This window comes from Aulonocara stuartgranti (genome assembly GCF_965226115.1).
Source record: "Aulonocara stuartgranti genome assembly, chromosome: 22".
NCBI lineage: Eukaryota > Metazoa > Chordata > Actinopteri > Cichliformes > Cichlidae > Aulonocara > Aulonocara stuartgranti.
Genome location: NC_138957.1, coordinates 16,765,231 through 16,885,954, shown reverse-complemented (window position 1 = coordinate 16,885,954; position 120,724 = coordinate 16,765,231). Strand labels below are relative to the sequence as shown.

At 39.6% G+C, this 120,724-nt stretch overlaps 5 protein-coding genes across 12 annotated transcripts; 2 read left to right on the top strand and 3 right to left on the bottom strand.

Moving 5' to 3' along the window:
- Nucleotides 1-1,144: 1,144 nt before the first annotated feature.
- On the bottom strand, nt 1,145-72,784 carry calcr (calcitonin receptor). Of its 8 annotated transcripts, none has more exons than XM_082521216.1 (23): nt 66,832-66,930; nt 66,609-66,727; nt 38,663-38,730; nt 34,031-34,181; nt 33,507-33,614; nt 31,630-31,715; nt 31,389-31,530; nt 31,181-31,291; nt 30,873-30,985; nt 30,678-30,750; nt 29,389-29,499; nt 29,121-29,233; nt 28,838-29,003; nt 28,638-28,748; nt 28,440-28,552; nt 26,316-26,407; nt 23,125-23,251; nt 16,203-16,356; nt 13,414-13,474; nt 13,177-13,243; nt 12,833-13,051; nt 11,956-11,997; nt 1,145-5,445 (listed from the first exon to the last, which is right to left on the bottom strand). In XM_082521216.1, the coding sequence occupies exons 3-23, from the start codon at nt 38,705-38,707 to the stop codon at nt 5,224-5,226; spliced, it is 2,427 nt and encodes an 808-aa protein (XP_082377342.1). In that variant the 5' UTR covers nt 38,708-38,730; nt 66,609-66,727; nt 66,832-66,930; the 3' UTR covers nt 1,145-5,223. The 8 variants fall into 8 exon arrangements, with proteins under 8 accessions (XP_082377342.1, XP_082377348.1, XP_082377343.1 ...); XM_082521222.1 differs by having other exon boundaries at nt 31,389-31,527; XM_082521217.1 differs by having other exon boundaries at nt 66,609-66,656.
- Nucleotides 72,785-77,089: 4,305 nt separating this feature from the next.
- On the bottom strand, nt 77,090-80,268 carry tfpi2 (tissue factor pathway inhibitor 2). Its single transcript, XM_082521396.1, has 5 exons — nt 80,090-80,268; nt 79,693-79,863; nt 78,371-78,550; nt 78,070-78,243; nt 77,090-77,590 (listed from the first exon to the last, which is right to left on the bottom strand). The coding sequence occupies exons 1-5, from the start codon at nt 80,208-80,210 to the stop codon at nt 77,511-77,513; spliced, it is 726 nt and encodes a 241-aa protein (XP_082377522.1). The 5' UTR covers nt 80,211-80,268; the 3' UTR covers nt 77,090-77,510.
- Nucleotides 80,269-81,218: 950 nt separating this feature from the next.
- On the top strand, nt 81,219-82,208 carry gngt1 (guanine nucleotide binding protein (G protein), gamma transducing activity polypeptide 1). Its single transcript, XM_082521399.1, has 3 exons — nt 81,219-81,351; nt 81,476-81,574; nt 81,730-82,208. The coding sequence occupies exons 2-3, from the start codon at nt 81,479-81,481 to the stop codon at nt 81,853-81,855; spliced, it is 222 nt and encodes a 73-aa protein (XP_082377525.1). The 5' UTR covers nt 81,219-81,351; nt 81,476-81,478; the 3' UTR covers nt 81,856-82,208.
- Nucleotides 82,209-83,065: 857 nt separating this feature from the next.
- Nucleotides 83,066-101,998, top strand: LOC309698743 (putative acyl-CoA dehydrogenase 6). Its single transcript, XM_082521395.1, has 9 exons — nt 83,066-83,306; nt 91,788-91,908; nt 96,831-96,960; nt 97,784-97,890; nt 98,017-98,184; nt 98,380-98,553; nt 98,954-99,115; nt 100,538-100,688; nt 101,509-101,998. The coding sequence occupies exons 1-9, from the start codon at nt 83,103-83,105 to the stop codon at nt 101,597-101,599; spliced, it is 1,308 nt and encodes a 435-aa protein (XP_082377521.1). The 5' UTR covers nt 83,066-83,102; the 3' UTR covers nt 101,600-101,998.
- Nucleotides 101,935-104,606, bottom strand: bet1 (Bet1 golgi vesicular membrane trafficking protein). Its single transcript, XM_082521397.1, has 4 exons — nt 104,442-104,606; nt 104,179-104,285; nt 103,946-104,002; nt 101,935-102,687 (listed from the first exon to the last, which is right to left on the bottom strand). The coding sequence occupies exons 1-4, from the start codon at nt 104,458-104,460 to the stop codon at nt 102,532-102,534; spliced, it is 339 nt and encodes a 112-aa protein (XP_082377523.1). The 5' UTR covers nt 104,461-104,606; the 3' UTR covers nt 101,935-102,531.
- Nucleotides 104,607-120,724: the final 16,118 nt, after the last annotated feature.

Below are 120,724 nucleotides of genomic sequence, written 5' to 3'. Positions count from 1 at the left end.
CAAGTACTTTGGATGAATTTTTAAAAAGTAATAATAGTCTAAGATGAGATATACTTTGGGGGGCCATTAATAATCTGGCAAACCTCCCCAATAAAGTCTTTGCGAAGCACTAAAAGTAGTCTGCTAGCTAATGTTAGCCTGAAGGCTAGGATTATTGCTGTGTTGTGAAAAGCCTTTGCTTCATCTTACCTGTACTCTGAAACTATACAGAAGCTGGTTGTTTAGCAGTCAGCCTTTTAAATATCCTCTCATCAACTTCTGGCTTCTTGTAGATTCTCCTTTAATAGACGTTGTAAAAATGTTGAGTCGCTCTTTGAGTTTGCAAGCGCTTTGGGGTTTTTAAAAGTAGTTCTGTAAACCAATTATATTACTGTATATCCTGGGCCAAACACTGATTCTGACCAATGTCCAAGACTGCATTTCTCCTTAAAATGTTGGGTGAACTGTAGATTATTCATCTCAGAAACTGCTTTGGTCAGATCTCTTTTAGTTACACAGATGATTAGATGTCTCCTGGATACAGCATATCAAGTATCACTGAACTGCTGACTTATGAAGCCTTCACCACTGTGAGCAACATATCGTAATTACTTTAATATGTTATGGAGTGTACGCGGACATTCATCTTGTAGCGGATCCATGTCAGTGGATTTTTTCCTGTTACAGACATCAGATGCTTTTATGTAATTCAGGCAGAACCTTTAAAATAAAACAGGGCTGTAAAGCGCTGCCAGCACTGCCTTGAGGAATCACAAGGCAAGACACCACATGGAGCTAGACTTCCCCTGTTTTCCCTGCACACTCATTAAACAAATTCTCTCAACCCTGAAATGTTGACAGGAGAAAGTGTTGGCGAGTAAGCTGCTAAATCAACACAGAATTTCGCAGAATTGCTGGAAAACAAAGTTTGTTTCAGAAAGGTTTTAAACTCGATAATCTTACCGAATTATTTACGAAAATAACAAAACAAAGCACGCTTTTTAATCATTAAGTCATCAGACTCTGAAAATTGTCCACTTTCCGATTGTTAGCTTTCATCTTTTTCTACCTTTTACATTCACGCCACAGCTTTCTGTTTTTGCTGATTGCTCAAGAAATAGAGAGCGACACCAAATGATATGTCTCTGTTGTTGTGCTAAATGGGTGGAAGATTTAAAAAAAACAACACCAATCGTTGTGGCTTTTACAAAATACATTTTTTATCAGCTCTGAGATGATGCTAGTCCAAGCTGAGAAGGAGAAAGAGACAAACACAAGCCAAAAATAAATGAGAAGGGAGGGGGGTAACAAAAATAATCATCATAGAATTTCACAGTGCAAAAATCTATTATGTACACAGTGTTTGCTTGTATTTACATGGGCATGAACAGACATACAAAATATATAGAATCCAGAATCCACAACACTAATAATATGTCTTACAGTGTGCACAAGATCCAGGAAACATCACCATAATAAAAATGAAGAGGAAGATGTATTTCATACTAAAATAAATAATTTTTCTCTCATACTAAAACATTTGAATCAGTAAAACCTATTCTGCCATCATGATTGTCTCTCTACGGTCCTTCCTAGTTCCTTACAGCCAGCTGGTAACATAAAAGTCACTGAAATATGAAACATATCCCAATGTCTGTTTTATGCAAAGGGGTGGGGGCTGTAAGAGGATTTGACAGGTGAAGCCATGAAAAGGGACTGAATGCATTCAGCTTGTGCAGCGTGCGGTTTATGTACTGTAGAGAAGCTGCGCCATTACAACTAGTAAATAGTGGCATCCCTGATTTGAGTAATTTCATCAAAATGATTTGATTTTCTGAACTGATTCATGAGTGACTCTGTGTGATTCGCTCTCAGTGGTGAGTGCTCAGATGTACTCAGATAAATCTCCTATATAGCTATGAAAATATTTTTTTTAAATAGTCTGCATTCATATGATTTTCCTCTGATTAAAGAAAGCAAATACTTACAGATTAATGAATATCAACAAGCCAATTCTTACAATCATTACAATGTACAAAGTTATTCTGCATGGATACCTGTGGAGCATCTCTTATCCATAGTGACAGTGATCTCACAATGTCTATGAAGATTAGATATATTTAGAGCTTTTTCTTATTCTAATCTCTCACAGGTGGTGCCCGACAGTTGACAATGAAAAGGCAAATAAAAATTGAGCACACATTCAACAAATGCACCACGTACACATAAAATGACAGTAAAAATGTTTTCTCATTATATAAATATGTGTGTAGCCAATTTAGTTTTTAAACACCTTTGAATTGATTTTTGTGATTTCAGAATTATTAATAGTGATTCTTTGTTCACAGTTGAAACTAATCTCTAAAATGATCAAAGGCATCATGTATTGAGGTTGGGATTTTAACTTGTCTGCCACCTTAGGCGTGCGACGAACATGATGACAGTGCAGAGTCAAGTGATAAAGGCTCCAGTCACACAGGCCTACAGCCTGGTCAGTGACTCCATGGCAACAAACTTGTGTTTTGGTTGCCTGTAGTTACATGCAACACACTGACTTGCCCACAAACACTCACAACTCTCTGAGCAGCAGTGAAAGTGCAAAGAGTGCGACACAACCTGGCAGCAAAGACCGTTTTCCTTCACAGTAAAAGCCTTCAGAAACATGTTGGGTGGATCGCTAACATTTACTTTGAAGGTCAACCTTCAACATCAAATTTTGATTTCATTTTAGTCACAGTCTTTTGACTAAAACATAATTTAGTTTTAGTCTAGTCGTAGTTAACTAAATGTTATAAGATTATAGTAGACTAAATCTAAGCTGGACTAAAATAAAAAGTCTAAAAGTTTGTTGAGTTGCTCCACACGGTTTACAAAACGTCTGATCTTCCTTGACATGAAATACAAAAAGTGTCCATAAGTCTACGCTTCTCTTCCTCGTCACTATCTAGTCTCCCTCCCGAAGAAAAGAAATGTAATTAGTTTTGATTGGATCTCGTTTCAGATTTTTTTTTTCTATTCTATTTCTATTCGTTGGCAAAATGTCAACATGTTTCAACATAGTTTTTGCCCTCGTACATTAGTTTTTATTTAGTTATCACCTTGTTTTTGTCAGAAAAATAAAGATAATTGACTGAGCGGAACATTCTCTGCTCTCCATCCACTTTGTCAAGTCTTATTACATTACTACTAGTTGGTGGTTTAAAAGTGAGTGTTTGTAGACAACACAGTCTGCAAATTTACAGGTGACCACAACAGTTTGATCACCACCACAGCAATCATAAGGTGCTCAGGTGCTCTTTGCATTCGATTTCACCAAGTGACAGCCAATCACTTGCTAAGCACTTGGGGAACACACACTTCACAATCGGTGGTTGTATCACGTCCAATATGGCAGACAACTCTTGAGCAAACCTCTGTTTGAGTAATATTTTTTTAAAAAGGTTCGAGGTCTCCCCCTCCTCCAAGTACTCAGCCTTTAGTTTAAAGTACTAGATAAGTAAATGTGTTTACATGTTAAAAGATGTACATCTTTATTTTGGAGAAATCAGCACGAGTACCAGCGAGAACAACTCACGCTGACGCACTGCTGAATTTCTGCTTACTAAAAGTGCAAAAGATACCGAGTATCACCAGCTTTATTATATAAGATGTTACTTCTACATGCCTTTTACCAAGAATTTAGCTCAACTTGGAACGCTTTTCCATTTTGACAATGTAAGCAAAGAGAAGTTGCTGCTAAGGAGGCAAAAACAAATCACAGTAATGTGAGCAGCCAGAGGATTTAATAGCCATTGGCTACATGCTCTAGAAATATAAATGTTTTGATCTGGTGGAACTGAAATGTCTCTTATTGGACATGCAGTTTAAAAAATGACCAGATTTGAAGGACCTTGCACAGATAAATGCAAGACACAGCATTTACTAAGGTTTCAACAAACCCTTAACCAAGCCTAATAAAGAAAAGGCAGAGGAGTAATAGGAACGTGTTTAGGACCACTGATGGATGAGTTTAAACATCATGTTTGTGCAAGACCGTGACAAAGACGCGAACATGCATTTAAGACATCGGTAGGTTTAGTGTGCGCATACAGTTTGGATTTGATCTTTAGCGAGCCTTTCTCTTTTCCCAGATAAGAGCAGGTGACAGATTAGAGACATCATGAGCTCACAAAGGATGGCTGAGGATAAATTAGAACCATTGGCAGAGCTGACTGAATCATAACTCAGAACACAGTGGATCAACTCCGGTGGCTCTTCGGCCTCAACAGAACGGTTTTATTTTTAGCTTTGAAGTATTTCGTGTGTGTGCATTTTTGCGTCACAGCCCTGTGAGCTTCAGCATCGGCACAAATACAGCAACTGCATAACAACAAAGCAGTCAGGAATGCAGCATCACGGGACATTTACTGAGCACGTACTAGGGAATCGGCAAGGATAAAACATTGATAGAAAGTGTGGGTGGGGGGAAAACAAAAATCTTTTTAAAACATTTAAAACACTTTTTTTTAAAATGAAACATGGTGAACATACATTATGTACACAATTCCAGAGGTTGGAGCGGAGAGGGTCTTCTGAAAGTTGACCTCTTTCATGGCACATTTGATCAGGTCGATGAGGTTTGCTGACGTTTGCGTGTGTGTTTGCGTCCGTGTCTTTTGCTTTATGGCACCTGTGCTTAGCTGGACATAGTACGCCCCCCCGCGGTCGTGACCACCAAACAGTACCCTTTGGTATAGGTGAGGTTAGGAATGATTGGTTCGTCTACTTCTCTTTGATAGTCATCATCAACACCATTGCAGTCATTATTCACCTCTACATCATCGCTGTCACCTTCAGCACCGTCAGGAAAAGAAAGAAAACTTTGCTACCCTCACACAGTCACAGTTATTTCCACACTAGTGCAAGCCTCCATCACTGCGAGCGGGCACACGCAGTTTAGCAGCTTTAGGAAGTTGACACATGTCAAAAGCAGCTCTCCTTACGTCACAAGTTCTCAACATCAAAGTTCTGAAAAAGCAGCTGCAACAGCAATGTAAAGTAAAGTGTCAGCCTTGTAGCTAATCCACGTCAATGAGCTTTTTGTTTTCAGGCCTCTATCATCCTCCTGAGCTGAGCAAACCCCGGAGATTTAATCGCTGAGATATGGCAGGTGAACTGAATTCATTTTCTTCTTTTTGCTGTACGTTTACTTTGTTGCTCGTCCTCGGCTTTTTCCACCGCTACGCATTTTATCCTCGGCGTTACTCAAGCGTACGTGTCTCCCGACTTTAGCGCCACCAGCTCAGAGTCCTCCGTGTGGCGCCCGTTCAAGTGTTCGGTGTTACAGTCGTGATGGTACATGAAGGCGGGTACCTCGGTGATGGAGGTAGCTGTGTAGGACGTGGAGCGCATCGAGCAGTGGTCCTTTCGTCTCTGACCCCACTGGGTTTTATACTGCATCCACTGTCTCTTCACAGCTGCCTGCACCTGGATGTCACACAAGCACATAAAAAAGGTAGTTTAGTGTCTCATATCTACAAATGCAGCCTTAATAATAATATTTTACATCTAATTTAATTATTTGACTTCACTGCTAGCTTTGTTTTTGTGTTTTGAGTCAGAGAAGTTTGTGACAACACTGATCCAACTGACAATGATCTTAACTGATGTGCATGTTATTACTGCAGCATGTGTGGGCCACTCAAATTTCAATCACATTAGCAGATGACAGCTATAAAATGTAAATATCCATTTTTGGGGGGCGGGGGTGGCCAGGTTGTGCATGTGGCCAGATCATCTCACTATAAAAAGAGATAAATACACAAGGTTTATCTTTCTAGTACTGGGCAGGAACCCCATTTGCTTCAGAACTGCCTTAATTTGTCGTGGCATACAGTCAACCTGGGGCTGGGAACATTCCTCTGAGCTTTTTTGATGAGTGAGTGAACTTATTGTCATGTTCAAGATACCAGTTTGTGATTAACTGACATTTGTGACATGGTACATTATCCTTAACAACCATCAGAAGATGGGGTACGCTGCTGACATGGTCAGCAACACTACTCAGAAAGGCGGTGGCATTTAAACAGTGCTCAGCTGGTAGTAAGGGGGCCTAGCAGCTTGAACTATTGATACAAGGCATGATCAATGCATCATTGTTGTTTACACCAAAGTCTGAGCTTACTATCCAAATACTGCAGCAAAAATCGACACTCAGCCAACATGTTTCCAATTTTTTGTCTGTTGTCCAATTTTGGTGATCTTGCACAAATTGTAGCATTGGTTTCTTCTTCCTATCTGACAGGAGCATGGTCTAGCTAAGACATCTTGCATGTTCTACTTTGGTCATTGAAGCACATCTACCTCAAGTGTCAGCATTTTGTGCTTTCAGAGATGCTCTTATGCATACCTTGGTTGTAACTCTGACCAGTCTCCTCTAATCTGACATCAACAAGGCATGTGTTCGCCGGGTATTTCCTCATTTCAGGCCCATTCTCTATAAACCTAGAGATGGTTTGTAGGAAACTCCTAGTAGACAAGCAATGATGATGCAGTGACAATGATGCCACATTAAAAGTCACTTAAATTACGTTTTTCCCCATTCTGATGCTCAATTTAAAATTTGGGAGGTTGTCTAGACCGTGTCTAAATACTGATTAGATATATGCAGCAACAAGCAGCTGAACAGGTGTACATAATGAAGTGATCTATAACCATGTTATAAATAAACTTACTTCCACACATTTCACCTACTAAATCTAACAACAGTCAAATGGCATCTTTCCACCGATGCCATTCAAAGGTATGAAAACATGACCATGATTATCCCAAAGGGTACATACAATTTTCTCTTTCTGGCATCCTGACTAAAAAACAAAGTGCACAACTTCTTTCTCTTCAGGCTTTGCACCAATTAAATGATCAGAATATGACTGTAGTGATTATATAAGCAACAAATCTTCCAGCACTTTTTGAATAGGCATGTTGACAACCATTGTTATCTTGCTGCAACCATTTGACGCATTAAACACATTAATTTACTGTGAACCAAATCCATTTGTGTCATCACAAAATCCATTACTACCCTCGTGACTTATAGCACGTAACCCTTCATAATCCTTCTATTTAAGCCTTAATGCGATCATTAGTCACAGCGTTACATGCAGAAACTTCAATCAATCTCGCCCCAGTCCAAAATTCAGCAGTGCTTTTCCCTGTCAGCTTGCTTGAGAATCGTGTGTCTGATATGTCTTAGAAACTATGAGGTCATTGAAATAACAAGGAAATATGGAACTATTTTTTTGTCAATAGAGTCTTCCTGCGTGTTCCTTTACAATAACAATCACAAATAATTCAAACTTTTCAGGCAGCAGCCCTGCAGACTGGCCGCTGGCGCTGCATCTGAACAAACAACAGCAACTCTTTGTCATGGTGCTGGGTCGTTGACCCAGCGTTTTGTGTTTTCTGATTATTTTCCTCTGTTCTAGTTATTCTGTGTCCTCCCCCCTTGTGTCCGGTTCGGGTTCTAGATTTCCTGTTTTGTTCTGAAGGTCTCTGTCTGTTGTCATTGTGTTCAGCTTGTCTCCTCCGGTCATCATGTGTATTGGGTTCAGCTGTTCTTCCCTCCTGTGTGTGTGATTACCCGATTACCTTGTGTGTGTATATTTAGTGGGTGTCGGTCTGTGTTCGTTGTCGGCTCGTCTGCATTCTATGGTGTTTCGTTCCTGTCTCTGCGTCTCTCTGCCCCGCACCCCTTTTGTATGCTCTCAGGTTTGTCATTTAGTTCTCCCAGTTTAGGTTTCTTCAGTTGTTTTGTCATGCCTCACTGCCTGTTTTTGCCACTCCACCACTTGTAAATAAACGTCACTCGAATCATCAGTCACTGCCGCATTTTGGGTCCTCCTTTTCCTCCAACACCACACGGCTCACCCCGCCAGCCGTGACACTCTTCGTGGAAACCAATATTAGCGTCACACTACATGAATGCTAAGTTGTCTACAGCATATGGTAGAAATCTTTCTTCTTCCCAAAACACAAACTACTAACGGTGCAAAGGTAATCATTTTATTCAGTCATGTCTTAATACCACTGTAATTACTGTGGGTACATTAACACAGAATGATCTAATGATATAAATTATGGCACTAATTGTCATTCTGAGACAAATGAGCATCTGAGTCTTACAGCTTCATGCTGAACGTCGTGCTTGGTGTCACAAATACAGTTTGAAAGCTGTTTGTCTCACTGACCTAACCTCACAATGGGGCTATTGAACAAACAAGGCAGGTCTTTGTAGTTTGGCCTTGAAATAAAAAAGAAAGAAAGAAAGAATTGAACTCAGCCCAGGAAACCCGTGTCCTGATTAAGAGAGCATGAATTGGCCATTATGCCGGTGAAGCAAACAAACCACTGCATTCCCTTGTGACAGTTCGTGTGTTCACCCTTTACACGTATGCCCTATGCATTGATTGTGTTTGACAAATTGTTTGCATCCTTTACGGTGATGAGACTGCTTTCTGTCTGCTCATGTACGAGTTAATAAGTGACATATTTTCCAAGCTGGATGCATAAAACAGAGCTTGACAGTGGGTTGCTAGGTCCTCTTTGCCAAACACCTCATGCTAAGTGCTCTAACACTTAACGTGGACATTGTGCTGTGGAATGCGTGCGGTTGGCGTAGGGCTGCGTGAGTCACAAAAACACCACGATGAGCTTTTGTTTTAATGCTTCCAGTGTTTTGAGGGGCCACAATTCTGTGAAACTTTAAGATTCTTACCTAGTTTGTGTGATATGTGTGAGTTAGGATGATGTTAGCAGATGTATCAGCAAAATAAAATCTGATGCTGGAGTCATTTCCTTTATGCTAGCTGTCGTCAGTTCTGACACCCAGAAGTGTCGGTACTGGAGGGGGGGAATCAAGCCTGGTCTATTTTTATGTTTGCAGAGGCGCGATCCCTGGGTCTATGCCTGGTGTAGCCAGTTTCACTGATTTTTGTGAAGGCTTATACCGCAGCCACTCTGCAAACACATTATTCCACTTCCTGACCTCCAAAACTTCCATGTTGCTTTCACTGTATGTTTTGGCTCATTGTTCACGTGTGAGGTGCTTCTGTTGAAACACAAACCAATAAATTGGATTTATTTAACCTGAGCAGAAATTAAAATGTTACACTCCAGAATTCTGCTTCTGTCTTTTCTCAACTCACAAAAAATGAAAACACTAGTGAGTGAACATGTTCACAGCACGTGTTTGCCTTGTCACAGTACAGAAAGCACAGGTGGACTTCAAGATGTCTCATGTCCATTAGGTGCCGCAGTAAGCCTTAAGAATGGAACGGCACAGACAAAAGCAGGGAATTCCCAAAGTGGGATGTATTTTTCCTACTGTGACAAATCAAAACATATGCAATGAAAAAGCATACAAGCTGATGCCATCACATTTCCCCCACATTGTTTTACAGGTGATGGTATACTGTATGCTTTGGATCATTTGCCGATCCAAGCATTTTCCATGCATTTCTTTCTTCCCATCCTCCTGCCAGATTTAAGTGTTATTCTCATCTCTCCAAAGAATGCTTTTTTAAAATTGCTCTGGTTTCTAAAAGTGTTTTGGCAAAGTCTAATCAGGCTGTTCTATTCCTGGAAAGTTGCCTGACTCCTGGAAAATGTTGGGAAATTAATTTTTTTCTTTATCATGGAAAGGATCCTACGATCATCCACCACTGTCTTCCAGAGATTTTTGTTGTTGCTAACAAAACCATCAAGCACTCCTTGCTTGGCCAACAGCAACAACTTCCAAATATAAGAAGTGTACATATAACAGATCCACAGTGGGTTTTTTTTTGCCTTCTCAGGGTTGTTGCTTGTTATACAAACTCAAGCAACTCTGGAAAAGCACCTTTCTCTGGGACACCAAAGCCTCTTGTAGCTAAAGTCATCATTGTAAAAATCAGATTTTGTTGGGGATGAAAACAATTATTTTAAGAAATATCAAGATCCTAAATTCCCATAGTATTTTCCATTTATCCTTATCAGGGTCGCGGGGGAGTGCTGGAGCCTATCCCAGCTACCATAGGGCGAGAGTCAGGGAATACCCTGAACAGGTTGGCAGTCAACCGTTCGCTCTCACATTCAGACCTATGGGTAAATTATATTCAACAAATAACCTGACCCCACTAATTGGATGTCTGTGTACTGTGGGTGGAGTATTTTTTTCATTGTGAAATGGAGAAGAAGAAGAATTGTACAGTAAAATTCTTAGTGCTTCTGCACACAGACATCATTTGCTTTGCATTCTGAAGGACTGCATGAGGGCAGAGCCTGCACAGCAAATGGTTGCTCTTAATGACATCCCTCACAGTATGGGACCGTACAGTAGGTTCTGGCTAGAAATAGGACCCTGGCCAAAACTATTTTCATGGTGTGAAGTGATAAGCTAGGAGACCAATCCATACAAATTTATTTCACTTGGCTTTAATGTTTTCCATAGTTTGTGCATCTCTGCAGTATTTTCCACTATTGCAACAAAACACCTCATAAAAAAGCATCAATATTTGTTTGGGGAACACAATTTACAGCATAAATATTTCTTAATTAAACGCCTTAATTAAATATTACAGATAATAGCAATTAAATAGTTGTTTAATTGCTTGATGTCTACGCGCCATTTACACACTGGTGTGGACTAGCAAAATGCCTGAAATGTGTCCTCTAATGTTACAACCCTTGTGGAGACTTGAGCTTGAAAGCATCTTTCACACATTGAGTCTGGAGAGCTGTGAGGTCTTCACAGAATTATTAACCTGAGGTCTGCGTTTAATGCAACTCCAGCTCATCGGTTTGGTGAAGCATTTGAATCAAGTTAAGGATGCTGCTGTCAGACAGCTGCAGACAGGCTTAGAAAGGCTGACAGGAGAACGAAGAAAGAAGAGTCAATATTCAGCTGAGCTTGGAAACCACACAGTCATTTATAAAGTGTGTCTTACTCCTCGCCTGACATGACCCTTCTGCTTTTACTATTGTAGCACCAGACTGGTCTCAGAAGAGGAAAAAGCGGAGGAATGTTTTATAACCTGCTACATTTGGAATTTGGAGAGATCTCTGCGAAGCTACAGCTATTTTACCCACGTACTCAAGGCCAAAACCAAAACTATGAGTCTGTGTTTGGTATTCATGGGTCACTTCTCGATACAGATGGAAGAGATCTGACCTGAAAACAAATTTTGAAAATGTTTTACCTGATGCAGTCTGATGTGTCATGCATAATGTCATAAGGGATGAGCGGTTTTATTACACAATCACTGAAAAGCTCCCAGAGTAACATGTGCAGGTTGACCTTTCCAAAAGGCCAATTGCTCAATCAAAACTACGCTATTATGATGTCAAACATGGCACAGGGGTACAATATTTTTTAAAGGAACTCTCAGATATTTGGGGGATTATTCACTTTCTTGCCAGAAGTAAACCGCTATGATTGATACCACGCTTAAATAAAAATATGATACTCATAATCAGGCATGTTAGCTTAGCTACACGTAGCGACTAAAGACTAAGACAAGCTTCGTCCTGGGGCTAATTTCCCTTTGTTTCCGCTAAAGCTAATTTATTAATTACTTACTGATTAAAGTGAACCAATTGTGTCAGAAACACAGCGGGTTGCGAGCACAGCAGCCCCACCACCTTTTCAAAACTTGTTTTTGGAAGGGCTAGCATATAAGAAGAAAACTGGCTCAGAGAGAGAGGGAAGAAAGGAGCTAACGCAGCTTGTTTCAGATACTGGGAAACCCAGAGAGCAGTAAAATAGGCGAGTATAAAATAAATAAAAATGATTTTGAACTGTAAATCTTGCAACACTACTCTAGTAGGATCCAAAAATAGAAATATGGAATTGGAAATGAGCATCGTAAGCTCCCCTTACTGCCTTCTTACACCTAGCAACAAATGACACGCGAGCAGCGCTAATGTTAGCTAATGAGCTAACTAAATGACAGCCCTTACCTCCCCATTGAAGAAGCAGAATATGGTTGACACCAGCAAACCCTGAAACAAAGATGAAAAAAGGAGATAATCATTTCTTTTCTAGTAAATTCAGTTTGCTTTTTTACATCTAAGAAAAAATCACAACAGAAGTAGTCTCAGACAGTGCAGCCATCTGCTGAACCGTTGGAGGAAGGAATTGCTTAGACACATGATTTATTTATTTATTTATTTTTTACAGGGTGTGACTTTATAGAAGTGAGACGGGAAAGCAACTTTTAAAGAGAGAATACAAAGAAATATTGGGGCAACAACAGAATTATCTAATGGGCCATAAATATTTCATGGATTGTTTAACTCTTTCCCCTGTGAATGCCTACCAGGGTCAACCCTCATTTCTTTTTCCTGAACTGAGCAGCTTCTGTCGTATTTCACGCCCACCTCCTTCAAATGTCGTCTTTATGGGGGAAGGAGTAAATTAAGAATCTTCTAAAACATAAAACAAAGCTATGGTTGAACCCAAATGTTTTTTTAAGGGAGTCACATGAATAGATAATAACAACCACAGGGCAGAGAACGATGTTTTTAAGGGCGTAAAAGTTCAGTCATGCAAAATTAAAAATCAGCATCGTGAGCCTGGGGAGCCCAAGGGTACGGACAAATCTAGGTTGTACACTGTCTCAGTTTTGCACTAAGGTTTCCGTATAAAGTAAAGCTCATGCTAAGCATATTTATTGCAATAATTTAATTGCTTTTTTCCAAGGTCATTATGATTTAAGCCCGAGGTGCAAAACGGCTGAATCCCCAGGGCAGTGAAGCTGCACTAGCCTCCTTTTTCAAGTCGTTGTTAGATTACTCTGAACTGAGCTCCTGTGTGTTTGCTGCAGCTCGTGCCTACCTGGTAATGCATGAGTATGTGCATTATGTACTCGTAGACTTCACCAGCCAGCCGGTTCTCCGGCCTCCAGGGAATGATGACAAACTGTATTCCCAGCAGGGGAACCAGGATCAGGGTGGCTCTCACTGCCTTCATGTACATGTTGGACTCTGCCCGGTGCGTATCTCGCAACTTGGTAACCAAAACTCTGATAATATTTAGCAGGAAAAAGAGATTGACCTACAGAAAAAGAAAAAACAAATCATGAATTAAACTCTAAATGAATACAAAAATATAAAGACTCATCATGTAAAATTAGTTTTTCGTGCTTTTTCTGTGCGGAAACAGTGGATTAGCAGACTTACAAGAAGTGCTGCCACTATAGGGCCGTGGATGGCGTAGAGCAGATGGGTCTCCACACTCATCCAACAGCTACAGAAGGAAAAACATATCAGTCAGTGCTGTCAGCCTCCCAAAATACACATGCGTGCACACACATATGAAAACACGCGCGCCTGCACGCTCTCACTCTACCGCACACAGCCCAGCGCAAATGTAAACATCTTCTGTTTATTTGCCGAGGTTTCTGGAACATTACTCACTTGTCGTCAAAATACTTTTTCCTTGCCACGGCGTGGATGGATACAGGCACTAGAGGAAAACCTTGGAGAGGAAAAGATGGGAGCCATATGAGGTCTTGAGTGAGTTTTGTGAAATTGCATTTGTCATTAACACAACTGTGAAAGCGTGGTTTAGCTTTGTTTGTTGGTCTAATGAAACTTTCCTTGGAAAGCTGGGTCCTCCTTATTTCTGCAAACTCTCCTGCGACAGCTTTATTGTTGCACCGCTAACAACAAAGACAACACTACCACACGGTTAATTTTCTGTTACTTTTCCCTCTAATTTGACATTGTGTAGGTAAACACCCACTAGACACTGGGCACAGATTTTTCATCTTTTCCTCTGGATATAAACACAAAACTCCATGTAGGGTCCATTTTCAATGAGGCCCTGCAGTGTGCTGGCCACAGATGGATCTGACAAGCTGGCCTCCCTCCCTCCATCCATCCACACACACACACACACACACACACACACACACACAGCAAAGACTCTACTCAAGGTTATCCCAACATTTTTAATGATGATCATCCATCCAGTTCCATTGCCTGCTTTTTTTTTTTTTTTTTTTTTTGACAGACTGTGTTATTCCTGTTTGGAGCAGTGTGGAAAACAAGACAGGAGCAGCACCAAGCGACAGGAGGGCCAATAAAGCTGTCAGCATGTCCACAATGAAATACCTTTATCCAAGACCATGATTTCTTGCTTTCACATTCAGATATTACAATGCAAACTCTGCCCTCTGATCAAACAGACGACTGCTCGCGAGCATATTTGCTCTGCGCTTGCTCAGATCTACGATATACTGCTGCTTGCACAGATTTCCTGTGATCCAGTCTAATCCACCTTCTTGCATGAAAGCTAAAAACACCACAGCACTTTACAGGAAGGGCCAGAGTCGTCTCTATTTTTTGAGGCGACTGAGGTCCTTCAACATCTGCCAGAAAATGCTGAGGATTTTCTATGAGTCTGTTGTGGCCAGTGCGATCCTCTATGCTGTTGCATGCTGGGGGAGCAGGCTGAGGGTCGCAGATGCCAACAGACTTAATAAACTGATCCGTAAGGCCAGCAATGTTGTGGGGATGGAGCTGGACTCCCTCAAGGTGGTGTCGGAGAGGCGGATGCTGTCCAAGATAAAGACAATGTTGGATAACACCTCCCACCCACTCCATGACATGTTGGTCAGTCACAGGAGCTCGTTCAGTGAGAGACTGAGATTACCGAAAAGCACCACTGAACGACACAGGAAATCATTCCTGCCTGTGGCCATCTCCCTGTACAACGCATCCACTTAACACACTGTTTGCTGCTACAGCTACACATGTTTCTTTTCCAACTATTTATTTATAAGTGACTTATGTATGTATGTATGTATATATATGTATATATTGTACTATTCTTAGTTAGCGTATTGTCTGTCTTGTCTTAATGTTGGTTTAAAATGGAGCACTGTAACAAAAAATAATTTCCCCCAGGGATCAATAAAGTATTCTGATTCTGATTCTGATTCTGATGAAAGGTGCTTGTTTGTTTATCAAACTTCTGGGTCCCAGTCACTACCTCTGCTCACTTTGTAAATTTAATAAAGTGACAGCCAGCTTAAGGGAAAAATAAATCAGCCAGCCTGCGAGTCAGTTCATTGTTTTATTCATTTGTCACTAGCAGTCTTGCTCATCTAATGAAAAGCTTGATTTAGTACATACAATAAGCCTACTATAGTGTGTTCTTCTAAATCAGCGGTCCCCAGCCTTTTTTGCGCTATGCACCGGTTTAATGTCAGACAATATTTTCACGGATGTGTCGCGGATAAATACAACAAAATAAAATGATACGACCAAGACAAAAACGGTGGTATTTTGTAAATATAATAATAAACGCGAATTCAGTGTGTAATTGTATAACTTTGTTAACAGCGTCCTCCTGAAATGCGCCAACAACATTGAGAGTAACGTCCTCCTCTCTGCCCCTTAACGCTTAACGTGTAAATATTTATTTCAAAATAAGACAGACAACTACAAACACCAAGTTGACGATAAAAACCATGAAACCATAAATTTCACACCCAAGCCTCAACTCTTGCGGCCCAGAACCAGTCCATGACCCGGCGGTTGGGGACCGCTCTTCTAAAACATATGGTGCATGCATGTATATAAAATCGTGACTGTACAAAAGGAAGGCACAAATTTCTAAGTCAGAAAATATCTGAAAATATCTGTTCCTAAAGGACTCTCACAGAATTAAAGCACATGTACTCATAAATGGGGGAAAGTACAATGTCATTGGTCAACACCATATCTAAGACTTGAAAGGACAGTAGATGTAAGTAGGAAATGTGAGAACAAAGAGCTGGGGAACGGCATACGGCGAACTGTCTCCTTTTTGGAATCCCCACCACCACCACCGCAGGGTTATCAGCTCATACATAAAGATGCATGAGCAGGACTGGAGGTCCAAGAGCAAGTGAACAAAAGAAACTCGGGTGCAAGGATGGAAATGTTTGCAAGCATTTGAGTTCAGAAGACTATTAAACTGAGTGCAGACGTTTAAGGGAGAGCATTGTCTGAACAGGAAACGTACAAATGATGCTCTTAAACTGAATGACCGCACGCTTGATATTAAAATAACCTCAGTCACAAGAAAATTGTTAGATTCTACCCAATCTTGTTGAACTGCTTCTCTGGGATTTTTCAAGCTGCAAGAATAAGTTTTTACAGACACACTACAGCAAAGAAACAAAACAACAAAACGGGACGTGGTAAAAATGACTCACCCCAGCCCAGGAGGTAGTACCAGTGCAGGTGCTGCTCCTCTGCAAACACCGCCACCACGATGAGCGTGTGCAGGTAGATGCCTTCACAGAGCATCCAGAAGTAATTACAGCCCAACATGTACATGTGAAAGAACTGCAACACCTTACAGCCAACCTGCAGGGAGAACAAAATCAATCATATCAACCTTTTTTCTGCTTTGCAGTCTTTTTTTTTTTGAATAAGATGATCCAGTTGAAACAGTCGTGACATCATCTCAGCAGGAGACATAAAAAAGATTTAATGGGATGTTTCAGCACTCGTGGCACAAAATCATTAGCCAGTATTATTCTTTTTCATACTGAGAGGATGTTTATTCATTTACCCCCGTCGGTGGTGGGTTAAGTTGGGAATCATGATTTCTCTTTGTATTTGGAGCCCTCTTTGATTGTGTTCGTCTCACAAAGCAGTGGGATCAAAGCCCCGCTCCACATTAGTGTTTTATAAAGAGCTGTGCAATTTTCTATTTATGCATCCACCATAAAGCGACATCATGTCTCGTTATTTTTTCAGTTCCTTTTATTGAGAATTGAGACGTTATGATAAGAGATGATGACTTGATGACACATTCTTGGTATGTCCGTTTAAAAAAAGAAACAAAACAGTTGATTAATGCCATAATTATCAAGAGTATCTGGTGCAGTGCCATCAGTTATAATTCCTCTAATTAATGCCAGACAGGCACCAATAAACCTGCCTGTGTTCAGAATCTACTAAAAAAAGAAAAGAAAAAAATCTCACAAACTTTTCTCCTAAAATAAGTTAATTTCCACAACATTTGTCATTACCGAATCTCAGGAGATTCGTTAAGGAAGCATGTTTTTGGATGGGAATCTCTGCCAGTCACATCAGCTTTCATGGCTTTTCCCCACTCATCCAAACACAGATTGCTTCCACTTCCCTTGCGCCCAAGTTTGGATTATGTGGTTCTAGCAAAAGCCAAAATGGCACCAATTGTGCATTCATCCAGAGGGTAATGGGTAATTTCACAAATTGCAACTACCAATGCAATATATTAGTGCTTCTCTACAGTCTAAGATACTATTTATAAAAACTATTGAGCATCTACCTATTTTCTTCCACTTATCCTATTCTGTGCTGTTTGGGGGAGAGAGTGGGGGTCCTTTATGGGTTTATGGGTTCAGTCACTCATTTCATATGGCATAAAAATTTCTTTTTTCTTCACATTCATGCTTCTTAAAGCAGGATTATCAGCGGTATGCTCCCTGACTAACAACTTGTGATTGACAAGTCATTAGCCAATGAGTGAACAGTTTTACGGTCAGACCCACCGCTCCTCGTCACATCTATTTTTTTTTAAACCAAGATGTAAAAATGTATTTATACAGTTTTAACAACAAGAAACTAGTCACAAAGTGCTTTACAGAGACACCAAAAACAAGCTCCAAATGAAGACACAAGAACCAACAAAAACAGATGAGTTTTAAACTGTTTTTTTAAAGGATGCCACAAAGTCAAGGGTGCGAAGAGAGGGTGGTGAGCTGTTCCACAGTTTTGGTGTGGTAACGTTGGGAATGCACAGTCTCCCCACTTGTTTCCAGACAAATACGTGGAATCACAAGAAGACCTCCATCTGCAGGCCTAAGGATCCAGCTTGGAGAATTGGGGTGAAGCACACTGATGATAATTGAGGGCTTCACCTCATAAAGAACCAAGATTTTAAACTGATACCTAAACCTAACTGGAAAGGAAAATAGCATTTTCTCACAAAGCCCCTTGAACATGGAATAATTAACAGACTGACCCAAGTTTAAACAGGCCTCTATCTGTCGGTGAATTTAAAAACATGATAATGAATGCAGTGAAGGAGACCTGTGGATGTGTCTTATAAAAATCCAGTTAAAGTTTTAATTTTAATGTGTATTGTTTGTGTCTTTTGTAAAAGAGACTGTGATCTCAGTGAGACGTTATGGTATAATAAAGGTAATAATAATAAGAATAATAAGTAATGAGAGTGAGTTAAAAACTTTTTGTCTTTTTTACATCTTGGAGCGGATTAATATTTCCTTTAGACAACAAGAAAATAGAGAATTACAATAGTAATAAAGCTGACAAAAGCAAAAACACTAATCTCGAGGCTTAAAGCAGGAAACCACCGTATCTATTAGGGGTGCAACGATACTCGTATCGATATTGAACCGTTCGATACAGTGCTTTCGGTTCGGTACGCATATGTATCGAACAATACAACATTTTTAATTTATTTTATCAACTTTTCTTCTGACGATGCTGTCTGTGTTGAACGCTCAGTGGATCTGCGCTCGACAGTGCAGCCTAGTCGGAGTAGTCGAACGCAGATTCACTGAGCGCAGGGCAAGCTAGCAAGACAGAAGTTAAGCTCTTGTTGCAAAATGGTAAATTGAACCTCCCCCACCCTCATTCAGATCTGGCGTTTGGAACTATTTTGGTTTTCATGTGACGTATGACCCTGAAGGTAAGTGCGTCATGGACAAAAGTAAAACAGTATGTCGGATGTGCCACGCAATGCTCAATTACATTGGTAGGAACTAGTGTGTTAGCGCAGTTAGCTCGTTAACGTGTTGGCCGTCCAGCCCCACACACGGGGCGATCCGCGGTAGCTCGTTAACGGAGATTTGCCGTGTTATGGCGTTAACATAATTTCAATGAGATTAACGCCGACAGCACTAGTGGGAACACAACGAATATGACTGCACATTTACTCTGACATCATTCTAGTGCAAAGACAAGTGGAAGCAGACAAAAACAACAAGCACGCATGCTACAAACTTTACCCGAGTCATTTAGACAGCCGTTAGCACATGATTCTCCTTATGGGGACCTGATATGTTTAATATGCTGCTGAGAATATAGCCCAGAAGAAGCGTATAGTATAGCTTTTATTTTGGAAAGAGACATTTCTCTGTAATAAACTCTCTTTTCCAAAGATGAGTGATTCCTCAATCAGATTCATTTTTTTATTACTTTGTTGTTTCAGCAACATTAAATTTAAAAACTGTACTTTTGAATTAAAATATATATTTATAATTTTAATAAATGACAAATTAAAAAGACATGAACATTTTTTTGTATCAAAAAAGTATCGAACCGATACCGAACCGTGAATTTTGTGTATCGTTGCACCCCTAGTATCTATGTCCACCTCTTATGCTGTCCATGACTTGAATATGTATGTGCGATCTCTAACTGCAAACAAACAGGGATGAAGACAGATGTTTAATAAAAAGTTGTTTTTCACTGTGTAATAATTACAGTTGCAGATTGTTTCAAATTAATCAGCCAGACGATTGCTCTGCTCTTCAGGCCACTTGCTGAAGCGTTTCTTGAGCTGTTGCTCATTACCGCTATCACACTCACCTCTGTAAATTATATAAAAAGGTTGGTTGGTTATCACTGGCATCAGCAAAGCTGTGTTTTCATTATGCTCTCATATCCTGAAATCCCTGAAAGATTTGTATGGAAAAACCTAGACAGATGAATTCCTTCCTAGGAATATATATTTATTTTAATATTCACATTGGGGTTTCTGGTTTGTAGTCCTGTGGTGAAAGAGCATGTGTGCAGCCGCAGTATAATTCAGAGATGCTGGCATTGCTATTAACTGCTCTCTGAGGTCCTCTTAGCTCAAAACACACAACAGTTGTTCACTTTGAAACTCTTCGCCATATTTTTTCTCCCTTCCTTTCATACGTTTCCCTTTCCACTTCACTATAACAGACAGCCGCTGCTGTCAGTATCTGCGAGTTAAGGGCGCATAGTTTTCACTAATTCAGGTCTGCAGTTAACCAAGGTTTGTCTTAAGTTACTAACAATGTTCTGGTTAACAAATCAAGCTGCTATAGATCATGTACGTGTTTGTCATGTTTTCAGCCTCCTCCTTGGTTTGACATAAGCTTTGGGGATTCACTCCCACATAATGCTGGCAGGCCAAACCAGACTCTATTACTACTCCAGAGAGACAACAAAGAGCTTGTTTTCTCCTAGAGTGCAAATCTCTACTGCAATCCACCATTCCTAAATCACCAGCACTGAAAACATGCTCATAAGTTTCACTCTGGCATCAGTAAATTTCAGAAATGTTTCCTCACAGACGCGCACGGGTCCCAACCAGAGGCGCTTGTGCGCTCTCTGTCTGCTCCCGCCTCGAGAACCAAGGCCACGGTAACTAATTTTATTTTGACATGCTGCAGCAAGTTAGCACAACTTGACCGTACTACATCAGAAAGTAACAGATTCAACACAAACCTTTTGACAAATGATGACAAGGGGGAGATTTGAAAGGGGGCCACCGCACAAATACACGTTTCCTCACGTTGATTATGACGGCTGTCATTTCTGTCTGCATCTTGGATACGTTCAGCTCAGCCTGAGCCAGACAGATTCATTGAACGGGGGGAAAGCAGGACTTAGAAACAAACTAAAACCCAGCTGAAGCCTCTGCTGCGTCCTTGATGTTTCCAGTGCTTTGTCAGGCAAGCGATACTCCAGCTGAAAGCAGGATATGGCTGATGCGATTGTGCGCAATGCGAGCCAAACTCTACAGTCCTATCTGCTGGGTTTTTTGCTGTATGGCACTTTGATCATCTAAAGTTCTTTTTTAAAATTATTTAGGACCGTTTTAAAAATATTACAGATTGCAAGGAGGGTGTTTATTTTTACAATCTTTTGTACGTTTTTTAAACAACATGTTGTCAGTATTTATTGACTTGGAGGGACTGAATGCGTTTGATTTTATGTGGCAGTAAAACAAAAAATATGATCCTTTTCTGGAGTTACTGAATCTCTGCAATAACAGCTTTTAAGAAGCAGCAAGCAGCAGCTTAACAAGCGTTTGTTATTTTGATTTCCACAAGTAACATACAAATTTATGCTCAGTCTTGATATCAAGGCATTCCCACAAGACAGATTTATTACCTCTACCTAAGCTGACCTCAGAATTTCAAACAATTCAAAAAAGGCAAAAAGTTAAATGGAATAAAAAGAGAATCTAAGGCACTTGGAAAGAAAAGCAACTAGATTTCTTCTTGAAGACATTTCAGCTCTCATCTGAGAAGCTTCTGAAGAAGTGAAACGTCTTCAAGAAACTTAAAGAAGTCCAGTCACTTTTTTTCCCAAGCTATTTTGGATTCCCACGACCTGGATCACTGAGAACCTACACAGGGATAAAAATAGAGAAACAAAAACTGTACGTTGATTGTGTAGCAATTCCAGGATGTTGCAGAGCAGGATCTGTTTTAGAAAAACTCAATATCAAGAAAGAGACCAGATCTCACTTTGTGTGTCCTGCACATCAACTACAATTAAAATAAAAAAAATGCTACCACAGTGTTCACATTTTTATTTGGCTTTGCATAAATTGAATGAAACTATAGATTATTATAAATGAATGAATTATAATTATATACATTATTATAATTGTAAACTAATTACTTAATAATTATATAATTTATAACATATGAATATGCTATAAATTAAATACAAATACATACATTTGCATGTTTTGTAACCAACTTGTCCCTCCTGCATGGTGTTTTTTTTTTCCTTTTCCTAACAAGCACTAGTGTCTTATAGTTCAGGTTTGTCAGTGGGTCAGTCAGCCATGTGATCTTGGTTATATGGACAATGAAATACATGGAAAACAAAAATCTAATAATGCTATATAAAGTATTCAAAAGTATTTTTCGATTATAGCTAAAGACTTATTATTATTATCTTAACACGCTAAACTAAAGACAAGGCAGTCAATGTTAAATCTAGCAGGAGGGGCCTAGCACTGGAACTGAGGATTTGAGTGTGCTACCGTTAGCATTTAGCAAATGTCACGTAGCTGCTTCCAGGACCTCCAGATGTCCTAATTCACAAGAATCAGTTTATTTAAAAGTACTTAGCACTTACTGAACTGAAGCGTGTCCAAAAAATATTGAATGAGCTGCTGGTTACAGGAACTGAAATTGTTTTCCTTGAGTTAGAGCCATTCACTATGACTCAGGGTTGATGTTCACTGTGCAGTGCATTCATACTGTACATAAATGATTTTCCATCATGGTCCTTACGTCATAGATTCGTTAATAGAATTATATCTTTAAGCATGTTGGCATTATGTAGTTTTGAAATTGGGGTGGATCTGAGTCTGCACTGGTAGAGCACACAGTAGCAGCCTGTAAACCAAGGTAGGCACACCATAAAGCTTAACCTGCTTTATCATTCTTTTTTACTCTAATGGGAGCACGATTTACAGAGGGAACACCATGCTGATTTAAATAAGTATTGAGAATAGTGATCATGACCATAAACTCATCAGGGAAACTTTTCATTGCAGTCATAAGTCAAGTGAGCAACAGGGGCGTTTCCAATAAACTTCTGCACAGTCTGCAACCAGAGGAGTCCCTGCATTAAGACATAAGACAGGCTTTTCCTTCCCTTTTCAGACTGAAAGAGTAAATGATTCACTTTACAGGTAGAGTTCAGGTAATAAATGTGTCACTGTTACAGGATGTTGGTCATCAAAGTTGAAGCCTGGGAAATCATGACCCTCTCATGCAAACCACTCTAATAGTCACTCTTTTATGATTTTGTGTGTTGGGGAAATCTTCTGAAATAAATGTTGAAGGTGTTCTGGTGACTTTGTGCTGTAAGTATAGCTATCTGAGGAATAAGGTCCTGTCGTACAGGTTTAAAGACCAGTTGGCAACCTGGGGCAACCTCCGGTCATTAGGGAAAAGGTGAATTATAAAACCAGTTGGTTACTGGCCATTGCCTGATGAACTCAGTCACAAAGAAGGTGCTGCACCAAAAACCTTGTCATTGCTTTGGTCACTAGCAGGTGACAGCTACCAGTAGTTTACATGGAAGTCGCGGTAAATACGTAAGAGAGGATCTACTCACCGGATTTCTGGCCACCACTTCAGGATTGTTGACAACGGCAATGAGGTGGATGAGGGTAAGGGCAGAATTGAGCACGAAGGAGCAGAAGAGGTTCTTGTGGAGGGTGATCCTTTGGCAGCTCAGACTCCTGCGTGCAAGGATTAATTAAAATGCTGATAATACTGTTCACAAATGTGGAATAAAACCTTTTCAGTCACACACAACATCAAAGAACACAAAAACTTGGTGCAACCGATGACACGCACAGGAAAGAGAAGTGACTAGCAGGCTGATAGTTTAATGAGATGTGAAGTGTCACATAATTGTTATCTTTCATCTCAAACGGATTTTTTTTGCAGCTGTCAAAGAAAAAAAAGTGTGGATCAATGAGATGGATTGTCTCTAAATGGCCTGAACAAGCTAGAAGTGCTGTTAAATAATGCATAATGGATCCCAAGGGTGCATTCGCATTAGCTTGACTGGCCACTCAGGATTAATAGCGTAATAAAATGCATTACGGGCAAAGTGAAAACAACTATTAGAATCAAAGTCACTCATATCAGTATTATTATTATTGCTTTTGATGGGTTTTTTTTCTTGACAGCAATCAAACAGACTGCATTTCAGAGCTGAATGGAGTCCTGTAGCAAATTGCTTTTTCACAGAACATACCCTCCATTAAATACCCATTTTACAGTTAAATAAGTTGTATCCATATACCTCTCATGGCCAATTTTATCTTTGATTATTCATAAATCCCCCTGAGACCAATGAAAGCACTAAATGTCCTGAAAAATAGCATAGGGCAGCACATTTTCACAGCAGCCATGTACAAATATTCAGGCATTTTTCTTTCTCCAGTTCCTGACAAAAAAGGAAATGTAGGAATTGTTCATTATTTATGTAAGTTTTATTTATACAGTACAGCCCATTTCATTACATGTAAACCCAATTTTCTTCCCATAAAATTTTTTTTTAAAACTATGTAGTTTATATAGGGAGGACTTATCAAAAATGGGGCCATGGCAGCATCGTTCAACTGTCACAGGTCCCAATGTATCTGTCAGAATTTCCACCAGCCCCCATTTTTCCACAGAAAACTGGAGTATTTTTATCTGGGAATCCTGACAGCGTTGATGTAGAGTTGTAAATAACAGAGTAGCGACTATACAGCATCACATACCACTGTGAGCTTCACATCTGGATCTTATAATACAAAATCCAGTAATTTAAATGTTTTGGCAGTGAATATATTAAGTAATGGCTGCAAAGAGAGGAAAAAAAAAAGATAAGACGGTTTCAGCCAAACACCTTGTTATTTTATTGAAATCTTAATTTGTTAGGACTTTAATCTCGATGAACCTTGACTGGCCACTGAATTGCTCTGCAGCTGAAGAGTTTGACTCTCGGTGGGTCAGCGGGTTTTGTGATTATGCACCTGCCCCAAACTCGGCCTCTAGATTTATGAGTGCGTATAAAACTTTGCTGCACAATAACGGTCTCTTACAAGAACTGTTCTGGATAACAGCTGTGTTTAGGAGGTCAGCAGACTTCAGCACATCAAAATTTATAACTGCAACAATCGCCAACCACAGGGCCAACAAGCCAGTGTTTCTAAATATTGTTTCAGAATGTAAAAAGCGTCTTTTTTTATTTGTCGCTGCTTCAGTTAAATGGAAAGCCTCAGTTCTTTTGAAATAACACTGATAAATTCCTCACTTCCCAGAGAAACGTAAAGTTTCACAACTATTTTGTGGCACAATCATTAAAATATTATAGATTATTCACTGAATATTCAATTTCTTTCCCGCTAATCTGGTTTGTTATTCTTAACTCTTATCTAATTGAATTTCAGCTGAAGCACACTGCTTAACTTTGTATTCTCTTCCGCTGGGATTAAGCATCCGTATGGATGAACATCTATAATGAGCAATAAACTCAGGTGCAAAGCACTAACACATTCTGCTCAGAATTTTAACTATGCACAAAAATCTGAAGATGTGTGAGAAAGTAAAGAAATTATTTACATATTCTAGAAGTAACCTTAATGACTCAGACAAACTAAGAAATAGGACAACTTAGTAGACTAGTATTACTTTACCTTACAATATAAATCCACATGAGGCTATAAAAATAAAACTGAATTGAATTGAAATATTGGTTTTCTGGTGATTGCACAGACTTTTTTTTAGGCCAGAAACAAGCTGCAAATAGTTGCACTGACCAACTAGTTGTCTAGAGGCTGAGACTCTCAACCCCTGGGCAACCACCTTGGATCACAATGGGATTGCCAGAGTCATCAGGGTTGCCAGGTCTCCTGGTGGGAGTCTGACTCAGACCAAGTGCAACACTCTCAGATTGGTGAGTTGCTGCAAAAAAAATGCTGATTTAAAAACACAGACAGATTGCCAACATGTCGTAATGAGTCTGAGTCAGTCTGTGCTGAGGAGTGCAACTCATCTGTGACATCTGTGTGTCTTTGCTATCCAGCTGCCAGTTGTTTTTATTCGGGTTATGTTCCTATGTAGATCCTGAGTGACGGCATCATTTTGCTGTTAAATCACCATCCTGTAGCAACTATGTCCCTAATCTGTTTCAGATTTATGAGGTTCTGGGTGGACCCTTAAGTAGCTAATGTAAATTTACAATTTCTGCCAGTTTATCACGGTGAATCACCATATTATCCCAAACAAATTGCATTTAATTGCCAATTTGACGCTACTCAATCACAAACTGATAGCATACTGACTCTGTTTTAATGCCACTTTTTCACCATTTTGATGCAGCAAAGTCCCTTTGAAGATGGCAACTGACTGTGAGTGGTCCTCAAAGACAACAAGTTCATTATAGATAGTTCTAATAATTGTGGTTATGACACATCTCCAGCCACTGTTTTTCCTAGTATGACTATAGTGTAAGAGAAACTGCAGTGTCAGATTGATACTTTGCATTAATTTATGACAGGGAATAATATTTTTATTACAGTCTGTCTCATATTTTGCTGACTCCAAATAAGGCAAAGACAAGAATCGTGCTAATAATGAGTAAGGACAACATCACTGTGCCTGTCAGATCATGTCAGGTAAAGATGATGAGTCATTAAGGATGACAACACCACCTATTAATCATCATTGCGTCATCAAACTACAGTTGCATTCTCACAGTGCTGCAGTCTCACATGTAGGAAAGATTCATCACATTGAATCTTTTACCTGAAGTAGAAGAAGATGGCCAGAGAAATAAGCAGGGAGGCTATGGATAAAGCATGGCCCACGATGGCCATGTAAAACAGGATGTAGGCGGACTGTAAAGCAAAACAAAAAAACACAAAGATAGAGATACTGTGTATTACTAGACAAAAAGAACATGTTTTATTATCGACAAGCTAACTTTCAGGTCTACCACAAAATTCAGCTGAATTAATTTGATGGTTTTTACTTTTAGGACAAAACGCTCAACAAGAAATGTTGTTGCACTTTCACAATCCTGAACCCGATTTCCAATACTGATATTTTCAATGATAACTTTAGTTAGTTTGAGTAAAAAGGCAAACAGGAGAAGGAAAACCATTCTCATTATTTTCCAAACTAATGCTGTTAGCTTTGAAGTTTATTCATGTTTATTCATTATAACTTTCTCACACAGGCTTAGAGATGGGTTAGCAACTGCCTGCCAATCACTTGCCTATAAGTGAATATTCCCCAAATAGCTGGCAATCGGTTTTCGGTGGTTGTTTTCTGTTGCTAAGTGAAAGTAGTCTCAAAGGGATCCCTTGTAATTGCAACAGCTGCCTGTCGTTTGTAGGTAAGACTCTGGGGCAGCAAACTCTTTGCAAGCGATTTCACACCTCAGCCTCCAGTAACCACCTTCCAACTAGTCGGGGAACGCCTAGTGACCAAATTTGAGAGGGCGCAATCTACTTCTCCGAGAAGTCAGAAGTTAATCAAGCATAACGTTCAATATGTTTGTGTTCAGGAATGCAAGTAAATGAAATTTGGCACCTTAATTTAAAAATAATAATGTGCTTTACTATTTAGTCTGCTTTTTTGTAAAACAATAATTATAATTTAGCATTTGCAGCATAATTCCAATTAAGGAGCTTACGTATACTGGTGGATTAGCAATTACCAAAAGCATAAAAATGACTTTCTAATTACTAGTACTCTTAATTTAGGGCAGCTAATACATAGACCTTACATTGGGTCTGATACATTTGTTAAGCGCCGTGTGGGAAGAGGTAACTTTACACCATTCGATTCCATGTGTTCCCAGTGAGGATTATAATTTGTCAAACAATAAAACATAATGGAGCACAGCTGTGCAGCCCAATCGAACAACAATAAATTTGAACATTTTAACCCCCCTGTGATCAAACACACATGTAACAGAGATAAACAAAACCTGACTTTTCTACTTTTCCCACAAATATGAATGATTAGTGCTGCAAACATCTTCTATCTCTGGCACAATTTAATCCCCAGGTCTAACTCTAACACCTTCTGTTCACTGTATAGCCAAAATATCCATTAGTAAACAAAACAAATTGCAATGACAACAAAATTGAAACGGCTTTTGGGAGATTATGAATGGTCAAGGTCAACAAATCCAGAAAGATTCCAGATCCAAATTTAAAGCCAGCTGCTGAACATTTTTGCACAAACACAAATGGTTTGGCATAAGAGTTGATAATAACATGCTTGCCCATAAAAGAGGCACAGTCACTACTAATTAAAACATTTCCAAAATGTTTTACTAAAGTTCAAACAGTCCATCTGGGTGTTTGTATTCCCAGTGAGAGTTCTGTGATGCTCTGGTCTGGTTTTCATGTGGAAAATGTTGTTAAAGGCTTCATTTTGTAGCCGTGGGCTGTTGGTGATGAGAAGGTTGTTAATATGTGAAGATGTCGTCGTAACACTATTACTAAGGAGACTTCCTATGACTGTATAGCCTGTGGCACAGGCTATTGGGAAGCATTTATTGGAAGCAAGCTTCCAATAAATGCAAACTCTATTTGTTCAGTCAAACAAAACCTACTTTGTCTGGACTTGGCCCCATGAGATAAGACCATTACATGTACAAATTCTAACTGTAAGCAGGTAATAATGTAATTTTAAGCCTTCCTGCCTGTCATGTAAACAAATGCATCAAACTCATGCGTGGTCTGAAATGTCAGCTATGCTATTTTAGATCAGTATCACACCAGTATGGGAGAGTTATGAATCTTGGTAGTGCAGAGCCCCTGGCACAAAGGAAACTATTATGCTGACCCATCACACTGTGGCCACAATGCAGCAGATTAATGATAGCAGAATAGTTTTAAATTTGAAATAAATTACCTTCAGCTTGGCATTGGTGTTTTCATTGCAGAGTGTGTAGTTAGACCAAGTTCTGTTGGTGTCCGGGTGACGAAACCACTGCCCGTCCTCTCCACAATACTTTGTTGCTTTTTCTGAACATATCGGTCATGAACTAAGTTAATCGCTTCAAATCAAAAGAACTTGAAAGGAGCTCAATGCTTCAGTCTCGCTGCTTACCCGTAGGGTCGAAGTCATGAAAATAATTAGGGCAGTTTTGGAAAGTGTAAGTTCCCGCTGGAGTGTCGTCCCAGCACAGCCAGCCATCCCAGTTCCGACTGCAGTACAAACCTATAACATCGACGCAGTGTGATGACACTTAAACATTAAGAGGGGAGTAGAGAACCCCAGATTTTCATTTCATTTGATATTCTTGTTACCTGATTTGTTATAAGGCGGATCTCGATTCATTTTCTCGAAGCATTTGTACTGGTTGTCGAGGATTTTTTTCCTCACTATTTCCTGCTGCTCCCGATTAGCCGTGGGACTGACCGTGGCCTCGTCGGCACCGTTGACCTCAGTGTCCCTGGAAAACTGGGCGGCTGCCTTGATTTTAGTGAAGTTTAATATCACACATACACACACAGAGTCATGCTCAGTTAAACTAAACAATGACCAAGGAGAAAAACGGTATGGAATAATTGCACTTTATTGTTACATTACCTTTAACTTGTCTTTAGTGTTGATGGCACAGAGTGTATAGTTGGTCCATGTCTTGTTGCTCTCTGGGTGGCGAAACCACTGCCCATCCTCTCTGCAGTACCTGGATGCCCTTTCTAAAAAGAATGCTTATGTATAAATATATCGCTGTACACAATTTAACACTCATTGAGTTCTTTCTTTAAAAATATAATTCATAGAAGACGAAAAAAGGTTAGCAGGAAAGCAGCAAATCTTTAAACAAGCAACCGTGTTGAATTTTACCACCTACCAGTGGGGTCAAGGTCAGAAAAATAATCAGGGCAGCTCTGAGAGACAGTGGTTCCTGCCGGAGTGTCGTCCCAGCACAACCAGCCATCCCAGTCACGGTTGCAGTACGGTCCTGTAGGACCCACAAAACATGATAGCAAATGTGTATAGGTCTCAAATTCACATGGATAAACGTGAAACTTATAATTACAGGGAAATCTCACTGGCTAAAAACAAGACACAGTAATATTTACTTGGACTATCTTTAGGTTTGATGCAGTCACTTTGGCATTGTTTTGTGCAACGTCACATTTATTTCCATCTTGAGTTGCATTGTGTTTTAGACAAGATCTTGTACTGACAAAGGGAGCGTTAGCCTGCTGGGTACAGTCTTCTCCACTGCATCCCAAAGATTCTCAGTGGTTTTAATGTCTTGTGGTCCATGATCCACTGTTTCACAGTTTGAGCCTGTTGAATGATGACGTTGCCATCTGGTGAATATTCAGGTGGTCATTTGAGCTCTGTACAACTGAAGCAACCGGAGATCACAACACCTCCCCCACTGGGTTCTACGGTAGGCATTAGGCACGAGCACCTCATCCACCTTTCTTTTTTTACCTTTCTTGTCCATCAGTTTTGAACAGGGTTAATCTGGACTCATCAGACCACAAGACTTTTCTGTTGCTCCAAAGTCCGATCTTTATGCTACCTGGGAAAATGAGGCTTTTTTGCGATTCGCTTCACTGATAAGTATTTTTTCTTAAAGCTGCACAACTGTTCTCTTTTGTTGGGAATGCTCTTACTTTCACCAGTAAACATAGCTGTGAGTTGTGCTGGTGGATTATTTAAATTTTTTTTTAATGATTTGATGTCACCAAACATTTACATAACCTCTGATCACTTCACCATATTCAGAATTTTTTCCCCGATTACATTTCTTCCTCGTAGCAGTCCTCCCAGGTTTAAATAATGCATCGGGAAGTTCCTAATCCAGCTTTAGTAATTTCCGCAATATCCTCATTGGGTTTTTTTTGCTTAATGCAGGTGGATAATTCGACTTCTGAAACAGAGTAACATCTTATTCACAACCATGGGATGCATCACCAGACATGGCTGTTTACGAACTTGGAAGCTACTCACTGCATCCCTTGAGGTTAAATAACTTTCTGTAAACCAAAACATTAATCATCATCATCAGAAATTATCCAATGGAAGGTTCTTATCCAATTATTTTGTGAAGTCCAGGCACTGAATTTCTTTGGCCAGGTAGTGTAAAAGCTCAGCACTGTGTAGAAGAAAGAATCAGTTTACCTGTTTTTGTAGACGGTGGCTCTTGTTTTATTTTGAGGAGACATCTATATTCACTCTCAAGCAACTTCAGTTTCTATGCGGAAAGAATGAAAATTTCAGCTTTAAACAGTACTGAACAGACAAACTGAGGACCATGTGCAGGGACCTGTCAAATAAACACACATCAAACAGTTTATTACATTCAGCACATGTTACCCTCTGCCTTTTCTCATGGGTGGTTGCACAGAGCGTATAGTTGGTCCAAGTCCTGTTGCTGTCTGGATGTTGAAACCACTTCCCATCTGCTCCACAGTACTTAGTTGCCTTTTCTGTAAAGAATAATTCCATCACTAAATACAGGCGCTTTTTACTATCCATCCATTCATTCATTTTCTTCTGCTCATGGATTCAAACCGAGGACCTTACTGTGTGGAAACAGTGTAACGCTTCCTCTTCTTACTTAGATGTTTAGATATTGTAACAGTTTATCAGATGAGCAAATCCTCTTGAATGTCTTTGCTCACCTGTGGGGTCGAAGTCACCGAAATAATCAGGGCAGTTTCGGGAGGCGTACGTGTCCGCTGGAGTGTCATCCCAACACAACCACCCATCCCAGGTACGACTACAATACCGCCCTACACCAGGAAAAAAAAGCAAAGAAATGTTTACAGGCCTATTATTCATAAATTTGCAAGCCTGTAATGCAGATGCTGATGAATGTGATATATTGACCTGGTTTTCTATAAGGTGGATCATTCTTCATTTTCTCTTGGCATTTCTTTTCATTGTCAAGGATAATTTTCTCTGTGCTAACCCCTGGAGCCTCCGTGGTTGGCTCTGCTGCTGCATCCCTTTGAAAATCAGGGATTTCCTTCTGGGAAAGAAAAATATTAGTCTGCTGCATATAGAAACTGATGCAAGCTTTGTCTTGTTCAATCACTTTCAGAGAAAAAACAAAACAATGATCAATTACCTCTAATTTGTCCTTTAAAGTTTGTTGACAGGTAGAGCCAGTCTGGATCCAGTTACCTGATTCATCACAATATTTGGTCATTTTTTCTGTGGAAAAAAAGGGAAAAAGCCTCACTGGCAGTGCTACAACAACATTATCCATCAATAATTTTCCTAAAAGCCTCATATACTATATTAAACGGCTTACAGGCACAGTCTACTGCTCCTGTTTGTTTAGCAGAGAGTTCAGTAGAGATTCTTTGTATGCTTTGGCTGCGTCTTTCAGTGTTTTTCAACAGTAAAACATTGGCATAGCCCAAACACATAAATCTAAACCCGAACCTTGGCATTATGAAACAAATGCATTTAACTTAGCTCGAAAAATATCATCAGAAGTTAGTCACATAGAAATGTCCACATTTGGAATAATTGTACGGTCATTTCATATACGTCAGGTTTTAAACCACATGTAGTGGAGATCCATGGCTGGACCTATCAGTGAGATCACTTTGTTCTTGACATCAACAACTGCAGTCCGACTGCCTAGTCCTCTCTGGCAGCTCATTAACTGTTCAGCAACCACTTCCTACTGTACGTCTTCCCAAAGACCTCGTATCAGCAGCGTCAGCTTTCAAGGAGTCATGTGGGTACCCAGGCATTTTGGGAAGATCCTTCATGAGCCGTCTCTTACAAAAATGGCTTCTCTGTTCCCACATTCATGTTCTCGCTCCCTATCCATCTGTCAGGAATCGAGCGTCCCTATATATTTTTATAATTCCTCCCTTTCTTTTCTTTTCTTTTGCTTGTCTTTTTTTACCCTTACATATTCCTCATTCATCTCTCTGTCCTCTCCTTCACCTCTGCTCTCTTCGTCATATTGCATCTCCTAAATCAGACATGACTTGAGTCTGGAGTTCTTCAACTAGACATTATTGAACCTTGTACTACTCACAATGTAAAAACTGCACATTCTTTGGAAACGCTTAATGCTGCAATCCCAACATCAATTGTACTTATATAATCACAGTCAAATTCAATATGAATAAATCTGTTTTTCTATCCTGCCTGACTCAAAGAGTACAGTAGGATCGTGTTTTACCTTGTTTACAGTGTATTAATCTTTTCTCTAGCATGTCATACAGAAGCAAATATGATTGGGCTTTTTCATGAATCTGCAACCAAGTAGTTATGCAAGGTTATGCTTAATCTCTACAGACTATTATCTTTATATAAGTGCACATAATCTGTAGGCAAGCAACAACATTTTTGCTATTGGAATCTTTCTGGTTTTAAATTTGTAGTGTCCAGAAGATTGGCCAATCAAATTTGAGCATTCAAGCAAATAGTTAGTACTAAGTTAAAATGTATCAACATTAATAAACAATGAATGGGATTGAATTATTGGCTTGGATATCTGCAGGTTACACCGAAACCAGTTGCACAGTTGTGCTTGAATGAAGATGGTTACCGTCTTAAGATCGTATTACTAAGCTGAGGCTGTGTGATAAACAAAAGCATTAACCTTTGACCTGACGAGGGGATTTACGTAATACATAATAGATAATCTGCCTCAGCTAAGTTTCACATCAATCACTCTATTGCTTTATGAATAAAACTGATGATACTTAATGGCTGATGCGTGGTTTCCATGCATCAGCCATTAAGTTTAAGACATATGTCTAAAAATAATTCTGTTATGCATAAAATTCATAAAACCATACACTAAAACTAAGCAGAACTCCGCAGCTGTGAAATTTTAAGTCCTTACAGAACAAAGTTAAGCAAGCTATCTGGCCTCTGTGAGACACGATTAGCCATTTTCCCGATGTTACCCAGCAGGTCTCACTTCAGACTGCCTGTTGCTGTAAATCTAGTGAGAGATGCGAAAAACGTTCTTACCAGTCGGGTAGAGTTGAGGATGATGCGGACAATTTTGTGTTACTGATGTCCCGGCTGGTGTCTCATCCCAGCACAACAAACCATCCCACATGTAATCACAGCGCACCCCTCGAAGAAGGAAAAAAAAAAAGGGGGGGGGGGGGGGGGTGGGGGTGTAATTACTATCATAAACACTTATTTTTCTTACATAAGTATACTATTAAAGAAAAAACTTAAAAAGGGAAAATGTCCTTGTCTTTTCTGCATTACGTTACAATTTAAAAAAGAATTTTGTATTATTCATTTTTAGTCAGAGTAATATAATGTAAAATAATGTCTCTACAGATGTGATTACGTCTTGCGGCCTAAACTTTAAAAGCCCTATTGGGCCAGTTAGCTTGCAGCAGTGCCACTATCATCTTTAACAAGAACACAAACATTGTTCTGGTCCCATTCAATAGTTTTACATCACTCCACCTGCAAAGCCCTCCCAGAGTTAATGGATTTGGTCTCAAGAAGCCTGAAATTAATTTGGGACCTCTCACCAGTTCTGCTTTCTTGGCGGCCTTTGCGGGACAGCTCGAGACATTTGTATTGACCCTGGCTCAGCGCCTGCACACTTTGTCCCTCTACAATGCTCTGCTGAGGACTGAGCGATGGGTCTGAGATTGAGTCAGTGCCTTCCGCTGTCCTGCACTGTGGAGACAACATGAATTAGAGTTGAGAGGAGGACATGCCCTACACTAAGTGCAATACGTGCCGTGGCCAGGGAAGCATCATTGTGTTGTTTGCGGTTTCTGCTCTGATCTACATTTCTTTGATCGTCCAAAAAAAAGGTAAATATCATCTTGAATGGTGATGTAGGTTTCAATTATAATATCTCAGAGTTTTATTATGCTTGGATAAAGATGTGCATTTGGATAAAGGATAGAAAAAAATGAAAAAAGTCAGCATGGAAAGTTTTTGAAGCATCTTCAAAGCTTTTCTGATGAGGATTTCACTCTGCTTTGAAATTCTACTCACGCTCCATTTGTGTAACTCATTAAAATGTTTGCAAGCTCACAAAGGACGTTAAGCAGCTGACTTTCTCCCAATGAATCTTTTCTCTGCTCTATTGTTTGTGTTTGGAGGTAACATTAAAATGGAGAGCCCGCTGTGTGAAATGCTGATTCTGATAATGCTGTTCACTGAAGGATAAAGAGCCCATCTTGCTGTGACTTATCTTCCTTCTTTTTTTGGCTGAAAATTAAGCCTCTCGAAGGCTCGTGCACTTGCATTTTCCAAATTCTTTGTGGAAATTTAGTACTTTGCTTGGGAGATTGTGTCTACATATCACAAATGAGATGCAAACCCACAATCCCCTGGTTGTCTGTGGAGGAAATACAAATTGTGACTAGATCAAAGTGTCGTCCTTACCTGTACGATAAAAAGTTTGTAAAAAAAAAGAAAAATACAAAGCAGGTTTTTAAAAAGTGGCTTTTGTTTGAGAGCTGATGTCCCATGTAGCAGTTTAGCAGCCGTACATATGATGTCACTCCAAGCATTGAAGTAAATGACGTCATACATACGACCACCAGGCCACCACCAGTATCAACAGCTGAGCTGAATGAGAAAAAATAAAACAACTTCGCATGTCATGGTCTAACAGCTTCATCACCTACACAAGTCTTTTGTATTCAACATGACAAAACCACACAACACAGAAACACGTGGCAGACCTGCACAGGTACATCAGGCATACATATTTAGCTGGAAGACCTCGTCCTCAACTCAAGCAGAAATGCAGGCTAGGAAAGTAAACTTCCATCTCCCTGCGACATTGAAGAATACCAAATGATTTTCCATGAAGCCCGTTGACTCAAAAAAATCTGTAAAAAGTTCAAAATTTTTCACCCAGTTGGTGTTGAAGATCATTTTATTAAGACCTTAATTATTCAACTAACCATAATTTGTACAAGCTCCACTTCAAAGTTTGACTTTTGATTGTAATACCTTAATAGGGCACATCATTACATGATAGAACACCATGCCAAAACATGTCATCCCTATATGACATACGGTTTGTGTTACGCTCTGTGACCGATGATTACAACAGCCCCATTAAGCTAATTGATGACATTCCTCAAAAGCTGGGGCTGGGGAAATGTCATAGCTCTCCAAGGTGCATTAAATATCTGATCCTGGTGTTCAGAAGAGCCCAAGATCAAGATTTGAGGTCAAGATCTCCATTAAGAGCTTTCTGCTGTAGGCTGTTGTTTATATGGCACTGCTATTGGACATTCATATAATGTCCAGAGATTGGTTATTAATACGAGATTATTGCATTAGGTTTTATTTCCTTTATTGCCTCTATTAACCTCTAACAGGAAGTTTACCTCCTGGTGTTTTATGCATAGTGAATCTTTAATCCATTTTTCTTTGATAAAGATCACAATTTCTACTCTCCACTGCCTTTCATTATTTTTTGCTATACGTGTATAGCCTTTATTTTGAGGCCATGTACATAGCGGCACAAAAGTGGTACAAAAATAAAACCAAAACTAAAAAAGTGACTTCTTTCTGTGGCTGATGAAAGGACGTGCTGTTATCAAAATGACAAATAACTTTATTAACATAGCACTTTTCAAAATTGCCATTACAAAGTGTGTTACAAGAGCAACAGAATAAATCCAGAGTAACAAACGTAAGAAATAAAAAGACAATTTAAAGCTAATTAAAGCTCAAATAAAATCGGGCAGAGCCTCGTCATTAAAAGTAACCTTGTGACTGACTTCCCCAATCCTGTTCCAGAATGCAATCGTGCGGTTAAGTGCTTTAGACAATGAGACCGTTTTTGTTATTTTGACTCTGAGCACCAACACAATGGATTTTAAATCAAACAAACAAGATGTGATTGAAGTGCAGACTTTTAAATCAAGGTTTTACAAAAGTATTGTATTAACTGTTTAAAAATCACAGACATGTCTATACATCGCCCCCAGGCTTCAGAGGCTCAGAGTAATTGGACAGTTGACTGGCAAGCAGTTCCATCTTCCCTCATTATTTTTTTTATCACAAATTAAGGAGATAAAACATCTGGAATTAATTCAAAGCGTTGAACTTTAATTTGGTAGCTGTTCACTTTAGCTCTCCAAAGAGGAAAAAAGAGATGTCGATATAAAGACAAAGATCATCATTAGGATTGAAAAACCAAAATAAACTTCACAGAGAGAGAAAAAAAACTTTAGAAGTGACCAAATCAGCAATCTGGTGATTCTTAAACAGAAGGAGCGCAGAGGCCAGCTCAGCAACACCAAGCGGCCTGAAAGACCACAATGATGTGGATGATCACAAAATAATTTCCATGGTTAACAACAGCATCCAATACAACAAGGTGAAAAACACTGGTTAACGCTCAAGAAAAAGAAGTCCCAACTCTGCTAGAAAATACCTTAAAGACCCCATTGAGCAGATGGACGGATGAAAACAAAGATATTGAGGAGAAAAACAGCTTGAGTGTATTGCATCATCTGTCAAACACAGTGGAGGAAATGTTATTGCATGGGCATGAATGGCTGCCAGTGGAGCTGGGTCACTGGTGTTTACTGATGGCGTGACTGCTGATGGAAGCAGCAGGATGAATTGTGAAGTGGACAGGGCTATATTCTCTACTCAGATTTAACCAAATGCTGCAAAACCGATCCAACAGTGCATCACAGTGGACGTGGATAATGACCCAAAGCTTACTGCAAAAGCAACCCAAGAATTTCTCAAGGCAAAGAAAAGGAGTATTCTTCAATGGCCAAATCATTCACCTGAATCTCTGCCTCCACTTATGAAAACTGAAAACAGAAAGACCCACAGTATGTCATGGTCCCCCTGTCCTCTCAGGTTCTAAGTTTCTTTCATTCTTTTAATAATTATAACAGCTTAGATTTGTACAGCACCTTTCAAGAAACCCAAGGACGCTTTACAAAAGAGTATAAACAAACGATCTTCTCCATTTGCTCCATCTCTCTTCTCTCTATCGTGTGTGTGGGCTTGAGTATTAACTTTGTTTACTCCTCCCACAAGTAGATCCTCATCTGCTACCAGCAGCAGTATATAACCCTTGTTCTCCTCTCTGTTTCTTGTAGGAATGACTAATTTAGACCTCTTACCTTATTTGCTTGTTAACTTGGTGACCAGTGCGCCATACTTACCTGACCTGTCCTCCTTTTTTTGCAGATTGTGTCCTGGTGTGCCTGCCTGACTTACTCTTTTTCTCACAAAAAATACTTACCTGTGGGTTTGGAGGGAACTTACCTGCACTAGCGTGTGTGGAGAATATGTCGCAGTAAACACAGCTGTGGAAAACAGAATTTTACCTGCAGTTCTACTCGTGAAAGCAACCAAAACCAAGCTCTGCCTGCAAGCTGAGAGAACAGTGAACATTTGGTAACTGGATTTGAACCTACAAAAAGAGAAAGATTTGAAACCCAGTGTTTCAATATCAACTTTAGTAGTGTTGCGAAACGCTGTAAATACTTACCTGCTGTGAATTCAAGAGTGTTAATCAAAGCCTTTGAACTTTTTCCAGCCTGTTGCACCAACCATGAAAAAGCAAGTGACGGCTACTGCAGTAAAGGCCTGGCAGAGCATCTCAAGGGAGGAATCCTAATTTGTCCAATTATTTTTGAGCCTCTGAAAATGGTGTGCTATGTATGAAGATTTAATGTAACACAAATAATAAATTAAACCTCTTGCACTAAAGCTGAAAGTCACGCTTAAATCACACCTTTTTGATCTTTTGATTGGAAATCCACTAAAATATTCATAAGTTTAAGAAATGACTTGTCCAATGTGTCTTTTTGCATCTGAAGATGTCATTTTACATTAAAACTGTTGTGATCTTCTGCATAAAGGGCAAGGATCAGCTATATTTTGAATAGAATAGAAAATGCACATCTATACATATATATACTTGGCTCATTTATATTGGGGGATATTTAAACTGGGGTAGTTCTACAGTTAATTTTACAGGGTGAGTGAATTTGCTGGTTAAAGAAAACCACTAGACCACAACATATTATACATCCCTTTAATGAGAATTGAATCTTGTTCAGGAAACATGTACAGCATACAAAATTGGCAAAGTGAGAGATAGGGCCTTCAGAAATATATGCCATTGTACATCCTTGTGTAAAAAGTGAGCTTACCACCAGGAGAAACCAAAGGATCCAAATGGAGCCCATTAACCTCATATCTTCCTCTCACAGGGAGATCTCTAGAGAGAGGGAGGAGAACAACATGTTAAACCTATCAGAAAAATAAATTGTCTACCGTGAAGGTGACTGACTAAACAAACAGTGTGCTGTTTCAAATCAGGATTACAGCTTCTCAGGAGAAAACAGTCACAGCAATCAGTCATCTGAAATGCAAAACACTGCAGCAGCGCTGCAGTTTGTGACATTCCACACTCCTCGCCTTTGTGCGCGTGCCTGGGAGATGGTGAGACGGCGTGTCTGTCAGGATGCGAAACAATGGCATAAAAGGAGTAACTTTACATTGGGAGAGCAAAAAGAATGATGAAAAGCAGAAACACATTCGGACCGAAATAGTTGATGCTCATTAATCATTTTGCGCTGAGCCTCTAGCTCCGCAGGACGACAGGAGCTGGGCGGACGGTTCAGTAACCGAGTGCATGTGAGATTAAAATTCTCTTCAGGTCTCTTTTCTCAGGCTAACAGAGTCCCTGTTGAAAACCCATCATTCTGCAGTTTGAACAGTTACAATGACCCACTGGTTGTTCTCCACACCCCACAGTGGCCCAGGGGGTACGATACGCATTCATGAGCCAGTCCAATAAATCACCATGAAAGGACAATTTATAGTATTTGTTTGGCTTCAGACGCACACGGATGGTAGGCTACTTAGCTTTAGGATGACAAATATACCTGGATCTGCCAAGAGTGTAAGTCTAGCGATGCTGATGTCTGAACAGGAATCCCTTGAATCTTTTCCAGTTCTTATGTTTCGACGTTTCACTGGTTTCCTTTGATGTGACCTGTTAGTGTTAGACTTCATTTGAACATTTTATTGCTGGCTTTTAAAGCCCTTCATGGTCTGACTCCTGTCTATACCTATGAGATGTTAACTTCATATGATCCGGGCCGCTGCTTGACATCTTCTGACCGGGCCTTTGTTAACGGTTCCAAAGGCTTTCATTAAGACAATGGGAAACCAAACTTTTTCTTTCTGTAAATCTCTTTTTGAATCACACGGTTTATCATTCAGTTTTCTATAGCTGCTCATGGCTTTATCAAATCTTTTTCACTTTTAAGACCCAAAGACTGTATCCTTCTTTTTCTTTTGATTTTTAAGTTATGTTGAATTGTTTTTAACTCTAACTCTAAATAAAAGTATTTTGCAAAATTTTACAGCTTACAGTTTGTGATTGAGAAAACAGGAAATGTTTTCTACCAGTCCCTTTGTGGAAATACATGCTGACATTTACTGACTAGTTATATGTATATATATATATGTATATATATAAAGTAAGTTTTATGCTCATGGTCACAGATTTTTTGATAATGCAAATCGAGTGTAAACCAAAGCTCAGTAAACACAAATGACACAACACAATAAGACTGTCACAGATACACTGATCCATTTGAAATTTGGGGTTTTAAAAATACAAAAATCTAGAGCCCACAGAGGTGATCTTAAATGTACAACTTGGGCTGAAAAACTGCTAAAATCCCACGAATTAGGTTTAACCCTTTAAAGCCGGTTGGAGGTTTTGCGTAACTATTTTTAAATCCCAGTAGCACTGCAACCACGTAAGTTAGCGCAATAATTTTTTTTGCATATGAAACTGGAGGAGTTGTACTTACATCTTATGCCATCAGCTTGTCCTCGGTCACAGTTTCGTTCCACATACAGCTTTGCAAAAATTGCATAGAAGCACTTGCAGCAACAAAAACATAATATTCCAGAAACACGGTTTTACCATCAGGGCCTTATGAGCCTATACTGGTGTTTTTAAAAGTTATGTTTGACTTTATGACATTCTGTGTCATTTCTGGGATGCTTAGGACTCATATTGCACTGCTGTTATATATAGTTTAGCTTATTTTGATGCATATGCTGTTTTTTTTGGCAAATTTGCAATATAATATTTATTTTCGTTTTTCCTGCAGTATATGAAAATTGGTGTATTTCAAAAATAAAACTATGAAGACACTCAGAATAAATTTCCTGTGGTTGTAAACTATTTTGTGCAACTTTTTTGTATTTACAGTTTTGAGAGATAAGCCTCTTAAATTTCTCTAACTAGAAATATATGTTAAAAAAAACAAAAGATTTTCAATTTTTTTGTAGTTTATTGCACTTTTTTGCAATTTATGTAATTACTATGCACTTAATGCATACATATTATTAAAATGTGGGCTATAATGGTTGTATTGATGTATATCAGCTTGAAATGCTCCCAAAAATGGCACTACAGCATGTAAAAATATAATATAAGCTCTGGCGGATTTGGGTTCTATGGTAGGTCTTAAAGGGTTAAATAACAATTATAAATAATAATAATAATGAGTTAGAGAATGACTGTAATTAGCCCACTCCTAATCACCAAACATTTTCAGTCCAAGCCTAAATGCTGCTCTATATTTTCCCAAAAATAGACCAGAATTTACTGGACTATTTTTCTGGGTCCACCTCAGTGTCTAAAAGCTGAAGATCATAACGACAAAGCAGTTTTCACCGCTGCTTTGAAAAGAAGCGGGGAAGGAAAACAAAGAAGCGCACAAATATAGCGATCATTAGGAAAGAGATGAGACATGACAGGCGAGGGAGAAGTATGGATCCCAAAATTGCCTCTAGGAGCAGAAGATCCATGAACACTACTATTACTGCAGCACAGAGGTTCCACATCAGTCACTTATCCTGCTAATCACCACTGGGTGATCACACGCATGTGAATTTATCTAAAAGCGGATTAATTGCATTTTCTGTGAGGCAGAGACTTTCCACAACGAGTCAAATAACAGTTAAACGCTGTTAGGACAAATGACATTACTCACTTCATGCCAAGTAGAAAAGGCATCACTGAGAACGACTGAAACTGTCAGGCAGGAAATAATGGTACTGAATTATTTCAATTATTTCATATATTTTATGTATGTAAAATAGGAAAGCACTTTAAATTTTAAATGCCACTTTTAATGGCTCTGTGAATATCAATATTACTCTGATAGATAGAGCTACAGAAGGTTTTTAGGCTAGCATAAACACTGGAAACATTGGGTATAGTCCAAAGTAAAAAAACAAACCAAAAAAAGTTAATTTTTATTTTTTTTAGATGGTAACAAGAATTCAAACAAAATCAGAAAATACACCTATGGACAGGTTTTTAAGGCACCTATTGCATAATTGAAGTAGTAGGAGAGCTGCTATGTAGGCATTGTTATAAAGATTATGGGAACTGGGTGTGTACTCGGTGCCGGGTAGGTAGTTGGGACTGTTTGAGACATCAATAACCCCTGGAGCATTTCAACATTATAACACACTCTCTGCCCATCAATAATAAATTTGCACGTTTCAAATCTTAACAGCTCTGCTTCACACGTGACAGGACTCAAACTCAAATCTCCAGGCTATATTCGACTTTCATCAGGGAAGAGGTTAGGCTATCCTTTCCCATTAGCTCCATGTACGTGTCTAAAAATAGACCCCAGAGCATTTTGTAGGCGGATGGGTCCAATGTGATAAGAACAGTGAGGCATGAAGCTCCGCACACTCCCCGTAGAGAAGATGAGAGCGAGCGCTCAAACAGGATGAGGGGGCACAGAGGAGAACGTAAACAGTATAACAGCGCTGTTTAGGACTGGAAGCTGATGCAGAGCGAGCGTAGCTGCAGCAGGTTAGGTGCAACATTAGTTATACTCTAAATAAAATACAATAAAATACAATGAAAACCATTTATTTTCACTTTAAGGGTAAGCTAGAGACTAAATGACTGTTAAAAGCAGTATGTCTTTAGCTTTTATATATTAAATGAATTCAAAATGATGACATCAGCTGCTTCTATTATGTCTTTTGTCTTTGATTGGTGATTCCAACAGCAGATTTCTTTTAAGCTTAGAATCTAGATTTGTGCCTTTTTTATTTAAACAAACTGCAAACGTGTAAAGGGCGCAATGTCAACTTTGTGTGTGCTGCTTCTTATTGGAAATTTATGTGTTTTCCCTCCGTTTTTCCTTCTCCTCCTCTCCCCTTTTCTGCCTCTCTTTATGTCGTCCCTATATCAAACTGACAGCAGCAGACAGAGCCACCCATCTCTTCTCTTTCCTCATGCAGCGAGCGGTCACAGGCACTGTGACAACACAGATTTGTGCTGACATCACATCGGTGATGGAGGATGCGGCGGCCCGATGCAGCGTCTCCTGACTCACCGTTTCAGACCCCATCGCTCAGGCTGAAGGGAGCAGGCACACAGACGTGCTCTGGCATGCCGTTGCCAGGTAGCGATAAATGAGCCGGATCATGATGCGAGCTCAGGTGGATTAGTCTGATAAACTGACAGATTGTGAATGTTACCCGCAAGGCCGTTGTATAATTCTTGCTTAAAGAGCAAAATATTTGAACTGATTTATAAACTGCATGATCTACAAGCTGAGGAATTTCCTTACTGCTACTCAAGTTTACAACACATCCATAACCGCACTTCCCAGGAAGTTTTATGTATACTATGTGACGGCCTCCTGTGCTGTCAAAGAGAGTGATAAAGATTAGAAATAGCGTGTGGATGATACATCGTACATATACGCATTAAATAAGAGACAATGTTCACTCATTAAGAGTTAACAATAGAATCAGTGTATATCCAGTATTTTGGTATTGGTGGAAAAATACAGTGGCCCTGAGAGGCCAAACGGACTGCAACTTAAGAAAACAACAGCAATAAGAAAAACGCCACAAAAGCACACAAATCACAACGGAAACAGGAAAAACGGAAATAGGAAAAAAAGAAAACAGAAATAGGAAAAAACTGATTTCCAAAAGCACAAGGGAAGTGTTTCTGGGGAGACAATAACTCGACGGACCAGTTGCAGGAACCAAAACATGCTAGGTAAGTGTGTTTGTTTCTCATGATTCATATAATACTGATGATGGATTTTTAGGCTAATAATTAAGCTAACACACTTACCTCTCATCTTTTCTTCCCTCACAAAACCGATAGATCCTCCACTTCTTTTAAGTGTCTCCCAGCTCAATTCTTAGCATATTTTGGTTCCTGCAACTGGTCCGTAGGGTTATTGTCTCCCCAGAAACACTTCCCTTATGCTTTTGGAAATCAGTTTTTTTCTATTTCTGTTTTCTTTTTTTCTTATTTCTGTTGTGTTTTGCTGCTTTTGCAGCGTTTTTTTTTTATTGCTGGTGTTTTCTTAAGTTGCAGTCCGTTTGGCCTCTTAGGGCTACCGTAGAAAAACTAAACACACGTGCAACAATACATAAATATTCATATATAATCCTTAAAGCGCCTCATAAAATAAAGCACACTGGGATAAAATAACCCATTTTCTTAAAGGTAATCTATGAAGCTGATGAAGTAATGTTACTGTGTTATATAGCACAATGAGGTCTGTCTCTTAAACCACAATATATCAATATATTCCTACATTTATGTGAAATCTCTTTTTTTCCTGCAACAGTAAGCAAACTTTGTGGATTCAACGCAGCTTAAATCCGTCACTATAAAAGCCTGTTTATATCATTCAAAGCACAGAATTCAATTTCACAGATTGAATGTTTACCAGCAGAGTTTTCACAACCATTTCCTCCAATAAATTGCATCGCCCTGGGCGAAAATAAATAAATTAAAAAAACGCCTTGTGATGAATAAGTACATATATCGCCAGCTATTTAAAGTCTCTGCAAGTTTACTTTCAAACTATAATAAACTTTAACAAGACAAAGCATGCCAACAAATAAGAACAAGTAGAGAAAAATCCAGTGAAGATAAAAACCTTTGCGCTGCTTTGCCCGTGTGGACTGATCAGTCACTTCCAACACTTTGCTATGAGTCACGTTTTAAAGTTGGAAAAATGTGAAAAGACTTGTTCGTGTTTTTTAGGTTTATCCTCTGTCTAAAAATATACCAAATGTTTCTCCAATTAAAGTAAAAAGAACAGCTAGAGTTGTTTCCTCTCCATGCATTTACCTCCTCCACCGCCTCCATATCCCACTTTTCTCAGCGTTCTGATTTCCTCTCTGGCCTTTATTTTCGTTTCCATATATCTCCAGCTCCTTTAATCTTTTCCCCCTATCACCTCCTTTCTCTATCGCTCTCTTGTCCGCCTCCCCCTGTCTTCACTCCGGCTCCCCCTTCTCCTTGCCCTCCTTCCTTTCTCTTACAATCTCCTGCTTTAAAAAAGGTCTGCCTTTCCAGCTTCTTTTTCAAAGCTTTTTTCTCTCACTCCCAAGGCAAGCCTAAAATATATGTCAGCTAAAAAAGTGGTTAAAACATTAAACAGCTTCCTGTTATAGAATTTTTTTTTTCATCTCACTTGGTTGCATTTTAGAACAGTGCTATTGCTAATTGTTGTTCCGCAGCATATTTCACAGAGAGATCAGAGAGCACACACATCAGCTAAAATATATACTCCGGTGAAGCAGCGCACTACTGTTTATACTGGATTAATATTATAGTCGTTTCTCAGGAGTGGGCATGATGCTTAAAAAGTGCATGTATGAACACGTGTGTTTTAGTGTACAGATGGAGCCTGTTGTGTAAAGTCCTCTGAGTGCTCAGAGTATAAAAACGCTACATAAATAGAAGTCCACTGTAAGGTGACCATGAGGGTCTGAAAGGTGCCTATAAATAAAAAAAAATGTATTATTTACCATAGTTTCTGTAGCTTAGACAAATGAGACCGTTTTTCAGTGTATGGGGGATAAAATGCAGTTAGAGCACAAGTGGAAGTTAATGGCTCCGGCTTGGGGTGTAGAGATTTTAATACGGTACTAAAATAAATACCAGCGTTCGGTTAACTAGATTGATATTACAGGCAAAATGATGTCTAAAGCAGGCAATTATTCCACATGTGTGTTATCTCAGTATAAATACTTTAAGCTCTTTTCCAGTATACAGACCGGATTATGCTGCTGAATATCACACAGTGGAAAGGTTAAATATTTTAGAGACATGAGAAATTACAGTTGTGTGACCATGCACCTGCCAGTAATGATGCATAATGACAGACATTCATTAGTGTCACTAATTTCACTTTACCTGTCACCATAGAATGGCTATTAACTAACAGGCAGGAGCAATTAACTTTTCCCAAGGGACCACATGAGAAACTGGGACTGTTGTGGAGGGCCACACCACAACACTATTAGTGTTGCACCATTTTCTTCTCTTGCAATGAAAAACCTTAAAAAACATATATATGTATTTGGGCATACAAATTTTTCTTATTTAAACTCAAGAAATATTACAGAGCAAAACTTGATCCGTTGTGAAGACTTTGAATTTGCAAACATTACAGACTGCAAAAAAGCAACACAAAATTCAGATATAAGCTTGTTCTGTAACGTATAGACACACTCTACACATTGTGTTTTTGCGGAAACTGCTTCAGCATTTAGAAGAAAATGAAGTCGACATCAGGCAGTGCTTTAGTCCTGATGTTTCTAAACAAGAAAAGGAAGAAACTGAGATTCCTGGTTCATCCAATTCACAGGAGAAGGCAGCAGCAGAGGAAATTTCATGGTTTTTCATGGTTCAAATGAGCTTGATGTGTGCATGTTTTGAGCTAGAAGTGCACTTGTTGCCATGTGCAGTGGTCTGATTGGTCACATCTGTTTATTCAGGACGGGGAAAAAAATCAAGCTCAGTTCAATAAAATAAATTTTACAAATTCATCCAGTGAAATTACACGGGCAGACTCACGTAAATATTAACGCACAAAATATTTGCACAGATTTTACATGTCTGGTGTGTAAAGTCTGCAGAGTTTTGAGGGCAGCTTATTGTGGCGGCCCTCCACAACAGTCCCGGTTTTTCATGAAGGCAACACTCTGCTGAGCCCAGAGAAAATGAATTGTACATATTAAGATTATTCAGGGGCTGAAAGATGGGAGCTGATTTTACATGAAAACGCACTTGAACTCATCTAAATTGCTGTCAGACAAACAAACAAAAATAAGTCGAGAATCGCTGTTTCATAGGATCATCATGTGCCACTGAGTCTACACCACCCACACAGACCATCCAGCGGGACTGTCTCCTCGAGCAAAACCAAGGCCGCTGCTGATTCTGTGGTGCGAACTGTGGATGACCAATGGAAGACCAAAAACGTTTTGACAGGGGGACTCATCTCCATGATGAGCAAACAAATCAAGATGCAACTGAATACACAAAGCAAAAGTGATTGTACAGTTAGCTCCTCCAGCACAATGTGTCTCATCTTCAGGATTTCCTGCATGTCTCATGCATTTTAGGCATTCTACAGTAGTTCTCTGATTACCTTTCAGTGAGTGCACAAAAGAGATCTTCATTTAAAATCCCTCTCTTCACCCCACCTCCCCCCACCCCCTTCTATTAAAAGCCTTGTTGTCTGCACTCAAGTGCCTTTCTGAAACCAGGCCTGTTATTTAGCAGCGAAGTGGCAAGAATATGGTAAGAGGGGGATGAAGCAAGGAAGCATTGTTTGGTCTGTGTTCCAGCTGGTCGGGACAAGTCTCCTGTAATAGAAAGACTCTCCCTGGCTCTGTGTAAACAGTTGATTTATACCTGATCTTTAACTCCATGACGTCCCACACACTTCCTCTCCTAGACTAGAAAGAAATTAAATAGGGAGACAGTAGAGAGAGACGAAGAATTATAAAGGCAGGTAAAGAAGGGAGACATGAATACAAGGAACAGGCCTCTTTTGGGAACAGTCTATCATACTCTAGACTTCCAGATACAGTTACTTAAACCGCTGCCCATGATTCCACTGTTTCAGTTTCTTCTAACTAAAATGGTCTCTTTTAAAGCACCAGAAGCATACATCACATGTTTATTGGAGTTAACTGGTGTTTGCCAGGCAGATGGGGAGCCATCTCAGCATTTCCCGCACAGGGTTTAACTGTGACTACATGGAACAGGTTGGAGGCTCCCAAGCCACTCTTCAGCTCCAACAGCTAATAACTCAACTGTAATGAGCAGGCAAAGGTGTGCCTGTGCATCTTAAGGACAACTTTTCTTTTTCCCTCCATCCCAAAGTGAAAATGCTTTTTTTCCCCTCCATTTTTGTCACATGCCTAAACTAGCCTAAATTGGGCTTTACAGTGGGGTCCAGCAGTCTGCCCAGACCATGCGTTGGAAGGCTTTTTCACTTACTGTATGTCCGCCACTATAAATAAAATGCAGTGTGGATCTTTGCTTCTGAGCTCTGTGTCTCTGCAAAAACAACAAATTATTTACACCCGCAACCTGTTCTTGGAAATCTCAGATCAAAGAAAATGTAGGTCAGAGCAGAGTATCACAAGAGCCGTGGAAGGCAGTGCAAATGCTTGGCCCGATAAAATCAACCCTTCTGGCGGAAGAATGCTAAGTATCTGCAACTCGTTTAACCAGAGACGTCTCTAGTTGGATTTTTCCAGCATCAAACACAACACTGACAATATACAAATGTTATAACTTTAGCAACCTAATCAGTATCTATTCATACATTCAGCAGTTGTGCATCCATAAATGCAGTTTCTTTACAGCTGAATGTCTGGCTTGTTTTCCTGGCGAGCACATGCAATCTCCTTAAATTTCCTTTTTTGCTCTGTTTTGTTCTCCACCACCTCTGAGGAAATGATTTGCCTCCTAAGCTCCTAAACTAAGAAGCTTCTCTACTGACTCTAAAGTTGCAGCTGTGACACTTCCACAGCACTGAGAATTAACCAGAAGAAATTAAACGCTCTGCAGAGCAGATAGGAACAGATGGGTGATAATTCTTGCACATGCTAATCGGGGATTGTTTATGAATACAAAACTACTTGTTTTCCTCTTGGAATAAATTCGGAAGGAAGTGCAACTGAGCTTGAAAAGCAAACTTCTCCCACGTATTGAGTTACATGTCCTGTATGTATCCTGGCAGCCATTTAGCTTTGATTTTTGCAAACTTCGCCCACAACTTCCTTCTACTTCTCGCTCTTCAGCTCTTTTTTTCCACCGTCTCTGTTTGTCTATCAAGGTCATGGTTGTCTTTGCATTAATGTGTGGAGGGACCACCAGGACTCAAAATTCCCCACGCGTCTCTGTCTGTTTTGCAGCTGAACCAACCGGCCGGTTGGAAAGCCGGCGCTCTTTGTTCTTTCTGCCCACAATGTCATGAAGTAATGGCTCTTTCCTTACAAAAATATATGATTCTACATGCCTCAAATAATATAAGTATCATCCTTGTATGGATACGTATGCCACATATCTAATAATGAAAGTTTTACCTGATGAATTGCCTTTAGTGACATTTAGTATTGCACTTCTGCGATGCATCATGCACAAACTTATTTATTTATTTGTACATTTTATGTTTCCTAAAATTTCAAAACTTCTCAAATAAAAAAGAACAAAAATTGATTTTCTTTTTTTTATCGCTTTGTATTTTCTATGAATTTTCAACTTGAGGTTTGTCAAGCTGTGTCTTTTCTTTCCAAGTATGCAAATAGATAAATATTCCCTTCACGTTCACAAGTGATTATTTTCTGATGGAAACTCTACTACTGTGGGTTTACAAAAAATGGACCATCACTCAGCATTATGCTTATAGGCTAAACATGGAAAAGTCGCCAGCATTGATAAGGTGGCAAATTTTGCCGGCTGACTGGTCAGATCGCACCTGTGGATGTGCGATTGGGGTGCGATGCTGTCTCGCAGTTTCCTTCAGCTTAAAAAAAAGGCTGATATGTAAACTTCACAAATAAGCATCAATTTCCTATTACTTTTATTAAGTCATCTTTTTGAATTAAAAATAAAATCCAGTCATGATTTTATTGGGTTCATTTCACTTTCATTTTTTTTGTTCTTTTTTTCAGAAAGCCTGGATTAGAAACTGGAGTTTAAAGGTTTAATATATAAGCTGGCATTTAGGAAGCATGCAGGATTAAGATGTCACTGGGTCTGTCTGACCAACCAGTTTCTGCAGGATTTTTATTTTTTATTTTTTGTCTTTGTTGTGTTTTTGCTGCAACAAAGAAATCTAATTATTTTTAGATAATAAATATCCAGTTCTCTTCAGATGCTTTGGAAAAGCATCCTTCTGATCTTTTTTTCTTTTTTTTTTGGCAGAACACAGTCACCTTCTTTGATGCTGAAGCAGCAAATCAGTCAATCAAGAGAACAAAATCATTACAGAATAATAAACAGATGTTAAACACTGCTAGTCATGCAAACAGCCCAGTCAACAAAAGATGAACACTGGTGTGATTAGTGCTTTCAAAGCTTTCACTCATTTGCATACGGGTGATTAATTCCTACCAATGTCATCGGATCCCGAGGGCCGCTGCTGAAATGGTGTTTAGTTAAAGACCTACTTTCATGGCGATATGATCTCTCAGTTCCTCGAACAGAATTGTGCTACGCTACAAACTCTTGCAAACTTGCAGAGACACTGGCTTATAGCAACTGAAATCATCGTGTTGTATGACCATTAAACAAAAAGTAACAAATTTACAAGACACCTTGTGTAATGGGTCGCCCATTTGCAACCGGTATTAACCAGTACCACCGTAAAACTGCACACACAAGACGCTGCACTCATGTCAATAAACATGTCAGGATTTCCAGCAAGTCCAGAGACCACTCAGCTGTGTTTACTGAATATTCACCCAGTTATATAATCCACCCGAATTAAATTTTCTCCTCCTAATACCAGTTAACAAAGAAGTTTGTTTATGAAGGCAAGCTTTGTTCTGTCAGATGAGCAGCGCCCTCCCTGACACTGACACCTCCCCATTAAGGTTTTGTTTATTTCCTGCAATGATTAAGTGTCACCTTATACTTTCAGCTTCTCTGAGGTTCAGGTGTTTACAGACATCTGCCACTGAACGGAGGGTATTTCCAGGGGATGAAAGTCCTTTTATCTGTCAACCTTTCCTTTCCCCCAGCCCCTTCATTTCCTCTTGACTTTCCACTGAGCACATATCTCATCTGTCAAACAAGTCAATGACATTTGTTTGTCTCATTTCCCAAAAGCAGAGCGTAGAGGACAGATGGCAAATGCAGTACAGTCGCTTCCAAGTTTGGGTTCAGTGTTACAGAACTTCACTTCAAAAGTTCACTGAAATATTTGCCAGATAGTTTGACATCATGGGGAATACATTTATTTTTATTTTTGCCCTTAGTAAAATAATAAAAAAATAAAAAAAAACATTCTCGTGTCTATGTGTTAAATATTACGCTAGCTGGAAAGCTGGAAATTGTGAAGCTACTGCACCAAACGGCACTGTTACTGACATTTTCTGCCTGCAGAGAAGAAAGAAAGATTGCCAAAGACATACAAATGACTATTTTTACACTTAAAACATAATCTGTAATAAATTGTCCATTTCAGATGTGCTGGCAGGCAGATATATTTGGACACAGCATGGCTAGTCTTTTCAGCTATGCTAAGATGCTATAAATTAACCATCTGGCTTTAGCCACAGACGTGAGAATGGCATCACTACTTCTCAAAATGTCAAAGACAGCTGAAATGTCTATCTAAGTGAATAACTGGATAACCTCTGCGTGTTACCCATCTGCAGATTCTTGGGCTATTTTTTCCCCCACGTTTTCCTGTCGGTGTCAGAAGCCCGAGCTTGGTTTCTGCAAGCTGAGTCTTTACTTACACGATCAAAGACTGTATCTTTACTCTAAAGTGCCACATTGAAGGCATTACTAAATAAAAGAGAACAAAATGAAGCTGTGCACCAATATTGTGCCTTTTGTGCAGAGCAGAGAAGAGTTGCTACAAATCAAAGATGAAAGATAAGCCCCCTCTGGACCAGGGATCACAATCAGACCTAAAATGGATCCCAGAGGGCAAGATCAGAAGACCCAGGGGCAGACATCTAACTTAATCCTGCTACTCAATCTTGAACTCAAACAAGACAGTTTAAAAAGCAGCAGAAAGAGAGGGCTTATTCGGATGGAAAACGATAGGCGCCTGTTGGAACAGCTAATAGCTCTGGGATGTACACTGAGTAAATGGAACAAACATTCTCAATGATAAATCAGGCTAGGTGGGAGGAAATAAAAAAAAATAGGTTGACAGAAATATCCCTGCTACATCGTATAATCCAATAAGTCTTCAAATTGAAGATAGCGCGACACGCAGCGGCATTCGCACGCACACACTGAAAAACGCTCACTTTTAATGGATGCAAAATACTATAGTTATGTCTGTAGCCCTTTTACAGCCATCAGAGCAAAATCTTTAACAGATATGGAAACACATTTCCAAGAAACCAATCATTTCCCTCAGGCAATACACAGTATACACATAAATCCCGTACTCTACTATATCACTGTTATTGACGCGTTTCGCCTGGAGAGAAGAAATCCACAATGCCAAGGACGACCGTTTAAAATGGCCTGTCAGATGAGCAACTGCGCAAAAATTGTATGTGCAACATAAATACGGGAAGGAAAAGAGAAAAAAAAAGCCAATCGCAGTGCTCGTGCCTGCAGGGCACTGCGGCACAATAGCCTTTTTTGCTAAGCCCTATTAAGGAGTAAACTATATGCAAATGATATCAGATGATACAAAAGCTGCAGAAAAATGGGAGAGGAGGATAAACTGTTATCAAAGATTTCTTCTCCGGGCTGTACGAGTGAGTGTGAATGAGAGGGATTACAGTATTGCACACTTTCCGTGTCTGCTCACGCGCGTGTGAGGAAACAGCGTGAGTGGATCTATAATTACCTTCTACTAAATTTATGGCGAGGTGCAACTGTGTGATTGCATTCCAAAGTGTTACAACCTACTTAACACTCGTGTAAACACACCACTGCTGCACGTATGCGGATCCCAGAGTGTGGTTGGAGTGCGTGAGTGTGTGTGGTCCAGGTACGACTCACATAAAAGTGTTTATGGAGGGTGTTTTTTTTTCCTTAAGGGGACAAAAAGCAAGTATGTTTTAGGTTGATGGCATGTTTTAAGGTCGAGATTCGAGTGAGATTGCTCAGGACATCAAAGTAAGTCACTGTAGTGTCCTCTGAGGACAGACAGTGCTACACTGCAATACATTTAACTGTGCTGTTACATGTCTGTGTGTTCTACAGAGGAATATTTACTATAAAGGCAACTAGGCAATAAATATATGAGCAACAGCTAAAATATTTCACCTATAATGACTACAGCAACTAACTAAACAATCTCCAGATGTCTTAGTTAAGTCAACTAAATGCTGGCTCTCCAATTAATAAATCTATGCACTGTAAAAAATAAAAAACAGACAAAAGAATCTCTCTTTTGATCTCTGTGTTCTTCCCAGTAAATGCTTTCCTGCTTTTACTGTCACTGTCACCAAGTAACAACATAACTTATCACTGCTGCACTGACAACACACAGCTGTAACGGTGATGCACATTATCCCATTTAACCTCTCTGGAGAATTGCAAATCGCTACAAATAGCTAAAGTGAAACTTCTTCATCCTTTTTGGAGATCTGGACACAGCCCGCATGCTTTTCTCTTTATATGAGACTGACAATCAGCCATCCGTGTTTCTCCTTGCAGGAAAATGCAGCCCGAGTTTCCTCGCTGGACCAAGAGGAGACACGCTATCTCGTTCCAGATAAAATATTAATACATTTCTCTGTAAAGCACTTTATTTAGCCTTGTTCTTAACGTGTTCTCTGCAGCATAGCAAACTACCACTTGCCACAAAGAGGGCATATTTTTTTATGGCAGTATGATCTTGATCTCTGATCCTGCCCCTGCAGGATATCAAGAGAAAATTCAGTTTTTCAGCCCAGATCTCTGATTATTGTTTTGTTCTGGGTTAATTGCATAAGTACACAGAGTCCATCAACGCATTCAATCTGTTCATTTTAATGCAGAGGGGGGGAAATGGCATTATGAAATGTCAAGTCCTGTTAGCGAACACAAAGACCAAAGACAAATGTCACAGTGACAGAAAAAAAAAAGGTTTTATTTATACTGGCATATAAAGTGTACTTCTGTTTAAGTTATCTTTATCTGAAACTAATAGCATGCTGAAGACCAGAAAGGTTCTCCAAACTCCTTTCCCATTGTTCATCAGTGCAGCCTCAACCTGAGCCGCACACTCATGCACACAAACATCCACTTCCACTAGCTTTAGCCATCTGCTCCGCTCGCTATGAATATGAATGTCTCCCGCAATTACATCAATTTCACTAACATATGCCGAACGAGGAAAGCTACTTCACAAAGTTCAAAGAAAATGTTGAAAGTTTTGAGAGATGGTAAAAAAATCAACCTTGATTGGAGGCAGCAGATAATGAAAGACCCGAGTGCTGCTGCCTGAGCAGAAATGTCTGGAATGAAACCAAGCCCACAGAAGGTTCCCAAATCATGCGCATACATGGGCGAGAGGATTTTTATTGTGCCTGAATAACAGATCTAATTACGTTACAGAGAATGGAAAGGAGGCGGCCTCGCTACACACGCATCTTTCACGATATTTTAAATCATATACTCTCAAGATTTGCTTCCCTTAAGCATATTTCCACATCCTGCAGGTGGCTTCGTACGTCAGCATGACACCTTTTAAATCTTCTGTGTGACCCAAGTTTGAGCGGCAGGTAGGTCACGCACCGCATGCAGAATCTCTTGTTGTAAAGTTCACTGACTCTGCAAGAGTGATTAAAGGAAATCGTTGGACTGCACCTTTACTTCCAATGCGGTGCCATGTTTCCTACTGCATTTGCAGACCAAATGCACAAAGGCTTGCTGCTAACTGTAATGTGAAATGGGGGAGTAATCTAGTGGCACTCTATGATTGGTCATGCCCTGACTGCAGGACCACATTAGGCTCACTTTAGCTGATTTTTTTTTATTTATTTTTTTGTATGTAACTGCAGCTCAGAGAATCACTCATCACTAAACTCTTCTATTGCATGTGCAAATAGCCAGGTCCGCTTCTCTTCCTCACCCTCTGGGAATATTTTTACTTGCAGAAATGATCAAAAAGCAGAGAGCCGAGGGAAAAACTGACACTTCTGTGTCCTTCTTCAGAAGCAGGAAAACTGACTTCAAAATAATCCACTAATAGTTATAATAATCTCAATATTTAAAAAAAAAAATACAACCTTAGATCAGAGCGCCTCTTAAAACTGTGTTGTGTTTAACTTCGTGTTCCTAGATAAGCACAGTTATCTATTCAGAATCTGTGTTTTCAGCTGCCTGAAAAGCTTTGATTTTTCCAGATTTCTATGATAGTGGAAAAGAGAAGACGTGCGTGGGGGGGACTTGGTGCAAATATATCAATCATGTTGCTTTGAGGACATCTTGTCAGGTGTGCACAGTATCAAAGAGTGAAAAAATGCCTCGAGATCAGAGTACAGTTTCTTCAAAGTGATGGATGCGAGCACTGTCTCGACAAACAGAAACATAAATGCATCATGGAAACCTGTTGTCGTGCAAAAGAGGTTGCCGCAAAATGTGCACATTAAAAACTAGGCTAATTCCAAGTCACTGCTCTAAAAATAACTAATGCGATGTAATTATTTAAAGCTGTCTTTCATTTTTCTTCTAAGGATCTTTTAAAGCTTCTGTGGAAAAGCTCTGACTTTTCTTTTTGTCTGGTCTGCATGTGCATTCAAATGGCGAATGGTCGGAGTGTTTTATCACAGCGTAAGTTCTTTGTCTGCAGCGGCTGAAGGTATTCTTCTGCACATGTCCTCCTGGCTTCATGCATTAACTCACTCACTCATCCATAGACACACACACACACACACACACAAAACCCCCAAAAAACCTTGCATACGTTTGCAGAGGTGAAGAGAGTCACCCGGTCTCCCATTTCCTCTCTCTGATACCATTATCATTATCTGTGCCATGCTCGTGGCAACCATTTAGAGCCCAGGAAGAGTACGGCCAGCAAAGAACACTGCAAATTGGCCTGCTATTAACTAATCCGTGGATGAATGTACATTGAGATGTCCGGTGTTGTGCTCTGTTACTATTACAGTCAGTATCATAATAGTCCATTAGCACCATCCAAATGAAGTTTCATTATGTAGATGCGCTTGTGCAAAGTGCTTCCACCGCGCTACTCAATCTGCAGAATCTTCACCTTAATTGAAATCAAATTGATGGACATTTTATAATTACTTGAGTAATTTCTCTTCAGTGAAAGGTTTCCCAGTTGTTTAATTTCATCTTAGCTGACATATAAATGTTTAACAAGTTGCACATTATTCCTTAAATTTAATTTTACCCTTTTAGCTAGAGTCTTGTTCTTGTTAAGCTGCATATATTAAAACGTTGTTTGTTTGTTTTAACATTTATGCATTCATGGAAAATATAATACACTGTATAAATACAAGGGTAAAAAGATTTTACATAAATGTTACAAACAAACAAAAGAGTTGTTACTTAAAATGCAAAATAACCTTATTATACTGCTCTGGTTAGTAATCGAGCTAAATCATTCCAGTGAAATCAAAATATATTTTTTATAATACTATCATGAAATATTAGGTCAAAAGTAGGACTGGGAAAGATAGCATAGAAATATTTCAATCACATGAATAGCTTGTCGTGAAGCATACACACATACAACTGTACATTTTAAATGTGCAACAAAAAATGTATATGTGGCTGACATTTAGATCCAAGCCCCTCTCGCATTTGTGGATGTTCTCCCCAAACCCCTGCAGTGATTTCAACAGCAAAATCATGTCTATTTCTGTAGCAGTGCCACCTACACACGACGGCGATTCAATGCTTTTGGTTACATTTTTGGTGCTTTTATGAATGTTTTACATTTAAATAATGTACAGCAGATGACAAACTCCCCTACATTTTTATATGGAGACACATTTGGTTTTTATACTTGTTGAATTATTATCCCATGCAGTCTTCTAAAGATTAGTGAACGCATTCCATCTTTACGCCATAAAAACTAGGCCTCGCTGGGATGCAGGAATTTTCCCCTCCAACTCTTGTTATTAATGAGCAGCTGGATTTGTCTCGCATTAACTGGCTGAGTTAATGCCAGTTAATGCGACAACAAAATGCAGCTGATTGAACTGAAAACCTCGACTTTGTGGGGGTCAAAGTTTGCAGAACTACGAACGCTGCTGGAATCCACAGCTGTGCGTGTTCATGGCGCTTGCATTTTCACCTGCTGGACATCACTACCTGACAAGTTTAACTGTCTTCAGAACATTGACATGTTTAAAGCCCACTCATTAATGGAGAGAAGGCTCAAGAAGGAGCTTTATTGTCCAAGTATGTGTAGACTTATAAGGAATTAAGCTCACTGTATGTAACAGAATAGACAACAGACACTGACTGACATGACACACACAATTGCAACATAACAACAATATAACATATTTATATTTATGGTGCAATCGTGCATAGTGCAAAGCTTTAGGGATGAATAAGTAGTTACTTTAAGTGTTATTTGTACAGTATATGCAGTATACATATAAAACAACAACTATAAAAAAAAACCTCCAGTCATTGTAAACAACAAGATAATAAATGATAAAAAAAAATAATTTCAAGGCCCAAAGAAATATCTAGACTGAAAGCAAAGCCAAATGGGGTTGGCAGCTATTAATGTAGCTTGTTTTTTCCTTCCTTGGGCTGCTCTATGTGTGCTGTGAGACACTGGTAATTCTGACTTATTACAATATCCCTAGACTACCAGACCATTCAGTAATTTCCTTTGCTATTCAACTCTTTTTCTTTCTCATTTTGGCTCACGCGCTCTATGACTCTCAGGACTGGCTATAATGCTAGGTGTAATCACCCTCTATTAAGGCTTCTGTGATTGATTGGTGGCACCAAGAGACAGCAGTTATGCACACTTTGGAGGCTGTAGCCAACGATTTTCTCTTTTCCCCTAACGCATTTCGTCTTTTGGTCTGTGCGGCAATTTTCTGTGGAAATCTTGGTGGTGCTGCAGTTTTAAGTTGAATTCAAGTTTGGTGTTGTTCAGAAGCAGAACGATGTTTCTTAAGTTGCACGTACTATTCCCTGCCTCTGTTTTCAGCTTCAGAAGTGATGTTCTCTCCGTTATCGCACACTGCTGTCCTCTCTGCCTCCTTGACCTCCATGTGTGACATTCACAAACTCCACTGATAGGCTAGAAGCCGCACACTATGATTATATTGCCATGAAGAACTCTTGGTGCTCGTACAGTAATAGCAAGGTGGAGAAGTAGTCCTGGCTGACTCTTTTGGGGCCTGAGAGGGCTTCAGGATGAGGCTTTAGGGACTTGTTGTGTAAAGAGGAAGCGATTTGCAGCGCAATCGCTCTGATCTTCAAAACCTCTCTGATCACACTCGCTGCTTCATACTTTGTCTTCTTTGTCATTGGGCTCTTTCATTTAGTCTCTCATTGCTCCTAACGTTAATTGAATTTGTACTGTAATGGTTGCTCATTTACCCTACTCATCTCTCTCCCATTACTCCTTTTATTACCTCCTCTTTTCATTTCTTTTACATTTTTACCCTCAGGTCAAAATATTGAAGGACCGTTGGAGAGCCGCCGCTTCTATTTTAAAAATCCTGCTGACTAAATTGTGCACTCACAATAACAGCACCCATCCCTCTCACATTGTCTCTCTCTGTCTGCTTACGGTTTGTAGCACCCAGATACAGCCCACTCTCTGACCCAACAGACCGTAATAGGAACACTCTGCCCAGAAGGGAATTGTTGTTAATGCCTTTCAGCTGAAGTCCAGCAGCAAAATACTTCTTTAATTGCTTTCCCATAGCCCTCAGCTGCTGTGTGTTTCCTCACTGTGCACACTGGTACAAGTGGCAACGTAGAACAAAAGGCATAGTTATCCTACGGAGATCTGTACTGAATGTGGTTATGAGGCTTTCAAAGTTTGCGATATTCAGTTATTGACTACTTATAGATCTGAGTCTATGCTGATTTAAATATTTAAGTAAAGGATAGTGAATAAGGAAAAAAAGGGACCGCTTTAGCAAAAATATTGAATTTAACATCATCTCCAGATTTTAATCAAAGATTTGAGCAGAATTGTGTGAAAGAATGTAACATTAAAAATAACTAGTAGGTGAGAAGTAGTAAGAAGTGAGTAACCATTAAAGTTTGATCCCGACACAGTTGATTAAAAATGTAAAACAATAAAAAACTCTTTTAAAAACACATTTATGGAAAGCAAGGGTCGAGAGGGAGACACCTCCTGTGAACGGTCCTCACTTCATGAGCGTGCTGTGGAGGAATGCACACATGATTTTTATTTATTTTGCTGGAATGAAAACACAAAGTTATCTTTAAAGATGTGAATTATGAGCTGCAGATGGAGGGAGGGAATACAGAGCACTGTAAGTCACCTAGATGACAGAGCGATCCTGGGCTCAGCCCATCTGTCACCATCTTTCTTCACTCTGAACTGACTGTAAAGCGCCGAAGGGGGATGTTTTTCTGTTTGTGTAATTTTACTTCAAACTGCATTTTAAAGTGAACACACAAAAAATAAAAACAGAGTACGAGATCACACCTTAGACTTTAGGCTTTTCAAAAATGAAGTTATTTAAAGCTTTCTGGTTCGATCTGTCTTGAGTCTGCGGATGTATCCGTGATTCCCGCGGTGCTGATGCTGCGCTGAGTGGACAGCTGCTGAAGCATTTGAAGTGTCGGAATGTGGAAATTTCAACATCGCTTGAAAAAACTGCCAGCGGGCAACGTCCCTCTCACCGGTAGGCTAAGTTATTTTTAGTCAATTACAAGTTGAATCTGGTAGTTGGGGTTGTTAGCTAAGATACCATCATTAAGAAGCGGCACAACTAATGTGTCTATGCGAGCTAATTTGCGATGTGCACCGCTGGCCTGGCCATTTAGTTTTTAATGCACCTTCTCAGATTAATTCACTGCTTGTCATGCGACTCGTGCCATCAGTTAACCCTTCGCTTGCCAGCTGTGGCACGCGTGCCCAGGGTTGCCAACCCCTGCCGTAGGGCAAACAACTCTGGCCACCATCCATCCGTAGCGAGCGTAGGCTATCAGGGTGCAGTTTACCTCAGATGTCAGTATGTGTCCACATCTATTTACTGGGGAGGAGGCTATAAAACTTTATAAAAGGAGTCCAATGTGAGTCCTCTTGTCATTGAAACCTTACCTCTTGTTTGTTTTCACTGCTGTTAGCTGTTAGCCTCTGGTAGCTGCTGTTAGGCTCCGATAGCCGCTGTTAGCCTCTTAGTTGCTTTTAGCAGGCAGTAGTGAAGCAATGTGGAAATGTAATTTTTATAAGAGACAAAGTGTTTTTTGAAGGATACTCAAGTTTAACATTAACTAGCATAACATTAACTTACAGCCAGCTGTTGCTGTTTAGCTGGCTTGTTGTCAGTTATCTGGAGTTGTGAAGGTCACATGTCTAATCTGCTGACACTAACATGTCAATTATACTTCTGCGTCAGATCTACGTCATAGCTTGCGTCATAGCTTGCGTCATAACTGGAACCTTATTTTAACCCTAAGCTACAACCATTTATGTACGTTTTTGAGCTAAGCATAGCCAAAAAGACAAGAAACAGGGGGAAATAGCTAACTTGGGTTTGTCCAAAGGTGGAAAACTGCCTTATTAGGACCTCTAAAGCTAATGAATATGTTATATCCTGTACTAAATGTTGAACCTAACAAATGCTTGAGTAAAAAAGAAATCTGTGTTTCTGGGTTGATTGTTATCGCTTTTACATCTTGACACAGGCCCATGCTAGCTGTTTCATCCAAGTTCAAGGTCTCCTTGTTCTAGCTGCATATTGATTTTTCAAACTCGAGCGTGGTATAAATCTCCGCCTTAGAAGAGATTACTAATATGCATATTTTCTAAAATGTCAAGCTTGTTTTCTTAATGACCTTATCATGTTTTCTCAAGGCTTTTTATGTAGGGCAAATTCTCATTAATAAAAAGCTTGCTGTCTATGGCACTTTCTTGACAGATTGCAGCCACATATGCAGGCAGATGCAGCACTGCTACATGAGAGCACCCAAAAATATTCAACTGCGTCACTTTAAATGTCAGTGTTTGTGAAAAATGAACGCATGAGCATATCTGGAGTGATAATCTGGATACCCATTTCCCTTGTAAACAGACAGAAAGATCTCCAGTGAAGGAAAACAAAACAAAAATCGCATCATGAAGAGTTCTGTTCGACTTGAAAGATTGCAAAAAGTAAGTGTGTCTTATGTCTCAGAGACAAACCAACTGTGTTGAGTGTGTCAGTAATGGCTAGGGCTGAACGATTATGGAAAATAATCTAATTGCGATTTTTTGCCCCAATATTGCGATTGCGATGCGATATGCGATTATTTTTTAAGGTCTTTGTCTTCTGTATTATTAAACAAAGACAAGCAATACATCATATAGTATGGCCAATACTATATTACATTAATTTTAAACTGTTCTTTCCTGGAAGACAGACCTCTGTTATGATGACATGAGGTGATGCATGAATTGATGACTGACATTTTTATTTAACTTCTTCAATCACAACAGTATATTTGAACATACACAATAGTTTATTTTTAGCTTACAAACATCTGAGCATAAAGTGCTGACAAGGAACCCTGGTGTAAACATTAAAATGAAAGTCAGTACAATGTGCAGATTGCAGAAATATACATAAAAAAAATCAGTGGCTTTACCACACTCAGTTTTTCGACATCTGTGAACTACTAGACAGTCATTCAATTAAAAAATAATATTAAATAAATAAAACTAATAAATAAAAAATACACACATCTTACTGATCTCTGCAGTCAGTAACATTACACATAAAGTGCAAACATAATAGCAATTGTATAAACACACACACAAACACGCCTTTAAAGTTTAAAGGCGTGAAATTGGACGGTCTAGTTCTGATTAGCGTCACCGCTGTCTCGGTGGAGTTTAATAAACTCGGCCGTCTGCTTCTTGCTATCTAAAATATAACCAGACACTGGTGTAAATTCTCGACTGTCTCATACTTCTGTTTAATAAGTTTTCTGTTTGACGTTTAGTCAGCTGTGTGAAAACCAAGGAGGAACCCACCCGGGGGATTAATAAAGTTTTATTTTATCTAATCTAATAACTTTAATCTCAGCCAAACCGATTTACTCACGAACAAACAAAACACTGAAAAAAGCCCAACAATAACATTTTTAGGTTGTCTAAGTGACTTATATATTACGTTTAACCCGAGCAGCGAAACTCCGCGGTGATCTGAAAATGATGTGCCGGGAGTTGTGCCGTTCTCGGCCGCATCAGTAACCCTCGAGCTCCCGGCTAGCTGTCGAGCTGGTGGGTAGCAGACGCCTCTGAAAACGTCGAAGCACTTTTGCAAATATGCGATATCTTGATAAACCGAGCAGATATTTGATGTTTACACAACTACTTTCTCGCCTGAAAATATGTTAAAAGTTTATTTTGTGACCCAGAAAGATTAGTATGAGTAATTTTAAAACTTAGTAGCGGCCGCCATTGCTGGAAACTGGAGTTTGGCTGGGCCGCGCTATGAATTCTGGGATATGGTAGTAATTTGGACAGCCTTATAATCGCAGTATAATCGCAGCCTTTGCGGTTAGAAAATTGCACTTGATCATGTCGCGATATTATCGCAAATGCGATATATCGTTCAGCCCTAGTAATGGCTACTTGTTTGCACTTGGTGGCTTTACTTCTCCTCAACTATATCAGAGGCTGATAGTAAGGCGATGAAAATTCTCAGGATGCATTTTCCAAGCAAACACAGAAGTGAGAAGGTAAAAGGGTAGAGAGAAAAGGTTTTGGACGTTGGAGTGCAGAGATGGGAAAAAGACAAGGGAGACTTGAGAATGCAATTAATTTTGAAGGACAAAGAGTTAAAGGACAGAGCAGCAACAGAGGACAGAGATGAAGAACGGACAAGAAAGAAATCAAATAAGTCGGGGCAGGCTGGCGTGTCAGCGTAGCCTCTGATAAAGATGGGAAAAGGCAAAAGAGAAGAATGAAATGAAACAGGAGGAGGTTTGAGGCAAAGATGATAAAATGAGCTCGAAGTACGCACGAACAAAAATGACAGCACATAAGTGGAGGAGAGAAAAGATGACGTTACAAGCATAATGATGGCATTTTAGCAAGTGAACAGCAGATACCAGTTTGATAAGAGGATAGAGGACAGTGTGTCATTTTTTTCTGAAGACAGTAGAAAACAAAAGATTATGGATATTAGCATACTAATTATATATGAAAAGTCATATTTGATCCATTTATTGTCAAACTGATCCAGAAACACAGAGAAGGGTCAAGCTCATTTTCATGTAAAATACTTAATCACATCATACACTGTTTATACACTGTACTGTCTGACCTTATGGTTTCCCTCAGAATAAAAGCTTTGTGTTCAGTTATTAATAACAAAGTTCAGATCAAATGAGTTCCCTAGAAGCTTTCAGCATTGTTAATTGTTGTTTGGAGGTATTTACTGGTCACAGGCAGCATGGAGGAAACTTGGACGCCTTTTTGAGCACTGAATTTGCATCTGCAAGCCCAAATTAATAGCTGTAAGGCGCTTTAACCAGTCATTAGCACCAGCTAACAGCTATTTGATAATGAGCTACCGTACCATTTAAGAGCTGTCTGCAAGTTAAATGGCCTCTTATATATGTGTGTGTGTGTGTGTGTGTGTGTGTGTGTGTGTGTGTGTGTGTGTGTGTGTGTGAACTGCAAACCCTTTGGCTTTGCTAAACATACTTTTATGATTTCAGTTAAGGGACAGTCCATCGGTTTAGGTAATAATGGAGCACATTTGACACCAGCCATCCAGCTGTAGTCTTGTAGTCTTGAGTGGCAGTGCTGCAAATTGAATTCAGGTGTTATAGGAGCAGAACACATCACTGGCCAGAGAAGACACAAAAGCCTCCATAAGTGGATATAACCATGTATCTGTCTTTGTCACAAATACACACGCACACACTACACTTGCCATGTACAAACCTCTGTTTACTAAGTCATCAGCTATTTGCTCTATTCTAGCACCACCTATTGATTCTACTTCAGCTGTTCAGCACATGAAGTGTTGTAGAAGCGACACTATTGCATGGTTCATATTTCGTCAAAAACCGAGCTGAAGCATAAACCTTTTCCTCTCTCATGCCCATCACTTTTCTTGGAATTTCACTGAGTTCATTCTCAAATCACATGCATGCAAATGCTCTGAGCTTTTGTTATGCTAAAACTACTGATCCAGCCACCTGGACTTATAAACAGCTTAATGGGGTGGAGATAACTGAAACAGATGACTGCAAAATTTAATTTTACAACAGCAGATCAACAACATTTGCCTGAATAAAGTTCATATCAGACTCATACAGAGAGCTGAGTGTGGAGCAACATGAAAAATGGGAAGAGCTGCAGCTGTGCAGCATGATGTGATTAAAGTTAAGTGACACTTAACTTTAATCACATCACACAACCCGTCCAGCTTTGCCAATGGTTCACCTAAGTCAACTTTAGTACCTCAAATGCCTTAATCATTTTGCACAGAGCCAGCCATGTGCTGAAAAATGAAACCCCAGCAGCATTACACACAAGTTACACTTGTGTCATTAAAAGGTTAAACCACACCCTTGGATCGACTTTGATGGGAAGTCTAAATTGTAATGGGTGACACTTCATCCCAATTATGCAGTTTCTCTGAGCATCACCTGATTAAGTAGTTAATTGCATGACAGCAAAATTGTCCACAACTTCCAACTGGTTGAAGCACGGGGTCACAGGGGCGGCAGCGGAGGAGGGAGATTCATCCTAACAGCTCTGGACTAGAATAATTGTAACTCACTCTGAGCCCTAACTGAGTGTTTGGCTGTTCACAATCGAGTCTATTGATGCTCAGATGGGGAGACAAGGTGACTGAATTGCATTTGGTTAGCATTAGGTTGATTAACATTAATAAGTACCAACAGGTGAGAGAGAAAGCACAGCTACTCGTTGTTTTCCCCTCAAAAGCAGAAAAACTGAAAAATGTGCACAGTCTCCGTGCATCCATCCGTTTACGTTTAGGTGTAAATCTTTACAAACCTGTAGCCAAAAAAAAAGTTTAAGATCACTAAAATAAAGCACTGAATCCACAGTCCTTCCAAAGGCCATCCTTGCGTTTTCATCCTTTCATGCACAGCACCTCGCTCTTGCTTCCAGACCTTTTACTTCAGTCCCTTCAAACGGGGGCGCACAAACAAGCAAATTTGGCGCTTGCTTGCCTGCCTGTCTGTCTCCAACCACACAGACAGGACAGATAGACGGGACAGACAGGCAGCGTGCGGAATGATGAATAAAGAACTTATCTCAGTTGCTCAGAAAGAAGCCAGACACATTTCTAACCCAGCCTAATTCACTGCAGGGCACCACATATCTCAGCCTGCCTGTCTGCACGTATCTCTTCACTGCTGTCTCTCTCATTCGGGCCGTCTCTCTCTCTCTCTCTTTGACAGCCTGACACTGTGTTTGTTGCTATTCTTGTCTTCCTCTGTACTGCGCAGTGTGCGTGTGTGTGCGTGTGTGTGTCACAGTTGTATATGCTGAGAAACTCACACATCAACTCATTGAAGCCACTCAGCATCGCCTCTAATAAAAACCCACGCTTTTTCTTCAATCACGGTTACGAAAACAGAAAGGAATCCCCAGAAGACTCTCAATATAACTGCAGACATCCTCACACAGCCACTTGAGTTTCTGCGCTTTTGCTGCCACTGTTGGAAGCGTTCAGTAGCGACTTCGACTTCATTTTTGAACGGGACTTGTGGCCTGTTGGGTCCGTGAAGGAATGCCTATTTTGCCCCCTTCATGAATGTGCTAATATAATCAATATGAAGGGAAATGTTTTTGGGGTTTTTTAGTAGCGTGTAACATTTTCACAGGAGGACAGATGAGAAGAAGGAAGCCTTGGGTGGAATTGCTTCATGAAAATATAACTCACAGTCAGCAGTCCTGTCTGAAAGTAAAAATATAGACACTGTGGTCTCTTGGTGCGGTTAATGCACCAAGTGTTTCTTATTTCCTCTTCGGATAAGTGTTACTTTTTAATGCTCGTTACAGTGTATATTCACAAGTGGGTTCATTGTGCTGCTGTGGGGAACGTACCAGATGCCTCACCATTTTGGCTCAGTTAATTTCTCTGAAGAGAAGCGGGATCCTGTATGGATACACGGCGGTGTCGCGCGAGTGTGGATGTATAAAAGTGCGTGTCTGACGTAAAAAGATCCGTCTGCAAAACACTTCGTCACATATATCTGGCTGCAAATAGGAAGACACGTCGGGAGGAGCTGCCTTATGTACGCAGTTTGTAGTTAAGCAATGAAAATCCATTTACATATTTCCAATGAGTCACCAGAGAGCGTACAATCTGAAGAAGTTTGTTGTGGTATTTTTGTGGCATATTAATTTAGGATTTAAGCTGGGGAAGCCCAGGCTTTTCTTCATGGGAAATGCATGAAATCCTTACAAGAGGCTATCATAGCTGATAAAGACTCTTTTCTCTCTTTTATTGAATTTTTCAACCGTTTAATAGAGAAAGGAGCAAGTGCGCAAAACATTTTGCAATATTTTTATTTATTCACTCATTAAAATTATTCTCATCTAATCTTTTTATTTATTTATTTATTTATTTATTTATTATTATTATTATTATTATTATTATTAAGATGTAAACATTTCCCCCACAGCCAATATGCTAAAAATGCATTTATAACATTAACCTTAGGAGCACGCAATGCAAATCCAGTTCATATGACATAAACCGCCAAGCAAAGATTCCTCATCAGTACAATTAAAATGGGGCTTAAATTAGTCCCCAAACCCCGCGGGTAAACTGAGTGACTAAACCCAAGCACCATCCTCTATTATCCTCACCAACCTTTGCGCTTTTTTTGGAGAACAAGTTGAGAAAAACAAAAAAGTTATAGAAGAAAAAAATCTGTCCGTGACTTACCTCACTTCAACTGACTTGAGGCTGCAGCCCGAGTGACACAATAAGATGCTGAGGAGAATCACAAACGTCTTTCTCAGAGAAGTCCTTCCACCGAGAATGACTCCCAGCTTTTTGCGCTCCTATTTAACGCAGCGCCAATAAAAACTTTTTTTTTCAGATCCACGGATATAAAAGCCATTATAAAATCAATCAAATGCTTCTACAGCTTTCCCCACATGTCTACCTTTTAATTATGAGAAGAATTAATGATCTGCGGTGCGCGCGGGAGAGGAGTGTGGAGCAGGACGCCGGTCTGATGCGGTGACAGTTGACTGCCCGGTAATCCAAGTGCGTCTAACAGCCTCCCGCTTACGCGGACGAGCGTGTGGTGGGAGCTCCTCCTCGCCTGCTTACCTCCGTCTCTGCGTTAAAGACACAGGAGAAGCCTCTGCACAGCGTGTGTGCGCCGGGCTCGGACACTCCTCTGGACACTCAAATCGAAAGAAACAGACACTATAAAGAAAAATGATGGCGATATGCCAGAACGCGTCCAGTCTGTGGCAGTTGCAGTTGAAACGCCTTGTTGGAGTTATAGTATTTTCTCTGCTCCCCCTTTTAACTCTGTAATCTAACCTCATAAAGACAGTATTGAGCTGTCAATATACTTTTTTCTGTCACAAATCTCTTATAATAGGTACTCGTGGCATGATATGTGACCAACCATCATGCCATTTGTGACAGATCGTGTAATATACAGTGAAGGGGGATACATCGTTTCATATATCTACTTAGGAGCCCTTCCAGACACGTCATCGGGAATAAATTCATGCTTTAAATTTCGATTTTGTCTCATTTACATCCTTTTTTAGACTAAAATGTGTAATTCTTTTTTTATACATGCTATTCATTATGTTAAGCTTTGCTGCTGATTTCACTGGAAAATCAATTCAAAGGGTACATTAGGGGCACTGGACCATAGAGGTATCTTTTTACAGACAGATATGAATAAAAAAACAAGACAACCCAAAACTTGTTTTATGTTTCCAATGTGCAGTAAGTCACACAATCAAAAAAGTAGCATTTGTCACTGATGCGAACAGGTGGGGAAAGGTTATTTACGTCAACACAACCAATTCAGTTCAATTCAGTTCACTTTAATTGGATTTATATAGCGCCAAATCCAGGCAACAGTCAACTCAGGGCGCTTTGTATTGTAAGGTAAAGATCCTACAATAGGGACAAAAGGATAAATCGTGTCTGTGTGCCTGCCGAGGTAGCGTGGATGATAAGAAAAGTCGATCTAGAGATGGATATTGAAAGTAGTGCAGAATACCAAGAAGCATTATAGCATCATTTATTTATTACCTGGTTCCTGAAACATAATAAGTTTCACTTTAAATAGATGCCAAGGGCAAAACTGGTGCATATAGATTCACCAGAAAGCAGGAAACTAAGTATTTGGTGATTCCTGTAGGACTACCAGACCTCCCCCAATGTTCAAACAAAACCCAAGCCCACGCTCTGCACGCATCTCTTTACTACACGCACAATAGTGCAGCAGTAATGAGACTACTACACTAGAGCAAGAGAGAGAGTAAAGACTAGTAAAGTATTAAAGAGACTGAATAGGTGACCTCTAAAAAAGGATCTTTGTTGTTCAGACTTGGAATCTGTGGTGAACCCTTCAAAATAATGTCATCACAATCCAGGCAGGATGGAAACGCCACCACACAACTTACTGTTAACAGTGTGATCATCTTTAATGACAGAGAAGGCTTCCATTCTGCAGTCACCGAGATCACGGTAATAACAATCAGCATGGGAATTAGAATACACTCTTCACGTCAAGCTGATTTTCCCCAGGACGGCTGATGAGTTATTGGTGGATTGAGTCCATTATCCGACTGCCATGTATGTATTCTATTTATCCCGTCTGTTATTCATCAGGTTTTTTTTTTGTTTTGTTGTATTTTTAAAGGAATATATCTGAGGCAAATTAAAAAAAGAAAATGCAAATCACTTTGAGCATAAAGTACTCACCTAGCAAATGATTTCCCTATTTAAGACACAGTGTTTGGTGTTTGGTAGCCTGGCTTGGCTTTTAAATCACCACCGGTGTATAAAGCAGAGAAACACCTGTGGAACCAGCGTAACGAAAGTGCTTGAAAAAACCAGTGTCTTCTCATTTTCGTTTTGTTGAACCACAACTTTCTCCTTGCACTTAATTACAAGCACAAACAGATGTTTGCGTGCAATTGCTGTCATCGCAGATTTGACATTCATCTCTCTTCATCTCGCCAACATGCACACAGACAACCGCAAACAGTAAGCGGTGATGAACATGCAGCTGCATATTTATAACACATTACGACAGTGTCAGACATGATCAGTCTGTCATCGCTAAAGCCATGCAATCTGCAAGTGAGCGGCGCTGCCTTCAAACCAGCAGTAATGGCAGAACATCCACTCGGGAGAAAGAGAGGAGTGGACAAACACAATCTACTTGGGAATGTTTGTAATCCTCCAACGCTGGAAAAAAAACACGTTGCATTGTCAGCTACATTTTTACATGCACATATGCACACCTGCATACATCAGATTAACTTTAAATCATCCTACATGGGGAAAAAAACACAAAGGAAAATCTCTAAATAGAAAAAGAAAGAAGGCTATTGTTTTTTTTCTTCATCTCTCTATTTCAAATGACTGTCTCCTCTGGCCACCCCTAGATAAATGTCATTCCATATGTACAACGCCATAGTTATACAAGAAATCCCTCCTGGCAGAATACCCTCGTTCCCTGGTAGCATTTGAAGTCGTGCTGGCTGATGGTGCTGCGGCTAGAGGACACTTCCATGAAAAAGCAAGCCCTCTTCAGAGAATCCCTCATTATGGTCAGCTGTGGTGATGATGGACGCTGGAGGACGGATGATGAAAACGAAGCTGGAGTGAAGCCCGTTTCATGGAATCCACTGTGATGTAAACCTAGAGGATAATGGTGCCACACCAAAGAACATACAAGTTTGGACGCCAGTGTTGGCGACATCTGTGTGCTGCATTTAACGTGACGCCACCGCATCCCATCCCACCATGAACAAATGCAATAATTTTTTGTCTTCGACGCATTGGAAACTGAATGTTCATCAGCGTTGCAAGTTAAAGACTGCAAGGAATAATTACACACAATAGAAGAAAAGTAGATGCGTGTGTTAGAGTCCCTTTCTTTCATATACAGTTAAGTGTAAAGGACAGTACACGCCACGATTCAATCGTTTTTAGAACCTACTTTAGCAGCAATAACATAAAGTGATTCTTTTCTGTAGGATTTCATCAGTCTCACATCATTGTGGAGGAAATCTGTCCCGCTTGTCTTTGCAGTGTTGCTTGATTTATGCACAGCTATCTTAAGGTCTTGCCTCAGCATTTCAGTTGAGTTGAGGTCTAGACTTTGATTGGGCCATTTTTTTTTCAGTTGTTTTGCTGCTGTGCTTGGGATCATTGTCCTGTTGCATGACCCAGTTTCAAACAAACTTTAGTTGTCACGCAGATGGCCTCACACTGAATTTAGTGGGATCTTGACTCCCGGGAAGACTGTAGTGCTTGTGCTTTTACAGAGGGGCTCACTTATTGATGATCATGTAATCAACTGGATTGATTAGTGGCACCTGGCAAGGGTAAGGGTGTACTTAGTTTTTCACTGGAATTAATAAAGAAATAAAGGCAACTTTCAGGTACTGCAGGTAGCATTGCATATTCCTGATATGGCTGATTTGTATACCAGATGCCCTTTGTGACCGCCCTATGTACAGGACTACACTATGGAGACACTTTATTAAATCTATAAATATGTTGGTTTTAATCCAGCTTCCAGCTAGCTGTGAATCACAAAATAAAATATCAATAAAATTATACACTACCAAAGCCTCTTCAAGGGTTGTTTCTTGATGACATAATGACTTTTGTGTCTATCTGTGCTTAAACCTAAGATGACCCTGAATAAATACAGTCATTATTTGTTTTTACATCAGAATCAGAATCAGAATCAGAAAGGGGTTTATTGCCAAATGTTGAGCAGGTTTACAACATTAGGAAATTGCTGCGGTGCTTCAGTGCAAACATAGTGTCATAAATAGCACTTAAATAGACATGAAAAAAAAATAAAAGTAGGGATAAGAATTAAAAGTGCTACGTAGAAAGATATGTGCATGAGATATACATGGGATATACATAAGGTTTTAATCAAATCAATATTCCTATGTGACAGTCCAGGTTCACACTAAAGAAGCTTGTCTGCTGTGAGAGCAGGATACTGTTTTCTGCACACTAAATTCCCAGCACCAAACAGTAAGCAGCACTCTTGTGAGCATACTTGGGCACTAAGCAACTAAAAGCAAAATATATCACTCATCCACCTGACATTGCTGGCAAAAAGCTAAAACATTAAGACAACGGATATCAGACTTCCATTCATGATGTGTTCTCTTTTTTAAAGCTTCATTTAATTTAATGTATTCATTTGATCTACCAAATTCACATAGTGGTTTCGGATGTTTAGAGGTTGAGCATTTTTTCCTGCATCTGAATGGTTTTATGCAGGCGTTACTTGGTGCACGTACAGTGACAAATATCTCAGCATTCACATCAATGTGTGAGTACTGCATTAAGTAGAAAATCCTGCACCTATCCCTCAGTACCACCTTTGCCACAGGTTCAGCATCAAGGACAGACTTTCATTCGCTGTGCTCTCGCCATAGGCTGCGCAATGATGTCTTTTCCCTGAGTGCTAACTATACTTTCAGAATGTAATCATTAAAAAACATTGTATTTAAATCACAAAACTAGCTGGTGAGACCCGGGGCAACCTTTTTTTTTTTTTTTGTTAACAGTTTACTTCATAAGACTACTCGAGTTACACTACTCATCTTTTGAGAAAAGCACCATTTTTTGTGCACTAATACTACAACTAATATATTTTCACTACCAAGGACAAGGCTTTAATATTCATCTTAATGCAAGAAGTCAGAGTTTTAGAGTTACCTTTATGGCAATAAGATAGAGAAATAAGATGCCTGCAATCTGGTCTTTAAGCCTGACATCATTAGCCATTTCCGGGTCCAAACTCTGCTTCAGGTCTCAAAGTCAAACGAACACTGCGGCATCACTGAGAGTTAAAAACTCTCTAAATTCTTTCATCTTTAATAAAATGATCAGTGTGACTGTTCTACCAGGTGTAACAATTAAGTTTGACATCCAGGCATCCATGATGGTTTACCGGAGTTAGCTCGCTAGTTTCCACCTAAACATAACATACCATTTACAAAACCATTTCTGAAAGAAAAAATGTACAGCTCTGCTATCACTGCTATTTATCACATAAATGAAGACAGAAAACTAAACAACAGTGACTTTTGTAGGGTTACTGAAGTCGCACTAGCTGGTATATAATGATTTGCTATGTGCTCACTAGCGACACAGCTATGTTAGCATAATATAAATGTAGTGAAGCTGGAGGATGAACGCTGATTTTTTTCCACTCGATAAAAGTTAATGCAAGGGTTCCCAATGTTTAGGGACAAATGCAATCGCATGGCAGGTAAACTAAATGGTAAACTTACCAGCATGGGCTGGGCTGTTGTTAAAAACTGAGCTTTTGGTAATAAAAACCAAGGGAGGCAACATTGATGACTGACTTTTTTTAGGGGCTTGTTCAGGTTAAATAGAACAAGATACAAAGCATTAACAGATACACAACAACCTTAATAAACGCAGAGTTTGGACCCGGAAGCAGGGTTCATATGTCATCACTTAAAGACCAGATTCTAACTGTTACTATTTGCAGGGAAATGCCCCATGTTACAATCTTGTATTCTAGCTAGCAGGACCTATATTAGCATGGGTTGTTTATGTATAGTTTTAACAGATAGTCTAGGGGGTAAAGCTGATATAACTTCAAAATTCACAGTCATCTAAACTTTAGATTGCAGAAGAAAATAGTCAACATCCAAAAAGTGACTTCTTTATGTCGAAATCAGTTTTGTCCTCGTTACTCTGCACTTCTTCCACAGTCACAGAGTGAATCCTAATGAGTGTGTGCAGAATAATTGTTATCACTTTAGCTTGTTTTTGTTATGAGGAACCGAATGTGTTGCTATTATCGCCGGTCTCCCCCTACTCACTGTATATAGGAGTCCACTCACTTGTTCTCTTCATCAGCTCATCCAGTCCATTTCAGCTGCTGCTTCCCAACCTTGCCATCTGCCTTATTTGTTATGTGTTTGCCATCTACAGCTAGCTTCTATTTAGCTTTTCACATGTATACCAGTTTGCTTCTTCTTATTGCCACGGTCTTATTGAACCTCTACTTACCTCAGCATCCTTCTTTTCGGCGCACACCTGAGTTACCAGATCTCTCACAAATGTCTGACAGATAACAGATTGTGTGTGTGTGTGTGTGTGTGTTTGTGTGTGTGTATGTGCTTTTAATATTTCAAATTTCACGGTTTTACCAAGGTACACGAGCAGAACAGAAGCATCATTAATGCTTTTAGTAATGCTTTTGCTTTTCCTGTTGTGAAAAGTCAAAATGTGTGCTGTGAAAAATTCACAACACTAACACGCTGCATTTAGTGATGAACTAGTGGGAGATAATAACATAAATCTGTACTGCAATTTTATAAGTTAGTTTATTTTGATACCATCCAAATAGTTTTACTTCCCAGTGTTCATAATTATTGATTGATGACTATGCTCTTTAGCCTGCACTTTTTCTATGAATATGTCATAATTGCATCCATTTTTTCAGATCTTCACTTCACAGCTTATTTGTAGGTTTTGCAGCTGTTCAGCCCTCAAAGTGGTGAGCATAAGCAATACACACATATATATATATATAAAGCAAAAAATATCATTATCAGGGAGCAAATTCAGCTGTGCCGATGTGTTGAGTCGGCTTGTCTTCAGAGAACTGCTGAACACTGGCTTAATATAAAGTCTTTGACCTCAGGGAAGCTGATAATTGAAACACAAAAGGAAAAGGGGAAAAAGAAAGGCTCCTTCACAGGTTGAAATCGTAATTTTTATTTATTCGATTTTAATACTTCATCCTCTCTATTTGTTCGTTATGCTCAAATCATTTTTAATCTTTCTTAATAAAAAAGGAGTGTAGCACATTTGCAGGTAGGTGGAAGAAAATGATTTATTCACAGCTGTGAGTCATCTGCTGCAAATGAGATGCAATTCTCAAACAACAAGAGGAAGATGTTACTGCAAGGACCTGTGGATGGTGGGCATGCTTAAAGTCTATTAAACAATGATTAACTCTTACAGTTACTACTAAAACTAAAATCTGTCATGGAAACTGTAGAAGTTAATATTCACCTCAAAAACTAATTACCGCACCACTACCCAAGCCACAGCACGATGAACAGGAGTAGTGAGGTGTGCAGATCACTGCACACACAGCTCTTTTCCGTCTATTTCTGTTGGCATTATCTCTGGGAATTGATTCAGAATTTGTACCTCAAAATCTTCCAAAACATGTCAGAAGCACAAGGAGTTGCCTGACTTGTTTAATTGTACAACAGATACATGTGTTTGGAAGCCAGATGGACCTTGAAGAACAGTCCAGATTCTCCTCAACAGACACATCAATCTTCAGTATGTGAGGGGAGAGGGACAGAGACGTCTCACTTTATGCAGCAGACGGTGGTGATGAATGCCGGGGAAACTCTGATGACATGTCGGGAGACAGAGGGCAGCTGGCATGTTTGGTCTACGCTTGAAACAGACCAACTCTGTGATGTGACAGCAAAAGAAATGGCGACTCTTAAAATAGAAAACGCGTGTGACGTACATTACTCCTGTAGTCACGGTTCTAAACATAATAACACACTTGCGCTACTGGAAGTTAGGGCTCCTCAACAAAGGCTTTGAGGATATTTCCAAGAGGTCATGAGGTAAGTCAGAAAAGGACAACGCAAAACTAATACAAATTTAGACTTGTTGCAACTCTTTGCAGCAATCTTATCAAGGTGACTTCAACTTTAAATGGTTGTGACAGATGACTTCCTGTTAAAAGGAGTTTTTCCTTCCCACTGTCACCAAGGGCATGCTAATAAGGCTGTGGTTGAACTTTTGGGGTTTTCTTTGTATCATTGGAGGGTTTTTTCCTAACAATATAAAGCACCTTGAGGTGAATGTTGGTGTGATTTGCTCGTAAATAAATAAATGTGAACAGATTTAAGTTGATATATGCTAATTGTGATGTGATACTGTTTCCCTATTGAAGGCCCACATCACAAAGGCTAACTACTTAAGTTACGGAAAAAGGAAAAATAACATCCACTGATGCCTTTTTCTATTCAGTATCAAGAGCTGTGCTCACATCCTGTTATGTTAGCTCGGGAGTTCGCATGAGCAACAACAAAGTTAGCGATCAATCCACAGAGAAGGCTGTTTTGTTTGTTGATAATATCACAAATAGCTATAATGGATTACCTCTTCGGGGTTTGGGAACACTTGCACGGTGGACAAGATTAATCAGCTTAGGACAGTGTTCCCATTTTGAGAGGCCGTGCTTGTCAAATTACATTGCTTCACCATCCACCAGTGTCAGACTTCCTAGAACACAAAATGATTTGGTTTGGTGCCCAAAAAGAAATTTATAAAACATTTATAAACCATAAAGCTTCCCCTCACCCCGAGAAACTTGATGCACTTACAGAAACAGGCTCTAAAAGAATAAATGCTGCTGAGTCAACACTCTAAGATGCTTGGCACGGGTTCCTCCAATATACGGATAGCTACTGTTGTACCTAAAGTTTAAAGCTTAGATTAAAGCACCAAGATATACCCAGTGGCTTTCACATTGTTCATTAAATATTGATTTGCTCATTTAGTAGAAGTAAATAGAGTAATATAGTAGTATTAAGTATATTTATACTAAGTGTTTGGTTCTTCTTAGATTTGTGAATCAGCCACCAGGTGGCGTCTGAGAAGCTTCTCCCCTTGGCGTTCACCTACACCTCCAGTACACTCAGGCATCTTGGCACAGAGCAACATTGCTGTTTGACACATGGTGAAAAGAAGCCTTCTATATTGAATTGATGCACTTTTAAATGATGATCATGTTTCAATGTAAGTATTCATTAATCACTATTGAGAATGAGGAGCAAAATTACTTACATTATCTAATGTACTGCAGCTAATGAAATAACCGAGCATGATCAATTCATCTCAGTTCACCTGAACTGCACAAAATCAGCAATCAGTGTGATACTGACACTTGCTAATAGTCGTAGACTGAGCTTTGTTGTGATTTAAAGTTCATAACTGAGTCCATTTTTCTTCTTGTTTTGCCGTTTCAAAGATTTGTCACATCATTTGTTGATTTAAAGGCACCACAGAAGAATATGCTGCTGCAAGGTGCAATTATGATTTAACAGTCAGAAGGTAAACATGTTTCCATATATATATATATAGGCCTCATACAAATGCCTTTAATATATGTATATAGCCCCTTAGGATCAAATTTTCTGTCATTCCTGAAATTTTGTATCCATAAATTTTTATCCTAAAGAGCAGGAAGTTGAAATATTATCAACAGCAATTCCCCCACCGGTTTCATAATGATCAGCAGTGATGATTCAGTGTGGCTTTTTAACGGCTGCATACTGTTAGGATGACTGCTCCCTTGCATACTTTCAATAGATGATTTAGCTTTGGTACTCAAAGCAATATCCCGAGCCAAATGCATTCCCTTTTATTACTATTTATATTTGAGCCAGATGGATGAGTAGTTTCCATTTATATCTTCAATAAATATTTATTGTCTGAAGAATCACACAGCACTTTCTTATTGTATTACAAGAGATGGAGCAGAGCACAGATTTAAGGCAGTCAGGATGTTCATACTAACAGCCTGCTTTCCTTAATGACATTATAGACCATTGTGATTTATCTTCACGATAAAGAGAGTATATTATCTGAAAAACTACTGACCAAAACACAATTGTTAAAACTCTTTTTTAATAACTGAGGTTGGGAGGAAAATATACATGTGCATTCATTTTCCTGCATGGATGCTTTCTGCTATGGGGCGTGTTATTGTGTGTATTCCACTATAATTACATTATAATTGCTAAAACATTTGCAGACAATATTTCTGAACGCTCATGACTCATGTGTTGTAAACCTGCAGCTTGCTCTCCTCTAAATATGCAGTGCTGTTCTAATGAACCTGCCACAGCAGTGTTTCCCTGCCCCATGATTGCTTCCTTCCCGATTCAAGGCTGCGCTGAAACGAATGAGATAGGCTCGAGCGCCTTGAAAAGTATTACCAGATAAGGAGGGAAGACAGCAACATTAGTAAGGAACGGAAGAGCAGCCTGGAGATAAAGTGCAAGTGACTGAGGGAAAGTGAAGAAACCAGCCAAGTTTTTAGGGTAAAAGCAGACACTCTGTGGGTTTATGTGCGTGGTAATGGTTGAAGAAGACGAAATCCGCATAATTTTAGTTTTTACTTTTATGAAAATACCGCACAGTACAGTAATTTGCTTAACACAGTGTTATCAAAATACAGAAAAGGCAGAATTCCTGAACAAATTCAGGATATTTCATGTAAAAAAGTGTAACTGAACAAAAGAAAAGCATACATTACATTCATACGGTATTAAAATACATAATCAGGAATGTTGGACATGAATCAACAGCATCAGCAGCAGCAATCCATCCTCTTGAACTTTACTGACAGCATACAGTCAATAAAAAATTCAGAAAAATGCTCTAATGACATTACAAATGTGGTCAAAATTTGTCACAAAAGGGCATAGGCAGCCTGGTCGATATTTCAGCATAAACAAACACACATTAGCTTCCATGTGGAAATTCTCCAAGAGCGAATTCCTTAGTACAAGTGTCAAACGTTTACACCTGCAAGGAAGTGATGGGTTTTCTATTTTTTCTCATTCGCAGAATTTTTCCTTGGCCTGGATGCTTTTTCCATCCTGGAACAAAAACAAAAAGAAAAAAAAAAGCATAACAGCTGATTAGCATAACATATAACACTAACAATTGTGCACTTTTTAGTCTCACATTTAACCAAACTGGCTTTCTAGGAACAGATTTTGCTTGGTTTCCTCCAGATCATAGCACAGCGATTGGCAGCAGTGGATGAATGCTTTGGAAAGCATCATCCAGCCTGAGTCAAAGCAGTAGTTTTAATTTTTCAAGATACCAAGCATTTTTATGCCTGACAATAAATCAACTGAGCATAATTTGGTCTCTTTCCAATTCCCCCCAGACTTTCTGAATTTTCTCCTATTTCCATCCACTAAGTGGGTCTGAGTGGCAATTCGAATGCTGCCATTATTGAATTAAGCAGTCAGAAAATTCTCCTGAAATTATCATCTTCAGATAAAGACTTCACAATGAGCTGTGAAACATACGCCCATGCACCCTTCCCGCCCGGCTCAGGTTTGCACACCTTTTGCGCACACGTCCATGCAGGCTTGCCGCGAGACAAAGTTGTTGTTGCTCCCACCGCAGCCTGAGTAGACAAACTCCTCACACGTCTTGGTGGCTGTGTTATAGTAATAGCGAGGTATGGTGGCTGAACACTTCCCTTTGTCCAGAGGATCCCGGCAGAGCACGGGGATTGCTGTAACACAAGGAACACAACACAAGGAAGAGCTCGCTAGTTATTGTTTAATCATTTCCTTGTGAATGCAATGACTTTGTCTATTGTGTATCCTCACAGGGATGACTCAGGGGGGTAATCTGCTCACCTTTTTTTGGACTGCAGTACTCCATGCAAGAGGCTAGATTAAGGAAGCGGTTTGAATTCCCCTGGCAGCCACCGTAATGAAATGGCTCACACTGCATGGTGGTCATGTTGAAGAAGTAGCGGGAGATGAGACCCCGGCAGGGTCCCTCTTCTTTAGGAAATCTGCAGATTGGGGGAACCTCTGTGGAGAAGAATGGGAAAAAAATCAACATTTAACAGTGAGATCTGGTGAAACAACACTAATTAATTCATATGAACAGGTTAACAACCAGAGAGGCACTGGCTAGTTTCCTAAAAATGAAATAAAATGGACATGCCTAAGGTCACCATCACTGACGTATCTGCCGAATGTCAGTTGATACTGAAAGAAAATGTAATTTATCTGTGTCAATGCCCAATACTTATGTGTTGTGGGCTGGCTAAATGTTCAAAGATGATGTAAAGAAGAGCTGAAAAATTTTAGAATAACATAAATAATTTCGTGTTTAATGACAATATTTTTTCTCCTGGAAGAGAAGGCAGGCTTAGTAGGAAAATCAAAAGCTAAAGATCAGCTAAATTGTTACTTAAAACATGCGTACTGGCCCAGAATTTCATCCCTAATGATCCATGTATCATATCGATACAGGAATACCATGTATATAGATATGTATATAGGTATATAGATATGTAAGTAAATAAATTCAAATAATCTGAACAAGTAGGCTCACTTCATTCATCCCCATTCTGAGATAATGTTAGTTGACTTTAACGTTACAAACCTGCATTAAATCAGCTCAACTGGAAACCCATCCAGCACACATTTTGGCTGGTTTGTAGGGAATTAAATACTTATTTCACCCAGTGACATGCAAATCAGTTTATACCTTTTGTGTAATGTGTTATTTCTGGAGTTTTGATTGATATTCTGTCTCACTCTCCATTGAAATGAACAGAGTCTGTTCATTTCTTTCTAAGCAAACTTGACATACTTTACTAACATTATTTCTCCCACTGTAATTCCCAATTTGACCTCATTCAATGACAAACTGATATATTACACTGACTTTGGCTTTATCCTTTAGGTTTTAGAAGTAAAAAAAAAGTGAAGTGAGATAACTTTATCTTATTGGACAAAACTGATTTTGACAAAGTTTCATTTTGAGGACATAGATGGCTGTTGGAAATGTAAGTAAACAGCAATATATGTTAATGCAATACTCAGCATATGACAATATCGTAAAAATCGCAAAAATATCACATGTTTAGGGAAGTATTGTGATAATATTATGTCACGTGTTGTCTGACTCCCACCTCTAATAACTCACGGGTCAGGCTACTTACTGGGAATTTTGTAGCATGTCTTGTGGCACTCCTGAAAACTCTTGAAGTTATTGTCATTCCCTTGGCAGCCTCCATATTCGAAATCCTCGCACTTCTGGGTGATGGTGTTGTAGTAATACCTCTGGATATTGCCTCTGCAAGGTCCCTCGTCCACTTGAAGAAGGCACACGCCTGAAAAGCACCAAGCAGATTTTTATTGAAATACCCGAGGACCGTTGCAAGGACACGGAAAAGAAAGTTTAAGCAGTGCTTAACAACATGCGCCAAACTGGATCTGTAATACGCCCGAGGTCATGTGATAACCAACAAGCTCAGAACTGCTGTTTTAAAAAAGTTGATGAAAACATTGAAGAAGCGCGAAGAAGTAATTAAAAAACAAAACATGATGTGGAGTTACCTTTAGGTGGCAGCGCCAAAACGCAGTAAAACGAGGAAATTATTGTAAACAGAGCAAATGCGCAAAGCTCCATTGTGCAAAGTTTTGGTCGAGATCCAGACTTTTCCGCTCTGTCTACCATCCCCACTCAGACCTTGTTTTATAGCACAGTCGGGAAGAGGGACGGGCATGTACTGAGTCAGCGCGCCAAAGAAAAGAAATTATTGCAGTTGATTAATGACGTCAAATTCTGAATTACTTGGAGGAGCGCTAAATCATGTGACTAAGTCTTAATAAAATATGAAGAGGAACTTGCTCTGCTTGAGAGAGTCAGATATTTTCACTGCCACAGGCCACTGGTTCTAGTGATGATGATGATGATGGGAATGTGCACCAATCCAGTAACACACACAGCATCCTTGTAAAATTTCCACAGAGCCAATATTGCGTTGTATCTAGGGACACACACGCTTGTGAAACATTAACACATCTTTCTTGTCTGAGCCACACAGGCAAGTCCCCACCAGAATACCCGTCTGACCGGATCCGAATCCACACACACACACACACACACACACACACACACACACACGCACGCACGCACGCACGCACGCACGCACGCACACACACACGTACTTCCACTCAGAGTCACATTAATAGTACTGTGGCTCATGTTATTTCATGATAAAAGCGCTTCTTTCCACGATGTCCTACCATGAGAAATCAGCCTTATCTGCAAGTTAAGTTAAAACTCACATTAACATTTGTATTGGTTTAACACAGCAGCTTAATTCCATCCCACTGCTTTGGTTTTACCTTTATGAAGGATATTAACTGGAAAACTGCCGTGCATTCACGTTTAGAAGAACGACGTGTCTCCACCTTGACAGGTGGAGGCTAAACACAGATTAGCCGTCTTATCAAAATTAACCTGATAAATGAAGCGCCACCCCTTAACCCATATCCAAATGAGCCTGCAAGAAATCTCAGAGTTAAAATAGAACAAAAGTTACAAATTGAATCTATAAAAGACAAAAAGATACATCACCATGTTTTGTTTTGTTTTTTACATCAAGGGAGCTCAAATGGACACCTGTGTGAGTTGCCCACCCCTTCCTTTGTGTACTTGAGCTGCTGGTATGATCATTCAGTGGGGCCTTGTTTTAATCAGATTAGGGGATTAGAATTGTTTATGCTGATTACTTTATAACCCAGATTGAGAGAGAGGAGAGGGATTCTTCAGCAGGATTTCAGGGGTGAAGGACTGCTTCCTGTAAGCGTTCGTAAGTGCATTCATATCCCTTCTGCTAAGTCTTACGAATTGTGAACATTTTATTTAAGATTATTTATTTATCATGTGGAAGTAAGCATTAACAAAAAGGTTAAATGTTTCCTTTTTTTTGACAGAAAATGCCGGTCATAAATGTGGAGGATCTGACAGATAAGGACAAGGCTGTGATGGAAGTAAACCAGCTTAAACTTGAAGTCAAACTCGAGAGGTGGTTGGTAAGTTCTCCACTCTGTGGTGATTTGTGTGCTCAGTATGCATTTTTGATTATATCCAAAAGTAAATATCAGACAGCTTCAATTTATTTAGTCAAACTAATTACATCACAAAGGCTATTCAAAACTGAAATACGCTTTCTGTCTGCTGCTTTCAGACATCTAAATGCTGTGAGGAAATCAAGGACTATATTCAGGCTCTAGTGGAGGAGGACACCCTCGTCAAAGGCATATCAGAGGAGAAGAACCCCTTCAAGGAGAAAGGTGGCTGTGTCATCTGCTAGACTGGACCTAAGGAGCTTTTCATATCTCAGATTAGTACCCAAGGACGTTCACCCAGCCCTTGTAAAATGGATTTGCAGACTGAGATGACTAGAAGGACACAATAAAGAAAACATTTATGATTTCCCGAGTAAAACAATTCTTCATCTTGGGGCCAGATTTGTAGCCTTCTAATTCTTTTTTAAAAAATTTTCTTTTGTTTTGTTTTGGGAAAGATGCACTAATTAAAAGTTGTATTTGGCAAGTGTTACATAATGCTTCTCTCTCATGTGGTGTATATAGTCTGAGCACATGGGCCCATATGTTGTTTCATTCACAGAAGCAACTGTCATTAAATGTGCACATTTATAATTCAGCTTGTCTCTGTGATTCACTGAAGGGTTGTAGAGAAAGTAGAGAAACAGATAAATCTTCATAACTTCATTTGCATACATACAGAGGGTTTTTTTCTCTCCAAGCCTTTATGTGATCATTGCTATTTTGTTCCAATAATGATGGTGAACATCAAATTTGAGATTTTATTCCTTAAAGTACGACGGGTTTGCGAGTCTTCTCCTTATTTTTTTTTTTGCTCATTTCATTGTAGATTGAATTTATTTTAAATCTTCTTTCTGTAGTTTCAGGCAGACTCCAAAAAGTTTTAAGGCTTTATTAATACAAGTACTTGAACTGAACACAGCAGACTAGATGCAGCACTGATAGAAAAAGAAAATGTTGTGTCTATCTAAAACCAATCCTGTGGAAAATAGGACTTTCTCCAAAGCCGCTTTCAATTTGCAGATTATTTCTGCTATAAAGCCCTCCAGGATATAAAATGAGTATCATAATATGTTTCATTTCTTTCCTATTCTGCAACATGCTTTAACACGCTTTCTGTCAGACAGCATAATTATTAGTAAAATTAATCCATAATGAAAATAAAAATCAATTGCATTTGGGCTCAAAATACTTTAAAAACAAAACCCACAGCCAAAAGCGATAGTAAATCTTGCTATTACATTGATGATAGTAACAATGTAACAACGTTAGATAACTTACATGGCTACTTTCAATGCTTGCTGGTGATAGAGTAATTATTTACACACCAGGGTACCCAATTTACGATATATTTTATGACAAAATTTCCCCCCAATAATGGTGGGAAGTCAAGCTCTGCTAATATTTTACTTTCCCACTGGGTTAATATTTGACCCAGTGAGAACTTCCTACCAGCGCATGCGCACACACGTACATATTGTTGTCAACAGAGATGGCGCTGCGCGAAGGAGCCCTGCGTTTAAACGTGCTGGTCAGAAGCCGTCATTTTTACAAGTTAACTTCACTGGGTGTTGGTGCCCGCTTGTTGACTGAGAAAGTGTCATCTAAACAAGTAAAGTCCAGTGCCCCAGAGACTGCGGCCGACCACTTAATCTACACACAAGAGCACTTTGCATTAAAGGAGTCCCTCAGAAAGGTATGCAGGACTGCTAACACCAGGAAGTTTTGAGACAACAACGAAAACACAGCATGTTTTTAGCGAAGAGACAGTTGCAACAGCAGTGTTATTCTCCCTAACATGACCCTAAAATGAGCGCGGGGGGCAGTAAAGTAAAAGTAGGTGAGAGGTCAGTGCTAGCTTGCTCCTCCGCTAAGCTGCGTTGACGTCTCCTGTCTGCTCTTCATGCCCACACAAAGGAATCAGGCGCCAGTGTTTAGGTCCAGCTTTTTAGTGCTTGTTACCGCTACATTTGAAAAGTAGTTTTATTTTATGTGTCCGCAAATAATGCATGTTTTGAAGGACAGAAGAAGAACAAGACAGAACGCCAGGTTGGCTAAGGCTACTCTGTTTACAGTGACGAACACAGCCGCCGGGGTTGTGTCAAAAGGTGATTTCCGGTGTTTCCATGTGGGTTTTTTTTATGTCTAATATCTTTGCTCATGTTGGTAAATAGGTTGTAGTTAACAGGAACTACTAATAGGTTATATGTGTTATAAAGAAATAACTGTTTTTGCAATAAGCCACGTTCTTTTGCAAGAGACCGCGTTAATGTACCTACTTAGTGTTCTAGTGCAAGCAATACAGTCCTTTTTGGCCACTTGAAATATCTTTATAGAAATGTTATGTTGTACTTTTTGCAATTTCTGCTGCCCTCTTGGTCGATCTCTCTTGAAAAAAACATTTTTAATCTCAATGAGTGCTTTTACCTGGATAAGCAAAGGATATATGAAAGTCTCTTTGCTAAAAAAATGATTGCAGCTTCTACCTTGTGACCAGAAGTTGTTCATTGTTGCACAAATTGACTTGATATCATTCACAAACGACATGTTTGACAAATTATAGGCCAACAACTCATTTTCCATAGTTTAAATACTTGCAGAAGACTTTTGGCATATACAGTAAATTACTTTTTGGCACAACACCAGCTTGTATGGATTCATGACCTACCGTGCACTCCCACATCCTGCTAATTAATGTCAGCCATGCTCTCGCCAACATGCACAGCATGTTTATATGTGTCCGTTCAGATTTGTTATATTCAAGGAGCTGTTTAAGGAAACGGAAGGTTTTGATGTGCATGTTTATTTGTTAAATGAATAATCAGAAGCTGTGGTGTGGCGTGCTCGTGTGCACATTGATAAATATAAAACAATAAAGTAGTAAGAGCACATTTAAAAGTTATTTATATAGGATATTAGAGGTGAAGTCTATGTTTTTCACCATTAGCCCTCTTTGAAGGACAGTTATGACTGTGCTCTGACTTAAGTCACATTTGGGGTCACAATGAAACCATTGTTTGAGGGGACAAGTCCCCAAATGCCTGATATCAGTTGGTTTGTTGGTGGTTTATTTTTGTGTCTAGATAAATACTGATGGTGATTGGAGTAATGAGTGGGTCATGGCCTTCACATTAAACAGGTAATCAGGCCAATGTACTTTAGCCTAAACAGACCACATTTTTGTTTGTATCAAATAAATAGTTGGCTGGGAATCAAATAGTGCGTATCACTTATCTAGGAGCCAGAGCTGGTGTTCTTCCTCTGGCTATAGAGGCTGGCTGTCAGAATTAATCATTTAAGATTGTCATTTATGCTTATTTAATCATTTGTATGCTGATAAAGTATCCTATCCTTATTAGGTCTGATAAGAGTCTGTGTGCACTTGTGTACCATGAGATGAGCGGAAGCAGTCTCGACGTTATAGTTCCATTATAGCTTTTGAAACCACACTGTTCCATTTTCTTAAAAGTTCGAGAGTTCACACCTTTAAATATGTCTTTGAGACATGACCTGTTGCAGGTCATGTCTTATAGTTTAGCAAGACGCTTACTTCTGCATACAGTTTAAGTTCATTGAAATTCGTATGTCTATGTATGGCTGGAAACACACACACACACACACACACACACACACACACACACACACACACACACACACACACAATACAGACAGTGATGTTGCTTAAGAATACTTAAGAAAGTATTTGTAATTGCATATTCAAGAATGATTGCTTGCTGACAATAAAAAGTGATGTAGCCAATAGAGGTGGGAATCACCATACATCCCACGATACGATATTATCACAATACTTAACGCACGATGCGATATTATTGCAATTTTTTAAAATATTTTGCGATATTCAGATTCTGTACATAAAGGTAAACTTTATCAATATTCATTTTATCTAATATCAAAGTCTCACACTCAGTCTTTCTCTCATTTCAGTCAGTTTTATTGTTGACAAACTGAACGGTTTGTATTACAGTTTAGTCCCAATTTAACTGAATGCAACCATCTGGTACAATTATAGCTATTCTGAACTATGCAATATGAAAACTATGCAGCCCCTTCAGCAACTGAAGAATTTGAAAGTAAATTAAAACAAAATATAATTTTACATTAAATAAAAAAGTTTTAAACTTAATTAAAATAAAACATGTCTTAAATTAAAAGAAGTAAACTGTCATGTTTATTGCTGCCAAAAAACAAGTTAAACACATTTGGACAGTGAAGGAATGTCAGGATTCTTGCTCAGAAAAAGGATCAACATGCTCTGAGCACAAAAACCTTTTTTGTAACAAAATATTGATTTCTGCTGTCCCTGTATCGATACATTATTAGCAAACAAAATATCACGATACTACATAGTATCGATTTTTTCCCCCACCCCTAGTAGCCAAAGGAATCAGTTGAAGTTGGTTGAGTTCAGGTGAAGGAATCTTTTCCTCAACTTTGACTGACTAACCTCGCGAGCCACAAAGACAAAGAGCTCTGTCTTGCCTTGTTTTGTTGTGCAGTTAGTTGGTCTCGTGTTCCAGCGGGGTTTGTGCCTAGATAAACCCAACACTGGCATTTTCAGAATTATTATTGAGGTTGTTGAAAACTAACAGTCACAGCTGTGTGATGGGGGAGAATCTGTTTGTGAGTCCAGTTTTATATTTTCAGTGACAAGCCCCTGAAATATTCTCTTGTACAGAAGACCTGAACTTTGGATTGTTGATTTGATTTAGTTTGTTTCTATTTGCTAAGTTTGTCTAAAAGGCCAGGCAGAGAAGGTGAGATGGACTGTTTTGCTCTTTGCTTAAGCAAGGGTAGGTTGTAAAGACACATTAAGTGAGGGTTTTACATTTTAACTGAGATAATTTAAAGGGCCTCGGGTGTCTTGGATTCATTTTGATGCCAATACAATTATGTATTGGCCTTCCTTATCAGAGATTTCTGGGTTTTTTGTCCCTTTGTTACAGTTTGTGCTTCCTGGCATTCAAAGCTTTGGGTTTTTAAGGGCCTAAATATTAGTAGCTCCAAATGATGGTATTAAAAAAAATGATAAGAACCATTAGTAATTAGTCTGACTCATTTAGAATTTCTATTACTATAGTGACATTGGCAACAAAGTCTGAAAAAATAACAATAAGAGCTTAATTTAAGGCAAAGCTGTTGTAGTAAATAGAAGGAAGTTTATTGTCTGACTAAACCTTTTAAGGATGCCAGAAGGTCAAAAATAAAATAGTACTGGGAAAACTGGGAAGGGTTTATAAAAATTAAAAGGAAATACAGGACAATAAGTTGGAAGTGCTGGAAAGGGAACTCAAGGGGGAGCAGTTTATTAAAAGAGCCGTACTGTCTTTGTTTAGAGGTGTCAAACGGGGTTTTAGGAAATCCTTTTGTTACTGCTGAAGGTTAGACGCTCACAACGCCAATGTTTCCACAACTAATTTAATACGAGTGGGTTCGTTTACATCTTAGAATCTTGCCGGGAAATTAGTTTTCAGAATTAGAATGACTACATCTTCAGTGCCTGGAAGTTCAAGTGCTTTAACAGATAAAATTAGCAAAAAATTATAGGAAGAGACTACTCACATTGACCTGTCAGACGGGAATTTCTGACAGGTCAACAAATACAAATATTTCTGAGATATTACACAACAACAATGAAGGTGATTGGCCTGTAATGTCTTTTATTGTTTTATGTAAGAAGTAAGGCTTTTTTATTTTCTATTTTTGTCTTGTAAAATTGGTCAATTTTTACATTTATTTCCTATCTACGTGGTACTTTATATTGTAAGGTAATATTAATACAATATTAAACAGAAACACAAACAATCAGACAGCCTACTATAAGCAAGATCATGGCAAAAGTGTGGAGGAAAAACACCCTTTTAACAGGAAGAAACCCTGGCAGGCTCAGGGAGGGGCAGTGTCTGTTGAGACCTACTGGGAGAGAGATGGGACAAAAGGCACACTAATATAGGGCCTGTTTATTCAAGACCTTGTATGTAAGGAGAAAGATTTTAAATTGAATTCTGGATTTAACAGGGAGCCAATGAGAATGTCAGTATGGGAGAAATATGGTCTCTGTGATCTAATAAAAGAAGGCAAGTCCTTCATATTTGTTTAACATGTGCTCTGACAGACATATCCTGGTGAAAAAATGACTAATTTCTTAAAGTTCTACTGGAGGCCAAGGTGATGTCATCGAGAGTTAGTATCAGGTTAGTCACCATGTTTAGGATGTCTTTAGGACCCATTATAAAAACCCTTTTTTGTCTGAATTTGGAATTTGGATTTGATTTGTGTCATCTGGCTTCATATAGAGTCAAATATAGAGTGTCATCTGCATAGCAATGAACATATATTCAATGTCTTCTAATAATAATAATAAGCATTTGAAAAAAATGAAGGATAGAAATGGCATTATAATTAGCTGATACAGCTGGTTGAAGAAAAATGTTTACTTACAGTTACCTTAAAAGCCCGTGATACGTAGTCTGTTATTAATATATTTGATGTTTTGCATAGAGGATAATTTTACATTTTGCACTCTGAATATTAATTAAGCAGCAGAAAGATAGACAGATTGCTCATAGGCTTCAAGGTTTGTCACACTTAATCAAAGTAATTTGCCGGATGTATTGATAAGTTTTGAATTCATTATGATCAACAATAACAGTATTATGAAAATACAATGATTTTTTTGATATGGGCTGCATTGTATGTAGGGCTGCCACGATTAGTCGACTAGTCACGATTAGTCGACTATTAAAATCGTCGACGACTGTTTTAGTAGTCGACGCGTCGTTTGAAGCTTTGTAAGATCCCAAAAGACACAGGGATAAGTAGTAGTATTTAAGAGTGTAATAACGGACTGAAACAGAAGATGGCAGCACTGCATGTACAAGGATGCCAGCTGCCGTTAAACCCCGAAGAAGAAGAAGCTGTGTCCCAGAATTCATAGCGCGGCCCAGCGCAGTTGTCAACAATGGCGGCAGATAGTTGTTTTAATATTACTCTTATTATTCTTTCTGGGTCACAAAATAAAGTTTAGCATATTTTCAGGCGAGAATGTAGCTGTGTAAACCTCAAATATCTGCTCAGTTTATCAAGCCACATATTTTCAAAAGAGCTCTGACGTTTTCGGAGACGTCTGTTACCCACTAGCTCGATAGCTAGCCGGGGGCAAGGCTCACTAGAGCCCGTGAGAAGACCGGACTCCCGGCAAATGTTTTCAACCCACCGCCATCTTTCGCTACTCAGGTTAAACATGATATATAAGTCACTTAGATAACTTAAAAATGTTATTGTTTGGCTTTTTTTTAGTATTTTATTTGTACCTGAGTAAATCGGTTTGGCTGAGATTAAAGTTATATTTTTTACACAGTTGAATAAACGTCAAGCAGACAACTGATTATCAGAAGTGTGAGATGCTCGAGAATATACTCCGGTGTCCCGTTATATTTTAGATAGCAAGGAGCAGACGGCTGAGTTTATTAAACTTCACCGAAACAATCTGCAGATGTCATTAAAATTTAATAAACTATCATCTTGTCTTTATTTTTAGTTAGCACATACCTTAAACACTTCAAGCTGTAAGCTAATGATGGTTATATAAGAGCAGATGCATGCTGGTGCAATAATCTATACGTTTTATGTCCAATGGATGCATGATCTGATTAGTCGACTAATCGCAAAAATAATTGGTGACTAGTCGACTATCAAAAAAATCGTTTGTGGCAGCCCCAATTGTATGACATTCAATTATGATGTATGTCAAGGCGCAAGAAGAAAAAATACCCCTTCAGAAGGTCAAAAGCAAGAATGAGTCATCTGTTATTATTATTTTTGTTCCCATTTAATAATGAGTCAGGGATTTTCATGCACCTTCACCTCGTTTTTTTTTTAAACTTCCATTGACTTTAGACTCTTTCAAGACTTTTTCTCCAAATTGGACATTTAGTAAGACTTTTTGTTGCAATGTTTGTGACCTGACCTAACTACATGTCAGGTCAGTGATGTGAAATTCTTCTGTTATGTTGCAAAGGGACTACACAATAACCTTCGTAAGAATTGGGTTGCTCCCAGATGACATTTATGTTTCCCTTTCCAGCGACAAATGGACACTCCCTTTCCCTCCGCAGGTTCTGAACGTTAAAAAGAACTAGTGCTTCCTTTTTTTAAATGTTGGTTCTTGTGTTGAAAAGTTCTGTAAGTGAGCCTTTTTTAAAAGAGTACAGCCCAGGTATGCGCACTGTATCAGTGTCAAAGGTATCGTCTGTTTTCTGTTCTGTACGGTGAAATGATGATGGTCGTGTTTTCTTTATTTCTCACCCAGAATGTTGCTTTTGGCTTGTTCAGTAGTTGGCAGGTTTGGGTTTGGGTGTTTTGGCAGCTGAGAATGACCGTGTGCGTGACTTTTTCCAATCCTGAAAAAAACAACAACTTCTGAACGCTTGAATACTGAACATTTAATCAAAGAAACACAAAGAAATAATCCAATAGTTTTGACTTCTCAGAGCTCAGTTTTATTGGCCGAGACTTGAATCTAATTATTCCCATTTCTACCTAATATGTCTTTTTTTTTAATCATTACTTTTTATTGGCTTTTTCCACCATACAGTACATAGCAGAGAAACAGTGAAGGAGCAAATAGTCATGGCTCTGTTGAAAACATGGCCCATTAAAGAAAGCTTATTAACAAATAGCAAGTGAAGATGCCTCAGTGGATTTTTAGAAACATTAAAAAATGGACGGGTACAGTTACACCACATAAGTTTTTATTTTCTGTGTTTACGTGTTAATTGATTCGCTTGCCTGGCAGCACTTGATGCTGAGGTTATTTTGCAGAAGATGTTGATGTTCTGTTAGACCTGCTGTGTGAGGGAGAATTGTTTTAGAAACTGACAAACATGGTACCAGATGAACTGTAACCCACACTATGGATGTAGCTATTCTCTGGGAAGTATTTGAGTTCATTGGTGCTTCACCATCTGGGGACCACTTCCAGGTGCTTGAAATGAATCATGGCACCAGAGTTCAATGATTTCACAGTCTGCTTGAAAAACTAGGGTGCAACCTGGTCTATACTCACTACAGACACTTTGATGACTCAGAAAACACTGTTAGAGGACACTGCAGCTTTCATTTGGATTCAGGAGACAAAAGCAAAAGCTGCTCTCAGTGTTGATGGATATTATGTAAATTTGAGTTTCAAGATGACCACAAAACATTTGTTCTTCGCATATAAATCATTATTTAGTTAAGTTTAGTTTAAAAAAATAGCATGAAGCTAGGCTCACTTTTGTGTGTGTGTATGTATGTATATATATGATATGTTAGCATGTACCTCAACAAGTCATCATTTTACCTCTTAGATTATGAAAGTTGTCCCTTGACCACAGATGCAAGCTTTACAGCTTTTTCGTTCCACTCTAGAATCATAAAACATGCCACAGTCATCCTTCATTTTGAGGCAGCTGTATCCCGGGCTTTGTGGCTGAGTACATGGAGTGGCTGCTAACCCAAAAAGAATGCCATTGGTATGGGTTTCAGCACTGAGATTTAGTTTTGCATGCTGATCTAAATATTACTTTGGAGGTTCCTGCAGTGCCAAGAACAAAATGATGGGGGAGAACACTGAGTCATTAAAATATTGGCATTCAGTGCATACTAAAGATCTGCACAATATTAGCTTCCAGCTGCATCAGTACAAAAGTGCTCAGCATAAGCCCTCAAAACGCAAGCGTGCACTGATAGCATATACATGTTGAGAATAGCATGCCTTTCATGCTGTCGCCATATTCATCATGATTGTGGGCCAACCATATAATACTTTTTCTATTCATTGATATGTGATACCTTCTGTTTCTGTCTGCTTGAAGTAGGTTACGTAGATTTTAGAATATATGTGCACTACACAGCAGGAAGCCGACTATATATAAAAATCATTTTAAGTGCTTTCCCACTCTCATGTCCTTTAGGTCTTATGACACAGGAGACAAAACAGCAGGGCTGTCAGCTGTTGTTAGAATCACATGATGGTTACAACAACAAGGAAGAAATGAATGCAAAACAAAACAAATGCTTAAAATTCAAAGAAACAGATATAAAGATTTCATGTGCACCGTAAAGTAGAAGTACAGATACAACATCATACCTCTCTTCTGTGGTGTTTGTGCCATAGCTCATCGACCAGGAGATCAACCCTTACGTCGATCAATGGGAAGCAGAAGGGAAGTTTCCAGCCCACAAGCTCTTCAAGATCTTAGGAAATGCAGGATTTCTAGGAGTCAACAAACCAGTTGGTAAGACACCTAATATTATCTTTCGGGTAATGCAGTAAACCCTTCTAATATCAGTTTCTAGGATAGTGTTCAGTCCTCACTCGTGTTTTTTGTGAGGTTTGGCATGGAATGGCACATGAGTGAAATGAAACCATCTGCATTGTTGTTAGATCTCTTAGAGACTTGCAGTGTATGCTGGGATGGGTTCCAACACCTGTGATTTTGATAAACGACGAGTTTAATTATCTGGTGGGGTTCATGCATTGTTAGGAGGAGAGGGATAAGGAAAGGCTTTGTTTCATCAAAAGCCTCAGAAGCCTTTATTTTGGAGAAAGCTTGTTTTCTACGGCGAGATCTAAGCTATAATAGCCGTCGCACGAAGGTGCCAAATTTAGTGCAGCATTTTGCTTTTTTGTTGTGTCTTACACACGAGGGTATTTTTAGGAAATGAATAATAATAAAAAGATGAAAGAATGACTTTCTCTAAGCACGCAAAGTGCTAAAAAAAACAAACTGGCGTGGTTTTTACTTGCTTCCTATTTTCTTTATATTGACCTTAAAAGTATAAAGGCAATCGGTGCTCGGCTTATGTTTGCAATATGTGTATTTATTACACAAGAATGACTTTGGCAGTATTAGAGGGCATGTCGCGACGCAGACATTTGTCCATTTATATTTCTTGCTCTTTCCCGTTGGTAATCCATGCAGACGTGAAGACTGATTAATCATCCAGGCCTCAGTCTACATGATAAATGCTGCTTGGTCAAGCTGTTTATCTTGCCATTGCAAAAACCCCATGATGAATTTGTAACATAGCTAACATTATCCCACAGCGCACTCCAAACCGAGGAATCCTCCGCCGTCTGCCCATTTTGACCATTTCTGCTTCAGCAAACATGCAGCACATCTCTTTCACAGCTGAATTCATGGTCCGTTTGCTTTTCTCTGCTTCTGACAGCCATTCATTATGAGTCGGGCTTACAAACGTTCCCACTGTGATGATGGGTGCTGGTGTCACAGCAGCATCCCACTACAGCTGTCTGAAACTGACTATCCTTTTTTCCAGATGTATATCCAGCTGGGTCGTCGCTGAGATGGTGGGAGGCAGTGAGAAATTTACAGTACAGGACCACGAAATGTGTGCGGTTCTATGTGTAATCCATTATGAATATGAAGCGAGACTTATGGGAAGTGTTTGATAATCAAAAGCAGATGTTTTATGTCTAGTGTATTGCATTACTCCCACAGTATAAGGTCAGTTTCTCTAAATTAATTAGCCACGTCTGGTCTTTTTTGGCATATTCGAGATCTCGTTCGTTTTCTGACATTTGACGGCGAATAGAAGAAAAGCATGTGAGCAACATTGTTGGACAGTGAGACGTTTGCACCACAAGCCTGTAGGTCAGAGAGAAGGGAGGGTGAGGGAATTAAAATGTGCTGACTACACAAGCATTAAGCATTAGTTGACAAGATTAGAGCGGAGAATCCTCGCAGTGAGAAGACACACTGTATGATCAGGTTGTAGATTAACTGCAATCACGTATGGTGCAAGAAACATGCTTAAGAGATGCCATTTGAAACTACAGCGTCAGCAACAGTCATTAAATGACAGTTGTTAAGGGCATCAAACTGGCATGGTCGAAAATGTATTCTTGCTGTGCAGCATATAGTTGGAGTGGTGCTAACATCAATATTGCTTTCTCCTGCAATAAAGAGAAAAGGATACTCCTGCCCAGTTTGTCTTACCACAGTGACTGCTTCATGACTCCTCGAGGTGCTGCAGAGAGTTAATTAAATTCAGAAATGATTAAAACTGAAAAAGCATGCTTAACTACGCACACTGTCACCACAACGCAGTGATTTTCTGCTTTTGTGTCATGTAAGGGGTATTAGCTCCTCATTTGCACAGACATCATGACGTATCATATAATTGTTTTCAGTCTGTGGAGTGTGCATCTCTTTAAAATCCCCCAGGAAACATGGCTGACATCTGTTTTCTGCACAAACAATGCATTTTACACCTTTACTCATTCGTCTTGCTGAATATCTTTTAATAATAACGGAAAAAAGATCAACGATTCCACTCTGTGAAAATGCATGCTGTCAGAAAAACTACAATAAGCTGCCGACTAATGAAGCAGACTCTCACACAGTTCTGTATTGTGTTAATTGATTCCGACGCTTGGATTACAGGAATGGGAAAAAGGGATTTAGGAGTCTGTTTAATTTAGATGTTATTCATCAAGTGAAAGAGAGACGTGTTTGCCCTTGATGAGAAAAGCGCTTAAGCTAAATACAGTGCAATACAACTCTTCAGAAGTACATAGCAAAGAGTCAGTCATTGCAAAAACATATATTTGTAGTAAAAATGTGAAAGTGTGTTGCGATCGGGCAGCTTGTTCCTCAATGCACGGGAACAAAACTCTGCACAGCAAACAACTGAAAGGTATCTTATGCGTAGTAAATATAAAGCAGTCACTAAAAGATTTGCATGAACTGTTGAAATGTTGTGACACCATTTTCGTTAGTTTTCCGCAGTTGGTGTTGACATTACAAACTGTAGGTTTTAAAGGGCTGTGCAGGAAAATGTCAAATCACTCTAACAGGAAGCCTAAAATAGGAATTAAAGAATATTATTTAAATGCAGTAGTGACAGTGGTAGCTTAACATTTAAGAAGCATTACACACTGTTGACTAAATAGATCTAAGGCAGGGCTTGAATCTCATATTCTCAGTTTTTTTAAAAATAGGAATCAATAAAAGCCATAAAGAAAATCCCCCCGTGTGCAGTCAGAAGACTTACTTTCTGCTCTTTCTCCCTGCACAAGGAAAGACATTTTAACCTTTCAAAACACGAGAACAAAAGTTTTCCCAAGGCAGCCACGTTGAGGAAGAAGAAGAGGATGACCCTTGGCTCACTGACTATTTTCCTTTTCCCTGACAGAGAGGTATCTGCTGACCGTACAGTGGAAATGGCCTTGTGTCCTGCCTGACAGATAGAACCTGGCAGCCCGCGCGTTTTCCCCTTCCACTGAGTGTTTTTCGTGCAGGATTTGAAAGGAGTAACCTTTCGGTGAGACTCGTATGTCCAGGGTGTTACTTTTCTCTCACTTTTTCTCTTCGCCTATACTTTGATGAATACCTTACAGAAGGTTTTTCTGTCCAGAAACATTAGCATAGTGGTTTTAATATGACGTGACACTGTAATGAGGACGATAATGATGCACGCGTTCGCGACTCGACAAAGCAGCACAGTGGCACCTGTGTCCATTGTAATAGTTATTACAGGACAGTATTGCAGAAGGGCTTATGATGGTGATTCATCTTTCCTATCCAGGGACAAGTGACCTGTTTTATTATCGGGTTCCTCATATCAATATTAAGTTCAGAGAAATAAAAGAAATAACAGTGTGTTACACCCATCATCGCTGCAGTGTCTCTGTGCTGCACCTTCAATCCCCAGATTCTTCATCCTTGTGTTTCTCCTTCACGTGGCGCTCCACCCTATGGGAGCCTATAGCGAGGAACATCTGCTTCCCTGAGCAGACATATGTGTATGGGTTTGACATTTGTGACAGGATTTTGCTTTGTTTTTCTTCTGCTTGCTTGTTCAACCAGACAGCCTGCTGTTTTGTTTAAAGTGGGATAAACCTCGGTGCTTCCCTTCGTTCACATTAACCGCTGCAGGGTTTCCAGGGCTCAGGGACTTATCTCTGCACAGCTGCACCTGTTTCCTCTTATTTTTGGCTCCCCCACTCCCTTGTTTGCTTGTCCCTATATATTTTCCCTTTTCTCTGTCCCAATTTATTTGACTCTTTCTGTTATTCGCTGTCCGTCTTCGACGTTCTGACAGACTGCGCTTTCCATTATTCCCCAACTAGTCTGGCAGGTGATATGAAACCACTTTTCTTGAGTTGCCAGCCTCTGTGTGGTAAATTCACTCATAATTATTCATTGTCAGTCAGTGCTGGTATCCATCATTCAGCGGCTGCTGTGCTGCATTTAGTAATGAGAAAACAGCATCGAACATTCACGAATGCTTAGTCTTCTTACATTTGACTGTCTGGTCATTATCATCAGGACATTTGTCCTAAACGAATAACTGTCAGGTTAAATCTGCTTGACCAGCATGATAATTGAGGGATTTTTTTAATTATTTATATATATTTTTGTACTGCAGAATGACAGTTTATCTTCATTGTGTTTTTTCTTTTGACAGGATTTGTTTGCCAAACCAAGCTGAGAGAAAATTCATTATAAATGCGGGTACATCAGCTTCCTGCTTCCATGAGTAACAGATAGAAATTGGTCCTTTCGCATTAAATATGTAATATAACACCAGGTGCTTCATTTTAATTGAGGATAAAAGGCAAAATAAAGATAAGGGATGGGTCTTGGTGAGGACAACTGACATAAATGTGTGTTTTAAACACGTTTATTATACAGCATTCAGCTCGATTACAGACCTTTGCTCTTTGGAAGTATCCCCACTGCCACAATGGAAGAAAATAGACATCAGTTTTTGGTTTCTTTACTTCTTTTTTGCAAATGGGTTGTTGAAGAGATCAAGATCCGATTAGAGATGGTAGTAGAACACATGAGCTACTGATCCCCCAGCAGTGCTTTTTACACATAATTACAGATAACACCGTTAATCATAACACCCTTTAATTAATCTGAGTGCATGCTCCAGTGCCAACAGATCACAATGTTATGTATGTATACCGGCGTATATTGCGCGTGCATGTGTGAGCGTGGTGATTTTAGAGATAGAGGATAGATGGAAGTGACACAGGAAAGGATTTGTAAGCCATTCTTTCTGCCTCTTTGTGCTTCGCAGTAAGGATCCACATTTGTTTTTCTTAAGTTTAAATGACTAAAATAGTGATACTCATGAATACACACAATGCGCTGAAGCGTTAAATGTGTTTTGTCTTGTGCAGAATATGGAGGCTTGGGCCTTGACTTCAGCTTCAGTGCAGCAGTGGCAGAGGAGCTGGGCAACATCCGCTGTGGAGGAATCCCCATGGCCATCGGGGTACAAACTGACATGACGACTCCGGCACTGGCCAGGTACAAGCCTGCAAACCTAGCGTCACATTCTCTGAATCCATTCTTACAACGAACGTTGGTGCTTTGCTTGCTTTTGTAACTAATTCCCTGCAGTGGGGAGGATGGTCACACGGGAACAGAGAAAATAAAACTCCTGTCAAAACTGTGGATAATATCGTAGTAACTTTTTGTCAATAATCTTTAGATCAAAGATAGAAAACACTTAGATTTATGGAAAAGTACATGAACTGTGTGAACGGCATTATTTTTTTTGATTTCTTTTAGTCAATCGTTCCTTCTTTTATGTAACATGTAAAACAGTTTTCTTATATTTTTACTATTATTAAACTAGTAAATACCTCTAGTGAGCAGCCATTGATCAGAGTTACACTCCCTAAGCTGTATGTTAATTAATATGCTTGGTAATACTTTGTTTTGCCCATTTGGTGTGAAGCAAACTGTTACCAAGCATACAGGACCTTGGCTTGTTACGTGATATCCCTTTACTTTAACTCTTGGTGACACAAGACAAAAATTCAGTGAAACAGACAGTCAGAGTCTCGGGAGCTTAATTAGAGGATCTACTCTCGCCTGCGATGAGGTTTAAGTAGTATAAAAGAGCTGCAGATGAGTGGGAGTGATACCGTGTGAGCTCACTCCCACTGGAGCTGTAATTGCCTCAAACATGGCAGTGTTTTTTTTAAAGCACACGATCTGCCACAGTTACACGAGTTTGACGAAACTCTCATTTGACACTGTCCTAAAAATACTGGTAGAAAATAAAACAACAGATGGAAAAACAAAGAGACTGCGTCACATAGTCATTGTGTGTTTGTGTTTGCAGGTTTGGTTCGGACGAGCTTAAGAAGGAGTTCCTCCTTCCCTCCATCAGTGGGGACAAAGTGGCCTGCCTTGGAGTGAGTGAGGTTGGAGCTGGCTCTGATGTTTCGAGTGCGTTTAATATTATATCTTCTTCTTCTCCAGTATCTTTAATTTCCACTAAGGGTTCATGTCTAGTCTTTTAATCTGAGGTTTCCATTTAAACCCCAGTTTTCTGAACACTCAACCACTTTTCAGGTATCAAGACCAAGGCAGTGAGGAAAGGTGATGAGTATGTGATCAATGGGGGAAAGATGTGGACCACCAACGGTACCCAGGCTGACTGGATGTGTCTCCTCGCCAACACCAGTGACGGGCCCCCACATAAGAACAAATCACTCATATGTCTACCCATGAACTTGCCAGGTAGGGTTAGTCGATTTGTTTTAGTTGGCAAAAGACATTTTCTGCAGAAATCCACTATCTGTGATTCATTTCCAAGTTCACGATTGCGCCTGTTTTTGGAAAGCACATAGATTGTTTAATTTTGCGCCCTAAAACAACTTATTATATTGTATTGCATGTTGACGTTCTTTCTGTTTCCTGTCTGTTCCACCGTAGGAGTGCACATCGCCCGAAAGATTGATAAACTGGGTATGTGGTCATCTGACACAGCCGAAGTGTTTTTCGATGACGTTCACGTGCCCTGTAAGAATGTTATCGGCCAAGAAGGCATGGGCTTTACCTATCAGATGCTTCAGTTCCAGGAAGAGAGGCTTTGGGCAGTGGCCAATAGTAAGTGGACTTTACTCAGTGAAGCTTATCTTACTTATTACTCCAAGGATATGATGTCATCTAAAGTTTACTTTCACCCATTCTCCCCCACATCAGCCTCCTACGGATTTTACTGGAAGTTTGCGCAGTTTATGCTCTATTTCAGTTTCACGTTTAGTTTTCAGATAAATGAGGAGCTCAGGACACATAGTTCTAGTAATTTGTAAAGCAGTTGTTTGCTTTTGATTTGAATCAATGTTGCCTTGGGCAGAATGCGTAAGAAACTATTTGTGCTGTTTTTACTGGATCTGATGCTCATGTTAGCCTGTCTGGCTTGGTTGATCCAAACCAGAGTGTCTTCAGCAAAGGTAGATAACACATTTTAGCGGAGGTGTTAAAAATAATCCCGTGTCACCTCCAGTCTTGACCACTATGGACAACGTCATTCAGGAGACCATCCAGTACACACGGCAGAGGAAGATCTTCAAGCATCCCGTCCTTCATCACCAGGCAGTTCACTTCAGGTTGGCTGAGCTGCAGACAGAGGTCGAGCTGCTCCGCTCTCTCCTCTACCGTGCTACAGGTAGTTTCACTTAATAGACAACATAAAGCTACATGCTAATATTAGCTCAGTAATGTAGGCACCTGGGTGACTTTTAATTAGTCCTAAGTTCAGAGCAGTAGGATATATGGAAGACGCAGGAAATGTGATAGCTGTATGTTTGCATTACTAATAAGAAAACCTTGGACTAGTGTACCACAATGACATTTTATTATTATTTTATTTTAGAAACTGCACTCTGAAAGCATAAAGTACTGTGCAAAGGAGCTTTATTATGTTTGGCTTCAAGCAGCCAACTCCAAGAGTGAGTGAATCCCCATGGATGTCCTCTGGAAAATGATCAGCTTACCAGCAGGAAAGAATATGATTAATGGCATTTTCTATAGAAGTGCTTAAACGATATGATATATAATAATATACCATTAAAGGTATCACAGTATTATTAAAGATTTTAATAAATGTAAGCACAGATATGATGTGACGTTTTCCTATTCATTTGCGTTTTAGCTTAATTTTGCATTCTGTTTATTAACGTGCTTATTTCCAATTTTAATATGCTAAGTAGTATTTTCTGTTTTGTATTTTCTTAACTGATTTTTTTAAATGTTTCTTTATGCATTTCTGAAAGACAAGTACGTGATGTCACAGTCAGATCCTGCCATCTTTTTTTTATGAAAGAAAGCTACTTTCATCTGCTCCCTACAAGGGCTCACCACAGAACCCAGAGCTCCACATACTTGATTTGGCAGGTTTTTACCCCGGATGTCCTTTGTGATGCAACCCCCCGAGAGATTTGTGCCTCCGCCTTGGAACGAACCAGACAAACCCAATTCCAAAAAAGTTTCTCAACTTTTTTTGGAATTGTGTTTGTATAATAGCAGGTTGAGAGTGCATGAAGCTTAGTGGACAGCAGTGGCTGCATTCTGGCACGTGCCCAGCTCTGCCAGAATGCAGTCCAAGTGCTTCACATGGCCATCTTTATAATACGAATGCATGTCTGCATCCGTGGGGTCGCTGTCCAAGCTCTTGTGATTTGTCTCTCAGTTTAAAACCCCCTCAGTGGCCAGTAGCTTTGGGTGAATTCATCAGACTGGGAACAGTTCAAGTCAAAATTTGCTTGCCCAGAAAGCAGAGCTCCCTGCGACTGTTTGGTGCAGGTGTTTAAGCGCACACACAGACACACAAATCCTTTTTTTTTTAGACGCTGAAACAGGAGAAATCATGCGGCTCACACATGTTCCTCTAGAGGGTTCCTACAATAGAGGCACTGATCAGTTGCACTGGGAAAAGGCCTGAATGGGGCAAAACATTGAATCAGAGCCAGACGCATCTGAAACTGAAACACATTTGTTTTATTGTCTGTTTTCCTCTTTTCATTCTGTCCACCTGGACATTTTTTACACTCTTCCTGGCTCGTGGCTATCCTTTGTTTTCCCTCTGCAGCGCTGTATATTAAAGGCAACGATGTCACCAAGCTGGCATCCATGGCCAAATTAAAGGGGGGACGCCTTGCCAGAGAAGTGGGCGACAGCTGTCTCCAGTACTGGGGAGGGATGGGCTACACCAGTGATGTGCTAGTCAGCCGATTTTACAGGTAAGATGAAATGAGGCATGAGACACGCTCACTCTAACGTAACTAATCTGGATTTCCTTATTGTCATATCTGAAAATGATAAAAATGCAATGTAACCAGGTAGCCACAAGTTACTACTCTCTGCAAAACAGAAAAAAAATATTATATCTAACCCAAATCCATGACTCAGCAGCTACTGTATGCACTTTGTTAGGATATATTATTTCTATGGCACCAGCATTCAGTTTTGTTGCAGGTCTTTAATTAAGCCTTCTGATTAATGTATATTATTGTTTATTGTTTAAATATAATAGTTAATGTATATCATTTATGATTTAATGTGATTTCTTAATAATTAATGTTAAAATTGCAAACATGATTGGCTTCACTTTATTAATAATGCTTGAAAATTCTCGATGCATGCTCAATCATCCAGGTAAGGACATCCCAAAAATGATATTAAATCATTATGCAAATGTTCTGTTTATAAGGTCGGGGAAACCTGCAGTCAGCGGAGACTGAAGAAGTCCCTTGAATGAGTCACGAAACATTTCTCCCACTGAAAACGCTACAACCAGATGAACAGAAGCAACTTTTACGGAATGTTTGAAAACTTCTGAGGCCCCGTTCAGTTATTTAGTGCTTAATCAAGTAACACTTAGTTTCAGATTCCTAAGTCTTTGTTTTGCACGATGCTGACATCTAGTGACAGGGCAAATAATGCAACCGGATTGTGTAACCAAAAGTGACTGAACTTTGGGTCATTTAAATGACTTACATGCAGCTTCCTGTTTGTAATTGTGACAGAAAAAAACAAACAAGAAATTTTCCTTCTCTGCAGGGATTCCAGGTTAATGTCAATTGGTGGAGGAGCTGATGAGGTAATGCTGGGAATCATCTGCAAGTACATGGACACACTACCTGGCAAGTGATGTAATCAACGCTAACCCCAGTGGGAAAATCACTTCTGATTTGTGCACTTTGATCAGTTACTCAGATGAGGAGATTTTGCCTTTTTAACAATACTGTATGTGGTCATAAAGACATCCTCATACGGTCAATCACACAGAATAATGAAGCCCCCCCCCCTTCCTTGTCTGTACACACGTGCAACAATGCAGTTTTGGTTGTATGTAATTTGTTACTTATGTAATTATTGTTTAGAATTAAGAAAAATAATGTTCTTTAATAAAAATTGTTTTATGTTTGAGATTTTCGCACTGAAGACATTTCAGCACATCCAACAGCATGAAGTTACACCAGCTAATCCAGAGCATAAAATTTGTTTATTTACATTAATATTTTTACAATAAAGATGAAACAATGACGTACACTACTGTCGCACGTGTGGTCGTCTTATGACAATAGAATGTCATAATCTAGCGCATACACTAGATTATGCAGATCATTCTATAACTTGTTCAAGTTGAACTCAGCTGATTGCTGAGGATTACAGTTCTCGACACTGCCGTATCGTCTATAGTCATAAATCATGCTCTTCTCAAGCCAGGTTAACTGGTCAGATATTAAGTATAAACACCGTAAATACTGATATTGTCTGCTTCATCTATGCATACAGTATGCACTACATTTCCTGTGATTATTGATTTTCTCAGACATTGTCCTAAACCACTTATACTTTTTAGTACTCCTTTAAAAAGCATTGGTAGGCCTTTCTACACTTTTTCTCGAGTCATTGTTTGAAAGCCTGACACTGTGGCACATATTAAAGTGTAATGACTTTAAAAAAAACAAAAACAAAAAAAAAACCACATCCCTGCCTTTTCTCTTTATTATCCTGGTCTGGTTCAGATGTGTCATTGAAGCACAAACTGGAAGAGCAAAGTCCAATAAGATCCTCCTATCACCTCAACCTGATAAACCAGTACAGGACAAAGAAGACGAAAAAGCAGAAGAGCAGCATGTAGCACAGCAGTTTGGTCTGACTGCCCCGGGACAGCTTCTTGACTCTGCCGATGGTGGCACCAAGCAGGCCGCCCGTGGAGTCAAAGTCTGTGTCCTAAAGTGAGATGCAGAGAAGAAAAGTGGTAAATAGACTGATTCTTATATAGCACCTTTCTACTCTTGAGTATTCAATGCCAGGTAGGGTTAGTCGATTTGTTATCGACATTTTCTGCCATCTAACACAATATGCGAAATCCACCCATTCACACAAGCACTTTCTTCTATGATTTCAAGTGCTTACAAACCAACATTCACAAACATTCATACTCCAATGGATGGGTCAGAATGATGCATTAACTTAGGGTTAATCTCTTGTCCAAGGATATTTGGCATGCTGACCAGGGGGAGCCAGGGATCAAGCCACCAACCTTCTGATTAGTAGATGACCTGCTCCACCTCCTGAGCTACAGCCACCCTGACTACATGATTACAGAAGTCCAGCGGAGAACAATATCCAAGTGCTAGGAGACATTTCTGAAGTTTACAGTGATGGTATCTGAATCATTTACTCAAATTCTTTAGTTTTGAGGGGTTTCTTAGTGACTTCTGACCAATAAGTCAAACCGAGTAGTGCGGTGCTCTGAACAGATAATTGGAGGTGAGCTTCCCTCCCTCCAAGACATCTACAGGAAGCGCTGCCTGAGGAAAGCGGGGAGGATCATCAAGGACTCCAGTCACCCCAGCCATAAACTGTTCAGACTGCTTCCATCAGGAAGGAGGTTCTGCAGCATCCGGTCCCGTACCAGCAGACTGAGAGACAGCTTTTTCCATCAGGCCATCAGACTGCTGAACACGTCATAGACACCTCAGCTTCACTACTGGAACTTTAACATTATGCACTCCATACTGTACAGTAATGCCACATTTTTGCACATATTCAACTCTGTATATTTTATATATTTTATTTATTGTTTACTCTATTTAATTTGTAAAATATGTGTACACACACACACAGAAAAATATTTAGTATACACATCCAGGAATACATATACTATTATATATTGTACATATATTTATTAGTTTCAGATGTAGCCATTCTTGTATTTTGCTTGTTTACATTATTGTATTTTGCACAACTCTGTTGCTTGTGAAGCTCGCACACAAGAATTTCACTCACATGTGCTGTACCAATGTACCTGCACATGTGATGTGATAATAAAAGTGATTTGATTTGATTTGACAACATAAAACAACACATAAAGCAGAAAAAAATAGCTCCCTACCAACCTCAGACAACACTAAATGTTGCTTCTTTTTTATTTATTTTTTGCTGTAGCAGCAAGTGGTCCAGCGTACTCCAAAGTAAAACTCACCATATCGTCCAGCATTGTGTTCTGGTATTTGACTTCTGTGCCAATGTCAATGGAGAGCTGTAAAAATCAATTCATTATGATTACGTGACTTGTAAAACACAGTAATTGAAGAAATTAGGTTACATTTTGAGTACATACAGAAACCGTTGAGTCATTTATATTAAACTCTTTGCTGCAATATTTACTGACTGTTAAACATAACAACAAAACGCTCGTAATCAGCAGTTACTTACACTTTTTAAAGCGTTGACTTTAGCCCTGAGTCCCTCCTGTAGGTGTTCATTTTCTTCCTCGTATACACTATATCCACTAGCCACATAGTTCCCAGAGCCTCCTTCACCTGTATTAAAATACATTAAGCATTAATGAAGCGTTCATGAACAACAGAGTACTCAGTACCAAACAACAAACATTTGTTAACATAAGCTAGCTTTAGTTAGCAACAAATGCTACGTATGAGAAAAGAGAAGCTTTGGTTTAATTGTTTGTTTCTTACCCAGTCCGGCGCGCCTCATTTTGACCCGACCGAAGCTAACACTGTCCAATGGTTTATGTTAAAAGACAAAATAAGAAGGAAGTTCGACTTCTGATTGATCCGGTAACTGTAGCACGTCTGCTCACAACACAAACGCCACGACACCCTACGGCGGCCGACGAGGACAAATGGAGAAAAACGAGTAAAAAGGAAAACCGTATGTGAGCTTGTATATGAGCTTCAAATATAATTACTATTAAATCAGTTTCAAAAAAAATATATAAATTGCTCATTATGTAATGTATGTATGCCTTGTGCAACCCTGTTACTGTCATACTGAATATCCATTCAGTTTCAATACATTACAATAATAATTAATTTAGATTAATTTATGCAACTTTCAAAATCTACCTTAACTTTTCAAGGTGTGACAAATAAATACTCAGGAAAAATAACATGTTGTTTAATAATATTTATATGTTTGTGATGTTTTTTTCTATACATTTCTTTTATGTACAGTGTTGCAAATCACTGTTAGTTGGCAGTTGAAATGGAATATAAATGTAGTAAATGTAGTGTAATTGTTAGAGTGACACTCAATCTTATAAGAAAACATTGGAAAAATACAAAATATGTCATAGAGGTCTGACCTTTATACTATACATGGTGTTAGTAATTGCCTAAATCATGTCACTTATTTTTTTTATAATGTTTTTATTGTCAAGTAATTCCCTGTTTTGTCTTTTTATTTTCCACACTGAATAGGTTTCAGTAACAGGGTTGCACATATGTTATAGAATACAACTTGAAAGGCCCACACAAAAATAGTCTGATGTTAATTTGTCTGTGTACCCTACAGTGTGTCCACAGTGGGGTTGTCAAACTTACTTTATGTCATGGGCCATACCATACAGCCCAGTTTGATCTCACGTGGGCCAGACCAGTAAAACCTCTGCATAAAACAACACCCATCTAAACTGTTTCCATTCTTTAGCTGTCAAGAAGTACTTAAGAAAGCATAAGCATCAGAGAAAGACACCACTTACTCAATTCCCCTTGATATTTTCCAGACGACAGAAGGTATTGTTTTGGGTTTTCTTTGTTAAATTATTCTTTTCATTTAACGGATGAACAATTTGAGAAATCTTCATTAAAAATAATTGCGATTTCCAAAAAAACATGTTCTTTTTTCTGTTCTCATTCCGTATACAAGATTGCTTTGAAGAGCACAAAACTTTAATATGTGGACTTTCTTTACTCGTGTGTAGTAAAGCTGACAAAATAAAACGAAAAGCAGTGTATTTTATTTAAAAATGTAATTATTTCACTGCAGTTTTCACAATTTCCAAAGACACCCAGTGGGACAAATTGGAGCCTTTGGAAGGCTAGTACTGCCGTCCGAGTCACATATTTGACGCGGTGCTCTAAAGCATATCGTCAAGTGTGTATCCCTGCAGGGAAATTTTCATAGGCTATGTAACTCACTTTAAAATTTGACAAACCCACTAACAAAGGGAAGCTTTTCTCATAAGTAAGTATATCCACATCAGGCTTTAGTCTGTGTGCCTCAAGCCCGTTGTGAGGTGACAGTATTTAAAGAGTTATAGTCATATATCGAAAGAAGCCAAAGTAACTCGGCTTTTTTCTTTTTTTTAATGCAATATAAAGCTTATGTTGTCCCTGAATTGCAGGAAAAAAACCTGCAGGAATTTTGCATAACTGTCCACCAGTCTCTGACTTCAGATCACTGTAATTTTTTACCTCTCTTCCAAGCAGAATTCCTTCTCTTACTTCTCACGACTGAAAGCAGTCAGATGCACAAACATCCCACAAAATTTCACTGGGATCTAAATCTTGGCTTTGACCACTATAAGCCATTCCATCACTCTCCATTTGTCCTTTTTTTCAACCATTTCATGGTGGATTTGCTGCAGTGCCTAGGATTATGATGCTGGTAAAAGGTCCACTTCCTCTTCACCTTAAACTTTCAGACAGATCGGCTCAAAAGATCTGAAAGCTCTTTGATGTGAAACTGAATCAAAGTGACTGCAATCTACACATTACCCACAACAAAGTAACCCCAAACCAACAATTCCTCCAACATGCTTCACAAACATCTTCCCTGGAAAAGCTGTTTTTGTCCATGCCCAACAGATCCTCTGTTATTATAACCACAAAAGTATATCTTTTATTATGTCTAGACAACATTATTGTAAGCAGTCTTCGCCTGTATGTTCAATAGCAAGCTTAATATTATTTTCAGACAATAAAACCATCCAATTTGTGCAGTCTCTTTCTGAAACTTAGACACCAACAGCAGCAGTGACCTGCAGATCCTGTGATAATATCTGAGAGTGCTTGAAAACTTCTCTTTGCATTAAAGGGGTCAAATCTGCACTCAGACTACAGAGCAGCAGAAATGTCACTTTTCCCTACAGCGACTCATTCATTTCAAATAATTTTTAGATCCCCGAATGCCAGACCCCTACCATTTTTTCCTGACAACTTTAGAGATTTCTTCATATCTTGCCACACTGACATCAAAAGACTTTGTTAGCAAAGAGAGTCACAGGCTCTGGATGTCAGAGGTTCTAATCTGAGTGCCTGATTCTCATGCAATGGGTCTGAAGCTGTGATAAATGTAGGGTGTTTTATATGACTGATTTTTTCCTTTACATTATGAATATGAATCTGTGTCAGTTTCTTGTGTCTCTTGTTTTAGTATTCCTCCTTCAGGGAAGGAGGATGGATAAAGCACATTTAAAAAAACAACTCACATTAATCAAAGTGTTATAAAAAAAAAAAAGGTAGAATGGGAAAAAAAATACAAAAAACCACCAAGGGAATAGAAAAGAAATAAATAAATGTGTGTCAGTGGGTGCTAAACATATACAGTTGTGTCCAAATAAGTCACAGGAAACACAAAGAGCAATCAGATGGACTCAAATGACTGATTAGTTTTAAGTCTAATTTTAAAAGACTCACTGGACCCTGTGGACATAGAACTGTTGATGATGGAGAGGCTGCTTGGACCAACAAGTACACAGTGTCTTGTGTGCAGGTTGTGGATTTTATGGAGGAAACAAACCTAGCAAGGGAGAATAGTGTAGTGGGTTGAGGCAGGTCATAGGTTAACTGGTTATTAAAAATTCAGGACAGGTGCGAGTATCAGTGTGAATGGTTGTTTTTACCTGTGTTAGTCCTACAAAAGACTGGCAGCCTGTACAGGGGGTGTCCTTCTGTTCTCTCTATGATAGCTGAGGTGGGCTCAGCTATCATAATTAAAAATATTCTACAGGGACTCATATTATGTCGAGACTGCACTAGCTTTAATGAAATTCAATGTTGTTTGAAACTTTTCTTGCGTGTTCATCTGTATGTGCTCTGGATCTCTTCTCATAACATAAAAACAACAGTCATCATTCATGCTTTTGGTTGCCAAGCTCATGGGATTCGCACGCTTCGACACAAAGACATACTAAATATAGGAAAACAGTCTAAAAGAAGAAAACCGCTGATTCTTTTTTGCATCTCATGACCATCTTTTAACACTGCCAGCCTAAAAGTGGTACACGTCAGCAGGCAAACACAGACAGATGTTTTCCTTTGAAGAGTTTTTAACGCAATCACCATAAAATGGAAAGAAATCTTCTTTGTGGGTTGAATAACACGGGCTTACTGACACATCCATCTGCGCTGCATGGGACAGAAAAGAGTTTCTCAATATTTGCAAAATCCTAGAGGTGCTGTTTAGCAGTGATGAGCTTTTCTTATCCCCTCATACATCATCGCTCACCTAGCTCTGTGCCAATATCGTAGGAGACAGCTAATATGATATAAGAGATTAGAATGACTTTCGTGACGTTAATTTATTCCAATCCAATATCTTATAAATTCATAAAACTTTAAGCTCCCCTCTGCCATAATGCATTTCAATGCCCCAGCAGTCATTTTTTTATGTTTCAGCCAACGGCTTTGCTGTATGCATGACCTTGACATGAGTCAAAGAAAGGGAGGATATTGATTGAACTGTGTGCACCAGTCTCAGGTGTCTTTGTGTATCTGAGAGGATTAGATTTATTAAAAAGATCTTTAGAGTGGAGAAAGGCTTCTGGATGTCTAGAAACTGGCATTCATCTTCAGTGAATTGCGTGGATGCAGAACAGCCTGGCTGCACTGATCAGCATGCACAGTCCCTGAGCCGTTCTTCACAAACAGTACAGTTTGCACTTTGCACAGATGTCTTTTCATCCTCTTGAGATATCTAAGAGTTTTCAAATGGTGCTTGAAATCTCCACAACAGATTGGAACGTGCTGTGGTAAACAGTACTGCAGTGAGGACGTTTATAGCTCCCAATTTAACAGACTCTAAGATTCTTAAGAACTTATTATATAGTATCTGTAATAATTAGAAGAAATTGTTAACATTTTATAGAAAGTGCTATTTTTGTTGGTACAGTGGGTACTGTTTTCTAGTCTGAATACTGCATACAAAGTCATTACTTACGGTGAAGATAAATACACTGCTCGATAGCATAGGTACAAATGGCTAAAGTGGCATATCTCATAGTTAAAGTGTGGAAAAAATGTCAATTTGAGCTTTTTCTGGTGTATTTTGTGGGAACTATCCAGGTGCTGGTACTTTCAAGAACACCACTAATGTTAAATGCTACAGCTAGATGTTTTCTTTGTGATAAGAACAATTAGTTTGGTGGTTAAATGTTAGCTTGATTCATTTCTGACCGCTAATTATTTCTAATAAATTCCCTGTTTTACAAAAAAAAGAAGAAGAAAAAAGCAGTTAAAAATGTTAATATTAAAGCGCATTTTTATAAGCAGGACAGGTTCCTGCTTAAAAATCAAAGCTACTGAGACCTGATCACTGCGACTGACTTCTCAGATCATCTGATCAAGCTCTCTTTATTGTTCTGTGCTCTTACTTTAAAACACATATTTGAGCCTCAGCCTGTCAGGTCGGCTGAATCTTTAAACAACAGCTGAAAACTCATTTTGATTGGTTAGTTTTTCCCTAATTCTTTCTGCCATTGTTTGGGACATAGTTTGCATGTACCGTGTATGTTGGAATGAATGTCTGACTGTATGATTGACTATGAGTCTTTATGATGAGCATACTTTATCTTTAATGTTATTAGCAGCAGTAGTGGTAGAAGTAAGATGCCAAATCACAGTTATTTGAATATTATGTTAATGTTCATTAGCAGTGACAGAATGATTTTCAGACTCTTTCGCAGAGAACTCCAGCGTGTCAGCTCTTTGTTTCTTTGTTTCATTTTTGTTTTATTTTTTGGCATTTCACTTTATTCGACAGTGGTCGCCTGCTCACCCACTGAGCTAAACCAGCATCTTGTATTTTTAGTTTTAAACAGAGTTTTGACATATTTCTAAATTTATTTGTGCATTATTGTTTTATAACGGTGTTATAACAGTGTTTTAGTGTGAAAATTCCCAGTATCCCAAGTTAGTTCACGCTACCAGCTTTTCTTGTCAACATTTAGGTAAAAAAGGATAAATGGTAGTTGGATAAATTATGCAATGGCTGCTCTGCATATATGGAAAAAACATATTCCCTGAACCCACCTATGTTAACTATTGAGGATAATCCCCAGTCACCTAAGTATGCATGCCATTTGATGAGACAAGGCTATAATTAGCTGAAAATGAGAAGTGCTAACCTATCTCTGCACTGCACCTCTCTGGATGCTGCTGAGGCTTAACAATATCTCGCTTGCCCTGATTAGCATGATTTCTCAGGAGAACGGAGCGATAGATGAGTCAGATGATGGTGGGGAGAAATGTAGAGGAATACATGCCTTAGGAAAGATCAAGAGGATGATATTGTGCTTCCTGATGTTAGTCTCAGGAGAAACAATTTTGATTCCCATACTTAATATTGCTTTGAACCACAGTTAAAAGAACTCTGCTGCTCTTTTAGCTTTGACTGCCTTGTAAATTTTGATTATATCAGGCTTAACATGAGCAATAAATGGTCATGCCGTTCAGGGTGAGCCTAAATCCTTTTATTCATAATTAAGAGTGTTTTAATAAGATGTGAGATTTGGATAAGGGACTAGGACAGAATAGACAAATGCAGAGAGAAAATGAGGGCGATTTATGCCAGAATATAAAAGTCAGCTCATTACAAATTATGGTGGCCTGACTATTTACTGTTAGATGAATTATACAATAAAACGTTTAAAAAGGAATACTCATGACATTTACAGTAAATAAGGATGTGTTTTAATGGGTTTCTTTCAGCTTAACTACCTCTTTATTAGCATAATCAAGTTAAGAGTGGCCTATTATGAGCTTCCTTATTTTGGGTTATATATGCACACTGTTACAACGGTGTGGTTGATGCTCTTATTATACATAATGAAAGTCTTTATTTATGAGGTCACTGTATGCACCAGAATGATTGACTGCTCTGAATGGTCAGTTTCAAAAAGTTTTTTCTACTCTTGGCTTGCATAATGTAATTGAGAGCCCAGAAGCCCCGCCCACTCACTGATCAAACCTTTAGTTTCAAGGAGGAGCCAAAATGAGGGGAAAAATGAGGAAATCTGGCTCACAGAGAGAGGAGCCATAACAGCAGATGAACTGATGGGCTCCACCAAGCCCAAGAATAAGAAGGATTATTTTGAATTATGAATTATGCAAAGCTACTGTAGAGGATAAACATATGAAGTGAGCATAAAGGGTCTCCTTTAAGCCAAATAGAATGAATAGTAATTTTGCACTGTTGCCACGTGTAGTTTGTAATGAATTACTTCACCAGTTGTTGTTTTTATTTTGGATTTAAAATAAACCATCTGTAACGAAGTGAACCATCGTGGTCCTGGGAGTTTTCTGCATGTGATCATTTCTTGGTGAATTCTTTGAGTTTGGGATTTGTGTTTGAGCTTTTCTGTCATTCAATAACTTTTCTGTTATTGAACTTTTTTTGTTTTGAGTTTGCTATTCGTCAATTTCTGTTGTTAACTTTGTGGTTTTGTAGCGCTTTGCTTCTGTGTTCTGGTTCATGTTTGCTTTGTTAGCACAATGGCGTTTCAGTTTTATTGTAGCCTCTGAGTTCTACTCGTTGCAGCATTAGCTCTGAATTAGCCTTAGTTCCCACTTTGAGTTTGTTAATTGTGTTTAGTTCCCTTACTCTTTCTCTATCTCTTCCTCCCTCTGTGGTTCCTTTGGTTCCTTTATGTTTCCTTGTCTGTTGTGTCATATGTCTTGCCATGTATTAGTATTCATGTCTTCTCTGTTCATTTCATTTAAAGGCTACTTTTCTGTCCTGAGTGTTGTCATCTGTGGTTATTACGTTCAGCTGGTTTGTGGTTTGTTCAGATGCAACTTTGCAGACCTAAGCTGTGCTGCCAAGTTCTTTTCAGAGAGAGGAGAGGGGCTTTGTTCTGCCAACCCTTTCAAACGAGCCAGTTCAGTCATGTTCTAACTGTACTGTCACAAAAGTTAACATTTAACATGTTAACTGAGGCCTGTAGAGCCCTGGTTCACCTCCTGTTAATTGGTCGGCCTCTTATCATCTGCATTTCAATACCAAACCCAACACTCCATCTAACCCGACACAAACATTTTGTTAATATTATATTTTAAAGATATTATTATAAGGTGTTACTTTCCTTCTTTCAGGTAATAATTATATAAATACAAAGTTACTGACATTGACATTTACGAGTTTCTACCAGCGAATAAAACAGTCACATTTAAAAGCCAAGAAAAAGTTACTGAAAAGACAAATCTGGTTGATATGAGGTTACAGATGACTCTGGGCAGTGATCAGAGAAGGCTTCTTGACTTTCATTAGATCTGGAAGCCTGGTGACCTCTGGGACTCTGATAACTAACTAAATAAATAAATAAATCTGTGTGATAAGCACATAAAACATGATATCCTGCCATATTCTAAATGCCAGCTTGCATAACCTTCCAAATGAAAAAACTGCAGGGAGAAGCTGTCTCTAGACACAGAATGACATCTGCCATCATACGAGCGAGAACACGGCTGTCTCCCAACTGCTTTCTGCCTCGTTTCGACATACCCTCGTGCACAGATGCAGATCTGCATGTGTGATTTCAGTGTATCGTTTCTATCAGTTGTATAGGTTGCATGCATTGCATTTTGTCATCTTATTAGTATTCTGTTTCATCACAGTTTCCTTGCAGGAAAGGCATCCAACCATTCAAGGGGGGAAAAAGGGGGAAAATTGAAATTTCAAATAGAGTGGGTGGGTGGGTGGAGAGGTGAAGGGATGCAGAGACTTTTTTCAGAATCATCCTTTAAAAGCTGATCTTTAAGCTTCATGACTATCCCATGTTTCTGAATTCTTGCAGGGGAACCCTTGTCACTCCTAATGAGCAAGCCTATTACTCAAACTAAAGTAGGTTGTCGCCCCATTGTCCCCATTCTGTTATTAACTCATCTCATCTGTGTCCCAGTATGTTTGCAGGTTGTCTTTGCCTGCACCTCATGACCCGCAAAACTGCAGAAAAACGCCCCAAAACACATGAGCTGTTTCTTTCTTTTCCCATTGAGGTCTGGGCACTGATCGATGCCATCACTAATTTTCATGAAAAGGGTGATGTGATGCCATTTACAGTTGAATTGAGATATTGATTCGCAAACATGCCGTTAACCTAAAAGGCCACTAGTCTCAAGAGGCCTTTTTTCCTCAGTCTGATTGTGCCACACGGGACTGTTTAGTCCTCTCTCGCCGCTGACCTTCTAAAAGGTGCCATTTGAAGTGCTCGTGATTGCAAATTACATTACTGCTTTCCTAAGTACCCCTTGAACTGAAGATAACGCATGCTTTGCTTTTTATTCTTTCTCGTTCAGACGACACCTCTGTTGGTCCAACTTTTATTCATCTCCATCCACAGACAGTCCTCAGCTGTATGTTTTCATTGTGATGAATGTGCGCCGGCTGATAGATAAAGCTGGTGTTGCAGAAAACTACAGTGACACACACACAAAAAAAATATTTAGCTATAATTGTGGCTTGTATTCAAATTGTTATCTTTAATGGAGCAAAATCGTTGATATGTTGAAAATATTACTTCTGCCAAGGAGGTTATGCTTTTCTAGGGCTTGTGTGCACGTGTCTCATTCTCTCTGTTCATAAATACAATAGCTTGAAAGGTTTAAAGGTTTCTGATCAAACTTTGTGATGATAAAACCAAATGATGTTCTTGATTTGGAAACTGAGCTTTTAAAAAAAAAAAAAAGTTAACCCTAACCCTTTTTTAACCAAGAAAACTTTACTCCTTTACTTTAATCCATCACCTGCTGAAAAGGAAACAAACTCCCCAAAATAATGCCAAGCAATATAAATAATATAAAAAAGCTTAAGGGTACCAGACAGGATACAAAGCCTAGTCTTTTGGAGCAATGCTCAAAAAACAAGAGGAAAAGATAAATATCTCACAATTTTAGAGGCTTCAGTTTTAAACTGATGTTTGTGCTTTGGAGCAATAAAGCTACAACATATTTCAAGAATGCGTTAGTTTAAAATTTCTGCTTCAAGCTCATCACATCCTGACTCTTCATTCTGAGCTCAGTGGATACCCCCTCAGCTTTGTTCTGCAGTGCAATGAGACGCACATTTAGCATTTATTTCCTCAAGGAAGAACAACACAACCTTCAACCAGAAAGAGAAAGGACACAACAGAGGTTTGAGTCCTTTCTCTTACATTTTTGTATTTTACTCGCTTACTTTTGTAGCCTCTGGTTGCCCCCTTGGTCAAGCCATGTGAGATACTGGGCACTGTTTGTAAATGACCCAGATTATTTGTTTATTTGATATTTTTCAAACAGTTAAATCCCTGAACGAATTATACCTTATAATATAGATTAGACTCTTATTTTGAAATTCGGAACGGGCAACTTCCGGGAAGGAAGATCGTACCGCAACTGCTTGCCACAGAAAGGATTAATGAGAAGGTTATCGTTTTCCATCCATCTTAAAATTAGCATCTAGCTGGAAGGCAAACAGCTCTTACGATGTGTCTATGGCAATTTGTGAATAAATGGGTTGGAATACCCCACCATGGTCCATCCGTAATGATCATTGAGTGCATCGTCTGAATAAAGTCCGGCTGGAATGCTACAGTAAGAGCTGATCCCCCGCATCATCCTGCTGCCATCCTGCACCACGGAACCACGAGGACGAGTCACGGAGCTGTGTTGCTATTCGTCTGGGATTGACAAGACATTTCACGGAGCAACTCAGTGCCATTCTATGGGTCTTCTAGACAGAGACTTTATAATCATCATGCAGCTGGCTTAATGGTTTGATGTGACGGTCAGAAAAGGTATGGAACATTTCATTCTAATCGACAAGGAAAGGACATTCATTCTCATCAGTGGTGGTTAAAGGGAGAGAGAAGGTCGTCAACTACTGTGGACATCTGCTGCATTAAGACACGACGGACATGAAGTAATAACAAGTGAAGTAATTTTGTTTATTGGTATTTACCACCACTACTGTATATTTATCATTCTTTCTACTGACTCAAAAGGGGGTGAAAGAGGGGCATTTAGTTCAATTTGTAACTGTACAATAGTAATGGTGTATTGATCTGTGTTTAGCATAAGAGGTTTACTTTACCACATCAGTTTGCAACAGCTAGCAGGTTGCATTCATTATTTTATACATTTCTTCTCAATGTTGTGTTGGTTATCCGCTTCTATTTCAACTTGGTTTAAAGTGCAAAGATTCTCCTCCCTTCTGTTAATGCAGCCTGTAAGTTATAGTAACCACAAGCAGCTCATTAACTAAAGCCTGCAAATTAGATAAGTAAATAACATAAACACGAAGGAAATGGAGACTCCCTCCTCACAAACAGAACTAGAGCATCAGATAGTCGACCTGCAGAATAAAATCAAAGGGCTTAAAGCGTCTCTTGAAGACACATCAGAAACTACGGAAATAGAACTTTTGGAGAAGGAAATTCAACGCAGAGAAGAAACGTTGAACAACTTACAAGGTGAGCTTAAGGAAGGCCTCCGACGTTCCACTCGAACAAAAATCCCAACTCCAAAAGCGCTCGAAATGCAGCAGGAGGAAGCAAGAAAAAGGGAAAGAAAGTTCATCTCAACGTACGAAAGATGGAAGATTCGAGCCCGAGAGTCAAGAGAGCAGCTCAAGTCAGACATTAGTAAAGGCGAGCTGGCATCTTTGATGGATTCTTTGGAGAAAGAGAAAGAAACTGTGTTAAACACTTACCTTGAAATACGAAGTCACATTACACCTTCTCCAGAATTAAGACGTCACGTTGACAGTTGTGAGGCAGTTACAGCCGAAATTATGAAAGTTACCTACGAGAGAATGTCAGATCTCGATGGTGATTATGATGCAGAACAAGTACATTGCCGTCTCAGGGAGCTGCTTAAGAACAGCTACGCACGCTCCATCTATGGATCCACTGCATCTAGAGTGACAAAGTCAATCCGTAGTCACAAAAGCACTACTCTAACACTCAAACAGGCGGATGCAGCAGCAGAGCTAGCTGCTAAGGAAGTCGAATTTGAAGGGTTGCTGGAAGAAGAGAGACAAATGGAGAAGATAGAGGAACAGCACAGAAAAATGGAAGTAGAAAAACGCAGACTTGAACGCCTTCAAGCAGAAAAGAATTTGAGGGCTGCTCGGGCCAAACTGCAAGTCTACAGCCAGGTAGCCTCGCAGGAAGGCAGTCTCCATTCCTCTAATAGTTCAGTGGGAAATCATCATGTTCCCCCTGCTATCAACCCTCCAACTCCCACCGTCACAGCATCGCCACCCGACCTAAACGTGTCATCCCTTGCCCAAGCCCTACAAGACAGTATGGCTCTAAATAGACTTCCAGTTCCAGAGCCGTCTGTATTTAGTGGGGACCCCATTCAGTTCATTGAGTGGAAAACTTCATTCATGTCACTTATTGACAAAAAGGCCATCTCCCCAGCAGACAAACTTTATTACTTGAGGAAGTATGTAGGCGGCCCAGCTCGTAAAACATTAGAAGGAACTTTCTATAGGAATGACAGCGACGCTTATAAGGATGCGTGGAACAAACTGGATAACAGATATGGCCAAACCTTTATTATACAGAAAGCCTTCAGAGATAAGCTCACAGATTGGCCAAAGATCCAACCAAGAGATGCAGAAGGATTAAGAGACTTCTCAGATTTCTTAAACGCTTGCCAAGATGCAATGACACATGTGAAGAGCCTCAAAATACTGAATGACTGTGAAGAGAATAAGAAGCTAATCCTTAAACTACCAGAGTGGATAGCATCTCACTGGAACAGGAAGGTTACTGAAGCCTTAAAGGGCAATAAGGAATTCCCCAGTTTTAAGGACTTCGCCACATTTATGGCGACAGAGGCAGAGATTGCTTGCAATCCAATCACCTCAGCTTATGCCCTCCGCAGCTCTGAGTCGAGCACTGCAAAACAAGGCAGCAGAGACCCTAAGAGGAACAAGGCAAGCGTTCTAAACACACAGACTGAGGCTGACACCGAGAGGCTCAAGCCAGTTAAAGGAAAGGAAAGGTCTCCTTGTGCCTTCTGTCAAAATAATCAACACAGACTACATGGATGTCCCAAGTTTATTGCTAAAACTCTGGAGGAGCGTCGAGATTTTGTCAGAGAACATAAGCTCTGCTATGGCTGCACCAAACCTGGACATAGTGCAAAAGACTGTCGACATCGACACTCATGCAACACGTGCAAGGGTAAACATCCCACTTGTTTACACGATGACAACTATTTAAAGAAGGAAAGAGTTCTGCCACAGGAAACCACTATCCTGAGCAATGCCGGCCAAACGGAGGCTGCTGCAACTTCAATGTCAGTGATTACTGGACAGCCAACTAACACATCAATGATTGTGCCTGTGTGGGTGTCAAAAAAGGATACAGGAACTGAGAAACTGGTTTACGCCTTGCTGGACACGCAAAGCGACACGACGTTTGTTGACCAGGAACTGAGTGATGTATTAAAGGCAGATTCCTGTCCAGTTAAGCTGAAGTTAACTACGATGATTGGACGCGACGTGATCGTAAAGAGCCAAAGAGTCTCAGGGCTTTGTGTTCGGGGTTATCGCTCTTCCCTCCTCATCGACCTTCCTCCTGCTTATACCAAGGATTGCATACCAGTAAACAGAGCCCATATCCCAACATGCGAGACAGCTAAAAGGTGGAATCATCTCTCCAAGGTCATAGAAGAGATTCCACCTCTACAGGACTGTGAGGTTGGTTTATTGATAGGCTATAACTGCGCACGAGCAATGGCACCAAGAGACGTCATAACGGGAGGAGACGATGAGCCTTATGCAATTCGTACCGACTTAGGATGGAGCATAGTTGGTGGTACGTCGACATGCCCCGACACCTCAAGTACGGCGGGACAGTGCTTCCGAGTTGCAGTCAGGGAGCTCCCACCAGTCACTCCGGCAGATGCCATTCGCATTCTAGAGTCTGACTTTAAGGATGCTAAGGAAGACGGCAAACCAGTGTCTCAGGAGGACATCCTGTTCCTGGACAAACTCAAGAACCACATCGAAAAGAACAGTCTAGGTCACTACGAGATGCCGTTGCCCTTTAAGGAGAGACCTACCTTACCTGACAACAAACAGCTTGCAGTCATACGTCTGAGCCATCTAAAGAGGAAGCTGTTAAAGGATGAAGGGTACAAAGAACAGTATATCAAGTTCATGGAGGAGGTCATAGAAAGGGGTGATGCAGAGGAAGTCCACGATGATGGGAAAGAGGGCGAAAAATGGTACATACCTCATCACGGTGTATTCCACGACAAGAAGCCAGGCAAACTGCGCGTGGTGTTCGACTGCTCTGCCAAGTACCAGGGAACCAGTTTGAATGATCATCTGCTCACTGGTCCTGACCTGATGAACAATCTCAACGGTGTACTTCTTCGCTTCCGGTTGCACTCCACTGCATTGTTGTGCGACATAGAGAAAATGTTTCACCAATTTCATGTGAAGAAGTCAGACCAGGATTACCTGCGCTTCCTTTGGTGGAAGAAAGGAGATCTCGGTGCACAGCCCCAAGAATACCGTATGAGGGTGCATATCTTTGGCGCAGCCTCATCGCCTGGCTGTGCAAACTACGGATTGAAGCATTTGGCTACAGAAAATAAAGACCGGTACCCATTAGGCTCTCAGTTCATTCTGAGAAATTTCTATGTCGACGATGGAGTCACAAGTACAGACAGCTCAGAGAAGGCTATCAAGTTAGCAGAAGAAGCCAGAAAACTTTGTGCCCTGGGTGGTCTTAGGCTCCACAAGTTTGTGTCCAATGACAAAGCTGTCCTGGTAAGCATACCAGCAACTGAACGTGCATCAGACATTAAAGACCTCAACCTTTCCTTTGATAACTTACCTTCAGGGAGAGCGTTGGGTATCCAATGGCACGTCGAATCAGACTGCCTGAAGATCATCACCAACCTTAAGGAACAGCCTGCAACACGTCGAGGCATATTGTCCATTGTTGCATCCCTGTACGATCCCTTGGGTCTCATAGCCCCCTTTTTGCTCATTGGAAAGGAAGTGCTGCAGCAGATGTGCTGCCATGGAACAGGTTGGGACGACCCTCTAACCAACGAACTTCGTCCACGGTGGGAGAAATGGAAAAACGACCTCAACAACTTGGAGAGGATAAATATACCCCGAAGTTATGCCCCGGCAGATTTCGGAAGGGTTATTAAACGTGAGTTACATCACTTCTCCGACGCAAGCACTACTGGCTATGGACAGTGTTCATATCTGAGGCTTAGCAATGAAGAAGGAGACATCCACTGTGCTTTAGTCATGGCCAAATCTCGCGTCGCCCCAACAAAGGTCACCACGATCCCAAGATTAGAGTTGACGGCTGCAGTCATCTCTGTGAAAACCAGCAATGTTTTGAAGGAAGAACTTGGATATGCGGACATTGAAGAGCATTTTTGGACCGATTCCAAGGTTGTACTAGAGTACATCAATAATGAGGCTCGACGTTTTCATACATTCGTAGCCAACCGTATCCAGAAGATACATCTCTACACGAATCAAAGGCAATGGGGATACGTCCCTACTGACCAGAATCCTGCGGATCGTGCTTCTAAAGGTTGTTTTGTCCATGAGCTAATATCATCGGACTGGTTTACCGGCCCTGCATTTCTATGGGAAAAGGGAGTTGACCTCTCAGAAGAGGTGGCTCCGGAACTGTCAGTCGGAGATCCAGAAGTTAAGGAAACACGGACTCTAAACACGGAAACTGTAGAACAAGATTCTCTTAGTTATCGGCTGGCAAAGTTCTCATCCTGGACTCGCGCCATCTGTGCAGTGGCTCGCATTCTTCGAAGGATCAACAAGGATAAGTCAATCGGCCTCTCTACAGTGCAGGAAAGAGAAGAAGCCGAGCGCCTCATCATCAAAGATCTGCAGAGACAAACATATTCGGAGGAAGTGCGGCTACTGAAGAAAGGTTGTCAGCTGCCACCTCATAACAAGCTACATCACCTCAACCCCTTCTTGGACAACAATGGTGTGATTAAGGTGGGAGGTCGACTCCGTGATTCAAACCTTCCTCTCTCAGTTAAACACCCTACCATCATTCCAAAGGAACATCATGTTACAAGGATGATCATAGCATACTGTCATGAAGAAGTCAAACATCAAGGCAAGGGGATGATTCTCAGTGCAATTAGGACAAGAGGTTACTGGATACCAGGAATTGGCAGGACGGTTGCATCCTATCTTCGCCGATGTGTAGTTTGTCGGAAGCTTCGGAGACGGACAGAAGAACAGAAAATGGCCGATCTCCCTCCAGAGCGAGTAAATCCATCTCCACCCTTTACCTACTGTGGAATGGATTGCTTTGGACCCTTCTATAGCAAGCAAGGACGTAGTGTGCGAAAACGATATGGTCTCCTTTTCACCTGCTTCTCCTCCAGAGCCATCCATATTGAAATGCTGGAGGATCTATCTACAGACTCATTCATAATTGGACTGCGCTGCTTCATTGCTATGCGTGGAGCCGTGCGCCAGATCAAATCTGACCAAGGCAGTAACTTCCTAGGAGCCAAGAATGAACTGCAGGAAGCCCTCACGGAATTAGATGGTGATAAACTGACGAACTTCCTTTCTAAGAAGCAGTGTGACTTCATCCTAAATGCTCCTGGATCAAGTCATGTTGGTGGAGTGTGGGAGCGTCAAATTAGAACAGTCAGGAGTGTTCTCAACGCGACCCTTGGACTCTCACCTGGAAACCTACCTGATGCTTCCCTCCGAGCATTCTTCTATG

Bases quoted from the DNA above. Each gene is read 5' to 3' on its own strand.
- gngt1 (XM_082521399.1), top strand. From the start codon at position 81,479: ATGCCGGTCATAAATGTGGAGGATCTGACAGATAAGGACAAGGCTGTG. The intron at 81,575-81,729 runs GTAAGTTCTCCA...TGCTGCTTTCAG, and splicing joins TCAAACTCGAGAGGTGGTTG to ACATCTAAATGCTGTGAGGA.
- calcr (XM_082521220.1), bottom strand. From the start codon at position 38,707: ATGAGGTTAATGGGCTCCATTTGGATCCTTTGGTTTCTCCTGGTG. The intron at 31,292-31,388 runs GTCAATATATCA...TTCCTGGTGTAG, and splicing joins TCCACCTTATAGAAAACCAG to GGCGGTATTGTAGTCGTACC. The intron at 29,500-30,677 runs GTAAACTGATTC...TGGGTCCTACAG, and splicing joins GCCACCGTCTACAAAAACAG to GACCGTACTGCAACCGTGAC.
- tfpi2 (XM_082521396.1), bottom strand. From the start codon at position 80,210: ATGGTAGACAGAGCGGAAAAGTCTGGATCTCGACCAAAACTTTGCACA. The intron at 78,551-79,692 runs GTAAGTAGCCTG...TCTTCTCCACAG, and splicing joins GACATGCTACAAAATTCCCA to AGGTTCCCCCAATCTGCAGA. The intron at 77,591-78,069 runs GTGTGCAAACCT...TTTTTGTTCCAG, and splicing joins CATGGACGTGTGCGCAAAAG to GATGGAAAAAGCATCCAGGC.
- LOC309698743 (XM_082521395.1), top strand. From the start codon at position 83,103: ATGGCGCTGCGCGAAGGAGCCCTGCGTTTAAACGTGCTGGTCAGAAGC. The intron at 83,307-91,787 runs GTATGCAGGACT...TTTGTGCCATAG, and splicing joins TAAAGGAGTCCCTCAGAAAG to CTCATCGACCAGGAGATCAA. The intron at 98,185-98,379 runs GTAGGGTTAGTC...GTTCCACCGTAG, and splicing joins TCTACCCATGAACTTGCCAG to GAGTGCACATCGCCCGAAAG.
- bet1 (XM_082521397.1), bottom strand. The intron at 104,003-104,178 runs GTAAGTAACTGC...TGATTTTTACAG, and splicing joins AAGTCAACGCTTTAAAAAGT to CTCTCCATTGACATTGGCAC. The intron at 102,688-103,945 runs GTGAGTTTTACT...ATCTCACTTTAG, and splicing joins ACACAATGCTGGACGATATG to GACACAGACTTTGACTCCAC.